At 45.6% G+C, this 144,179-nt stretch overlaps 1 protein-coding gene across 1 annotated transcript; it reads right to left on the bottom strand.

Annotated features, from left to right (window-relative positions):
* Nucleotides 1–26,747: 26,747 nt before the first annotated feature.
* Nucleotides 26,748–99,753, bottom strand: CDHR3 (cadherin related family member 3). Its single transcript, XM_036862828.1, has 19 exons — nucleotides 99,652–99,753; nucleotides 85,276–85,475; nucleotides 78,990–79,155; nucleotides 75,074–75,171; nucleotides 65,797–65,891; nucleotides 64,909–65,013; nucleotides 59,722–59,870; nucleotides 57,545–57,734; nucleotides 45,401–45,572; nucleotides 44,048–44,150; nucleotides 42,674–42,772; nucleotides 40,995–41,221; nucleotides 38,533–38,704; nucleotides 36,746–36,996; nucleotides 34,691–34,872; nucleotides 32,293–32,306; nucleotides 31,071–31,099; nucleotides 29,294–29,342; nucleotides 26,748–27,752 (listed from the first exon to the last, which is right to left on the bottom strand). Exons 1-19 carry the CDS (start codon nucleotides 99,695–99,697, stop codon nucleotides 27,463–27,465), a joined length of 2,637 nt encoding a protein of 878 aa, XP_036718723.1. The 5' UTR covers nucleotides 99,698–99,753; the 3' UTR covers nucleotides 26,748–27,462.
* Nucleotides 99,754–144,179: the final 44,426 nt, after the last annotated feature.

Raw genomic sequence — 144,179 nt, 5'->3', positions numbered from 1 at the left:
CTCCTCCCGCCTCCCCAGTTTCTCACCTGTTGGCCCTGAGGAGGAAGGGGAGGGATGAGTCTTACCAATAACGGTTCTGGAACAGAGTGGAGGGTTTTCAGTACGTGTGGCCTGTTCCCGGGAGCAGGAATTTTAACCCCTGATTGGCCTAAATCTATACAAGCCTCACCGCGATTCCTTCTGGTGGAATTCGGTGTTTCAGTCCTTTCAGTTGCAAGGAAGATGGATGTGCATGTCACTTTACCCAGCACACTCGGGTACACTGTTTCCTGTGATGGTCACCACAGATCCCGAGGCAGGCAGGAAAGGAGTCCTTTGCCCCATTTTACAGACAAGAGGATTGAGTCCCAGAGAGGTTGAGCAACTTGGCCAAGGTCACACAGCTTATTACTGGAAGAACTGGAACTCATGCCCCCTAGACTCGGTGCTCCCCCTATTACAGGCCAGGCAGGAGGGAGCCATTGTTCAGCCTCATATGTTGAGTTTGGGAAGACATTTTGCATACACGCGTACACACACGTTCTGTTTCTTTCCGGGGTTCACCGTCCTGTCATTATGGGCAGGGAAGGGACATGGAAAGTTATTCCCAACCCTGTACTACAGACCCCACTTTAAGAAACCAGTATGTGGGGGCTGCAGGCCTGGTGGCATTTCTGGAGTCTGAGAACACCTTTAGTCTTGCCCTGGGCACATTCAGGCTGTCCCCAGACCCGGGGGCTCGCTTAGGGCCTGCTCTGTTGAGGTCCTGGGCTAAGAAGCCATGGAAGGCACCTCTGACCTGTGCTTTCTCTCAGACAGGTGTGGGCGGGGGCCTGACCATACACCCCACAGGTTCTAAAGGCACCGCCGGGCAGCCACTGCCAGGATGAGTGCCTTCGGCACAGAAGGAAAACAGTGGTCATTTGAGACCCACCTGAGAACTCTTTTCGTCACCTACATGTTCCGAGGCTATGCACCCCCTCCCAGCTGCGATGTGGTCCAGGGGTGTCCTCCTCACTGTGGCGCCGTCCAGAGGCTGCAGCGTGAGCACTGAACAGGGTGAGGGCAGAGCTGGGAGGCATAAGAACAAAGAAGGTAGAGTCCCGGAGCTTAGATTCAAATCCTGACTCCCTTTCTTAGCAGCTGGGTGATCTTAGGAAGCCCCTGAACCTCTCTGTGTGCCAGATTCCCCATGTGGGGGCGGTAATAGCACCTACCATGTGGGTTTTTACGGGATTTAAATGAGGTAATGCGTGTAAATCACTGGGCGCTATACCTGTATACAGTGGTCGCTCAAACCATGTTCACTGTCACTCAATGGCCAGTGAAGTGAACTCTTTTCATGGCTGTGGTGCCAGGCACGTAGAAATCCTTCTCAGGGCTGTTTACCACTCTTCACATATCATGGGTTTCGCTTTTCATTTATGTCCTGTCTCCCGAATTGGAATATTTTCTTGAGGGCAGGGATTTGTGTGATTAGGTTGTTCACTCATGTATCCTCAGTGCCTAGAAGTGCCACGACCCATTACAGTCCCTCAGTCACACCTGACTAAACGTCTCACCATTCCTAAGAGCACTGAGTTCGGAAGTGGCACTCAACCGCCACTGCTCAGTGTTTATTTGTTGGACACATAATTATGCAAAAGTCCTCCATAGGCTAAGCTGCATCTGGTTCTCACTACAAACGTGGGTTCCGTGATTTCAGGATATTCTTTTAGCTGCCTGTTTAGTAGTTCTTAAAGGCTGAACAGGAGAGGTTTCATGGCCAGGCAAGCCCCAAAAGAAAAGAGCAAGCGAGATTCTGGAGTGGGCAGACCAAGGGAGCGGTGGTTAGGAGGGGGCCTCCTCAAATTCAGCCCAAGTCCGCACGTGCTCCTTGTCACACATGGCTTCTGCTTCAGCCAATAGCAGGGCAGTGCTGCCCACGAGGGAGGAGAGCAGATCACAATCAGCTGAGGGTGTTATCCAGCCAAATCTCAGTCCGCCCACCTGCGCTGCAGTAAAACCCATCTACTGACACAGGGTTGTGGTGATGGAAAGTGCAGTGTTAATTACAGGGCACCAAGCAAGGAGTCCAGGCAGCTAGAACTTAAAAGACCTGAACTCCCCAGTGCTCTTTCAGGGAAAGGTTTTTAAAAGACCGGATGAGGGAGAGGGTCGCCGGGTGCGTGACCAGCTCGTGGACGTTCTTGTGATTGGTCGGTAGTGAGGGAATCAGGAGGCAACGCCGTCAGCCTGGCTCCAGTCAGTCTGGGGTCCACGTGCTTGTGGGCGGCCTGCAGTTAACTTCTCCCACCTGGTGCGGGTTTCAGTATCTGCAAAACAGCTCAAAGGACACGGCTCAGAATCTATAGCCCTTGAGGAGGAACTAAAGGTCCTTGACTGTTTAATGGCTACATTTTGTCTTGCTTGACTGTTTTCTTTCTGCGTTTTCTCACTTCTCTGATTACATTTAATCTTGGGAACTTGGGGAAGGCCTAGGAGGCCGATGTTTTTCTACAGACAGGAGGCAGGCGGAGGACATGGGGTGGGCTGGGGGTGCCCCAGGAAGGCCCCATAGGGTCTTGCTTGGTTACAAGGGAGGCCCTCTTTTACCTGGACTTGGTCTAGAAGGTGCTCACTGTCACCATATTTACATTGTCATAAATAGTCTGCCCTGAGTTCCCCATGGGCTTGTGAGGTGACGTGCACAGATTTTCTGTCTGAATTTCGGACTGAAAAGATGTTTTTGCAGCCCAGGTGGCCAGGCTGAGACCTGGGAGAACAGCCAAGGGAAGATGCTGAGAATGGGGGCCGGAGGGATCTGCCTGAGACTGGGGGATCTTCACCCCCATACCCCAACTGGTGGGGACAGGAAGGGAAAGGACAGGGGTCCCACTCACGCTCTGGGTGGGAAGATACTTGGGGGAAGGTCAAAGCAGACACTCTGCAGCGCCCCGCAGGCCAGGCCTCCCTCCGAGGGAAAGCCCCAGGGTCGCTGAGAGCCCTCTGAAGAGGGCTCTCCAGGCCGGGAGCCCTTCGTGCCTCACCCGAGGAGCCAGCCCTCATCACGGTCTTGGTTTGCGTTTTCCTGGATCCTGACAAGGTTGGCATCTCCATGTTTACTTAGCCCTATGTGTTTCCTCTTCTGTAGAATGCCCATCGTTTTTGCCTATTTTTCTACTGAACTGTTAGACCCTTTCCTACCGCCTCCACCCCGCTAGGAGGACCAGACTCTTGATATATTCTATATTCGAACCCTTTATCACTTATGTGTGCATATGTTTTCCTGGTTTGTGGCTTATCTTTTGAGTTTCTTTAAAGCACCTGTGATGAACTGAGGTTCTCAAATTTAAAGTAGTTGAAATTATTCATCTTTAATTTTGTGGTTTGTGATTTTGTGTGTGTGTGTGTGTCTCGGTTAAGAAATTCTCCCCTACGCCACAATACCCACTTCCATCCTCTTCTGGCCGGATATGGCGCCCACAGGATGCTGCCACCGTTTAGGAACCCAGCCCAGGCCCCAGGTGGGATGGACAGGCTCCGAGCATGCCTTGATGCCAGGAGGACCACCATCTCAGGGCACAGTCTTCATGGCGCCATTGCTGTCAACCTGCACAGCGACGGGCACTGGGCACAAACTACATGCTTTTGTGCCAGCCCTACCCCGACTCTGGGTCAGCACAAAAGGTGCCAGTGAACCCGAGGCCGTAGGAGTCCACGTGGAGGTGGAGGCATCACATCCGACTGGGGCTTCTCAAAATACTGCGACCAGCACAGAGCTGTCTGCTCACCACATGCCAGGATCTGCCAGGGACCATCTCACAGCTAAAGACAAATTCCTCCTGTCAGGGCCACAAAGCAGTGCTTTGTGATGCCGTGGTAGCCTGCATCTTCCCAGGGCAGGGCTCCAGGCTGAGCTGGTCAGCCCAGGCCACCGTGGACAATGGAGCCACAGTGGGGTCTGGGCGAGCAGTGTGGTCAGTGTGGGGAATGGCAACAAGGGGCAAACTCTGGCAGCGGCCAAGTCCACAGCATGCCTCTCAAGGTGGGCAGTGGGGCAGGGTGTGACGCAGCAGTCACCTGGGCAACTTGAACCTGGCCAAGTCTGGCCAGCACCCAGGCAGGCTCCGTAGACACCCACCAGGGCCTGATTTTCCTGTTCTCAGTCTTCCACGCCTGCCAGAAGGCCCTTGATAAATATTCAGTCGCTCTGGCCCCTGGGCCCACATCTGGAGGACATGCTTAGGCAGTGAAGCGGAGAAAAGATGATTGGAGCCCTTGAAAGGAACCCCAGTCCTCAGCTCTTCTTTCTGTTCTGGGTTTGGTTTGGAAGGGTCCCCGGGGAACCGCCCACCTGCAGGTCTAACCACCCGAGGTAGATGCTTGGGTTTTCTGAGCTCCGCTCTCAGGCAAGGAGGGGGAAGTCGGGCTTTGAGAAGGGACACCAGTAAATGTGGTATTTAAATTGGTGTTTTAAGACACCGATAGCAAATACAGTAGTATCAGGGGATTTTTTGTTTTAAACAAGATGCTGAATTAAAAATTTGCATCTTCCCTGTCAGAGGAGCGAGCCTTGGTCTCCGTCTGTGGTTCCATTTGAGCAGTCCCACGGCTCAGGTCTCACTTCTGCCTCCACGCTCTGCCTGCCACCCACCACGACTTCCCACTGGGGCGTCCATGCCCTAGCCACCCCCCAGTCATCAGACTTTCCCACACACAGTCTCCCCTCTCTTTCCACGGACCATTTTGAGTGTAAAGATTCCCATTTAGCTCAGAATATTTGGCAGACAACCCCCCATTATAATAGACTCATATGGAATACAATATATATTAGACTTATATTAGACTTGTAAGATATATAGAGAGAGAACATCCAGTAGGTTGAGAAACTCTCTAATGATCAAAGCGACTATGAATTCAGTAACCATATTAAGTGACATTTTATTTATCCAAAGAACATCTAGGCACCTCTGAAAACCACCAGTGCCTGGGTGTGCAAGGTTTGTTGTTTGTTCAGTGGAAAGGCAGTGGAGAGTCTGTAGCCCCCTCACAAAAGCCCTAGTTTCTTGAAGGGGCCCTGGTATCCTCAAGCCTGGAGCTTCAGGGCGTTCTCTGGGTTCCTCCACTAAGAAAGAACAGGGCTTACAGCCCAGGTCTGGGTCCAGGGCACCTGGTAATATGTGGATTTGGCCCAGGCTGAGTGCAGCTGAGTAAGTTCTCATCAAGTCCGACCCTGGAAGGAACACTGGTTGGAGCCAGAGGTCCTTTACCCTCTTTGGGTCATAGACCCCTTGGCGTGAAAGCTTTGGAGGTTTCCCCTGTATAGTGAATTTTGCAATTCAAGGGATTCCCAGAATCCTGGAGCGCCTCCAGAGGCATCACGGACCCCACACGGCAATCGATTGGTTGGGGAGATCTCAAAAGCTTTTCCATTTCTAAGAATCTTTTATGATTTACTTAGTGCCCGCTGGACTTTGATTCCCTGGCGGAACCTTTCTGGGGGGCATCCGCCTCCTCTGCTACCAGCATGTGTGGTCAACCGTGACTGTGAGGAATGTCATGGTGCCACCTTGTGCTTCTGTTCTGAAATTGCACCTCCTCTGGGGCCAAGCTCAAGCCTCCCACCGTCCAGCCCCAACTCTCTGACCTCATTTCGTACTATACTGATCCTACCACACTGGGCTCTTTATATTCTGGCCTCAGGGCCTTTGCACTGACTGTTCCCGCTGCCTGGAGGTGTGCTTTTGAAACTATTTATGCAAATGTGGTTTGTACTGTCATATAACGAATCAAGAAAAAGCAAATCTCTATGAAGATGCTTTTATTCTCATTTGACCTCAGATGGAGAAAACATCACGAGCACTTTTTTTTTTTTTAATTTGAGGAGGCTTTGGGGAAAGGTCAGTGAAGATTATGGAGGGTAGACTGGTCAGCTCTCATTAAGTTTTGCTGCAATAACGACCTCAAAATCTCGGTGGCTAACAGCCACAAAAGTCTTTACGTTGAAGTTACCTATTTGCTGGGAGTCAGCTGTGGCTTTGCTCCACGAGGCTTCTTCATTGCAGATTGGAGGAGCTAATGACCTGCCAGGCAGTCTCTCACTTTTACCCGCTTCAAGGCGAAAGTGACACTGCACAAAGGAGCCAGGAGCCCTCCTTTTCCCCCACGTTAACAGCCTTTGTGAGAAAAGAAAGGCTAAGAGTTGTGGAATAGAAACTTCCTCCTCCGGCTATAGGGATACTAGGCTCTGCCTTCCCAGAGCAGGACTGAAGCTGTCACAGCCACAAAGCAGGAATGGGCTGCAGCCACAGGGGAGGGACCAGAGGCCTGGGCACTGGAGCCCCCAGGCACCACCAACCAACATACACCTGGACCCACAGGTGCCCGAGATTGCACGACTCCTAAACATTTCTTCTCCAACTACCACAGTACTGAGTAAGAGAGCTTCTGGGTGCTGTAAGAGGGCTTCGGGCAAAGGCAATGAGAAGGATGAAAGAAGAATCATAAGGAAAACAGAGGCCAGGAGGAAAGAGAGGAAAGAGGGGGAACATGACAGACCTATGGTGTGTGGCAGGTCTCTCCGAGACAGCTCAGAACAGTCCAGCACAGCCAGCCCCAGAGACTCTCTCCTTCAAGGAAGCGCCATTAGCCTGCGGCTAACCCTAAACCTCATCCTGGCCCCTCACCTGAACCTCTTCCCACAACTGAATGGACATTAGAACGGCCTGCCTGGAACACTGATGGGTGATTTGTGTCCTTCCCTTGAAAGATCTCTTTTCTCAGCCACAGGAAAACAAGTTTCAAAGTGGATTGGGAAGAGGGGGCTGGGGTTCAGATATGGAAAGAATGAGGAGGGAACAGATGGTACCTGCTAAGGCAACCAGATTTTTTTCCCCCAGTTAATCTGGGAATGACCTGATTTACATAGTATTTGCATAAATTTCCATTTCAAATTATAGCTGTCCTAACTTCAAGTATACAGGAGAAAATAAACGAGATCAGGCAATCTACTGTAAATGAACTCAAGCTGACTTCTGTGAAAGTCAGGTCAAGCTTTCAAACCCTGGCAGATGAGAGGAAGGAAGTTTGCTGCTGTCCATTAGCAAGAGAGGGGCTGGAGAAAGCCTCTCCATCTCTCAAATTAGGCAAAGCTACCACAGGTCCAGGATTGGGTCAGAGATGTGGGGAGATGAGAAAATTCAACCTCTTCTTGCTCTATTCCTCCCTCTACTGTGGGACCATCCCAGGAAGAAAAAAAATTAGGAATGGAGCAGAAAAGGCAGAGACTCTGTCCCAAAGTCAGGGTGGTGGGATGGGGCCCAGCCTCTTCAAGGCCCAGTAGGCTGGACGCTTGTGTGGAGAGCAGGCATTGCTTCATGCACATCCCAACATCTGTCTGGCTACTTTGCTGTCCATCCATTCATTCTCAACCTCCACCAAGTCCCAAATCCCATTACACACCCTCATAGACACACTAACTTTCATGAGTGTTCAGGAAGACACACACACACACACACACCCAGACACACACCCAGACACACACCCCATGGTGAATACTGATATATCAGTCACTTTGACACACCAAGCTTGTCCCAGGTCAGAGAGGAATCTCAGGTGGGTCCATCCACTAAATGTCAAGCCTCTCTCCCTCTCTCTCTCTCTCTCTCTGGGATTAAATCAGATCCCGGGAACTTGCAGGGCAGTGAATTCCTAGGGCAGATCAGATGGCAGATGGGGACAGAGCCACAGCTGGAGGGTAGGATGGTATCATGCCCTGTGGGGACATGCTGGCTGCCGTAGAAGAAACTGCCTCCAAGATGAGGGAAGGCCAGCCAGTGGCCCTGAGTGAAGGCTGATGGTCAAGGTGTCTGCTGACAATTCCTGAGTGCTGGACTCTGCGTTTTCAGGGACTGTGTCTCTCTCCCTCACCCCACTGATTTTTCTGCACAGAGCCTCCCCCTCTATTTCCACCCCCTTCAGCCCAGAGAACATGGTGGGGGAAGCCCCGATCTCTACCTTAATGTTCCCCTGAAACAGTTTTGGCTGAGAGCGCTTAAGGCCTCCCTGCCCTGAAGTTAAAGCCAAAGATGCTCCCTGTCCCCCTCACCCCAGCTGCCTCGAGACAAGAGCGCAGAACAGCCTGGCTCTTGGGAGTGGCAGGGAGTTTGAGGAGAGGAGATATTTAAAAAAGAAAAGACCAGGGGGGAAGAAGGTGTTTATTAATATTTCAAAAAATTGACTTTGCCATATACTTTGCTGGGAAGGTGTGACCCAGAGTCCATATAAGCTCAAAGAAAAACAGAAAAGGACCAGAGAAAAGTATTGCTAGCTAGACAAGAGGGAAAAGAAAGGTCAAGTGGAGAGAGAGGTCTGAATCTAATGCTGGCTGATTTTTCAAAGGCTGTCCTACCTGAGCCTGGCCCCATCCCCCTGGGCCAGGCCACACAGTGCCTGAGGGCAGCAGGGGCCTCTGGGCAGCTGCTGGACAGCTGCTCACCCATCAGTCAGTCCTGGGGTTAAGATGATCCTCCTGCTGGCCAAGGAGAGGATCAGAGAAGGCAGCCTCAGCAAAGCCAAGTTTGTCTCATTCAGCTGCTCCTTTAAAGGCCCCACGCCAGCAAAACCATTTCTTTGGGGGTCATCCCATCCCTAGCATGAGAAATACCATGCTTTAAGCCAGGGGTCAGGGCCACATAGTAAATATTTTAGGCTTTGCAGGCCACGCTCAAGTCTGCCATTGTAGTGCAAAAGCCACCACAGACGATATGCAAACGAATGAGTATGGCTAAGATCCAACAAATACAGACACAGAAATTTGAATTTCATGTAATTTTCATGTGTCAGGAAATTTTTCTTCTTTTGATTTTCCTTTTTTTTTTTTTTCCATTTAAAATGATTCTTAGCTCATGGGTCTACAAAAACAGGCAGAGGGCTGGATCTGGCTGGTAGGCCATACTTTGCTTTAAGCAAACCCCAAAGCAGAAGGTTGGGTCCTCATCAATGCAAATTAAGAGTAGATTGATTTGATTTATAGAAGAATCTAAGACGAAGGTTCCTTGAAGGCATTTAAAATAAGATTTGATTGTAACTTCTTCCTGACACAAAGTGTTACCTTCCTTCCTTTCCCTACTTTGGTGTTTTTTAAACTGACACTTGTCATCCTTTAGTGGGCTGCAAAATTCATGACCAGCATTTTGGATAGAATAGAGTAGAGTAGAGTAGGATAGGATAGGATAGGATAGGATAAGATAGAATAAAAAATATATCAGAATTCATCATACATAGTAAAATTTGATAATATAACATTTTGCAGCTGTGTGTATATTCATACGCATACACGTATACGTATGTGTGTACTGGATTGTAATGTTAGACATGGTTCTCCTAGTGGATCATGGTCAAAAAGTTGAGAGCTTGCCTTGATGAATATTGGGGAAAAAGAGGGGTTGAATTTCCAGCCCTCCTGCATCACCCTCAGAGGCTGGCATTTCTCTTTCAACCCATGTGCCCCTGTGGGTTTCTTTGCTGATCAACCCTGAGAACCACAAGTCAGATATCCTCACCGTGATGCTTTGGCACACGGGGTACTAGAGATGACAAAGGCACAGGCCACACCTCACTGTCATTTCCACAGCCCACCACACCAGCTGCTTGTTCACCCCGCACCTTGGAGACAGTGGCTGGTGTGTAAGAGAATCCCGGCAGATGTGTGTTGAATGAATGAGTGACTGAATCCAGACAGCAGGGTTGCAGGGCCGGGCGCACTGAGATGTGAGGAAGCACAGGGCATTGTGGAACCGAAAGAAACTCAGTGAAAGTGACCTCAGTGGCTCTTCTCCCAGCTACCCCTCCTGCCCGGGCTTACACAGACTGCTCATCAGGGCTTGGTCGGTTTTGGGGCAGAGCATTCTTCTCCCCCTTTGTCAGGGAGCAAAGGGGCTTATTTCCCCAGGGCCACAAGCTCAGGTTGGCCTGAAGACAGGGCCGTCCACCTTATTCAGTGAGAAATGCCGGTTATTGCAAAGGCTTCAGAAAGATCCCAGCAACCCTGCAGAATGGTCCATTTCCGGGAGACTTTGAGAGTCATAAAGCAGGCAGTGATGGGCTGGGTGTTGAGATCGAGCAGGGCTGGGCTCTTAGAAGGGACAGATGAGGAGGACTGTCCCAGGAGCTCGGCAGAAGCTGCCACAGCCCTTTCCCTTGTGCAGTCACCGCTTACAGAAGTTCCTTCCCAGAGCTCCTTGGAGGGCCCTGCCCTTCCCTTGCTTTGTGCCTCTAGGCTGAGTGGTGGCATTTAAGTGCTGCTCATTGTCACTGGGCCTTTGTGTTTCTAAGTGTGATGGAAGCAGCTCTTCGGAGTGATTAGATACCTTATCCAGGTGTCCTGCCATGTGGTCCTATCTGAATTCCTCCCCTCAGGAACCAGATATGAGGCAATTCCATCATAACATCACACAGCATGGGTTAAGGAAACCGGGGTGGGGGTGGGGGTGGGGGGGAACTCACAAGGCCAAAGGAGAGCCCCGAGACACAGACAGACGTGAGTCCCCCATCCTGTCATCACTCCTGGGGTCAGGGTGAGTGGGCCCACAGGGTAGGTTTTCATGTCTCTGGAGGAACCCTTCCCCAGGTCGCTGGAGGAACACACAGGCGACTGGGCTCCAGGCAAAGGAGGTGTGCAGGCATTACCTGGGGTGTTGCAATGCTCCCTGGGCACTGATGGGGGCAGGGGAGAAAGCCTTGGCCTGCAGGAACATGAGCTTGGGTGCAGCCCCTCCTGCAGGGAGAGGGGACCTGGTCCCAGCTAGCTGACCATCCCAGTGATGCAGAGAGAGCTTCCAGGGACCCATTCTGATGCTCCTGCCCTTTGCCCTGCGACCCTGGGGGCAGCTGCCTGCTCATTAGCATTCAGATGGGCCTCTGGCACAGCCCACTGGACACCAGCCCACTGTCTGAGACCCTCCATGCGCAAAGAGGGTCTGTGTTGTTCAAGATTTTGGGAAGTCTTGCATGTGCGCTAGTGGTCTCAGCCGTAACTGTGTCATTCACACCAAGAGCTGAAACCCTGTGACTGGAAGCCTCTGCATGTGAACTTGGAGTAGACCCGGAGAAGGCAGGACAGGAGACAGAGCAGACTTTCCCTTGCTGCTCTCAGAGTCAGAGGTTTGGTTGAGATGTTTTGTTCTGTGTTGTTCCATCATTTTATTTTCTTGAGGTGAAACGAACATCTGGTACACAGATCTTCATACATTTTAAATGCCTCTCCCAGCCTCCGTGCTGCTGTGACCCCGCCCCTCTCCTTCCCCGCATGTTCATTTGAATATGAACTTAATGGACGCTAAATAAGTCAGCGGAGTTGCTGTTTTTCCTGCGGTTGAGCAGATGCTTCTGAGGAAATGTGCTTGTATGGGTAACCTCACCCCCTCCGCCCAGACAGACCACAGACTCGGCCAGCCTCTGGTGCCCTGGAGGAGAGTGCCCGCAGCTGCCTCTCTGGGGGAATTGAAAGTGTAAATGGCGCCCAGCCCCCTCCGTGAAGTTTCCTCCTCCCTCCCGTCCTCCCTCCTCCATTCCTCTCTGTGCTGAGGACTCCGGGGTCCTTCAGTGAGGAAGGGACAGCCCCTGACCTCGAGTGGCACCTACCAGTCCAGTGCTGGGAAAATAGTCTGTGCTCAGCAACTTTGATGGATTAAAACCAGGGGTCAATCATTCAAGTTCCATCCTAAGTTTCAGCACTTTAGGGGATTCTGGGAAAAGCAGGACAGGCCAAGGAATGCTCCCTGAGCCCGGGTTGACTCATCCTCATGTTGAAGAATTCTTGCCTGTCTGACATACCCAATCTGGGACTGGTAAAGACTCACAGAAACTCCTTAGGGCAGCTGAAAGCTGGAGCAGTCACCCAGGCTGGCTTTGTCCCCTCTCCTCCACCAAGGACTATTGCTGAAGCTGTGCTAATGACAGGGACCTGGGCTCAGGCACAAAGCAGCCTAAATCTCAGCCTGGACTTTCAGGGAGGCTGTCTTCCCAGCCAAGCAAGGGCCCCCTGGCCTCAGGTGCAGCTTGGTGTGGGAGAGGGACAGAGGCCCCAGGCAGTGGGTCTGGCCCTGCTCCTATTAGCTCGGTCACCTAGCCCTCTCTGGACTTTCCTCTCCTTATCTGCATGGCAAAGGGGTTGAAGAAGCTGACCTCAAAGCTATTTGCAGGTTTAAGACTCCATGGGGAGTTTTCTCTCCTCTAAACTCTGCCTAACCCACAGGATTGTTCTGCGACTGGCACGAGGTGCATGAAAGCTCCTGGAAACTGAAAAGCACTGGGCACACCAGCCCTTCTAGTGAAGATGAGTCTGTGAGCCCTGCTTGGTCCAGGAATCCTCCCAGATACTGTTCTTTTTTTTTTTTTTAATATTTATTTATTTATTTGGTTGTGCCAGGTCTTAGCTGTGGCAGGCGGGCTCCTTAGTTGCGGCTCGTGGGCTCCTTAGTTGCAGCACCTGGGCTCCTTAGTTGAGGCATGCACGTGGGATCTAGTTCCCTGACCACATAAGTCTGCCCCGGAATCAAACCTGGGCCCCTTGCATTGGGAGCGCAGAGTCTTATTCACTGCGCCACCAGGGAAGACCCTCAGATACTGTTCTTAATGGATTTGCCAGCCTCTTAGATCAGCGATTTAACAAAAGCCTGGCTGAGCCTGGGTCAGGTTTCTCAGAGCCAGGACTTGAGGGCCTGTCCGGTGGAGCCACATTCTCAGAGCCATGGGACCTTCACAGACCAGGAGGCTGGCAGGGGCGGGGGCTTCTCACCCACGCCCATCCTCTGACCTGAAGTACAGGCCCAGTGACATCTAGCAGCAATATGCCTAAAAGGACATCTAGCACCGAAGAGTGGTGGGTCACTCACGCCCATCAGTGCTCAACACACTTTCCATGCAGTGAGAGGCCCCAGTCCAGACTTGCAGGTTCCATGTCAGCTGTAGCCTTGGCCGTCTTCTCTGGAACCAGTGACATTGCCTCCAGAGAGGCAGGAGGAACAGAGCTGGGAGGAGGACCCCATATGCCCGCTATGATGTTTCTGTCACCTTCACCTGGAAGGGCTCCAAAGTGCAGGCAGCCCCATTAGGTTTCTAGGGGAAAGTTCTGATGGGTCCCCAGGAAATCCCACCTAGCTGGAAAGAAACAGTGGGTGTTTACCGCTTGCATGTACATGATCTCATTTAACATACACATTTTACCATGGGGCAGACTTACGTCATCATCATCCCCATTTTACACAGTAGGAAACAAAGCACAAAGATGTTAAATAACTTACTCAAGGTCACAAATATTTGACCCCAAGTGTATTTAATATCAGAGTCCACACCCTTAACCACTAACCCATGTCTCCTCCAGAGCAGGAACAGGTCACCTTGGTTCGTCCACGTAGACTAGAGACCATTTTTTGTCTTGAGACACTGTCTGGCAGCAAAAGTCCAAAGAGTCCTACGGAGGTGAATTAAATATATAAACCTGAACAGAGGTCCCACAACTTTGGAGAAATTAGCTACTGGGTTTTGAGAAGTTTTATCTTTAGGATTCTAGGTGCCTTCAAATACAAAAGAGAATTAGGCTTTACTGATGGCATTCTAGACCTTGAAGGAGTCAGCCCAGGGGGAGAGGGTGCGTCCCCAGTTTAACATCCTGGCCCAACCAGGGTCAGTGCCAGACCGGGGGAAACTCCAAGTTGAAGTGTGGGCTTCTGGTACAGCCCACCCTCCTCACCAGATTCCTTCCCACTGCCAACCCTGGTGGTTATGGTTATTTTACTAAGAGGGGAGGCATCCTAGTATCTTTCAATTCACTGAAAAATCACACAATGAGTTAATGGCAGAGCTTCCAACACCCCTTGTGTGTGGCTGGCCTGAGACAGGCCTCCCAGTTATGAACTTCTTGCTATGTTGAAAGTACTTTGGCTTAAAGCTGGAGGTTCTGGAGTTGACCTTAGAGGGTTGATGCAATACCACAGAATAAACTAGGAACAAGCTGGATGCCAGCATGTGGATATTCACAGCCCTCTCCCAGTGACAGGGGAAATAGGCTCTCATCAGGCTTAGGGAAAGCAGTTGAGAATGTTCACGCCTCCAAAGGCAATTGACCCACAGTGAGGGTGGCAGCTGGGTACTCTGTGTCAGGGAAAAGTGGTGTTTTTTGTTTGGTTGGTTTTTATTTTTTAATTTTTGGCTGCGCTGGGTCTTTGTTGCTGCGTGCGGTCTTTCTCTAGTTGCTGCGAGCGGGGACTACTCTTCGCTGTGTTGCGCGGGCTTCTCATTGCGGTGGCTTCTCTTGTTGCGGAGCACGGGCTCCAGGCACGTGGGCTTCAGTAGTTGTGGCTCGCGGGCTTAGTTGCTCCGTGGCGTGTGGGATCTTCCCGGACCAGGGCTCGAACTCGTGTCCCCTGCATTGGCAGGCGGATTCTTAACCACTGCGCCACCAGGGAAGCCTGAAAAGTGGTGTTTAAATCCATGCTGTCTCCTCAGAGTCCCTCAAAGAACATAAACCCAGTTAATCCTTTGGCTTTTAGGAAAATAAAAACTGACAACTTTCAGAGACATCCAGTAAGTGTGACGCAGGAAGAATGGAGGTACTGAACCTGAAGCCAGCTCTTCACAATTATTACTAGCATCCCCATCCCTAACTTCATCACGATTGTATTCTGTTATTTATAGGACAGGAGAAGGTACCAGACACATGGAACATGGAAGCTATCAAACTCCCCATTTCTGACTAAGAAAACTGCTCTAGTCATAGCTCGCAAGGAGAGAAGCGTCCCTAAGCTGGCTCATCCGGACTTTGCTGTGTTTTGACCACGTGACCTGCACCCTCCTTTGGCCACTGATTGGACAGAGGTGGATGCCTTGCCCAGCACCTCCGTGTATACATGGACTGACTGGTATTGTCTGATGTGGTCCAGCTCAATCAACCCTGCCCAAATGAGATCAATCAAATTATATCTTTCTCTCTTTGGGAACTGATTTTAGAAATAAAGAGAAGATGAGCCAGCTGGTAGCAGGACAAGAATCATGAAGATACACTTAGAAGAGGGGCGTGAAGATTGCAGTCACAGGGCTCCCCTGGTGGCGCAGTGGTTGAGAATCTGCCTGCTAATGCAGGGGACGCGGGTTCGAGCCCTGGTCTGGGAAGATCCCACATGCCATGGAGCAACTGGGCCCGTGAGCCACAATTACTGAGCCTGCGCGTCTGGAGCCTGTTCGTCTGGAGCCTGTTCTCCGCAACAAGAGAGGCCGCGATAGTGTAAGGCCCGCGCACCGCGATGAGGAGTGGCCCCCGCTTGCCGCAACTAGAGAAAGCCCTCGCACAGAAACGAAGACCCAACACAGCCATAAATAAATAAATAAATAAATAACTGATTGAAGGACTTTAAAAAAAAAAAAAAAAAAGAAACTCTTCCAAGTAATTAAAAAAAAAAAAAAAAAAAAGATTGCAGTCACTGAGTCACACTGATGCTGGAGCTCCAGGACCAGTGGTTCTGAACCCAAATACCTGTGCACACGGGCTGGCAGCTACCCTCACAGGTGGGTACCATATTGTGTTCAAGCTGTAGGATGTACCTTTTGTTGTAACTGAGGATATATGTTGTTACAACAGTGTTCCTCAGACAGAATGTTGAGAGGAGTGCTTCATGTAGAATGGGAGAATCCCAGACGGGCACATTGGATGGCAGAGGTAGAGTATAATGACAAGCATGTACAAAGGAACCACGTGTTTCCTAGGATGTGTGCAAACTTGGTCTCGTGAGTACAGAAGAGAGCACAATTGGGGCCATAACAGTTATCCTCAAATGAAAACACAGGCTTGAAGAGTAATCAAGTGAATGATATGATAAGTGGGGATGTAATTTAATCCATTTGAAGCCTTGCCAAAAATTCTAGTATTTGAACGTGGACTATGGTATTAGTCAGGACCCTTTTGGTTGTAAGTGACAGAGACTGAACTCAAATTAACTTACGAAGGAATTGGATGGCTCACGTAATTGAAAAATCTAAGGATGGAATTGACTTCGGTCCTGGCTGGATCCAAATGTGCAGTATCATCGGGAATTATTACCTCTCTCTTACTCTTGCTTTCCTCCAGTTGGCTTTATTCTTTGGTCGGCAGCAACTCCCACACTTGACATGGTGGCAGACACTGGCTGTATGTTTCATGCTTACCTCTTCCCGGCTGAGCAGCCTCAGCAGAAAAAGAGTAATTCCCCAGGGGTACAGCGCAAGTCCCACGGATAGCTCTCATTGGTCCACCTTGGGACATGTATCCATCCCTGAACCAGTCACTGAGGCTAGGGAAAAGCAGCAATCTGATTGGCCTGGCCTGGGTCATGTGCTCGGCTTTGGATCTAGGGCATGATGTCAGTACCACCAGAAGACAAGGCTTAAATTAACAATAGAAAAATGGTTGTAACTGGAGGCATGTTGAATAGGCAGTCACAACAGATATCCACCTCAGCCCCAAACAAAATAGTTGAGTACAGCCTCTCTGAGGTAGTTATCCTTGAACTGCTGACATGAACCTCCTATAGCTGCCTTGAATGTGGAATGACTTTCTGATTCCGATGTCCATGAAACCTAACTATAATTTCATGGTGGGTTTATCAATCTGGGTTCTTATTTACAAACAACAAAACACTCTACTTTGTTTAAACAGGAATGTGTAAGAGGATATTAGTGGCTCACAGAATCTCTGGCAGAGTTAGAGAAGGGGGCTTGAGGCTCTGTAGCCATAAACAATACTCATATCCCCACTGGTCCAGTCACAGACTTGATCCCACTGCCTTTGGCTCATGTTACTGGGAGTATCTCTGTCGCTGCTGCCTCTGGGGGCTCCACATGCCTGGCCCCCATCACCAAGATGCAATCCCATGCAGCAGCTGCTTCCTTGCTTTTCACGCTTCTGTACAAGTTTCACATTGCTGCATCCAACTGGCAGAGCCTAGGTCACATGTCTGTGTCCTAGCTGCAGAGTTGGTCTGGGAAACTGAGTTCTGATCTCCACCCTGGTGAGGTAATGACCCTAACATGGCCTGTTTTCCTAATTTAAGAAGGCTATTCAAATGATGCTGGGCTGGCACCAATATGACCCCCATCCATGCCACCACACTTCAAATAGTCAGGTCTTCTGCATCTTCTGGGTTCTGGAGAGATCAAGCAATGGGGCCAATGCTCTTTATTTCCACAAGCGGCTTCCCAGTAAATCTGAGTCTCTCTGATCTTTGCAACCAATGGAACCCAGTTAATGCAGGTAATTTGGCCAATGTAATTTAGATAAAATTTAGCTTGGGGGTAGTGTTTCCTTCCCGGTAAAACTGGATTGCAGAAGCTCATGGTTTCTTCTTCAACAGGAAAGCCTTCAGTGGGTCTCTTGACAGTCCCATTAAATATGGCCTCGAGGAGCCCTCCCAGGAGTGCCAACCCACAAACATTTAATAGGTCTTTTTACAGAGCTCTACAAGTGCCACCCTGGGCTACTGTTTAACCACAGACCATCCCCAGCCATTGACAGGAAGCTGAGTTGCCAAGGTCTGATAAATTCCCCTCGGAGTCTGGAATCCTATAGCAGCGCTTCCCAGGATATTGGATTATCTGGCCTCTCTCCCCTGCCCCGCCACTGCCCGATCAGCAGCTGAAGTCATTCAATTAGGAGATAGTTTTTGAGTATTAACCATGTCCCAGGCCTTGTACTAACACTGGACATACTCTGCCCCCAGGGAGCCCTCAGACAAGTAAATTAGCCAAAGCTTAAATGGAGCGAGGGGAGGCAAGGAAGGGGACGAAATGTTCAAGCGCCATTACCCAGGAAAGAGATGCATAGTTTTCATTTTTAAGCAGACTTATTGATCAGGGTGATGATGGAAGCTAAGGTCTTTGACCTAATGTAGAAGCATAGTCATTATATTTTCTCAACACATAATCTAACAAAGAAGTGTCTGGGATTGGTCAATTCATTTGTGTAAAAGTCTTCTAAAGGTATTACCACTAAATACATTCAGTTAGATTTAACACATGAAAAGAATAAAACTAGAAGAAATAACGACCACTTCAGAAAATCTAGCCACTGCAGTCTGTCGGATATACATAACTGGCCATAGTAGGAAGTCCAGTCTTTGACCAGTGCCCCCGCCATCCCTGGGAATTCCCCTTAGAATACTGACCTATTACACAGAGCAAAATATGGCCTTTGGCAGCTAGGGAAAAGAAGACACTTCTGCTCTAGATCCCACATAACACTCTTCACCAGACCACAGGCCTCATCGTTTCCACGATGGCGGCAGGTGCCCACAGAGACCACTAGGTGTCGCTGTGAACCTGCAAGAGCCTGGCCTCATGCTGCGGGCACACTTCAGCTGGGTCTGTTTTCAATCAACACGTTGTCAGTTTTTCTCCCCGAGGCCCCAGGGGTGTGCTAGGAATTTTTATTTCTTGAGAAATCCTGTGATTCAGCTGCCCTTTGTTGGTCCTGCAGGAGAGAATGAAGGCTGTTCTTGCTCTACCAGCTCCCCAGGCAGGGGGCTCCCAGGCAAGGGTCTTCAGGCCACCAGCCACCTCTCTCTCTGCTCTCCATTGCTTGCTTCAGCCCTCTTGTCCTCCTCCCTTTTTGCTTTTCACTTCCCTTTTTATCTTTCTCACCCGGTGCTCAGTGACACTAATGAGCCCCTGGCTGCTCCATGGGAAGGGGCCCCATCCTGGAAGACTCGTCCAAGCCCTGGTGAATTTCAAGGCACCCAAACCAGCTCCAGCATAAACTAGCTTGTAAATTCTGTCCACACGTTCCTCTTCTGATTCTACGCCCAGCCTTGCCCCTTCTTCTAAAGCAGCCCCAAGTTTAAGGCAGTGTCGGGGTGGGAGCATGAAGGGGCTTAGAAGCCACACCTGCTTTCAGACTCCACCTCCCTCTGCCACTTACTAGCTGTGAGACCTCTGGGAGGTAAATCACCCTTTCTGAGCCTCAGTTCTTCATAGGTAAATTAGAGAGTACCTCCAGATGCATTATATTAAATAAAACTATAAATACAAAGGACCCCACAAGATCTTGCACATTGCAAGCGTTCTATAAATGCAAAATTTGATTTTAATTATTATTACACGGACACATCACACACTCAACCAAACAAAGGCATAGAATTTGGGACCCTCATTCTCTGGAACATGTGGCAAGATGGTGTGTTAAGGGAACAAAATCTGGGGGTATTTATTCAGAGATGCCAAGCCCCACAGCTGATTCTAATCCTCTGTTCTTAAGTCAACAGTGATAAAGTTGTTCTGAGCCCAGCTGGGAGCTGTCTTCATCACTAGCCATAGCTTGCTTGGCCAAATGCCCTAATCACTGTCCAGGGGTCTTCCGGGAAAAGGCTACTGGTGGGTGGAGTCGGCCACTCACTCCCTCCTCCAGAAAGTTTGGTAGGGCCCTCCAGGTTTCTAGCAACCACATTGCTGTTGTGGGTTTTTGTGGGTGGCCACAAGGCGGAATCCTGACCATGGGTGCCCTGCGGCTGCACTCTGCAGGGCCTGCGGCCACATACCCTGAAAAGCTTGGGGAAAGGTGGAAAGAAGGAGGATCAGTTTATTGGAGGCGTTTCTGGACCGCTCAGAGGAAGTCAAATGGCAAAAAAGAGCCCCTGCTGGCCAACATGTATAACTGCAGCCCCTTCCCCTTGGGGGAGGAGGGGGCTGTTTCTGAGTGACCCAGACCTTGATTTAACGTCTTTGGAAGGCACTTGAATACTCATAGCCAAGAGGAGACAGCTTCTGTTGAGCAGCAGACAGGTGGGGAATGTGTGCAGAACCGAGAAAAGAATAGACTGTGCCTTTCACACAGCCCAAAGCCGCATGCTCTGAGCTTGCAGGGCTGCAGGAGGCCGGCGGCTATTTCAGATCCCAGCTCAAGCCAGGCAGGAGAGGATGCTCTCAGAGCCTGTCTGCTGGTCCAGAAGCTGGTATTGATGCTGCACGTGTGAGGGTTTGATTTTTGCAGCCATGAGTAGCCTTGGGCTTTCAGGGAAGAGATACTTGGTCAGAGGATCCGTCTGAGGGTTCAGTCATCCTCTGACCGAGTATCTCTTCCCTGAAAGCTCCCCCAGAACACAAATCAAAGGCCATAACTGAGCCCTTTGGCATAAGCTCCAAGGAGACAGACCCAGTTTGGTGTCCCGGCTCTGTGACCTCTGGGCAAGTTCCCTTATCTCTCCACCCCTCAGCTTTCTCATCTGTAAAATGCAGCTAACTGGACCATCCTCAAAAGAGTACTGTGAGGATTTGGAGACTGTGTAGCTAGTGTGCCCAGCATATGTTAGACACACAGTTGCAATCCTGAGGTTTGTAGAGACCTATCTGCAGACCACTCAGGTGCAGAGGAAGCTCAGTGAGGTCGACCAGCACTCCAGACCACAGGCAGCCTCCTTATGCCAGAGCCTGACACGGTCTGGGAAGGGCTGACACCACCACAACCTGGGCTGAGGGCACCTCTTGTCTGTTTAAAAAGTTTGTGAAAGGCTGGTGGAATGTAAAATGGTGCAGCCACTTTGAAAAACAGTTTGCAGTTTCTTAAAAAGATAAATATAGAAATATCATATGACCCAGCTGTTCTACTCCTAGGTATATACCCATGAGAAATTACATGTGTCTACACAAGAACTTGTACACTAATGTTCACTGTGCAGTATTCATAATAGCCAAAAGGTAGAAATAACCCAAATATCCATCAACCAGTGAGTAGATAAATAAAATGTGGTATACTCATGCAGTAGAACATTATTCAGCCATAAAAAGGAATAAAGTACTGATATCTGCTACAACATAGATAATTCTTGAAAACATGCTCAGTGAAATAAGCCAGATACAAAAGGACAAATACGCTACGATTCTATTTATATGAAATATCCATAGAGACAGACAGTAGATTAGTGGGTGCTAGGGCTTGGGGATGGGGAATGACTACTAATGGGTATGGGGCTTATTGGGGTGGTAATAAAAGTGTTTTAGAGTTAGATAGTAGTGATGGTTGCACAGCTCTGTGAATATATTTGAAAACCACTGAATTTAGTGGTATGTGAATTAAATCACAATACCAATAAAAGTGTTACCAAAAAAAAAAAAGACCAGCTGGAGGGTGTTCTGACTGTGGATGCGCAAATGAGATGGGCAGTGCAGGGAGAGGAGCTCTTGTGAGCCTCACCTATAAATCAGATTAACCAGCTTCCCTCCCTCAGCTGTGCCTGGGTCTGCAGGGGCTACAGCGGCCGCAGATTGTTTCTGAACACCGCAAGATTCCCAGGGCTTCTGAGTACGCTGGGGCCCCAAATGGGCAGCGGGATGCTCTCGTCCAAGCACTGGGCCTGCCTAACCTAGCAGGCACCACCCAGAAGAGTTCAGAGCTCTCGTAAGCATGCTTTACTTTGGTCTTAAGACTTGCAAGGATCATGTTCTCCAAACCCAAAATCAGGACTGATAATTATGGTTCGTACTCATGGGAACAGGAGGCGATATCATTTTAAGTAGCGACTGTCTCCAAAAATCTAATCATAAGGCTCCAGTTTTCTAGGACACACTTGCCTCCCTGTTTCCCTCTAAACAGACTGGTTTCCTAAGAACTTAGACTCTCTTGGAAGTCACAGGCCACAGTTTTTTCATACAACTCAGGTCTCCTGGTGTAAGGCTTTTGATCAGAACTGTACTTTTTCAGACTGAGAGCTAATCTAATGCATGGCACGGATGAATGAGGTACCTGCGACCTTTTCCACAGCAGGGCACAGAGTCCAGACAGAGAAAACACCGTCGAGGCCTGTTTGCTCTGCTTCCATGAAGCCTGTTTGGAATCTTGACAGGATTCAGTTCAATGTGGCAGAAACACTAAGGGCTTCTCTCCCCCAACACACCACACACACACACACACACTCACCACCATGCCGGATAGCAACAGCAACAGATTTCACAGACTAGGCAGGGGGCAGTTGCATTCAGGAAGCACTGTTTGGTGTTATGTGAAATCTGGAAGCTTCCACTGAGGGAGTGGCTAGACCCTGCTGGGGCACCTTTATCTAATATGGGAGTAGGCCCAGGAGAACTCAGGGCTTCTTTTGCAGCTGGGACACTCCTTCCAAAAGGTCCTGTAAGGTTTCCATGTGCCCACCACCCTGGACCAAGCCACCGCCATCTCATACCTGGATTAGTCCAATAGCCACCTCATTGGTCTCGCTGCTTCCACCCCTGCTCCCTGCCTTCCTGAAATCTAGTCTCAGATCAGCACTCAGAGAGACATGCTTTCAAAACAGAAAATACGTTGCTCCCCAAACCCTGCAATGTCTCCTCATCACACTCAGAGTAAAAGCCAAAGTCTTTACAGCGGTTCACAGAGCCCTACACGATGAGCATACCCTCCTCCTCCGCCTCACCATTCACGCCCCACAGGCCACATGTCCCCACCGCCACCCCCAAATATACACCTACTTCCCCACACGCACCTGTGCGAAGGAATCTCCTCCGGGCCTCATGTTCATCACTCTGCGCCTCCAACGAATCCTCAACCTGGCCTTGCCTTTGAGCCCTCTGCCTGGGGGCTCTTCCCCATTACCTGCATGTCTCTTTCCCCACTTCTGCTGCTTGACTCTCACCTCACCATGGGCCTTCCTTGACCAACCTGTTTGAAGAGGCCATCCCCACCCTCCATAACGCTGACCCTGTTCGTTGTTCTCAATAGCATTTACCACCATTAAAATATCATATACGTGCATATAATATATATATATGTATATACCTACGATATACGCATACATATGAGATATACATACATATGCTATATATACACGTATATGTATAATCTGTTTATCTATCATTCCTGTGGAAATAAACAAAGGCCCACCATATGGCAAAAGCAAAGGGTATTTATTTTTCTCTTACTATAGCAAGCGAGTCAGCCATCACTTGTGATGGGAGCCATCACTCCCATTTTGTCAGAGACTCAAAGGCGGGCAGAGGAGTGGGAGACCTTTGTCGTGGAACAAAGGGAAGGCTCAGGGGTGCTCTGATTGGAGGCTGTTGGCCTGGGGAAGCTGTAGGTGGGCTCACTGGAGGCGGTCCATCCTATGGTGTATATTTAGTTTTCTCTGGCTGGTCCTAAGTTAGAAGCGGGGATAAAAATTAGGGAAGCTGTCTGTTGCTAATCGAGTCCTGGCCATTTGGGGCTGATTGTTACAGAAGTTATTGTTTAGCTTCCTGGATTGTTACTAGAAACAGCCATTCGGCTTCCTGCAAGTCTGACTTAGGCAGGCTGGCTTCCCGGGCTGTTTATTGTAGATAACGGGGTTGGTTTCCTGGACAGGTTGCTGCAGGTTGTAGGTCCAAGTTCTATTTTTATATATGGTCCAGCCATTGTCTGTTTGTATGTTCAGTCTCTGGTCCTTCAGTAGGATGTAAACACTAAGAACATTGTTTTATTTACTGCTATCTCCCCAGAGCCTAGAACAGTGCCTGGGACCTAGTCGGCACTCAGTAATTTTTTGTTGTTGATCATCATAATGTTCGTGTAGATCTAGTTAGAAAAGTTGTGACTCTGCTACATAACTTGGTTTGGAAACCAACTGCCAGCTTGCTTAATTCAATCCAGTTCTACAAATGTTTTCTGAGCGCTTGCTACACCCCCAGGAGGCTCTGTATGGGCTGTGGTTATTCACCCCAGGTGACATAGGACAAGCACTGGCTGAAAATTGATTGACAACCAGGATTCTGAATGCTTTAGCCTTTGCTCAACATTTCTCTCCTCTCCCACTTTGGACGCATAGCTAGCTTTAAGAACTCTTCAGCGTCCAGGTCTTCCCTCACACTTTTAGAGACCGCTGGGGCTCCATCTGCTTTTTCCCGCACCCACTACCTATGAAACTCATCTACTTCTCATGCAGTGCCTGGGGGGTGGCTGTTGTCTTTTCAAAGAGCTGGTTACCTTCTCAGTGGGATTATTGCTTAGAGCAGGAGCCACATCTCACCCCCAATACAGGTGACGCATAGTAGGGTCTCGGTGATCTGAGTCTCCCCCCGATTCTCCATCCCATCCTATGTCTGACCTTTTCCCTGGGCTCCAGATCAAAGGTCTCACTGGCCTCAGGATACTCCCACCCTCCACACAAGGAAGTCACACCTGCTCAGAGCTGCCATCCGGAGGTTATAAGCCATACGCTGGTCAGATAACCCAAGGCCGGGGCCCCTCCTTGGGCATCTCAATTATTTTCTTTCCTTCTTCTTTTTTTTTTTTTGGCCGCGCTGTGCACATGCAGGATCTTAGTTCCCTGACCAGGGATCGAGCCTGTGGCCCCTACAGTGGAAGTGTGGAGTCCTAACCACTGGTCCGCCAGGGAAGTGCCCTCAACTATTTTCTGATAAAGGCTCCCCATTAAGTTTTAAACAATATTTAAGTAGTTCTGAAATATCTTCTTCCAGAAAGGAAATTCCAGATTTGGGTTAATTTATCTTTCAGATAGAACACTCAGGGAACCAAGAAACAGAGGCCAGGATGGAAGTGGAAATAGCGTCTTTGGGGACGTGTATCAGCAGGCCGCCTTCAGCTGCAGCAGACAGAATGTAAGCTCCTCCAGAGCAGGGTCCTGGGGCTGCTGTGTTTACTAATGAGTCAGCACCTGGCACACAGTAGTCACTCCATAAATATTTACTGAATGAATGGGAGGTACAAACACACTAGTTTGAAATGAGAAGTGCCATGTTTCAATAGCCATCATTTTCTAGATTCACTCACTTGGTTGCTTTAATTTTCTCAGCCATTACAAAACACATTACATAAAAAGGCAAATGACAGATCTACAGATGTGAGCAAGGGCTCTAAGGAACGAAAGCATCATTGCCCAGTTTCTGCTCATGAGCCACACATGCTTTTAACACAGGCGGGCAGCAACGCGGACCTGGCTTCCTGCTGAGCACAGGGAAAGCTCAAACTTAAGAATTCACCATGGGGTACCACATCCCTCAACAGTGGACCCCTCCGTGGCCTGATCCCTGAACATCTTTGCTTTAATTTTTAATGACTCAGCATCAGGCAAGTCAACATTAGCTACAATAAATTCATACATGATTAAGGCCTTGGGAGAGAAATGTGAGAAAACTTTTACAAGGTCCCCAATGGTCCCTGGCTTGAGTTTATTCAGATTATTTATTTTTGAAACCTGGTAAATGTTAGAAACCAAATGGCCTCAGCCCTGGACCTGAGATTTCTGATTTCCCCTGATCAAATAGTCAAATACGCAAAAAGAAAAGGTGGTTTCGAAGCTTCCTGGTACCACTCCTGACCCATGTCTTGGGTTCCTCGAGGTTCACATCTTGGGGCTCGGAAGATAATCAGCTCTTCCTGCCCATCACCAGGGAAAGAACTGACTCTTCAAACAGACCCCAGCCTTCGGGAAGTCCCTCCCTGTGCCTAACTTAAATCTCTTCTTCTGGCCGAGAAGCATGATCCCCTCCTGCCCTGTCATCACCAGAGAAGGGATAACAGCTGCTCACCGCCCTCCTTTTAATCATCCTTAATGGGCTCATAAACAGTTATCAGGCACCCCCTTCAGCCTTCTCAGAGCCTCATTTTACTTGCATTGAGGCTGAGAGCTTCTGAGGAAGGTCTTTTACCCGGGGCTCCACAGACTTGCAGAGTCTTAAATGGGTAATCAGCCACTTCACCCACTTAAACCTCCACAAATGAGCAGCTCTGCCTTCTTTGCAAAATTTAAACGTATTCAAGGGAGTTCCCTGGCAACCAAGCCTTGTTAATAAATCGCGCCTGCTCTAGGCCAGGACAGGGCATTTTAAAAATGTTTCTTTTTCTTGAGAAGTCACACCGACGCACGGGCACACAGTAAACGGGCAGCTCCTCCCTCCGAAGTTCTGCATTTGCAGGATGGATCCTGCCTGCCCTCTACAGGCCATCCTGGGCCTGGAGAGTTCTCATCTGTCTCTCCAACTGGGAAACGGGGTGCTGCCCCAGTAGACTCTCATCTGGTCCTTCCCTCTGGTGACTGGACTAGGGGCCCAGCAGCTGGGGAGCAGGACGTGGAGCAAAGGTGAGGATTGCTTGGCCTTCACCAGGCACGCACTGAAAATTTCCACTTCCTGTTGCGTTGCAGAGAGATTTATTTTCAGGTCACTGCTTGTGGCCACAAGTGAAAGTCCCAGCTGTATGAATGGCTAGAGCTTCCCACTGTGTCTCTGCTCTGAGTCCTGTGGTTCCCCCCTCCACCAATCACAGAAGGTAGGGAAGGAGCCGGGCAGGTAGGTTGTAGGGCTGGTGTTGTTTTAGCTTTGAGAAAAACAGTGACTAGTTCAAGAGGAATTTTCACCAGGATGGCTAAAACGAAAAGGACCGACAACACCAAGTGTTGTCAAGGGAGTAAAGCAGTCAGAACTCTCCATCGTTGGAAGCATAAGTTGGAGCCACCAACTTCAGAATTCTCAGCAGATTCCAGCAATGGCTCTTGCAATCCCACTCCTAGGAATAGGCTCAGAAGAAACGCGTGTTTATGCTGTGGAAAGACATGTACAAGGACGTGCACAGTGCTATACCTTATAATAGTAAAAAACTTGGAGCAGCTACCCAAGTGTGGAATGGATAAATGATATGTGGTAGATTCCCTCAGTGGGATAAGAGACACAGTGAAGAGCCCTGCATGACTGGTTCACAGTACAACTGGGTGAATCTCACAGACATGGTGCTGAGCCAAAGGAGCCAGATAGAAAAGAACTGGGGAGCTCTTTTTCCATTTATAGGAAATTTCAAAAAGGCAAAAGTAATCCGTGACAATAAAGACCCGAATATTGGTTGCATTGGGGAAGAGTCTACCTAGTACTGAGCTGAATGCCTTCGATCTGTGCACTTTATCGCATTATCAGTTTTACCTTAATGAAAAAGAATTAAAGGTATCTAGTGTGTTTTCTTCTTTCCAGGTGAACAACTCATTATTCATCCTTTTTTTCCCACTGCTCTGCCTCTTTTGAAAAAGATTAGACGTGACTTACAATGGTATACGGTGTTGAACTTTATCTATAAGTGAAGAAATCTGGGTGACACTAAAATAAAGGCAGGAAAATAAGGTGAAACCAGGTGGGAGGGTAGTCCTCAGAATTTAGGCAGGAGGTCTCGTGCACTTCCTAGGGGCAAACGGAACAGAGCTTCCTAGAGGTCAACGTGAAGAAGAAACACAAGTCCACACCCACCAATTAGCAGTCCAGCTGATCAGAGGAACTGAGGCCAGGGCAAAATCTCTCCTGGACTGTCTCAGAAAAAGGCAACTCTGAGATCAAACCCCTTTCTGTTCATTTTAAAGTCTGTCAAACATTCCACCTGGGACCCTGGATCCTCCACACTTTCAGCCCTCCACCCCCACCCTGCCCTCGAGGAATGTAGGGTGAGGCAGCGTCCCAGACAGTCAAGCTCCCTCCCTGTGCTGTGCTGTGGGCCAGGCAGCCAGACACCGCTCACTTTTCTGGGTGCGGTTTGGGGGACCCCCCACGCGTAAGGGCTGAGTTTCTGTTCTTTGGGGTGCTTGGCTTGCCGTCCTGGTTCCTGGACCATGGGCCTGTATTCTTGGCCTGTGCATCTCCTTCCTTGTGGGTGCTCCTTGGTGGCCCGGTCCCTTCCCCAGTGACAGGTCTTCTTGGAGCAGCTCCCTGAGGGCTGGACTCCTTCCATTTTGGCATTTGGGTTAAGGGATCTTTCCACTTTCTGGCTCCAGTTTTTGTGTTGAATTCATATATTGCCCCAGTAACTAGGGAAAAAAATTACACCACCAATGCATAAACAAAAGAATCCAAATGCTTCTCTGCTCCCCCATCTCCACCCTGCTCTCTTCTCAGCCCCAGGGAAAGATGAAGCAGCTAGAAAAATTGAAAGCAGGCTTGTGAAGAACACAAACAGTCTTCACCAGCCTGCCCTTTCCGCGAGCTGAGCTGTGTGGCTCTGACCACACAGGTAGCAAATCTCACGCTTCCCTGGAAAGAAAGGTGTAGGAGAGCCTCAAGGTCACCTCAATGGCAAGATGAGAGGCCACAGAAGTCTTGAACACAACGTGAGCTTCAGATAAGTTAGGTTCAGTTTTTCATGGGGTGACCCATTACGTTCTGATATGTTTGTTTAAAAAGATTCCCTGAATCCCTGATATAAACCTGAATTCACCAAGGAAGGAGGAAAAGACTTTGATTTGTATCTATGTTATGTTAGCAGAGATTTGCAGACACAGACACACAAATCTAGCCCCGGTTGAGATGATGCAAGGGGGCCATTTGTATTGTGTCGGAGCCTGCAGACGCTAATTGATGTTTGTTCACATTAGTCCAGTTGGCTCATCTCTTCCTTTTTCCTTCTCGCAAACACACAGACGCAGAACAGCCTCGGTCCTCCCTGGCCTTTGCTGCAGAAGATCTAGTTTCCGGCGTGCCCCTGCTCCTGCTGTTTCCCTACAGCATGAGTGGCCTCTCAGGCAGAGGATCCCACCAGCACTTATGCTAATGTGGGCACATTATGGTGACAAGTACCTAATAATAGAGGGAAATTTAATTCCAGCAGCAGCGGCAGCCTGTCCTGGAGAGGAGCCATCCTCCCTCTGAGGAGGACCAAGCGGAGCCGTTCGCATGTGAGGGTGGCAGGGAGCCAACGCACTTGCCTCCCGAATTTGGTTTCCTTCCCTTTATTCACGTCTATAATTGAGCCTTTGTAAGTGAAGGGATGTGTGTAAAGGAGCTAAATTTGGAGCTGATTTCATGGGGGTGATGAGAGCTCTGGAGGCCAGCTTTACCTTATGTTCATCTTGCTGTCCAAGAAGGAATTCTTGGCCCTGATCGAGGAAAAAAAGAAGCCAAGCTTGCCATTTCTCCATATCTCCCGTTACCAATAGGATGGTGTTTAGAAGCATTCAGAAAGGATGAGGCAGCGGCGGGGTAGGGGGGTGGGGGGAGGTTGAGTCCCGGTGAGCAGAAGACACAGTGGGTTATTGAATTCACCAGTTCCCTGAACTGGCCTGTGATTCAGGGAGGGAGGCTGGACAGGGGCGTGGTCCTTGAGTGGGACCCTTTAGGTGGAAACCTGCTGAGGCCTCACACCTGATCACGTGCTTGAGCGTCTACAAGCCAGCTCTGTTTTGAGCTGATCTCACGTTGTGGTGCCGCCTGGAAGGATCAGCACTGTGTAGGCCCGACAACCAAACGCATTGACAGACTGAGTGAAGAGCAGGACGTGGGTTATGGTCCTCCGTGACTCCACCAGCCTGGAATATGAACAATGCCCTTACGGGCGACACTGCCACTTAATTACCTGGGTCTGCGGCTTCTCCATCAAAGACAGTGTTCATCTGGATTGTTTCCTAAGGAAAAGAAAGAGACGGCTTCAGGCACAGCCTTACACTCCTCCCCCCAGGAGAGGCTGTTCTTCCTTACAGCCCAGGTTGCTTACCCAGGGCCTTCCTGACATTTATTTATTCAATAGGCACTGTGCTAGATGCTCGGGACACATCGGTGAACAAGGCAGGGCTGGTTACCGCCCGCCCAAAGCTTGCAATCAAGCAGGAGCCATTGACAAAGTGGCACTGCAATTTACTGTGATAAAGACTATGATGGGGGAATATAGGATGCTATGGGGGCGTGGGGGAACGGGGGTGGGAAGAGGACATTTAATCCAGACTTGGGGGGTAGGAAAGCATCCTGAGTAAACGCTATCTAAGCTGCACAGAAGGAAGAGCAGAAATGCCATGCAGCACCGGCCAAGATCGACATCACCTACGCGGGATCTGCCAGGCAGATGTTACGTGCAGGGCAGGCACAGATGAGTCAGCCTAGGCCAATGCAACGTTGCATCTGGGCCCGGCCTGCCTCACCTAAGCCTGGTGTTCCACACCTTATTCTTTCCCCTGACCTGTACTGTGTGCCGCCCTCCAGGACCTGAACTCTGCCCCGTGGAAACACCCCCTTCCCTCACACGGTGCCCTCCAATGATGCTGTTCTTCAGCACACTCACGAGGACGGTGTTTGGAGTTTAATGGGCCTTTGACCCCCGTTTTCATCACATAAGCCGTTACCTACTCACTTGCCCACAGCTCCCCTCTGTGAAACCAGAAGGAATGGAGATTGTACAGGTTTCATCCATTTGATCAACTCAGAAGCTGCACTTTTTACGGCCAGGGGGATTGATTTATTTAATCGATGAATTTAACTATACATATGTCTTAGTCTCTGAGTGGCATCATCAAGGGTACTGAGACAATAATAAGACCCAGGAGACAGGAGATCACCCCTTCCTCCTGTTTGCAGACCAGTGCTTATAAGCGCTTAGGGGACTGTCCTGAAGCGATACTTCCTCCTCGTCCTGCCTGTCATTTCCCAAATTCATGGATCTTAGATCATAACACAGTCCTATTATTAGGGGTTAGGGGAGACCTGGGAGGGGGTCACCTTCAAGTTCCGTCACTTCCAGTGGGTGGATCAGGTTCAGTGAAAGAAAAATCAGGAGGTCACGTGAGGAGGTAACTCCCCAGCTGTCCTGTGACACTTTGCATTTACATGACTCTTCATAATTTTCCCAGTATTTCCCCACCTGTTATCTCAGGGCAGCTGTTCTCACTCCCATTCCACAGGTGAGGAATCTGAAGCTTAAAGAGGCTGAGGGAGTCCCTGAGGTCAAGGTCATATGGCCGAGAGGGCAGAGCCAGCCTCAGCTTCCCACCGTGCTCTTTTTCTATCACTTTTCCCTCCAGGTGTGGAGAAGCAAAGCAAAAGTAAATCCCATTGAAGGCTGAAGCACCAGTTCTGGTCTTTAAGCTCCTCTCCCCTAACTCACTCTCCTGGAGAACTAGTGTAGATAATAAACACCACTGTTCAATATTTATGAAATCCAGTTCTTCTGCAAATATAGCAGCAGACAGGTTCAGTGGAGGGAACAAATTCTATTAGGAGCTCGTCACACAGCAGTCTGCTCCAGTGGCCAGATACAAGCATCTCCCTGAATGATAAACACCCCCATGGGACTGTGGCAAGGCGGCTGGGGGGAGACCAGAGCCCCCTCCCCAACCTGGCGCCCCGGGGCCAGCCAGCCTCACCGCCGCCTCTCTCTTTGTGTTCTTCATTTCTGCAGGGAAGAGGACAGACAGAAGTTAAGCTTCTTGGACACTAAATTGACCTTAAAATTTTACCCCTACAATGAGATCTCTCTCTCTTAAACAGGATTTGAGCTTAGTATTGCAGGCATAGCAAAGAATTTTCTGTCTCTAGACATGTTTGTTTACCTCCTTCCACCTTCTCAGAAACACAAACACACACGCATAATACACAATTAAAATTTTTTAATTCTTTTTCCAGCTTATTGTCATTACTGGAAACTAGCTTTTAAATGGCTTTATAGGTAAAAAAGAAAGAGGGGGTTGCTACCTTTGTTTGTCATCTGAGGATTCTTTGCATCCATTCCTTATACCCTTTTTACAAAGTAACTAGCATGGGAGATAGTTTGTGAAAAATCTCATTTATTAAAATTATTTCATTCGATATGATCAATAACCACTGTCGTTAAATTTCTAACCCTGCTGAGATATCCCCTGTGCATGTCAGATGCACACACCTATGGCTGGAGTGATTAGAGCAATCATTTTTCAAAAACACTCTTTCCAGTTCTTTGTCCTGTCTCTCCCCATAGCTTGGAGTCTCCCTGAGGCCACAGCTTTGGAGACAGTGGTGACGTCTCCTCAGATGGGCCTTGCTCAATTCACCGACGCCCTGAAATCACTCAGCTCTCCCAGCCCATCTGACTGCACCCAGCCCCCATTTCTAACTACCCTAACCTAAGTAACATGTGAGAATTATCAAATCCATCACAATCTGAGAATAAAGTATCATTTGTTCTTTAAAAACAGGCATCTGTCTAATACAGAGCACTAGCTGTCCTCAGGAGGGGTCACCCCTTCCGTGTGTAGCAGCAAGTAGATTCTGTGTTTAACCCACGGAGAATTCTCCATTCCTGACCCACTTGGTGGGGAACAGACCTTTAGGTGCTGATGTCGAGCTGATTGGAGGTGACTCAGTAAGGAACAGGCAGGACCGAATGAGATCCAAGAGGGCCAATGGCCCCATGCACCCTGCCCTGCCCTCCCCTTCCTCCAGCTACGTCCGACCTCTGTTTCGTTCCATCCACAGATGATGTGGCGGAAAACCCACCAACCCAGGACTGTGCCCTGATTCTCCACCGAGTTGGAACCCTTTTATGTGGTACAACAGAGCAAGCGAAACACAATAATAGCAACAAACGAAGGTAATCGGCACCGTACATACCTGCTTTCTTCACCCTGTATGGGGGGAGAAGGGATGGACAAGAATTAACCTGAGAGCACTCGGCACTGGTACACACGTGACAACATGGGGGCCTTCGGGCAACTGTGCTCCCCAGGATTCAGGGGTTGATCGAAAGAGGGACCGGGGCAGGGGACTAAAATGCAGAATGGGCTCCCAGCCCTGCTCCGTCACTGCTGGGTTGGGACTAAGGAGGTTTGGGAGTCTGATAAGTTGGAAAACTATTGCTTTAGAGAACTTCAGGGAACCTATTTTCTCTGACAACACTGAGTGAGGGCATGACGACCCCATCAGACTGCCCAGCGATTCTTCCTGCCTGGTTTTCCTCCCCAGTAGCCATCTGAGCAGAAGATTTGGCTCACAGTGGGAAGGTTCGATGACTAGCAGTTAAACCCGGGCTTCCTGTAACGTGAGGAGCTGGACACCTGGACTCTTAAGACCCTTCCCATGATAACCTTGGATTCTATTATTCTGTGACTCTAATTTTATTCTCTGCTATGGGACAAATATTGGTTGCCATATGGTACAACAAATTGCCAGAGAGGCCAGGTCTGGGTCTGAATTACTAGCTACTTTTTTAAAAGTCAACCATGGGGCTTCTCTGGTGGCGCAGTGGTTGAGAGTCTGCCTGCTAATGCGGGGGACGTGGGTTTGAGCCCTGGTCTGGGGGGATCCCACATGCCGCGGAGCGGCTGGGCCCGTGAGCCACAACTGCTGAGCCTGCGCGTCTGGAGCCTGTGCTCCGCAACAAGAGAGGCCGCGACAGTGAGAGGCCCGCACACCGCGATGAAGAGTGGCCCCCACTTGCCGCAACTGGAGAAAGCCCTCGCACAGAAACGAAGACCCAACACAGCCAAAAATAAATTAAAAAAAAAAAAAAATTTAAAAGTCAACCATGTTGAAAACAATATTTAGAAGGTAACTGAAACCACCAGGTTCAAGGCACACATTTAACCATAAATTACATGTGAGTTGCAGTGTCTATTGGATTACTTCCTGTAAGAACTTCTGCCCAAATCCCATTACAGAGCACCGCCATCCTTACAAGCTTAAGCATCACTCTTTTGGAGCTGGTTTTTTTTTCTCAAATCAATTTGTGAGGAGAGTCCAAATTAAAAGGCTTTTTAAAATTTCAGCAGATGCTCAAGGATTTCTTACCTTGAAGTCAAGGTTGCCAGTAGCAACGAATGTCCCCAATAAATATGGCAAAATGTAATGCACATCTTTATGCTAATACTTATACTTTTATACAGCCTTTCATCCATAGATTTTAAATTATTTGACAGTAGTAGTTAATCTTCAAAATACCTTTAAAAGGCACATGAGTCTTATCACCCATTCTTTATGCTGTTGAGAAATTCCAAAATTCAGGTTCCAGTACCTCAAGATACTTGGGTGTACAGAGCTAAACTTAGAATCTAGAATCCTAAGCTCACTGGGACTCAGCCATGAAAAATCATGCAACAAGGTTTAAAAAAAATTAGTGTATTAAGCATTTACTCTACATCAGGAACAGTGCTAAGTGGTTCCTTTGCATTTGCTCATTTAATTGTTTGGTTTTCAAATAAAGAAATTGAGATTCACAGAGGTTGTCACTTGCCCAAAGCCATATACCCAGAAAATGGCAGAGCCAAGATTTGAACCTCAACCTTATCTGACTCCAAAGCCCAGGCTCAGAACCATCACATTCTCATTGTAAGAGCTACTAAGACTCAAGAAACTGGCTCTGGGGAAGCTTGTAACAATTTGATGCTTTCTCCACTTCACTCTAGTACCTCCCTTTAGCCAGTAAAAGACACTCTGCAGAGTGTCACCGAAAGAGGCATATAAGTGAGCAGGTGAGCCTCCCAGGGAGAGGAAGCAGGCCTGTGTTTACAGCCCTTGAGAGGGCCACACGCAAAAGAACAATGATTATTTAGTCACACCAAAGCCCAGTTCAGTCACTGGAGCCAAAAGCTTAATTCCCTTATTAGTTTTTTGTGCTTCCTCTAATTCCATCCCATGCTTTAAATATTCCACAAATAACAGCACGGCATATTCCACTACTACTCACAACCGGCCTTGTTTCTGGAGCTTTTATCCAGGACGAGGTTACCAAGAGGCTGAAGCCCCGATTTCATTGAGAACTCATCAAGGACAGGGCAGGTGCCAGGGAAAAGAAAAGGAACAGTTTCCTGGCCCGGCAGGTGATGAAGGGGGTCCACCAGGACAAGGAGAGCTGGGATGTCTCCCCCATAGCTCTGTTTCCTTTCTTCATTCCAGGCACCCTCTCTACCCTGTGGAGAAATCCTAACTGTCAACCTTTCCTTCTCCTGACATCACCAGAAGCAGTATCCTCCGAAAGGAAATGGGGGAAGGGCCCAGCCCACTGGCAACTTACAGAGGTTTCTTGTGCTTCCCAGTCTTGCAGGGACAGTGTCTGTGGATGGCTTTGGCCAACAGGACGATCAGGGACACCAGGAGACCCAGAAGCAACATGGAGCCCAAAGTGATGACAAAAGGCACATACCAGGCCGATGGAGAATACACGTTCTTCCTCAGGATCCAGTAGGTGATCCTGGGCTTGAATGACAGGAGGGGGAGGATGAGTGGAGGCTGGTCGTCTGTGACATCAGAACCCTCTCACGTCGGGTGGTTGAACGTTCATTCTGCTCTTTGTTCTTGCTCTAAACATCGGACATCTGTGTGCTCATCGTTCTCACTCTTCAACCCATCACCTTATTTATAGTCTTGCCAGACATCCATGAGACCGAAACCCAGAAAATGTAGGGAACTGGAGAGCAACTCTAGGCCTAATTTCATTCTCTTTCTTCTCCTTCCCCAAAGCTAAAAATTCCATTGGCTTTTTTTCCTGCCAAATCATGGCATAAGCTAGGGACTAATATAGCTATTGTCTCTCACTGGGAAGGCATGAGCCATGAAAGTTGAGGGGTTTTTTTTGTTTTTTTTTAACACTTTGTAGGCTTCTCAGTGTTCACTCACTACCAGCTGTGCTGCCAGCTGAGCAGGCTGTTATCACAGTGAGACCTCAAGTTCAGCATTTGCTTCCCAGAGAGGGAGACCGATAACAAGCAAGTTACGGAGATTTCCAGGTTGGAGATGTCAGAGCTGGGTTGTGTTGTAAGTTGCAGAAAGGTGGCAATTCCTTACTTGGGGCACCTACTGGCTCCTACCACAACTGAAAGCCCTTCAGGTCACCTAATGCCTCCATTCATTGGGGGTAATATTGACTCCAGCCCACAGGAAAGGAATATTAAGCAGCTCTTGGTAAGACTCTGAGAAGCAGAATTTGACCACCTGTCACAGGTGGCTTTCTGAGGTTCTGGTTCCTTTTCCTCTGGCGTACTCCAAGTATGGGGCTGCCGACCAAGGGCGCAACTTTTACGAGGATCAGGAGGAAAGGGGAAAAAAGGGCCTGCACGAATATAAGCCAGGTCATCCAAGAAGCCAGGGGCGATAATCCTCTTGTCAGATTCCAAGACGCTCCCTTCCTTCATCACACTGATTCTATTGTGACACCTGCTTATTTTCTTCCTACTGTTTACGACAATCTGTAGGTGGTTTATTCGTTTGCACACCTGTTTGTAATCCGTCTCCCCCTCTAGATCAGAGGCTCTAAAATGCAATCAGAATGGCCTGGAAGGCTTATTAAAAACACAGATTGTTGGGTCCCACCCCACAGTTTCTGATCCAGTAGGTCTGGGGATGTGGTAAGGACTCCAGGTTTCAACATCCTTCCCTGGAAGTCGTGGTGATGATCATGGTTGGATGAGGTATAACTTTAGTGTTCCGGGGTGGGCTCGAGAATTTGCTTTTCTAACAAGTTTCCAGGTGACGCTGCTGCTTCTGCTGCGGGGGCCGCACCTGAGAACCACTAACCTGCACTATAAGCTCCATGAGAGAGCAGAGACCATTTCTGGCTTATTCACCAAAGTGCTTGGCATATTATAGGTATTAAATCAATATCTGCAGATTGAATAAGTGGATTTTTTTTGGAGTGGAGGTGGGGAGTAGGGTACAGATTGACAAATGGTGACTCTTCAAAAGAAGTAGAGAAGAGCATCTGGCAGCTAGCTGCTCTCATGGACACGGACTTGTATTGGCTCTTAAGAGCAAGCAGAGAAGGGCTTGTGAAGGCGGCAACATGTCCATACCCTGGATGGGCAATGCCTGATCTATCACAAGTCTGTGCATATGTGTACCTCCTTCTTTACCAGACTAGGAAAAGTCAGTGGTTCTATAAGCCCAAGGTCTCACCCAGATTTTTTTCTACCACCCAGTGACTATTCCAATCCAGCCCATGGTTGGCGTTCCTGGCAACATCCTAACACCTCAACCCTTTTCAGTCCACCCCACATTTCTCCTAGGTCAAGGGGCTCCATCAACATCAATTACAAGGGATGTAACTGGGAAGTCCAGCTCCCAAAACCCTTACCCTGGGGGTTGTGGTGACAATCGTGGTTGGGTGAGGAATGACTCTAATACTCAGCGTCACTGTGCCTGTTTCAACAAGAGCTCCAGCTCTCTTCCTGACGGACAGCAAGTTGTCATCAGTTATGTAGACAAGCAGTTTGTAGTTCCAGATCTTATCAAGCCCACTAGCATAGTCAAAGCGAGTCGCCAGGATCAGGCTTGTAACATTGGACCCGGCGTTGGGAGAGAAGGTGAAATGACCGTTGATGTTGCCTAAATGAGATTTGATGCAAGGATTTTGGGAAAAGGAAGAAAAGAGCGTGAGAAATAAGGGTTAGAAGAAAACTACATTCAGCCTTTTTCTTAAACATCCCACCTCAGGTGTAGACTACTTCTGATGTACCAGGGCTGGGGCAGTGATAGGATATGGGCCTGAACAGCACCAGAGATTTCATGAGTACAGAGAGACTCTTGCTCACAACCAGTGTGGCTGCAATGAAAATGAGAGTAGAAAAGGGCACCAGCCCAGGTGTCCAGGGAGAATGGCCGCCATCGCGCTGAGCATCAGGCAGAGGGCTAGCAATCCTGGTGCGGCCAAGGCTCATCATCAGCATTAACTTGGTAACAATGTGTAACTCACACTCAGACCAATCAGTGGGCGGCAAGAGGGAGGAGGGGCCACGTCCCTAGCCATGGGCCAAGTTCACTGCACGCCTTTCATGAAACCGGGCTGGTCACGCCCGTGACAGATGTCCCTGGAGTCCCCCAAAGGAAGGTGCATCCTGGGCTGGCAGGGACAGTAGTCCCCATCCCCACCTCCCCAGCGGCTCTTTTGGGGCTGCAGGCTCACAGCTTAGGGAGCCCAGAGCAGAGAGGCTGCCCGCCCAAGCAGCTCTTGCTCATTCCTCCGGTGGCTGCAGACTCACTACCAACTAAAAACCAGTAAATGGACCAGGGGATGATGCAATTTTACTCCCGAGCAGTGAAGTGCCCCATAAAGGCCTGAGGGTTCTCAGTGTGGATTATTTCCATCTCTGGTCACTGCAGTCTCGAGGTGGGCTCTGCCCCTGGGCTTTGTGACACAGCCTGCTCGAGAGGCTTCCCGCTGCTCCAGTGCCGGCTCTGCCAGCGCTCAGCAGGTGGCGGAGCTGGATTTTTCACTCTTTCACGTGAAACTGCTCTGCTTGTTTGGGTTTAAATCTCTGGCCTCGGCACTTCATTAGATGAACTATTTTGGTCTCATTTCCGTTGAGGGGTGCTCTTTTTTTCCCTCCCACAATGGTATATTTTTAAAGAGAGAAAATGAATGGAGCAGAAGAGAATTCCTGAGGACACGTTTCAAAATGCATTTAATCTATTTCATCTATTATTATCCAGAGAGAGGACTGGGATTCCCCTGCCCCCCCTACAAGCTTGCAGGAAAAGAGGTGGGGGAGGAGTTGGACTAAAAAAATTTTTTTAAACGACACTAATCTGATTCGTGAATCCTACGACAGGCTGGGAATTGGGGGTGGGGGTGGCGGGTCACCATCAATGGGATTCACTGTTCCTTGGGCCTTTGGGCAGCCAGGTATGGGAGTCTGGGAAGAGTTAGGTGAGAAGGGGAAGCCAAGGGGGGGGACTGGGAATTCCAGAACCATTTGACTCCTCATCCCTGGTTTCCTCATTCAAAACACCCCACCCCCTACACGCTGTGCCAGATCAGTGTGTGAGCTCAGACCCCCACCCCTTCTCCCTAAACAGCTGCTACAGCCTCCAACACCAGGAGCCCTCAGCAAGGGTCCAGGACCACTGACATCAATACCATACCTGGGCCAATGGAGTAACGAAAAGACCTGGGGCTGGAATCAAGGTCAGTACACGTGAGCTTGAAATTGTAAATATTTGTGCCAACTTTCAGATCCACTGGGATGGCCAGGAAGTACGAGTTTGGGGTACAGATTGGTTTTTCATCATTTTCTTCAATGATGTTCACAGTAACCTAGAGCAGCAGGAAAGTGGCCTTACTGAGTAGTTATCATTGAGCCCTTACTGTGTGCCAGGCACTGGGCTATGTGCTTTTTGTGAATTAGTGAGATTTAACCTCATCCGAGATAGATAATATGTTTATTCCCATTTTACAGATGGGGAAGCTGAGGCTTAGGGAGATTAGGTAATTGACCTAAGGCCATTCAGTTGGTGAGTGGCAGAGCTGGGATTTGAACTTAGGTCTGTCTTACTCCAAGTCCTATGCTGTTAACTTCTCTACTGTGTGTTGTGTGTGTACATGCACATGTGCATAATATACGTAATAATACATTTCCACACCCCTCCACACACATGCAGCTAAACACATATGCTCATCCCCAGATGATGTTGAGTTGTTTTTCCAGTAACGATGATGGATTTATGGTGACCCTCCTGTGCTTCCTTGCTTGCTGCCCCTGTGAGTTGGAAGTTCTGTCTTTAACTTTGGAAGATTGAACAATGGCTCTCAACCATGGCTCCACTTTGTCTGGCCCTCTCCAGACCAAATGAATTGGACTCCCTGGAGGGTGGGGCCCAGGCCTGATTTTTTTTTTTTTCTTCCTTGATTGATTGATTGATTGATTGGCTGCCTTGGGTCTTCGTTGCTGTGCACTGGCTTTCTCTAGTTGCAGCGAGCGGGCTTCTCATTGCGGTGGCTTCTCTTGTTGCAGAGCACAGGCTCTAGGCGCGTGGGCTCAGTAGCTGTGGCTCACGGGCTCTAAGCTCAGGCTCAGTAGGTGTGGCGCACGGGCTTAGTTGCTCCGCGGCATGTGGGATCTTCCTGGACCAGGGCTCGAACCCGTGTCCTCTGCATTGGCAGGCAGATTCTTAACCACTGCGCCACCAGGGAAGTCCCCAGGCACGATTTTTATGTTCCCCAGCCGATTCTAATACGCAGCCAGGGTTGAGAACCACTGGGATAGAAGGAGGTGACCTGGCTTAGCCGGGGTCTTGTGTGTAACCCAGGATCTCAGCACTGCACTGAGCCGGTGGTGCTGGCCTGCCACAAGCAGGGGCCAGCCTGTTTTCTTTCATCACCGTCTTTTATGCCTGGTGAATTGGAATATGGACTGGGATGCCTGCCAGCACGGAATCATAGAATGTCAGCCCTGAAAGGGACTTATGCCATCATCACCCTTTTTAAAAGCTTATGAATTTTTGAGTCGTATTCATTCTACCTCTGAAATTTGGGGATTTCAGCTATCTCTGAGCCCAGGAATAAATTGAAATGTTCTCTCTAGTTAGCTCCCAAAGTGGACTCCATTCATTCCTCTCAAAAACCCAGGCTAACAAACACGACAATTACCTTCAACTTAACACATCTTTTTCTCAGCTAGCAACGCCAAGCCTTACACATCATTGAAAACATTGTCCCACTAATTCAAAGCAAGTCATCAGAGGAACTGGACTATTCAGGCATTGGGTTATGGGGTGACACTCCATGTGTGAGAGAGAAATCAGGGTACAAAGATAAGCATTGCTCGGACCCCCTTGGCAAATTGGGATCAAAGTTGAGAAATGAACTCTGTCTCCTGACCCTGAACCAGTCATTCTATCACACAGGGCTGCCTGCCGCTAGCTGAGTTCATTTTGCCTTATGTTTTTTCACTTTACTAACGGGAAAGACCAAGAAATAGTTCCCTCTTTGTGACCATCATATTACCCTCAAATATTCCTAACCACTGGCAGCACAGACCTGTCAAAGCCTGGCTCCTCAAAGTACGGCCATGGACCAGCTGCCTCGGCACCACTTGGAAGCGTGTTAGAAATGCAGGTTCTCAGGCCCTACTCAGACCTACTGACTCAGAAATGCATTTAACCAGGTTCTCAACATCAGAGGTTACAAAGCAGCATAGTGCTGTGTCAAGCCAGATCATTTTAAGATCTATCCCATCTGGTGTGATGGGGCTCGGGGTAGGAACAGGGTAAAACTACTTGGGGGCGATGCACAGCTACAGCCCACCTCAGCAGCAAGGGGGGATTTAAGGGCAACAGGAGGAAGCTTGTCCCCCAGGGTGGCCATCCATCTCAGCGCTCCTCCCAGTCACCCATAAACGTGGGCTTACAGATGTCAATCTTTATTTCCTGGCACTGCTATGGGTGTCCGATTGTGCTGTCCGGGACACCACTAGCCATTTCTTGTCATGTCTGCAGGAGGTGCCCTATTAAGCTTCCTTGTTGCTACGGTCACACCTGGAGGGCGCCAGGGAGACCCGAAGTCAACCACTTGGGCTGTTGTGAATGCACCAAATAGCCCCACTCACAGTGACTGAGCTGCTGTCCTCGCTGTTGGTGGCCTGGATTCTGAGAATATAGATGGGCGTTGTCTCGTAGTCCGCTTTAGTCACCAGCTGGAGTTCTCCCGTTTGGGGATTAATCCAAAATATGTTTGGGTAGTGCTGGCTGGCCCCTCCGGTGGAGATGGAGTACACAATGCTTCTCTGGGGGAAGTCTTTATCTGTCGCTTGCATCCGTCCAACCCGGGTTCTAGCTGGAAGAATAAAGTACCTGCGATTACTGCTGAAAATAATATCTGAGATTAGTCCTGTTTTGGGGGTGAGAGGAGGAACCAGGAGCAGACACTCTCAGTGCCATGGGCAGAAAGACTTTTGGGGGCCTCTTTGCTGTTCAAACTCTGTATGTTTTACATCTTTTAAATTCAAATGACGCTAATGACACCCACTAGGAAACTGGCCGTATGATTCAAGCAGTACTGCGAAGTCTAAAAGACAATTCATACCCTCATATAGACTCCAAGCACACCAATTATTATATGATCCTAACGCTGCAAAGAACATTCACATATACATCTTTTTGCAGCAGTGTTGTCTTTTTTATTTTTCAAATTTTCTATAATGAGCATGGGTTGCTCTTATAAAACAAGATGAAAAACATAATTTTTAAGGGTTTAGCAACAGGATGATTGGAATATTTTTGATTTTTAAATCCTGTTCCATTTTGCTTACTTCACAAGTCTTGTTGGTGGGCTGCTGGACTTCTGGCTTGCTTGTTTTATAGAAGTTCTTCCTCATAAATTATACTCCTCAAGGGCAGGATCTTCTCTTATTCAACTATATAGAACAGCACTATGTGCTTGACCCAGAGTAGGTGATTAATAATTGTAGCAATATCTGTGAATTCATAAAAAGCCTATTCCTGTTGCACTTATTATTCACTGGATAAGGCATAAGGAATCGACAGCGTTTTCTTCAGACCCTCTTTTTGCATTTTGTTTAAAATGTAATGTCAGGAAATGGAGCTCATCATAAAGAGAGAGAACGAAGTGAAGAGGAGATCATTTTAGAGGGAGATTGTGGGGTTTGTTTTGTTTGGTTTTGAGTGTAGAAGCATCCACAATCAAAGTCTCAAAGACGGTGGTGAGGTCTGATTATTCTAGAGTTAACAGTCTCCCCTTCACTGGGAGAGACGGGGAGAAACCCAGCTGGAGTGGGGCGGAGCCTGCAGAAATGGAGGCGTCCGAAAGGGCGGAAAAAGAGGCCTCCAGGGAATCCTTCAAAGGCAGAGAGAAAACATCTTTATTTTGTTTTTAAATGAAAGAAATCTAGAAATGGGAAGCCTTCTCTCTATTTTTAAATTTCAATTCTCTGAGTGAGCTGGATAAAAATCACAGTGGAGACCAAGGGAAAACTTAGGCTGCAAAAAGAGAGGATTAGCGGAATCAGGCACCCAGACAAAGAGGCAATCAGGGGGTTCAGAGACATGCAGTTTAATCAACAGTTTTCCAAATCTGGATTTCACCTGAAGGGCTCCTCCACAGTGAGGAGAATTTAAAAAGTGAGACATGCAGTAAACAGGAATCAGCTGTGAGTCGCTGTGCACAGCACCACCAGGGCCTCTGACAGCGAGCCTCCCTCCGCCCAAGCGCGTCCCGGTCAAGGGGTCTGTCGAGAGCACTGGAGTCTGTGTCTCGTCGGTTACTTACGTGGGCTTAATTCCGACACGGCAAATACGTAGGATGGGCTATCAAAGACAAGAGGAAACTCATTTTCTGGGCTTGTTAGGATATAAATGTAGATATTATCTACAAACGGAAATAGGAAAAAAAATTAAATCACAATACAGGCATCCCTCATTCTGTTGCGTTTTACGTACTGCAGTTTGCAGATATTGTGTCTTTTACAGATCGAACGTTGTGGCAACCCTGTGTTGAGCAAGTCTATCGGCACCATGTTTCCAAGAGCATTTGCTCACTTTGTGTCTCTGTGTCATGTTTTGGTAATTCTTGCAATATTTCAAACGTTTTCCTCATTATTATATTGTTATGGTGATCTGTGATCAGTGATCTTTGATGTTACCATGGCAGAAAGATTATGACTCGCTGAAGGTTCAGATGATGGTTGGCATGTTTTAGCAATAAAGTATTTTTTTAATTAATTAATTAATTTAATTTTTATTTTTGGCTGTGTTGGGTTTTTTCGTTTCTGTGCGAGGGCTTTCTCTAGTTGCGGCAAGTGGGGGCCGCTCTTCATCGCAGTGCGCGGGCCTCTCACTATCGCGGCCTCTCTTGTTGTGGAGCACAGGCTCCAGACGCGCAGGCTCAGTAGTTGTGGCTCACGGGCCTAGTTGCTCCGTGGCATGTGGGATCTTTCCAGACCAGGGCTCGAACCCGTGTCCCCTGCATTGGCAGGCAGATTCTCAACCACTGCACCACCAGGGAAGCCCAGCAATAAAGTATTTTTAATTAAAGTATGTACATTATTTTTTTAAGACAATGCTATTGCACACTTAACAGATTACAGTATGTAGTGTAAATGTAACTTTTGTATGCATTTGGAAACCAAAAAATTCACGTGACTCGCTTTATTGCTTTGTGCCAAGCCAAAGAGTTTGAATGTGAACTTGACAGCTATGGGGAGACACTCAAGGGCTTTCAGCGAGAAGTAATACGGTGGCATTTGCATTTCCTGAAAATCACTGTCAGAAATGTGGTGGATGCGTTGGAGAGGGACAAGACTAAAGGTGGGCAGAAAGACTCTTGAATGTTGTAACTCGTCTCGGAAAGAGGAGGTTCTGCATTAGAGCAATACTAGTGGGATGGAGGCGCGGCGGAGTCGGGGGGAAGGCAGCAGATCCTCGAGATTTTAGTAGGTGACACAGAAGAAAGGACTTGGAGACTGATTAACTGTTCTTGGTGAAGGACAGGAGGAGGCTGGGCTGATTCTGAAGTGTTGGGGTTTTGGAAGTCTCCTTTTGAACATAAATACATCCCCAGCCCAAGCCCAAGCATTGCCCAGCACAGTTTAGTCATTGCTACTCAAGGAAGATGCTTCATGAAATAAACCAAAATGATACTTGCTTTTATAGTAAGGGGGGGCAACATCCTGCACCTGGATGATCACAGTGTATTTATTGCCGGCTGCTAGGTTACTTGGATTTTCATAATCTAGATCACCAATCAACTAGATTAAAACAGAGAGATCAGATTACACAGAATAAACAATCCTTTTAATTGAACTGACATTTTCATGTACTGTTAGTGGACATGTAAATTGCAAAACCTTTCTGGAAAGCATTTTTCCCCATAGGAGGAGCTTTAAAAAGTTATGTCCATGCCTTTGCTCACTGCTAGAGAACTTATTTGAAAGAATTTATCAGGAGAGAGAATCTGTTTAAAGATGTTCATCAAGCACCATTGGCCAGCATAGGCTCAAGATTTCAGGTTAAGTCAAAGAGAAGCACGATACAGAATCCTACATGCAAGGTTATTTCCATCATTTAGAATACTTATGCATATATTTATAGACTATACATAAAATCTGTGCATAGGGAAGAAGACAAGAAGGAAATATATCAACATGTTAATAGTGGTTATTACTGAATAGGAATGCCTTTCTGTGTTTCCTACATTTTCTACAGTGAACATGTATTAATTTCTCAAACAGAAAAAAATAGAAGTTATTTTTAGTTGACAGAATAAAATTGATACGACTTTTTGGGGGATGGGAGGTGGAGAAGGGGGTGTTTGAGAGGATGGCTAGTGGGCTGCTTGCTCTTCTTCCTGAGGCTTTATCTCTGATGCAAAGATCTCCCCCATCAAGACCACCCCCCTGTAAGACCTCCACCTTACCCTGCCCTTCTACCTCTCTCCTCCTTTCCCCCCAACTCTCCAGTGGGAACCTTGTTGTTAAATGTCTCACACAGCTCATTGAGACCTGCCTTTTACTCCCATTCTTTTTCCAATTATGTATTTGCCCCAGTGGAGATGCCCCTCTTTTTTGGGTCTCCAGTGGTTCTACAGTGCGGAATTTAGCAGGACACACTCATGGCCCTGGCCCTGCTGTCTCTCACCTCACACATCTATGGCGAGGAATGAGCACTGAAATAAACAAAAGTGCTTGAGCCCAGAGGGCACTGATATGTGCCTGTGGAAGCATGCTAACGAGGCACACAGCCTGCAAACCACGAGCTATGCAAGAAAGAATCCAATCCTTAGCACCCCAGGCATAACCATGCATAACAAACAATTCCTGGAACTTGGGTAAAATAAAGAGCAAATGGGGAAAACAGAGTCACTGTTAAGTTTGTCAGTTACAGTCGCTGGGAGAGGGAGTTACTTTGGAAATTTCTCTCTATGGGGCAGCAAAAGCACTATGCATGTTAGACCAACTTCCCCAATGCCCTTTCGATGATGCAGTGACCGTTAACTGACCACGATTTTCCCAGAGCCAGCTGGATCCTGTAAAAATCTGCTGCTGCTGCCCACTCCAGATGGCGTGGTGAAGTTGAATTGGTTGTTTGGTGCTTCACTGTCATCATCAAAGCAGAACTTGTTCAGGTCCAGAAGCAACGTCCCCTTGGCTGCTCTCTCAGGCACCATAATGCTGGCGAAAAGACACGATTCAATATTTGCCCCCCAACAAATGGTGACTGAGCATTCCTTCTAACACAGGCCCCAGGCTAGACACACCGGCTTTCATGTCAATTGAAAGCAAGTCCATGGTTAAGGCAGTACCTGCCTAACTGGTGTCCCCACTCTGCCCTTGACTCCTTTCAGAGGATTCTGAACACAGCAGCCAGAGGAATCCCGTGAAAATGTCAGATCACGTTGCTCCTCTGCTCCTAAATCGCAAAGGGCTCCTGATTTCACTCAAAGTCGTAACTCTGATCTACAGCATCTTTCATGACGTGCGCCCACCCCCACCTCCACCCCTTACCTGTCTGAACTCATCTCCTACTAATTCTTCGTGTTCACTCTCCTTCCACCCTGGCCTCCCTGTGCTCCTGGACCCTCCCCAGGCTCTGGCCTCAGGGCCATTGCACTTACTGTGCAATGCTTTTCCCACAAATGTCCGCACGGCTTGCTCTTTCCCTATCTTTAGTCGCGAATCAAATGGCACCTTCTCAGGAGGCTCCCTGGCTACCCCAGCTAAAATGTCAACGCCCCCAGCCCATTGCTCCCTCTCCCCTTCCCCCCTTTAGGTTTAATGCTTGGTGCTTACCATTTTCCAATATACTATACAGTTTACTTACATATCCTGTTTATCACCTGTTTGCCCCCAAGAATGTAAGCTCCACAAGACTGGGGATCTTTATCTGCTTTGTTCTTGGCACACTCAAGAAATATTTGTTGAGTGAATGAATGAATGGTAGCTTATGGGACTAGCACAGAAGTGAAGAAGAATATAAGAGAAATAGAAATTCTGCCCCTGCCTGTAGGAATTGATAATCTGGTTGGGGGGGAGATTGCTGTACCCCTGCACCCCTCCCTCCCCTCCCATGCTTAGAAGACTGGAAATTCCTCCACTTGTGTTCTCATGACTTCGAAGTCATAGAAGGGCCTCCTGACACCTTAGCATCATTCATTCAATAGAGGCTTATTAAAGGTTGAATTCTGGGTCCCAATCTCAGTTCACTCCAGCGGGGAGGCAAATAGTATGCAAATGAGTAAAGCTGCCCCCAAACTCAGAGCCATCTGGTCAAGCCCAGCGTGGAGTGGGAGACTCTGAGGAAGCATGGTAACACCTCTAGACCCATTAAGGGACTTCACACGTCTCCAGGTTTCAGTTTTTCCATCTATAAGATGGACATGTTGATTAGCTTTTGCTACATAACAAACCAGCCCAAAACCTAGTGGCTTAAAACAACAGGCGTTTATTCTTTCTTACAACACTAAGGGTTATCCATTCGCTCTTTTGGTTCCGGCCCAACTTGGCTGGTCTCTCCAGTCACTGGCAGCTCGGTGGGGGCTAGATGCTCCAGGACGGCCTCACTCACAGGTGTGGTGGGAAGGTGGGAGGTCTCTGCTTCATATTACCTCCCATCCTCCAGGAGGCTAGTCTGGGCTCTTCTCATGGAGATCTCAGGCTTCCAAAAGTAGCAAGTCCCAATGCACACACACCTTTCAATCCTCTGCTGCGCCATGTTTGTGAATGTTCCGATGGCCAAAGCAATTCACCTGGTCAAGTCCAGATTCAAGGAGTAGAAAGAGATACCCATCTCTTGATGGGAGGAATGGCAAAATCACACTGCAAAGTGGCTCATGTACAGGCAAAGAGGAATTTGTGTGGCTAGTATTTTCTTTCTCTTTTTCTCTCTCTCTCCTTCCTCCCTTCCTCCCTTCCTCCCTTCCTCCCTTTCTCCCTTTCTCTCTTTCTTTCTTTCTTTCCCTACCACAATCATGTTTTGCTTTGGGCAGGATTTCTTACAAAAATATATTGGGGCTGCCAGGAGAATGTGCCTGGAAGACCTACAGCTGCAGGAATAGAATGATCACAGACCCCAGCTGCTCGGCTCTGAAATCCATCATTGTATTTGCAGTGAGGTCGTGTGCCAACGACAGGGCAGGGCAGAGATACTAAGGCAGACTCATTCCTGTCCTGTGACAGCTGACTTTGGCTCCAGGACTCCCCAGTGCCCTAGCCAAGTTCATGGACTGCAGAACAGACTAGAACATTCCCACCCACGCACCCTCCCTCCTTCCTTTACTCAGGTCAGACTTGCATCACGGTCTGATGACCCTCGCAGCCTAGCCTAGCTCTCTCCCCATCTTCTCCCACAGGCATTTCCACTAATAAAAGCCTCACACATTTAATCCTGTCTTGGCATCTTGTTCTCGGAGCATCAACACGTGTCTCTAATCCTCTGTACTATCACCTCTCTCTGCAACAGAGTTATGCTGCTTTCTATGTTCCACATCAGCTCTTCATGGCAGCTAAAATGGGCTTAGCAAACATGGAGCCAAGTCTGACGGCAAGGTTGTTTTTGTGCTGCTGAGGGTAACTGGGTTTGCTGTGGGAAAGCGGTCTTTCTCACAGGTGTAACTGAATCTCCACGATGTCTCTGTGTCCCAGCAGGACTGGAGTCCGAGCATTTCCATTCTTGTCTTGGTGGCATGATGTCGTGGTTTTACTCATAAATACTTAGAAAAGATACTATTTGTTAAATACCAACTATATGTGGTATCCTACCAAACACTTTAAAAACTCTGTCTCTCATCCCCTCATTGCCTAGAGGTTTGTGTTCTTGTCCCCATTTTACAGATGAAGAAAGATTGGTTCAGGGTGGTTTCAAGACCTGTCCCAGAAAGCTGATGCATCCAGGCACCATCCTCTTGTCAGTGTTAAGAGTCACAGTAAATTTTACTTACGGTTCTATCAGTGACTCTCCAGGCCCACAGAGGGTTCAGGGATCTGAGCCTTGATTACAAGTCTGCAGAAGCTGGAAGGTTGCATCACCCAAAGACTCTAGGGTCCGGAAGCCAGACATTTCACGCCCTCCAAAAGAGGCCTTCACACTTGGCCCCTTAGGGCCGCCTGGCATGTTCTTTTCATTTTCCCCCCGCCACTTGGTATTTTCCCCCTAAACGCATGACTTGGAAAACCACTCCCCCCCCATTCATCACTCCCTGCCTCAAAGGCGGGCTGCCCTCACTCCCAGCCATCTGACCACGGTTCCCCCCCCACTTGGAGGTAACAGGCCCAGCCAACGTCCTCTGCCTCTGGCTCACAAACAGCCTGCAAAGCACTTTCAGCCAAGCGCCTGACAATTTACAACCAGAGCGGCTCTGTCATGGGGCCTTTGATGCCTCCATCAGGGCCTTGGGCTCATTCATCACCAGCCTGGGAAAGCCGCAGGGGCTGTTTCTGTCTCTCGGCCGCCTGAGAGCCTGCGTGGACCCACGGGGATGGCAGGGAACCTGGCACGAAGCCACCTGCCTCGTGGGATCCACTGGGTGCTTGGTGCCCTCCCAGCCTATTCTACCTGCTCCCCCAAACTCCGCCGCAGAGACTGTGCCAACAGCCCTGAAGAAAGGGTAAATATTCAGGGACAGGGCTGCCAGAGCCTGTGGCAGCACCAGTGCTGTCGTTTGGCTTGCTTTTGACCTGCCTGGGTGCTTCCACTCTGGTGTGGTGGGAATGGACAAGATGCTAGGCATGGGAGAGTGGTGGGTAATGCAGGTCAGGGTTTCCCAGCCCCTCCCTGGAGTATGCAAACGAAGCTGGGGTTTGGGAGTAAAAACTCTCACTTTCCGGACTGCAGAGGGAGGAGCCCTTTTGTTGCCCCTCCTCATATCTTGGCTTTTACAGGACGACTGCAAGTTCCTCCCACTGCAAAAGCCCAGAGCCCTCCTGGAACATTGTTTAGAGTTACCTTTAGTAATAAATACAATTAGTTCAGTTACTGGCTGGCGTTGACCTTCAAGGCTAATTTGGAGAGAAGATTATCAAGGGCAGGACTCTGCATGAGCTTGTCTGGACAGTCTAGGATATTCAAAATGTGATTTTACCAGCTAATATGGAATGCAGTTTGTAAACTGTCATCTCACACGTCAGGGGACTCTGGACCACAGGAAGCCACAGCACACACTTACCAGAAATGCACTGAGGGGAGAAAATTGGCCAGGAAGGCTGGAGATAGCACAGTCCTCTCCAATCATTGATACCCAGAATTCTTACTCTTCAACCATCTTCCCCCACCTCTTAGGGCAGGAGAATGAAGGGGAAAGCAGGAGGGTCTAGAAGAGCAGGACATGAGGAGAAGAATTTCCCAAGATGCACTGGAGCCACCCAAGGGCACTAGCATAGCTTTAGATTTTCAAAGAAAGTGCAAGAGTAACTCTGTGGATCACCTCTACTCCATCCCAGGGACCAAACTTCTCTTAACAGTGGTGGGTTTGATTTATGCAGAATATGGTATGGAAGTCACGGTCCTAACTATCCATGACAACTGTTCTCACCCATCAAACAGACTCTGTTCTTGGGGTTGGGATAGGAGCCTATCACATGGTCAAGGCCACCATTATTGATTTGATAGGGGCCTCAGCAAGAAGCAGATGGCAAATTAAGATAATTCTGGGAGGGTTTAGTAAAGGGACTGTTACAACGCGTACACACGGTACATGGAAACTTCAAAGGATGGTCTAGGTCTAGGAAGAGTGGGCCTCCCTTTCCACTGCTAGGCCTCAAGGAGCCGGAGGGGGGAGCAGTTCCTGAAACCGGAACCAGGGGCAGAGGGTGCTGTGCGCAGAGGGCGGCCTAATAGGAACTGAGACCTTCAGGAGGTGGAGGGGCTCATGCCGCTGACAGCGAGGGAGCCAGGGGATAAATACCCTGACTTCTCTCTCCCCCTCATTCCAGGGCTTCCCGTGGGCCAACGGGAAGGTGCGGGGCAAGGGAGCAGTTGATTTCCATAGAGGTCAGCCTCCTGGGGCACAGAGCAGGGTTGGGGAGGCTGGGAGCTAGATCTGAAGAGGCAAGTAGGGTATGTCCAGAACAGGGTTTAGCTGTTTTGATGCCAGGCTCAAGACTACTTGATTCTTAGCGCTATGCTGGGCATGCCAGTGAGGAAAACAGGGGGACATTGAAGAGCATAATAAAGGAGTTTGTATTTCTACTGCTTATCCTAGATCTTCTTTGTCTAGGGTCCTTTGTCCTTTGCATGGCCACACTATGTATCAGGTCTATGTCCAGAGTTACCTAGAGCTTAAAAAATGAACTTGCAAAAGCAAAGATAATCTCAGAGGGAGACTCTTTCCCTAGGGAGATCTGAAAGTGAGACCAGCTCTGGAGTTCAGCTTTGCTCCAGACACAGGACACTCTCTCAGCAAGGGTCGCTGCAGAGGTGCCCTCCCCACCCCCAGGAGGAACCACCTTCAGACTCCCAAGAAACTGGAGACTAGCTATTAAGAAACCACAGAGATGAAGCTAACCTGGGGAATTACTCATCTTGTGGCATTGAGACAAAATAGTTAGTGGAAAGACAGTACTGTTTTGCAAGAGTCATATTAACCCAGAATCACAAGGGACTTCATTGATTTTTTTAATTTTTGACTTTTATTTTATTTATTTTTTTATACAGTAGGTTCTTATTAGTCATCAATTCTATACACATCAATTATACATGTCAATCCCAATCGCCCAATTCATCACACCACCACCACCACCCCCCAGCCACTTTCCCCCCTTGGTGTCCATGTGTTTGTTCTCTCCATCTGTGTCTCAATTTCTGCCCTGCAAACCGGTTCATCTGTACTATTTTTCTAGGTTCCACATATATGTGTTAATATACGATATTTGTTTTTCTCTTTCTGACTTACTTCACTCTGTATGACAGACTCTAGATCCATCCACGTCTCAACAAATGACCCAGTTTCGTTCCTTATTATGGCTGAGTAATATTCCATTGTATATATGTACCACATCTTCTTTATCCATTCATCTGTCGATGGGCATTTAGGTTGCTTCCATGACCTGGCTATTGTAAATAGTGCTGCAATGAACACTGGGGTGCATGTTTCTTTTTGAATTATGGTTTTCTCTGGGTATATGTCCAGTAGCGGGATTGCTGTATCATATGGTAATTCTATTTTTAGTTTTTTAAGGAACCTCCATACTGTTCTCCATAGTGGCTGTATCAATTTACATTCCCACCAACAGTGCAAGAGGGTTCCCTTTTCTCCACACCCTCTCCAGCATTTGTTGTTTGTAGATTTTCTGATGATGCCCATTCTAACTGGTGTGAGGTGATACCTCATTGTAGTTTTGATTTGCATTTCTCTAATAATTAGTGATGTTGAGCAGCTTTTCATGTGCTTCTTGGCCATCTGTATGTCTTCTTTGGAGAAATGTCTATTTAGGTCTTCTGCCCATTTTTGGATTGGGGTGTTTGTTTCTTTAATATTGAGCTGCATGAGCTATTTATATATTTTGGAGATTAATCCTTTGTCCGTTGATTCGTTTGCAAATATTTTCTCCCATTCTGAAGGTTGTCTTTTTGTCTTGTTTATAGTTTCCTTTGCTCTGCAAAAGCTCTTAAGTTTCATTAGGTCCCATTTGTTTATTTTTGTTTTTATTTCCATTACTCTAGGAGGTGGATCAAAAGAGATCTAGCTGTGATTTATGTCAAAGAGTGTTCTTCCTATGTTTTCCTCTAAGAGTTTTATAGTGTCCAGTCTTACGTTTAGGTCTCTAATCCATTTTGAGTTTATTTTTGTGTGTGGTGTTAGGGAGTGTTCTAATTTCATTCTTTTACATGTAGCTGTCCAGTTTTCCCAGCACCACTTATTGAAGAGACTGTCTTTTCTCCATTGTATATCCTTGCCTCCTTTGTCATAGATTAGTTGACCATAGGTGTGTGGGTTTATCTCTGGGCTTTCTATCTTGTTCCATTGATCTATGTTTCTGTTTTTGTGCCAGTACCATACTGTCTTGATTACTGTAGCTTTGTAGTATAGTCTGAAGTCAGGGAGTCTGATTCCTCCAGCTCCATTTTTTTCCCTCAAGACTGCTTTGGCTATTCGGGGTCTTTTGTGTCTCCATACAAATTTTAAGATCTTTTGTTCTAGTTCCGTAAAAAAAGCCGTTGGTAATTTGATAGGGATTACATTGAATCTGTAGATTGCTTTGGGTAGTAGAGTCATTTTCACAATATTGATTCTTCCAATCCAAGAACATGGTATATCTCTCCATCTGTTGGTATCATCTTTAATTTCTTTCATCAGTGTCTTACAGTTTTCTGCATACAGGTCTTTTGTCTTCCTAGGTAGGTTTATTCCTAGGTATTTTATTCTTTTTGTTGCATTGGTAAATGGGAGTGTTTCCTTAATTTCTCTTTCAGATTTTTCATTATTAGTGTATAGGAATACAAGAGATTTCTGTGCATTTTGTATCCTGCAACTTTACCAAATTCATTGATTAGCTCTAGCAGTTTTCTGGTGGCATCTTTAGGATTCTCTATGTATAGTATCATGTCATCTGCAAACAGTGACAGTTTTACTTCTTCTTTTCCAATTTGTATTCCTTTTATTTCTTTTTCTTCTCTAATTGCCGTGGCTAGGACTTCCAAAACTATGTTGAATAATAGTGGTGAGAGTGGACATCCTTGTCTCGTTCCTGATCTTAGAGGAAATGCTTTCAGCTTTTCACCATTGAGAATGATGTTGGCTGTGGGTTTGTCATATATGGCCTTTATTATGTTGAGGTAGGTTCCCTCTATGCCCACTTTCTGAAGAGTTTTTATCATAAATGGGTGTTGAATTTTGTCAAAAGCTTATTCTGCATCTATTGAGATGATCATATGGTTTTTATCCTTCAATTTGTTAATATGGTGTATCACATTGATTGATTTGCATATATTGAAGAATCCTTGCATCCCTGGGATAAATCCCACTTGATCGTGGTGTATGATCCTTTTAATGTGTTGCTGGATTCTGTTTGCTAGTATTTTGTTGAGGATTTTTGCATCTATATTCATCAGTGATATTGGTCTGTAATTTTCTTTTTTTGTAGTATCTTTGTCTGGTTTTGGTATCAGGGTGATGGTGGCCTCATAGAATGAGTTTGGGAGTGTTCCTTCCTCTGCAATTTTTTGGAAGAGTTTGAGAAGGATGGGTGTTAGCTCTTCTCTAAATGTTTGATAGAATTCACCTGTGAAGCCATCTGGTCCTGGACTTTTGTTTGTTGGAAGATTTTTAATCACAGTTTCAATTTCATTACTTGTGATTGGTCTATTCCTATTTTCTGTTTCTTCCTGGTTCAGTCTTGGAAGGTTACACCTTTCTAAGAATTTGTCCATTTCTTCCAGGTTGTCCATTTTATTGGCATAGAGTTGCTTGTAGTAGTCTCTTAGGATGCTTTGTATTTCTGTGGTGTCTGTTGTAACTTCTCCTTTTTCATTTCTGATTTTATTGATTTGAGTCCTCTCCCTCTTTTTCTTGATGAGTCTGGCTAATGGCTTATCAATTTTGTTTATCTTCTCAAAGAACCAGCTTTTAGTCTTATTGATCTTTGCTATTGTTTCTTTGTTTCTATTTCATTTATTTCTGCTCTGTTCTTTATGATTTCTTTCCTTCTGCTAACTTTGAGTTTTGTTTGTTCTTCTTTCTCTAGTTTCTTTAGGTGTAAGGTTAGATTGTTTACTTGAGATTTTTCTTGTTTCTTTAGATAGGCTTGTATAGCTATAAACTTCCCTCTTAGAACTGCTTTTGCTGCATCCCATAGGTTTTGGGTCGTCATGTTTTCATTGTCATTTGTCTCTAGGTATTTTTTGATTTCCTCTTTGATTTCTTCAGTGATCTCTTGGTTATTTAGTAATGTATTGTTTAGCCTCCATGTGTTTGTGTTTTTTACGTTTTTTCCCCTGTAATTCATTTCTAATCTCATAGCGTTGTGGTCAGAAAAGATGCTTGATATGATTTCAATTTTCTTAAATTTACTGTGGCTTGATTTGTGACCCAAGATGTGATCTATCCTGGAGAATGTTCCATGCGCACTTGAGAAGAAAGTGGAATCTGTTGTTTTTGGATGGAATGTCCTATAAATATCAATTAAATCTATCTGGTCTATTGTGTCATTTAAAGCTTCTGTTTCCTTATTTATTTTCATTTTGGATGATCTGTCCATTGGTGTAAGTGAGGTGTTAAAGTCCCCCACTATTATTGTATTACTGTCAATTTCCTCTTTTATAGCTGTTAGCAGTTGCCTTATGTATTGAGGTGCTCCTATGTTGGGTGCATATATATTTATAATTGTTATATCTTCTTCTTGGATTGATCCCTTGATCATTATGTAGTGTCCTTCCTTGTCTCTTGTAACATTCTTTATTTTAAAGTCTATTTTATCTGATATGAGTATTGGTACTCCAGCTTTCTTTTGGTTTCCATTTGCATGGAATATCTTTTTCCATCCTCTCACTTTCAATCTGTATGTGTCCCTAGATCTGAAGTGGGTCTCTTGTAGACAGCATATAGATGGGTCTTGTTTTTGTATCCATTCAGCAAACCTGTGTCTTTTGGTTGGAGCATGTAATCCATTCACGTTTAAGGTAATTATCGATATGTATGTTCCTATGACCAATTTCTTAATTGTTTTGGGTTTGTTTTTGTAGGTCCTTTTCTTCTCTTGTGTTTCCCAGTTAGAGAAGTTCCTTTAGCATTTGTTGTAGAGCTGGTTTTGTGGTGCTGAATTCTCTTAGCTTTTGCTTGTCTGTAAAGCTTTTGACTTCTCCATCGAATCTGAATGAGATCCTTGCCGGGTAGAGTAATCTTGGTTGTAGGTTCTTCCCTTTCATCACTCTAAGTATATCATGCCACTCCCTTCTGGCTTGTAGAGTTTCTGCTGAGAAATCAGCTGTTAATCTTATGGGAGTTCCCTTGTATATTATTTGTCGTTTTTCCCTTGCTGCTTTCAATAATTTTTCTTTGTGTTTAATTTTTGCCTGTTTGATTACTATGTGTCTCAGTGTGTTTCTCCTTGGGTTTATCCTGTATGGAACTCTCTGCACTTCCTGGACTTGGGTGGCTATTTCCTTTCCCAGGTTAGGGAAGTTTTCGACTATAATCTCTTCAAATATTTTCTCGGGTCCTTTCTCTCTCTCTTCTCCTTCTGGGACCCCTATAATGTGAATGTTGTTGCGTTTAATGTTGTCCCAGAGGTCTCTTAGTCTGTCTTCATTTCTTTTCATTCTTTTTTCTTTATTCTATTCCGCAACAGTGAATTCCACCATTCTGTCTTCCAGGTCACTTATCTGTTCTTCTGCCTCAGTTATTCTGCTATTGATTCCTTCTAGTGTAGTTTTTATTTCAGTTATTGTATTGTTCATCTCTGTTTGTTCTTTAATTCTTCTAGGTCTTTGTTAAACATTTCTTGCATCTTCTCGATCTTTGCTTCCATTCTTTTTCCGAGGTCCTGGATCATCTTCACTATCATTATTCTGAATTCTTTCTCTGGAAGGTTGCCTATCTCCACTTCATATAGTTGTTTTTCTGGGGTTTTATCTTGTTCCTTCATCTGGTACATAGCCCTCTGCCTTTTCATCTTGTCTATCTTTCTGTGAATGTGGTTTTTGTTCCACAAGCTGCAGGACTGTAGTTCTTCTTGCTTCTGCCGTCTGCCCTCTGGTGGATGAGTCTTTCTAAGAGGCTTGTGCAAGTTTCCTGATGGGAGGGACTGGTGGTGGGTAGAGCTGACTGTTGCTCTGGTGGGCAGAGCTCAGTAAAACTTTAATCCACTTGACTGCTGATGGGTGGGGCTGGGTTCCCTCCCTGTTGGTTGTTTGGCCTTAGGCAACCCAACACTGGAGCCTACCTGGGCTCTTTGGTGGGGCTAATGGCGGACTCTGGGAGGGCTCACGCCAAGGAGTACTTCCTAGAACTTCTGCTGCCAGTGTCCTTGTCCCCATGGTGAGCCACAGCCACCCCCCACCTCTGCAGGAGACCCTCCAACACTAGCTGGTAGGTCTGGTTCAGTCTCCCCTGGGGTCACTGCTCCTTCCCCTGGGTCCCGATGCACACACTAGTTTGTGTGTGCCCTCCAAGAGTGGAGTCTCTGTTTCCCCCAGTCCTGTTGAAGTCCTGAAATCAAATCCCACTAGACTTCAAAGTCTTATTCTCTAGGAATTCCTCCTCCTGTTGCCAGACCCCCAGGTTGGGAAGCCTGACGTGGGGCTCAGAACCTTCACTTCAGTGGGTGGACTTCTGTGGTATAAGTGTTCTCCAGTCTGTGAGTCACCCACTCAGCAGTTATGGGATTTGATTTTACTGTGATTGCGCCCCTCCTACCGTCTCATTGTGGCTTCTCCTTTGTCTTTGGATGTGGGGTATCTTTTTTTGGTGAGTTCCAGTGTCTTCCTGTCAATGATTGTCCAGAAGCTAGTTGTGATTCTGGTGTTCTCGCAAGAGGGAGTGAGAACACGTCCTTCTACTCTGCCATCTTGGTTCCTCCTCCAAGGGACTTTATTTTAAAATAACGGTGAGTAGATTGTGAGACAAAGAACAGGTCAAAATATCCAAAAGAATTTGTATCTGCCTTTTCCCCCCTCTCCATTGCCTTTTGTTCACAGGCAGTTAAGTTGTGTAAAGTGAATTAGATGCTTTGTTTTGTTTTAAGTAAATACTTGGTTTCATTTATTCATATTACTGGTGGCGCGCTTCTCTGGGAGCTCCTAGTTACCGATCCTAAGTCTCAAGTATCTACTATAACTGCTAACCAACAGCACCATCTTGCCATGGGTGGCAATAAATAAAGAAAAGGTACAGTCCAGAGAGTGCCTGACAAGTCCTGTGGACTTGTCACCAATGGAGATGAACGTGTTGTAGAAGAGAGCAAAATAAAAATATTTTTTAACAGAGTAAGAAAGTGGAGAAGAGAGATTACAAAGAGGAAAGAAAATGGAAGAGAGGGAAGAAAAAAGGATGAGGAAGGAAAATCTCTCACCTAAAGGGACAGTTCAAATCTACTTATTTTATTGAGCTGTGTCACAGGTGACCACAATCCGTCAGTCCCCGCCAGGCTATACCAGAATATCCAAGCACCCCCAAAGAGGTGATGTGCCCACACGTGTCTCAGAAGGCAAATACCTGAAGGTGAACTTGGTGCACGTCGAGGGGTTGTCATTAATGTCTTCCACAATGAAGGTTATCTGCTTGCGATTCTCCTGACCCCCGAAGGGTCTATCCTTCACCAGAACCTCCAGAGATATGGCAGGATTTTGTCTTAATTCCCCTGCATCTCGGTCTATCCTGCGCACAACTTGGATGGTCCCAGTAACTGTGAGAAAGCAAAGGTCAGAATATGGCTCTTTGGAGAGAAATGAAGAGTCGAAGGCAGGTGGAGACTTGGAGTACATTGGAAAAGAACATTCTCATGTGAGGACTGGCTTACAAAGAGAATATTCTTTATACAAGTACATTAAAAAAAAAAAACCTAGTGTAAGTTCCTGTCTTGGACATTGACTGGGGTGTCTGGCCTGATCCTTCTAGAATTTTGCACCTCATGCCTCAGGGTTGGGCCCTCTGGCAGCTGTCCTTGCCCGTCATTCATTGGACTGATAGACAGCTGACTCCAACCCCTGGGTTATCTTTCTGGAGAATTTGTAACTGGGAGACACAAGTCAGGTTCCTAGTGGAGCTACAGATAAGATGCCAGAACTGTAGCTGCTGAGGGCGCTGGAGCAGCACCGCTCCCCATCCTTCCTGTGCCCTGACTGTTTACTCTTTCTCATGAGATACGCAGTATCCTGGTGATAGGTGTCTGCTACTTTTTTTTTCTCTTGCTTGGTTTGGCTGGCCTTAGTTTCTGTTACTTGCAACCAAAGAGTCTTAATGAATATGCTACCAAAAAACCCCACTTATTTGTTAAAGGTTCAATTTGCAGTACTCGAACGAACAGAATTCTAAACCACAGTTGTCCATCCCGCCATGATCACTGGAGTGAGGTCCTCAATGACAGACAGCACCGCCTTTGCCCGCCTCTCCTGGGCACAGGTAACCTTTGCCCACCTCTCCTGGGCACAGGTAACCTTTGCCCTAAAGCCTATGGGACGAGTAACACATTGTCTTTTTGGGTTGTCCAGTGCTGGCCTCCACAAAATCATTATGTAAAGTGAAGTCCTTTTGGGTGATGTGACAGGGATTTATGAGGCGGTATAGTCTAGGAGTAGGGAAGAGCACAGCCTTTGGAGTCGGGCAGCTTTGGTTTGTATCGCTGATTCACAACCTACAAGCTGTGAGACCTTGGATGAGTCACTTAACCTATCCGAGTCTCTCTCTAAGCCTCAGTTTCCTCATCTGTAAAATGTGGATTATGGTAGTTCACTGGGTTGCTCTGCTGGGTACTTAAGATAGAATGCATGTGGATCACGCAGCATCCTGCCTGGTACGGACTAAAAGGTGGTCATTAAGAGGGAGAAACTCTCCTTCTCTGCACCAAGATACTTAGATGGGAAAATCTCCCAGGAATCCACAGATGGATGTATCAATAGATTGATGCAATCCAATATGGTAACCACTAGCCACATGTGGCTCTTTAGCACTTGAAATGTGGCTAGGCCAAATTGAGATGCAGTAAGTAAAACACACAACAGATTTCAAAGAATTGGCACAAACAATAATAAGGTAAAATATCTCATGAGTAACTTTAAAATCTTGATTACAAGTTAAAATGATAATATTTTGGATATATTGGGTTAAATAAAATGCCTTATTAAGATTAATTTCACCTGTTTCTACTTTTTGTGGCCACTTTAAAATTACATATGTGGCTTCCACTGTATTTCTTCTGGACAGTGCTGGTCTGGAGCCTCTGTTCAGGAGACTTCAAGGTACCCTCAGGATAGTGAACTCATCCATCCTTAGATGCCCACCTGCCTCAGAGGTGGAGTGGTGATACAGCTGATGATGCAGCTGTCGACACAGGGCCCTGTTCAATGTCCCCAAACCTTAAGCCAGCTGCTTTTAATACACCTATTACAGGGAATTCCCTGGCGGTCCAGTGGTTAGGACTCCACGCTTTCACTGCCGGGGCCTGGGTTCAATCCCTGGTCAGGGAACTAAGATCCCCAAAGCCACGAGGTGCGGCCAAAAAAAAAAAAATACACCTGTTACCCTGATAACTTACGATAGTCTAGACGGAAAGGCATGCCCCAGACCAGAAGACAGAGAAAATATTTGTAAAACAATCCAAATGGCTGAATTAAAGTATGCACATAAGGATGTGTGTGTGTGTGTGTGTGTGTGTGTGTGTGTGTGTGACTTACACTGATTGATCATGAAATAGCTGTTGACAGTAGTGATGCTGTAGAAGAGGAAGCTGGTGAAACCTTTATCATCAGGGTCCTCAGCTGTGATATTGGCCACAATTGCTCCTGGACCCAGCTCCTCGGGAATCGTGTACACGTGCGTTGGGCTGGAACAGAAATACAGCAGACACAGCTCATTTCAGGGGCACAGGAGGGTGGAGTCTGGGAGGTGGGTATTTTGGTTCGTGCTAAATATAGCGCTGAGCTCTTGGAGTTGCATCAGTGTGTTCGGGAGGGAGAGCTCAGCAGCTGAAAGGAGGGGTGACTGGCTTTTGTGTTTCCGCAGATCACATCCCTGTGGATGCAAAGAAGTTGCCGTGCTGCGATGGCAACGATTTATACCAGCCACGGTCCCTGGCTCCGCGCAGGCCTGATGCCATTTCAGGTCAGCCTTGGCATTAACATCTTTTAAAATAAGGATAGTCGGCCTGTCCAGCTGTCTTCCCTTCTCCCAGTTCGTGTGCAGAATTTTCCTGAATTCTTTTAAAAATCCCTCTGGACACAATAGCCAAAACTATAACTTCCTGATGCCCACACCATGGTTGCCACCAGAAGCTGATTAAATTGTGAACCTTCTCTATCCCAGGGCCTCTGCTCACTTTTTATTTCTTCCCTTTTCTTTTTTCTTTTTTTGTTCTGAGGAGGCAGAATTTACACACAGAACGTGTATGCCTTTCCAAGTTGCGTTAACCGTGAGGTCAGCTCTCTGAAGGGAGAAACGAGCCCCACCGGCAGAAGCTAAGGTCAGCGCGCTGCCCTCCAAGGATGACTTCTTACAAAGTAAGCCCAAACTGCTAACTTATGCACCTTCCTCAGACCTGTACTGCCTTGGAAAAGGCCCAAAACCAGACAGATATGTTTGAGGTTTTAACTGCATACCCTGCGTAAATTGAATAATTTTGAATGTACCAAGGGAAGCTTATCGTTTAAAATAACTCTGCAGGAAGTCCTTTTGTGGAGGGAAAATCACTTCAGTGGGACAAATAGTCGTCTTTAATTTACCAGTTTCCTAAATTTGGGTTTTCCCATGTGGGAGTGTCTTTAAGAGGGGAATACTCTACCTCGGATCTAAAGGATTGCGTTCGTTTCATGAGCTCAGAAGGTCTCTGCGGTTCTATCCCATCATCTGTAGGGCCAGAGGGAGGAGAAAGGGGAGGGGGCCTCCAGGGGAGTCAGAGGCAGGCCGAGAACGGCTGGAACAAGGCCCTCCCCAGGCAGGCTGCTCCCGGGATCCTGGGCCGGCCCCCACTCCTGGGGCGCCCTCCTGTAGGCTCGCTCCATTGATGGGAGACAGTAATCTTGTTCAGGCCAAGAGGCCACCTCAGTGCTCTGGACCTCTCACTACCAGGGGTCCCCCAGAAGCTGCCGTTTGTCCATTTACTTACCTGACACACACCATTGTCAGGGAATCCGTGCCGCCCGCCAGTGGGTCCAGGGATGGACAAAGTGGGATGCAGCCAAGGAGGCGGGGCGGCAGGAACCAAAAGCAGAGCCAGAGGAGAGAGGGGGACGGCCCTGGCTCCCCAGGCTGTACTAAGCCCTTATTCCACTGTGTGAGAGACCCTGTTTCTCACGTGTTGGATTTTTTCCTTTGGCTACATTGAGGGGGTTCCGTTAATTTCCAACAGAGAGATCACTAAGACACCCGTGCGACCTTCCCAGCCTTGCCTTTGCTACCCCAGGGGTGGTCCCCGCCTTTCTAACTGCCTTCCTGAGCATGCTGGGTCCTTCGGCCACTCCAGAGCCCTGAATCAGGAGCCAGAGTTTCACAAGATGTGCGGGGTCGGGGGCGGGGTAACACTTTAAAGTTTGAGAAGGACTATTATGAGGAGTCACCAGAGGTGACAGCCAGAGGCTCCCAGCCTCTCACAGGACAGACAGAGGACACCTTGGGAGAGAAATCCCCTTGCTCCCACCCTCCTCCTTCCCTTCAAAGACAGTGGTTCTCAGCTGCAGATGATTATGTGGTTTGTCACAACTAGAGGAGCAGGCTGCCCTCGGTGTGTAGTGAATCGAGGCCAGGGACGCTGCTAAACAGCCTACGATGCCCAGGACAGCCGCACCGCAGCAAGTATCCCGCTCCAAATGTCAGGAGTGCAGCTGTTTAAGACCCTCATCTGCGGGCTCCTGCAGCCCACATTGGGCGCTCCGGGAAATCAGGTCCTCGTGAAGAGGACTGATCAGGCTCTTGGTGAAGACACAACTCCCCGGGTACAACATCCTGTCCTTGGCTGACTTGATATTGAGCCTGGCAGAAGATAAAATCTGTGGTTTATTTGGTTTGGGGATCCAAGACCCAAGTGTGTATAAAATATCATTTAACTTAGAAGTGTTACCCTCAAACCACAGTAGAAATCTGTTCAAATGCGGTGAAGCCAGGACCCCTGCAGCACCCCCGACAGGGGAAAGCTCTGATATCACTAATTCCCACACCCCTCTCCCCGTGACACTGGCTCACCAGAGCCTGGACCCAGGGCCACACTCAGGGGAAAGGGTGTGAATCCGGGATGACCTGGGTATGGCTTCTGTAAGTCCATAAAGTGTGTCTACACTGCCTGGCGCCAGGTTGAAAAGGACTGTGAATGAATGCAAAAGAAATGGGCAGAAGGGGAGAAAGACCCACCTGCCTGACTCTAAAACAAAGTTCTTTGCACGAGCAGCGAGCACTGTTTGCGAGGTAGAGAGTGAATGTAAGTCGGGTACTCTTATAATAAACTGCCCGACTTTCATAATGGCAGCATCCTGGAGTGCACATCACGAGAACATGAGACGTTCAGCATTTGTCACCACCCGGGAGAAAAATGGTGACGCATTTTCAACAACAGAAATAGTACTTGCTTTGGTTGTATTTCATTGCAGGACCTTAACAAATAGTAAAGATAGAAGAGTTGTTTCCACATTTTGCATTTCTAACTTCACACTCAGACTCAGTCTACTTGAATCCATTTGAGGATTTAATTTTGTTTATCCTGAATTAAATAACTTATCGTTAGTCCTAGCACTAATTTGGGAGAAAATAAGGATGATAGTTCAAGGGAACCAGGAAACCCTCAAAGTTAGTACCTAGCTTGAAACTGAGCAAACTTGTTGTAAGTCAGGATGGCTGAGGGACTAGGTTGGCTCTAATTGAGCAGCCCGGGCAAAGTAGGGCAGCCATCCTGCCCCAAATCCTGCCTCACATCCTTCTAGATCACAGGCTCTCGCAGACCCATCCTTACCAACATCCAGGGAGCACTGTTTGAAATAAAGTCGACTGTGTTTTTAATAAATGGTTAGACAGTCACAGAGGTCATGCTTCCTGTCTGGGATGGAGCCTAACAGGTTCATCTCTCAAACCAAAAATGAGAACCAGAGTTCCAGAGCAATCTCTGGGGGGCCCCAACAAACAGCCAAGGTCATGTTCTCTTTCTGCTGAGGCCAACTGCTTTATTTTGGAAGACACAGTCCAAACCAGATGGCCTACACGTTCTGCCCCTTGGGCGAACTGATTATTTTCCCCTTTGCAGGCCCATTAGTCTGCTTTCCCACCTCACAGACTGGGGGTGTGGAGAGGGCATCGCAGAACGTGTCAGCTCTAGCCCCACCGCCATCACCTTCCTCTGGGGATCACTGATGAATCCGCATTGCTGTTTTGGCCAATACTTGAGTCCGAATCCAGGCTGGGATGTCACAACTATTTATAAACTGCCTGTACTGTGTTCCTGGAGGAGCCCGTCAGCAGAAATGCACTGCACCGTCCTGCTGAGCTTAACCCGGCAACAAGCATTTTGTGGGAGTGCCTCTGCTGCTGTTCCCTCCGTGTTGACACTCAGCAACTGGGCTGTGGACTGTGATAACGTCCAGAAGTTTCACAATTGTGGTGTGTTTTGCCACAAGGCACTTGGTTAGCCTGTGAGTGGAGTTGCTTTTTTTTTTTTTTTATAAATGTATTTATTTTTATTTTATTATTTATTTTTGACTGTGTTGGGTCTTCGTTTCTGTGCAAGGGCTTTCTCCAGTTGCGGCGAGCGGGGGCCACTCTTCATCGTGGTGCGCGGGCCTCTCACTATCGCGGCCTCTCTTGTTGCGGAGCACAGGCTCCAGGTGCGCAGGCTCAGCAGTTGTGGCTCACGGGCCTAGCCGCTCCGCGGCATGTGGGATCTTCCCAGACGGGGGCATGAACCCGTGTCCCCTGCATTGGCAGGCGGATTCCTAACCACTGCGCCACCAGGGAAGCCCTGGAGTTGCTTTAATACCTCAATCTCAGAATACTTTTGCAAGCATTCTACATAGTTCTGGGGCCCAGTGGCTTTTGGTTGGTGGAGTTTCCTGAGCTGAATGTATTCCATGAATACAGCGAACCCAGGCAGGGGAGTTTGCCAGTTTCCTTGTGGCTGGTTCCTGAGCCTGGCTCAGCAACTGGGGGGGTACGGTAGGGGGCGGAGTCTTGTAACCAGTAACCAGGCTGTTTGCAGGGTCACATGCCAGCTCAGAATCCCATATCCCCCTCATAAATCCTTGTCTGTGACAGGCTCTGGTCTCGCCTTTGTGCCTGGGCTGGTGCTGGGCACATTCCCACAGGCTGCCTCTACCAGATTCACTTACCTTCCTCGCGTTCTTGGATGGAGGAGCTGCCAGATAAGGCATATCTCCTTTCTGAATCCACCACAACAGGAGGAAACTTAGAGCACCCAGCAGTGGGCAGGCCCCTTAGGCACCATCGAGACAGCCCTTTCCTCAGTCGGAGAGGATGACCTGACAGTGGGCTTTATGGGGTCTGGACTGATGACGTGCTCTAGGATTCTGCCGTTATTAGTGGTGAGCATCCTATCCTATGAGTACCTGCCTTCTGCCTTCTGCACATGCCCAGTGGCAAGCCTTGCACCAGGGGCGTGGTGTCTTGCCTCCACCCCTTCCCCACCATACCCGGAATCCCATGGTGCACACGTCTGTGGGGTGTGGAGACGGGGGGAACAGAGGTGGAAGATGTTAAGTCTGGAGGCCCAGGTAAAGGACACTGACGAGCTGGAGCCTCTTACCTCTCCTGCAGGCCAGAGCAAAGGGCAGCCCTCTGCCTTGCATGAAATGTGTCTGAGGAGGCTCAGCCACTTAAGAGACATGGTGCCCCCGGCCCCCGGAGACCCCCGCCCAAGCCCTCAGGCCTACCTGGTAAAGCGAGGGATCTCGTCATTGATGTTCACGATGTTCACCTGCAGCTCCATGGAGGCTCTGAGCCCTTGGCTATCTCTCACTTCCACGATGAGATGGTAACTGTCAGGAAACAGCCCAAGTCAGGGAGTCAAGCTTCGCTGACACTACCCCAAATGGGGTGAGGGGAGGGAGGGAGGGAGGGAGGAAAGGGTCCGTCCGCTTTCTGGCCACCCCCCTCCGTATCCCCCTGCAGAGTCAGATCTGCTGGGTCCACCCTTCTTTCCTCATCTCTAAAACCCCACCCCTCCATTTCTCATCCTATAGTTATTACTGACGGCTGCCATCTCCCGCCCGCCATGTTGCACACCTGTCTCCATCCTCCCTCGCGTTATCTCGGCAAAGTGCCTCATCCACCCACGTAAGGAAACTGAGGCTGCCGTGGATTAGATACCTAGCCCTGCTTCTCACACCTGGTGCAGATCCCAGAGCCAAACCTGCGTGGACCCCAAGGCTTGTGTGTTTTCACTCTCGAACCCTGGCTTCTCCTTACCTCTTTCCTCAGAGGCCTGCTTGCCTCCACCATTCTGCTCTGATGTCGGCAAACAGCTCGGACAGCTGCCTCTCCAGAGCCAGAAGGGCATCTGAGGCCATCCTCCGGATGCTTCCGGGGCCCCCTCCCACACCTTCGTTCTTGTGATCCAGAGATGAAGATTTTGGGTGGGAAGGAGGCCTTCAGATAATGGCCTTACTCCTGATCCCTCTTTGGAGCTCGCTACCCTCTGAACCTAGCAGCAAGGCAGCAGACCACTCAGGGCCTCCCCAGCTGCCCTCAGGCTGCACTAGGCCTGTTCCTTGGACACTCAGATAAAAGGTACTTCAAGCAAAGTCATTGGCAAAGGCTACCTGCTGTGTCCTGCTTCAAAGTCAAATTCTGTTGTGGAGAAGAGGGTCCCATTAGCAGACATTCTGAAACTCTGTGAAGGGGAAATCAGGAAATACTAAAAAAACAAGGAAAAAAATATTACTAAGCACACCTATGTAGCTTTCCCCAAGAGATGAATTTGTTCGCTTCCCATTTCATATTCTTGGCCTGTGCAACATTTTTGATGTATCAGGATGAGGCCCAAATGGGCAGTTCTCAGGCTTAATGGTTCTTGATTCCAGAAGGCTCTGGATCAGTTGGTCTGAGTCTCTGACCCTGATCGGCTGCACCCTGAGAAGCTGGTCACTGGATCCTGCTTCAATTACAGAAAATACACATAAACAGCTCCCTGCTTCTGAGTCCAGCATACTTATCCCCATCACCGTATTCTCACTTCTGCTTCCCAGGACAACTTCTGGCTTTGATTTGGTGTCTTGGCTTCAACCAACACTGTTTCAACACAGCTCCCATGCATTAGGAAATAGGACAGTACTAAAGCAAATACGATCCGGTCTCTTTCCTTAAAAGAACTCAGGATATGGTGCGGCGTGAAAATGTTCACAAGCATCGTTCATTACAATGATGGCAGGGAAAAGGAAAGAGACAAGTGTTAGAGAGAATGAACCTTAGCAGGTACTAGAGTCCAAGTTGGAAGCTGGTTTGGGATGTAGACGTGTTTTTTTAAACATCCCATCTCAGGGCTATGGCCACTGGTCAAGCCTTTGCACATCCTGGGGAGTTGAGGGTCTGTCCTCCTTGGTTCCCAGTACTCAGCCCAGCTCTCTTGAGGACCCCTTGCCCAGCACCAGTTGCTCTGATAAGAACACAGGCTTCTTTGTACATCCCACTGAGGGCCAGCCCATAGGAGGCCCACCCCTGTCCGTCCACGGGCGCTCATCAGAATTGCTTCCTTGCTCCCATCGTGGAGTCAAGAAGCAGGGGAAGGCCCCGGATCAGAAGAGCTGAGTCCAAACTCTGGTTCTCACCTCAGGACCTGGGACAAGTCCCTTCCTTGCCTGTAACTTAGGGCTGAGACCACTAACTGCTCCTCCGCGTTATGGTAAGGATTAAATCGGAAGGCACACTGGAAAACGTGAAGGGCTGCGCGGCAACACGTGAGGCTTACGTATTTATAGCCATCTGTTCCAAAGGGCTTTAAGGGCAGAAGGTTTCATTATTTCCCACTAGGGTGAGGGATGATCTCTGGATCAGATCATAAGTGGAGGTTATGCAACCAGAGCCACAGCCCCTGAAGTCTAGAATCAAAGGAAACGTCAGCCGAGCTTTCCAACCCAGTGATTTGCTGTGTTGTGATCGCAGCTGAGCTCCCCGCAGAGAAGAGAGAACGCACAGAAAATAGATGAAAGCTCTCCTTTGGGGCCAATGTAAGATTTTTAAACCATTTTTAAAAGTGTTTACTTTCCATTTATTATTTAATAACATTTTTCTAATTGTAATGAACATATTTTTAACCAAAAAACTGGGACCGAAAAGTCTAAAAAGGAAAATATTAGTCACCTGTAAAATCTCATCATTTTCATGAAGTCTTCTGTTCTTTTCTATGCAAACATACGCCCTCCAAAAAATTGAGATGATGTTCTAACCACAATTATAATATTTTGTTCTTTTTATTTATAGCTTGAGCATTGGCCCATATTCTTGTCTTATTTTATAGACTGGTTGGTTAACGATGATATGGCATTCTACTGTAAGGGCTTATTTTACCAAGTCTTTCTTGCTGGTTACTTAGGTGCTTCCAACCCATTTTGAAGAGGAAATATTTGGGCAATGCCAAGGAGTGCCCTTCTGCCAGCTACCCCGCCCTCCAAATTGTATAAGCACCTTGACAGCACTCAAAGGTGTGATGTTTAAATCCCAAGCCCCCCACCAACTCTCCAGCTCACTGCCTGGGCCTGCAGCCGGCAGCACGTGGAGCGGTCCTGGCTCTGTGAGCGGAGCCTTTCCTGCAGAGAAGCCTCACGTACCCACATATCAGAGGCCCAAGCTGGATGGGCTGGAATGGCAGAGTTCAGAGACCCCGGCAAGGCATTTACTATATGCACCTGAATCGGGATGCCTTTCCACATGTGTTTTGAAGTGCTCTAGGAGATAGGTCCCCGGATCTGGTTGTTTCCCAAACAGTGCAAGGTCTTGGGATAAGGAGATGACAGACAGCCCTGCTCTGCCAAAGATGATGGTCAACCGAAGGAACATACAAAGAAGATGTGGGCCAGGTGCTCCAGGAGGGATAAATACAGGATATGACGGCAACAGAGAAGGAGGCCTCTTAGACCCATCCGGAACATGAGTCACACACCGGGGCAGTTGAGTCGTGAAGTGGCTCTGGATCCAGGCTGGAGCCAGACTGCTGAATCTGAATCCTGGTTCTACCACTTTATGAGAGCTTGTGCAACAAAGAGGAATAATAATAAGTCATGCCCCATGGGGAGATCACGTAAAGTTCTAGAACAGTGCCTACCAGAGGTAAGCCGTCCATGTATGTTAACTACTACTGTCCAGTTAGAATGTGAGATCCATGAGGGAAAGCGCTTCATTTTATTCACTGCTCTATCCCTATGCCTAACACATACTAGGTGCTCAATAAATATTTGTTAAATGTTCAATATTGGGGCTTTCTTCTCGCGTATTTCCCATCTGAGACCCCCATTCCCACCTTAAAGGATCTTAAAACAAAAAGGCAACAACAACAAAAACCTTGCCAACCTTTATAAAAAGTCTCTTTCAGTTTGGTAATGCTGGACTTGGGTATGAAATCGTCCTCCAGTCTCAGCAAGCAAGAAAAAAGCAACAGCAGCAGACAGAAAGGGTGGAGAGCTGTAGGATTAGAACAGGGGGAATTTCTTTTAAATTTTTATTAAGAGGCTGATTTCCTGGAATCCCGATTTTTTTTTTTTTCTTTTAGAGCCAGGCTAATTTCCTTTATCCCTGAACCTACGAGCTTATGTTAATGGGAATAGCAGTTCGGTACTTAGAAAGGAGATAATATCCATAGACTAAAAATATTATGTCATGTGGCCATTTGCCAGCGACTCAGCAAAGCTTTCTGTAAAACCTGGCATTCTCTCCCCTTTTTAAAGGCTTGTTTAATCAAAGCTGCTCCCTTGATATTCGTTCTTGGAAAACAGAAATTAAATAGGATGAAAAGCAACGGCAGCCCCTCTCTGCTCCGGTACTGGCTAAGAAAAGTCCTGAGTAATCAGATCAAGTCGGTGAACAAATGCTTGTCAGACAAGCTCTCGAGCGTCCCCGCAGGGAATATTCCTTTACCGTCTCCCCAGGTCTCTCTCTTTGCAGCCCCTTGGCGGCAATGCTTTGCTCACGGATGCAGAGCTTCGGGGTGGAGGACGGTGTGCAGGCTTCCTGCCCCATTCATCCTTTATTGTGCCACCGGTGCGGGGAGAAGAAAGGCTGCGAGGGAGCTGGCCCAGTTTCCTGAAATGTCAGGCTCCCTGGGGAGGGCGCGCCACCTCCGGGCCGGCACCCCCGCTACAGCTGGAGTCACGGGCGAATAATGATGCAACCTGTGCTGATTTGCAGCCCTCGGTCGCTTTCGGGCCTGCAGTGGAATCAGGCGGCAAGAATTCAGCCTCCCAGCTCGTAGGAAGAGAGCAGTCAGTTTCCAGGGGCCAAGTTTCCAGGGGGAAGCAGGACCCTTACTCCTCCCAAGTCCGGGGAGTGCCAATGACCCTACCAGCCACTGAGAACGTGCCCCCAAGCCCACCCAGAGGGCCCAGACGGGCAGCATCTCTCTACTGGGCCAGGGCAAGTTTTAAAGGTGATGCCACGGTCCTATTATTTTTCAGTGTAAGCTGAATGTTTTATAAAAGCCTCAATTCCTCTCTTTCCCCCTTATTCCACCCCAAAGGAGCTCAGAGGTGGGAGGTGGGGGACGGGAGTGGGAGGGAAGGGCGCCTAGGAGGAAAAAAACAGCTACCATAGAAAAACCTACTGCAAGCCCTTAACTCAGCTGGGCTCTGCTTGCGTGTGTTATTATGAGGGTGAGCTAGGTGGGTTATAGACAAATATTTGTTTTTAAGAAGAGCCACATGTATAAATGCAACATGCTATAGATATGTAAAGGATGCAATCCTTTACTGAGGAAGCTGCAGATCTTCCTGTATTCTGTCAGTCTTTTTCCGTGATCAGCCTGGGTCCTGTTCTTTGATTCAGGCGTCACTAATCTTAAGAACAATGATCCCCTTCTATTTGAGGAAGTATCTCTCCCGACGTATGAACAGTCATCAGTGGTGGTGTATTTGGAGTGGGAATTTTCCAATAGCACTGCTTGTTCCCTTCTCAAGCATTCTCACGAGAACCTGGAGTATGAAGTGTTTTGCAAAGACTTCCAGTGGAGACTCCTGAGTTAGGCAGATGCCTGGGGGGCAGTGAATAGTAGGGGTGTGTGTGTGTGTGTGTGTGTGTGTGTGTGATAGGGGTGGAGGTGCCTGGGGAACAGGAAGGGCGCTGTCACTCAGGAAAGAAAGGAGCAGGACACCGAAGACAATTTGCCAGAACAGGGTGGAAGGGGGTGAGCAGGATTCCTTGGTTTTCACTGGCATTACCTGGCCCAGGCGAGGGCCTCAGTTCCTTCCCTCACCAGGAAATTGGGGGCTGCTCAGGGACCTGAAAAGTTCCATCCAGTGGGACTGACAGTCATCTGATGATCACTTTACTCTCAGGAAGACTGAAAGGTGATGCCACTACTCAGAGCCATGAGCAAGATGGAGGTGGAGAGAGAATTGCTTCCCCTGCTGCCCTCCTGGTAGCCCAGCTGGTAGCAAGGTTATTGCTCTTTTAATTTCATCCTTTGTCTGCCCTGGTGAAGACAAAGCACATTTCACTTTATGCAAAAGTCCTTCCCTAATGGAAAGGCCAAGAGAAAGCCCCTTAATGGAAGAATTGCTGCACTAGATCACTTTGCCTCCAGCTGCGAAACTGATTAACGTCCTTCGAGTCTCCAAGGCAGCTTTGCTGCAGTCACGGTGGCCATTTCCAAGTATGAGGGGCGGGGAGTGTGGGAGTTGGGTGGGAGGGAGTGGGCCCCAGAGAGCCTCCTTCAGGAGGTGGAGAAAGGGCAGGAAGAAATGCCAGTCAATATAATTATTCACATAGGGACCGTCCTGCGCGTCTCTGTGTCCTGATGCTTGCCTCTGAGCCGGCTCCATCTGCACCCATCACAACACAGAAGGTGCACCGGCAGGGGAGCGAACGCTGGGCCCCAGCCACACCGTCCAGCACAGAGACCACCAGCCACGGGCACCTGTGACCACAGAGCATCTGCACTGTGGCTGGTCCAAAAGGAGATGAGCTTTAAGTGTAAAATACACGAGTCCGAAGAGATACTATGAAAAAAAGGATGTATGATATCCCACGAGTCATTTTTATGTTGATTATATGTTGAAATGATAATAGTTTGGATATATGGAGTTCAACTGTATCAAAATGAATTTCACCTGTTTCGTTTCACCTTTTTGATGGGGCTACTAGAACATTTAAACGCACAGCACTCATTGCTGGCTCACAGTCCAGCTCTACTGGGCAGTGCGGGCCCAAACAATGTACAACCACATGCTTTAAAACTTTCGTTAAAAGGGAGGGAGCAAATACCAGTGGTTTCTGTATTAGCCCCAATTTTACACAATCTGTGACAGACACAGTTTCACGTTATTAAGCTGGATGAGGGTGGAGGATTTGTTGTAAAAGAGTTGCAGGTTCCGGAGATGTCCTAGAGCTAATATTTAATTTATCCTTCCTCCTCGAGTCGCTGCCATCAGCAGGGTGACTCCTGGAACCCACCAGGTGAGATGACAGGCACAAACCAAGCCCAGGTGGCTTCCTGCACATGCTTTTATTAAAGTCTGTGCTGTGTATTTTATTAGTCTGTGCTTGTTTACTCAGGTCAGTGGTTCTCCAAGGGCAGAATGCATCAGAATCACCTGGGAAGTTTGTGCTCCAATTCAGCATTCCGATGCAGAGTCTAGGAATCTGCGTTTTTGAAGCATCCTAGGTGTGTTCTCATGCAGGGGCTTGAACACCCAGTGAGAAGCACTCATAAACCAGTGTTCCCAGCCTTTCTGACCAGAACAATCACCCAAGGTATCTGGCAAATCTGTAGATTCCTGGGCCCATCTCAGACCCACAGAATCCAAACCTCCGAGGGAGAGACCTGGGGAGTGTGGGAAACAGTGTCTTAAAGCAGTAAAATAAGTCAGAGAAAGACACGTACTGGATGATATCACTTAGTGTGGAATCTAAAAAATACAACAAACTAGTGAATAAAACAAAAAAGAAGCAGACTCACAGATATAGAGAACAGACTAGTGGTTACCAGTGGGGAGAGGGAAGAGGGGGGCGATTTAGGGGGAGGGAGTTAAGAGGTACAAACTATTAGGTATTAAATAAGCTACAGGGATATATTATACAACATGGGAATGTAGCTGATATTTTATAATAACTCTAAATAGAGTATAACCTTTAAAAATGGTGATTCACTATATTGGACACCTGTAACCTGTAATATTGTACATCAACTATACTTCCAATAATAAAAAAAAAAAAGCAGCGGTCTCAACCCTGGCAGCACAAGAGATCACTGGGTGGGGTGCTTTAAAAACCTGATGCCTGGGCCACACCCCAGGTCAATCACATCAGACTCTTAGGGTGTGGGACCCAGATCTCTGTGGTTTTGAAAGTTCCTCTGGTAGTTTCAATTTGCAGCCAAGGTTGAGAAGCACAGGTTTGGTCAATAGCAAATTAACCCATCTCCTTTCTCCTTGTAGGGAGCAAAATATATCATTTAGTACCACCAAGTGGGCAGAATAAAATGTCTATGTACAAAGACCGTGGCATGTTACTTCCTGAACTGTTATTACCTTTTGCTAGTCTGAGAAAGGTTCCTTCTAGGTTATGTTCACTGCTCCTGAGGGCTGGCTGTTGACTTTCTGTGCAGCCGTCAGTTCCAGCACAGGTGTTAAATACTTCATTAACAATTTCTGCTGCAGTGCCCCCTCCCCAAACAATCCTAAACTCACTGCAGAAACCACAGTTGCAGCCACCCGGCTCCAGGTTCCAAGGGCCTGCAGCTGCTCTCCGATATCTCTGGATAGCATTACGTTTTCTTTTAAGGGAGCAACACCTACTGTATTTGCTCCCCACCTGGGCTGCTTCCCTTCATCTGAAAGGGTAACAACCTGACTTTGGAGGTATTTTTGAAAGGGCCATGACCTTGTTCCTTCTGCCTAATTTTCGAAATATATATTAAAATGGAGATTTAAAACTAAATATTTTTCGTCACAGCCGAGATTCCTTCCACTCTGCCCCCACTGCATCTTGCACAAACTTTATAGTAATGATCTTATTGAATTATCATTATTTGGTGTATGCATGAATGTCTCCCATCCAGAGGTACAAAGATGTGTCTTATTCGTCTTTGTATCCAAAGCATCTAATAGAAAGCCTGGCACATAGTGGATTCTTGGTAAATGTTGAAATGAACTAAATGTTTAAGTGTGGTACTATGCTTTGGGTTGCTGACTTAAGGTCCATCCAGAATCCCTTTTCCCCTGGTCACAACCAAGCAACAGTGGCCATAAGACACAGTTCTGGCCAGTGAGAAGTAAGCAGAAGACCCCTGGGTAGGGCTTCCAGGAGGGTCTTGGTTTCCCCACCAAAAAAGGGACAAATTGGGTTGACCTGCCTCCTTTATCCTGTACCCCATCCTACTTTCTTTTTTTCTTCTTCTTCCTGCCTGGAACTTAGAGGTAAAGCCTGGAAGTACAGCAGCCATCTTGTAATCATGAGGTTAACAAAGGGAGAACAAAGCCAACACACACTGGATGAAATAGCAGAAAGATAGGAAGAGCCAAGGTTTCTGAGGGTAGCAGCTGTGCCAGCCCTGGACTGCTTGTGTGCCTGCCTCTGGTCTTCTTGTTATGGAAGGAAAACAAATCTCATATCCATCACTGTGGTTAAGTTTTCTGCTACTTTCAGACAAACACATTTGTAAGTTATATAACAAGTGTGTTATTAATAAGTATGCATTTAAAGCACCTAGTATTGCTCTTAGCAGGTAGTAGGGACCCACTAAGTGTTTGCATATTAATCACTTATTCATGCAAATAGAATCTTGGATGAACGAATGGGTTGATTGGTTGTTTTTTTGACAGAAGGATTGTCTTCCAATGATAACAAACTATTCCCTAACTTAAGATATGTTCAATAATCTTAAAACAGCTTTGTTGCGAACCCTGTAGAACCATATTCTATTGGTTCTGGATTTCATTCCCAAAGCTCCCTCCTGTTAGAGAAAGTAGTCCTGTTGAAGCTGCAAATCATGCAGCAAATGCAGAGACAGCCTCCTGGCGTTGCCAATTCCCCAGGTGTCATATTTCAAGAATTCTCTTCTCTGTACGGTGGGTTTGCTGGAGTTTTGTCTGCTCCGAGATTAGTCAGGTGGCATTAGCTTTGGTTTTTTTCTCTCCAGCCTGGGCTGCCCAGCTGCGGTGGGTGCACAAGCTGGGAGCTGAGGCATCCTTGCCCAGGGATAAGCTAAGAGGCTTCTTGGCCTGAGGGTTAGTGGTTACAAGAGCTCCAATGGCAGCCCCCTTAAGGAAACTGATTAAAAAGGTAGGGATCAGCTGTCTCAGACTGAACCATGAGGGAATGCTCCAGGACTCAGTCTCCTGCTTTTCTCTGTGGAAATCCTCCTTTTCTTCGGAACTCCTGGGACTGTCTTTTAATTCTCTTTTAAAACTTGGCTCCAAGCAGCTTGTCTTCATCTCTTGGAAAGGAAGTGTTAATGCCTGCCTTTGAGGTATACATTTTATGCTTATTTTTAGAATAATATAGCTGGTTTTTTATCACCTTAGAATTTAAAAAATATTGAACGATTTTGATACACCAGGCACTGGTCTAAGCGGCTTTATGTGCGTTATCTAATACTAACCATCCCCCTACTATGGTAGGTGCTATACTATTACTCTTCCATTTTATAGATGGAGAAATTGAAGCTCAGAGAGATTAAGAACTTGTCCAGGATCACACAGAGCCATGGATCCAATGTGGGGTGTCTGTCCCCAGGAGCCCCTCGCCCGTTCCAGCCTCCCCGGGGCTCTGTGCCTGACAGTGGACAGCAGATTCCTCCCATTGCCCCCACCCAGCCCACCCTGCTGAGACTCCAGGCTCCTGTGTCAGAGACCACACAGAAAAGCCCCTCTGCGGTTTAACAAGGAGACTTACACCGAGGGGTGTGTTTTGACTTGTGTCTTCTGGATCGAAGGCCTCCACCTGGTAAACGAATCCAGGCTTGGCTCCTTCCACTATATAGAGGTCTAGACCTATACCGGCATGCAAAGGGGAAAAAAGAAACATTTTATTAAATAAAGCAAACGAGGAATTCCCAAACCAGGACAGCCGTATATAGTCAAAGGGAGCCAAGCATTGCGGGAAAGAAGAAAGCAGTGATTAAGGCCATGAGTAAGACCACCACTGACCAGCTTGCGTGGGTGGATCCGTTTATGGGAATTAAGAAAGAGCTAGGGTTGACCAAGCTGGTGTCAAGTCTTAATGTATCTCCTGGGTTGAGAGGTGACTAGGGTACTTTTGTTCGTGGGGGAGGGGAGTGATAAGGACAGAGCGGTGGAAAGTAACCCAGTGGGAACCTCCAGTGTGAGTTCCAGATCCACTTTCACGTGCAAATTCCTCCTAAACCGAGCCTAGGTCACCCCTCAAGTGCACTTAGTATCTCAGCAGAAATGAGTCCCTGAAATGAGAGGCCTTATAGTAGAGCAGAGAGAATATGGAGAAAAGGAGAGGGAGGGCTACAAAGGTTCAGGAAAGGGACCACACATGGATTCCTTCTACTTCAGAGTTCTCGGTCGTCAGGGTGAGGAGGGAGCAGACAGGGTCACTGGCACCACCAGCCTTGCCCGAGGGGCCACCATGCTCTGCCCTGGCATCTCTTTCTGAGAACCTTTCTGAGAGATGACTGACAATTTTAACATTAACTCACTCTTTTGGAAGCACTATGCTGAGGACTTATGTTTTCTCCTTTCATCTTCGCAACAGCCCTGTAAAGTAGGTATGGTAGTTATCTCCACTTTACAAACGAGGACACAGGCTCAGAGAAGTTGTGAGGTTGTCTCAGCTGCTAAGTAATAGAATCACAATTCAAACCCAGGCCGTCTTACATCCAAGCTCCAGCTTACATTTGCTTTGATCACTGCTCAGGCTTTCATTCAAAAAATATTGACTGAGTTCTCACTATGTACCAAACACGGATCTACATATTGGGAGTACGGCCGTTCACAAAACACAAAACCCTTCTGTCATGAAGCTTGCATTCTAGTGCGGGAGGTATAGATAATAAAATAAATTAATAAAATACGTGAATGTTACTGAGCAATGTTACGGAGGCGAATCAGGGAAAGGAGCGTGGTGAGTTGGGTTACCATGTTAAATAGAGTGCTTCTGGAAGGTTCACTGACATTGGAGTCAAGATTCTTAAAGAAAGGAGGAGACATAGAGATGCAGGGGAAGGAGCAGAGGAAACGGCGGATGGAAAGATGCCGGGGTAGGGCGTGCCTGGGGTATTCACAGATGGGTGAGGAAGCCGGGACTGCAGCAGCAGAGGAGTGAAGGGGAGATGTGTTGGAGAGGAGATGGGGTTTGGTAGGGGCTCATCAGATCTGATAGGACCTTAGGGAGACTCTGGTTCTCCTTGTGAGGGAGATGGGAAGTTCTTGCAGGGTTTTAAGCAGAGGAGTGCCTTGATTTAACCGATGTTTAACAGGATCCCTCTGGCTGTCGTAAGAAGAACCAACCAGAGGGAACAGAGGCAAAGCAGGGAGACCGATGAGGTGGCCACTGCCGTGATCCCGGCGAGCCATGGTGGGGTTGCTGGGGAGAGGTTGGATTCTGCATAAACTTAGAGGCTGGCAGGATTTCCTAATGGGTTTGATGGTGGGTGTGAGAGACAGAGGGGAATCAAGGGTAACTGCGAGGTTTTGGCCCATGAAACTGGAAGGATGGAGTTGCCAGTAACTGAAATGGGAAAGATGAGAGAAGCAGATTTGGGCTGGGATGGTGGGGAGGGAGATGGGAGTCAAGAGTGGTTTGGGGGCACATTAAGTCTGAGATGTCAGATTCTAACACCAGTTCCAGTGTGTGTCTAGGGGGGTTCCCACACGACCAAGCAATTCTCCAACACCAGCTGGGTGTCCCACAATTCAACTCGATTCTGACACTGTCTACCCAGAGATAGCGTCAGATTCCACAGCTGCAGGGCTCCATCATACAAGACAGCCCCTGCCCCTTCAGATGCCAATCACACGTCCAGGTGGTCACCTGTGCTTCTGACCAACCGGCTCTAGATGGGAGGTTCCCACAACCCCCTCCTCGGGTTCCAATAATTTGCTAGAGGGGTTTGCTCTCTAGTGAACACAGGGAAACATTTTACTTACTAGATTATTGGGTTATTGTAAAAGGATATAAGTCAGGATCAGCCACATGGAAGAGATGCGTAGGGCACAGTACGGGAAAGGGGCAGAGATTTCCCATGCCCTCTCCAGGCACCCACTCTCCCCAGGTTCCATGTGTTCACCAACCCGGAAGCTCTCTGAGCCCTGTTCTTTTGGGCTCTTATGGAAGCTTCATTACATAGGCACGACTGATTAAATCATTGGCCATTAGTGACTGAACTCAATTTAACTCAATCTGCAGCCCCTCCCCCCTCCCCACTGTCCAACCTTCTAATCATATGGTTGGTTTCTCTAGTGGTCAGCCCCCATCCTTAGGTGGGGTCCAAAAGTCACCTCATTAATGTAAGAAAAGACACCTTCATCACTCTCATCACTTAGGACATTCCAACGGTTTTAGGATCTGTGCCAGGAGGGGACAAAGACCAAATATATGTTTCTTATTTATTTATTTTTTTTAATGCTATTCTTGTCTGCTTACATTCTTTTTATTTATGTATGTATGTATGTATGTATGGCTGTGTTGGGTCTTCGTTTCTGTGCGAGGGCCTCCTCTAGTTGTGGCGAGCAGGGGCCACTCTTCATTGCGGTGCGGGGGCCACTCTTCATCGCGGTGCGCGGGCCTCTCACTGTCGTGGCCTCTCTTGTTGCGGAGCACAGGCTCCAGACGCGCAGGCTCAGTAATTGTGGCTCACAGGCCGAGTTGCTCCGTGGCATGTGGGATCTTCCCAGACCAGGGCTCGAACCCGCGTCCCCTGCATTGGCAGGCAGATTCTCAACCACTGCGCCACCAGGGAAGCCCTATGTTTCTTATTGTAAATCACAATACCATGGATGTCCATTAGACATCCAAATGGAGATGTTGGGTAGGAAAGTTTTTATCTGAGTCAGGAGTTCAAGGGTGAAGCTGGTGTAGCAGCTTCTTAGTTAATTTGGAACACTACCCTTACATGTGTGTAAAGTGACTGTGTTTCTAGCTTGCCTTGTCCAGAGGACATTAATACGCTAGGTTGATGTTTAGCCATCTTATTTGACTTTTCACTAATAATATGATGTACTAAAGTAGATTCCTTTGAAAAAAATAACAAGGTAGTATGTACTGATATAAAACGTGACATTGATAGGTTAATAAAGATGATTGAATCCAAAAAATAGAAAACAAACAAAAATAACAATGGACTTGGGAGTTGTCAGCGTATGGATGGCCTTCAAAGCCATGAGCCAGGGGGAGATCACGCAGGATGTTACCCTATGCTCCGGTCCCCTATATTGTCCCTACCCTGTAGCAGACCCCAAATACACAGTCCCCTCGAGGGGTCAGCATCCATGGGGAGAATGAACCAGTCAGTCAATGGCCGGCATCCAGTGCTAAGCCTGTAAACGGGCTCAGCCCAGGTTCCTCCAGAATGATCCACTTGAGGTCCTTGAGCCCCAGGTTCCTCCCCAGGACCAGGAGAGGCCCAAGAGAAGCCATGGATGGAAAGGGCTTTGTAAATTATTGGGTTTTACTATTGGGAGTCCTGGGCTGGTGGACGTTTCACTTATTCCCCACTCATTAAGCAGCTGCCTTTTCCAGGGAAACAGCTGCTTGTTTATTTACTTTTCTATTTCACTCTGTCCCCCAGCGTCCTGCCTGATGCCACCGTCTGGGATGCATCGCACACCCCAGTGTGTCTTACCTTTTGCCAAGTTGCCTTGAAACTCAGGCGGCTCATTCACATCCGTTACCTGGACCGTCAGGACCTGCAGGTCAGTGACACCCACGTCATCCTTCACACAAATCTGCAAATCAAATATGTGTGGTCCTGTTTCAAAATCTAGTTGTTCCTTCCCGGTGGTGACAACCTAAAAGCAAATGCACAATTCTTAGTAACCATGTGAAAGAAGATCTGTTTTGTATGCACACATTTTGCAAAGGGATATTACTAGGAAGGAGGCAACCAGCATCCTGGAAACCATCTTTCACTCACTGTCAGGGGAACCAGTTGTTTTGCCTGTGTCTTTCCGACATAAACCCCATGACACTTCACTAAAGGGACCCCTCTGTGGGATGCTGCTCTTCGTAGGAAAGACAAATATTCAGGAGACATCCTAGTTCCATCTACTGGAGATGGAAAGCCCGAAAATTATAAAACCTGTCACTACTTGGGGTAGGCTCCTAGGCAAGTCCCTTAGCTACCCTGAATACAGTTTGATTTTCTTGTCTTTAAGAATAAGATGCTGCACTTCCCTGGGATTGCTGTTAAGTTGCGTCTTGACTCATCATTCCCCTCTAAGTTTCCCAAGGCCACATCTAAGAATAAACAAGAGAAGGATACATCTGCAGAAATAAGAAATGATATTTACTTACACCAACAGGCTCTTTGGGTTTTTGGTACATTTCCACACATTCTTCCACTGCCAGAAATGTGTCCTGTGCAAGACAAGTGTTTTGGAGTGGAGATGTGGAAGGGGCACCAAGCACCAGGGCCAGAGACATATCACCGGAATCTAGACTGTTGCCAGCAGGAACCCCCGTGGTGCATGGTGGAAGGGCCCTGCTGAGGTTAACTGGAGGCCCGTCTGTGACCTCTCACATCTATATGCACATCCCTGCCACCAGCTTAGCCTGTGGAGCTCCCAGAAGGCCCAGAGCCCTTTGAGATATCAAGGACTAAATTTCATAAATATCTTAATTTATGCTCATAGAAGAACCTTTTGGTTATTAATACGACTGGGGCCAGGCAGGGAGGCATTCAGTATCCTCTACTGAGAAAAGCACTTAGCTCCTATCCAGTTTCCACCACTGGACTTCTGTGTGACCTTGGGAAAGTTACTTGACCTTTCCCTGATTTTGTTTCCACACGACTATCTTTAGGTAAATAATTCTCGCCCTAGTTAAACAACTGAAGTATAATACAAGATATTATAACAAAGAGCTAGATCACGGTACTATGGAAAATCATGGGGAAAAAAGTTCATTGTGAGATGTGTTTAGTCAAGGAAGACTTCATGGAGGAGGTGGTGGGTATTGTGTTTGACTTTGCACGATCTGGATTGATCATGAGAGGAGAGGATGGCCACAGATGTAAATGAGCACATGCAGTGGAGGGAGCACGTACGGAGGAGGGTTGAGAGGGGAAAACACAGTAATCTTGTCACCACCAACGAGCAGGGTCAGCCTGGGCTCCACACAAGTGGAGATGACCTGTCTCTCTGCTTGGCACGTGGGAGGTGAGAGGCAGCATAACATAGGAGTCAAGAGTGTAGACTCTGGAGCCAGACTGACCGGCTTCAAAGCTCAGCCTTCCCATTACTTAACCTTTCCGTGCCTCAATTTTACCATCTGTAAAATGGGGATACTAATGGCATCTGCTTTCTGCAGTTGTTGGGAGGATTCCATGAGCTAATCCATGGAATACTTTGATCCTTGTCTGGTGCTGAGCGAGCACCCAGCAAATGCTGACTTTTATTATCATTAGATGTCGAAAACTGTTCAGTGAATGTGTGTCCACCAGAGCTGCCCTCTGTCACAACGATCCTCTGTGCTTACTAATTTACACCCTAGCTTCCAGCTACCTAAGCCTGGAGTCCTCTCCTGAACTCCATGCTTGCAGATCCTTCACCCCAATGTTACCTATTGACAGCCTTTCTCCTTAGGGCCTGGCTCTAACACCCTAGAGGGTGAAAATAGAACAGTCAAAAAAAGGTCTAAAATGTTATATCTTGGAACCAAAGGAATTAGGTTACTGCCAACACATGGAAAAGTTGCTTTTGCTGTTGTCTTTACCAGCATTAATTAAATGTTCATGTGCAAGGCTCTTGCCAAGCCATTTTGTGGAGTATTTTATTTAATCATCTCAGTAACCATAGGTTGGAAAAACTTCCCCCTTTCACACATCAGGAGACCAGGGCAGGGAGGAGAAGGAACTCCGAAGGTCACAGCTGGGAGTGGTGGAGTCTCTCTGATGGTGGGCAATCTGGCTGCAGAGTTTTGGTAAAAGACGATAAGTTTAGTTTTAGGTGTGTTAAGTTTGAGGTTGTTCTGGACAAGCCTGAGCAAATTTACAAGGTCCACAGTGCTCACGACAGCAGATGAGGACAGAGGGGTGTCAAGCTCAGAGATGGGCCAATGGCAGGGGGGCAGGCACGGCCGGCACGCAACCTCAGAGAGCGGCTGCCCTTACAGCTCTCATGTATGTCCATTAGTCCCGCCTCCCTGACTCCTTGGAGCTTTCCTTCTTGGTGCTGCTCCAGGAGGGGACTCCAGAGGTGAGCCACATGCGCTGCTGGGTGAGGCTCGGACATCCCTCTTGGGAGGCGACAGTGAGGCAGCGCGGCTTGGGGGCGATGAGCAAGTGTTCTTGGGGCCAGCCTGCCTGACCTCAGATCACAAGTCTGCCACCAATTAGCTGTGTGAACTTGGGCAAGTTGCTCAACCTCTCTATGCCTCAGTTTCCCCACCTTTAACATGCAAGTAATCATAGCGCACCACTTCATAGCATTGTTGTGAGGATTAAATGAATGCATTCACAAAATGTTTAGGGGAATTCCTGGCATGTGGTAAATGCTCCATAAATGCGAGTGGTCGTCATCATCATCACCATCAGCATTATTAACCGTCCTAACCCCCCACCCCTGAAGTCTCAGCAGCTCTGTCCAAAAGTAGGGCAGCCTGCCTCTGGCATGATTGGAGGTCACCCTCAGAAAACCCTGCATGACTGAGTCCCAAGGCCAACAGTGACCAGACCTCTGGGCCGGAGACCCCAGAACCTTATGGCTAGGTCATCCTGCAGAGTGTCAAGGAGGAGCTAGGTTCTGCCACAGAGATGGCATTGTTGTGTTCTGTAGGAACAGCCCTTGTGAGCAGTTTGGGTTGGAGAATAGCAGCTTCTTGCAGGGGATGGTTGATAATACTGGGTAGTTTCTGGAGAGCAGCAACAAATTCTTAAGAACAGCTTCAGGACGTGTGAACCTGTGGCCCATCCTAGTACCAACACGGGGTCCTGGGCAGCTGTGGTGCCAGGAGGGCACCATGACTGGGGCTATACACTGAACACGTGACCTAGATCAGTGGAGAGGCTCAGAAATTCTCCATTTCTAGAGGTCAGGAACAGGATGGAATTCCTCCTTGACTGACAGCCCTGTTTGAATCACATGGAATGTGGGAAGGGCAGGTATGATAGCAGAGGATTTGGGGGCTCATGCAAGCAGGAGTAGATGTGCAGGGCAGTGTAGGGGACAGAGCCTGACACTGGGAATGGGAAGACCTGAGTCAAGTTCTTATTTCATCCTTTCTGGCTCTGTGATCTCAGACAAATAGTTAACCTTGCTGTCTCTTTGTGATGTTATTTCTAGAATAGGGATTTGCAATTTTAATGGTGATAATATCAGTGTTAGTAGTAACAATTAAGAGACCAGGATGTGAATGTGCTTTTTTTCTTTTTAAACAGCCCTCATTTTTTTTTTTTTTAAGGTTTAATTTATTTATTTATGACTGTGTTGGGTCTTCGTTTCTGTGCGAGGGCTTTCTCTAGTTGTGGCAATTGGGGGCCACTCTTCATCACGGTGCGCGGGCCTGTCACTATTGCAGCCTCTCTTGTTGCGGAGCACAGGCTCCAGACGCGCAGGCTCAGTAATTGTCAGCCCTCATTTTTTAAATTAATGTTTATTTATTTATGTATGTATGTATGTACGTATGTATTTATTTATTCGGCTGCGTCAGGTCTTAGTTGCGGCATGTGGGATCTTTCACTGTGGCGCGTGGGCTCTTCGTTGCAGCGCATGGGCTTCTCTCTAGTTGTGGTGTGCAGGCTCTAGAGCGTGCAGGCTCAGTAGCTGCAGCACGTGGGCTCTCTAGTTGTGGCACAGGCTCTAGAGCGCACAGGCTCAGTAGTTGCGACGTGCGGGCTTAGTTGCCCTGTGGCATGTGGGATATTAGTTCCCCGACCAGGGATCGAACCCAAGTCCCCTGCATTGGAAGGTGGCTTCTTAACCACTGGACCACCGGGGAAGTCACTGAATGTGCTTTAGAACATCTGCAAATCTGAAATAGCTTGGGCATCCTCATCATTAAAGGCTATAGACTATAAGAGGCTGAGAATGAGGGCTCTCAAGTGGACATAACCCAAATGTCTGTCAACTGATGGACAAATAGACAAAATGTGGGATATCCATTCAGTGGAATATTATTCAGCCATTAAAAGGACTGAAGTACTGATCCATGCTACAACATGTGTGACCTTTGAAATTTTATGCTTAAGTGAAAAAAAGCCAGTCATTAAAAACCAAATACAATATGATTCCATTCATATGAAGGGGTCCAGAATAGGCAAATCCATTAAGACAGAAAGTAGTTTAGTGGTTCCCAGGGCCTGGGGGGATAGGAGACAGGGGAGCGACTGCTAATGGACTTGGGGTTTTGTTTTGGGGTGATGAAAACATTCTACAATTAGATCGTGGTGATGGTATGTGAATAGAGTAAAAACCACTGACTTGTGTACTTTAGACAGGTGAATTATATGCTATTCGTATTATTTCTCAATAGAGCTGTTTAAAAAAATAGTGAGAGCTCTAAAGCCAAACTACCTGCCTTCCAGTTTCAGCACAGCAGTAGCTGTACAGCCCAGGGCAAGTTATCTCACCTCTCTGTTAAATTTTGCATCATTTCCCCCATCTTTACAAAGGGGGTAATCATACAAATAAAATCATTGGCTTGTTGTGAATATTACAAGAGTAAACACATGTCAAGCACTTTCCACAGTGTCCGGTGTATACTACGTGCTCTATAAGTGTAAGCAACTGGCAAGGCTTAGAGGCACAGATAAGCAGCAGCTGTTAAAGATGAACCAGATGTCAAGGGAGCAGGTAGGTAGGCAGGGAAGTCACAGAAGCAGTATGTGGGCCCTGGGAATGTACACTGGATGGTGAGGTGAAGTCTTCCTGAATGTGTGCTCCTTGCATACCAGAGGGCCCACCCCTGAGGTGCAGAGAATACCAGATGCTGGGCTCTTGCCTTCAAGTCCTGGGCTCCACAGGTCTGCTCTGGGGCCCAGATATGCACACTTTTTGAAAGCTCCCCTAGTGGCTCTAATCATCAGCTGGGTTTAAGAACTCCTTATGTATCTCAGAGAGGCAACCGAGCCTAGACCAAGCAGGCCCACTGGGTCCCACCAGAAACCCAGAGCAATGGCAGGTGGGAGCAGGGGCAAAGCTGATGATGACTGTAGGAGGTCCCTATGCCCATTGAGGAATGAGGTAGGCCTGGGGGATAATGCAGTACAAGTGGGTCCAGACACCTAGACTCTAAAGACTTCCTTAGAAGGCCTTTGAGGTTACCAGTAGACATGCAATCAGCGGGTTTGTCCTGCCTAAGGAGAAGTGAAAACTTTGGAAAAGACCCAAATGACAAACTAGAAAACAGAGCAGCAGTGGCGTGTCTCTTGAATGTGAATGATTGGGTCTGAATTGTCCAAGAGGAAACATTCACATAGTATGGCTGGACATCCAGACTTATATTTTTATTAAGGGTGCGTTCTTCCACATGAAATGTCTCCTCATAAATTTCCTTCTGAAAGATTACAGAATCATAGAAAAGAAGAATCACCAGGTACAAATTCATCAGGGTCTCGTTTTTAAGGAGATCATCACACAAATTGTCTCACCCAAAGAATTCAGTTACTGTCAGCACCTCTAACACCTGTTATCGTGTGAGGGTGGTTGGCAATAAGAAACAAACCTTTTATTTGTAACAAATTGAACATATTATTCATTTGGACTGAATTAAATGGAGAAAAAGTCCAAAGCTATAGGGGCATCTAGCACAGAGGGTTGTAGAATGCCCCAAACAGAATGCCCGAATCTTACAAGAGGGGAGATTAAACCAGGGAAAGAGGAGGAAATGATCACTGATCCAGAATCCCATCCACCCCATCTTCAGGACCCCTCTTTGTGAGCAGCTCCTATTGGGAGTAAGATGATGCTTACCTCAAAGTCAGTGTCTGACAGCCAGTTCACCCTGAAGGCCTCAGTGAGGGGACTTGAGTTGATTAGGGGGAACCCTGGGATCACAGGTGACAGTGATGCTGATAATTTCACAGAAAACTTGTGCACTGAAGTCTCAGGTGGAGAATTCTCTGCCACGTTGCTTGTAGCAGGTAAGTGGATTAGGTGTAGTGCATGTCCCACTGCGGATTTAAAAAGGATGCAAAATGACATGAGCACAAAGCCTTGTGCTGGAAACAAGGACTTAGCAGTTTGGTCTGTGGCTTCAATTCATAGCTCAGGGCAACACTGGAACCTGGTCACTCCCCAAGAATGAAGACTCTTGCCAAGAGCTGGAAACAGGAATGCGAGATCATCTCAAAGCCAAGAAAACAACCACCACCAAACAACCATGAAATCTGCTTCTGTCATTCTGGAAATAACGCTGCTGTCTTTCTTTTGTCTCTCTGCTTCCTTTCTGGTTTCTCCAAGCCTTTGTGAAGAGCCAGGGAGAGGGAAATGAGATGCCTTAGAAGACAGACACCCCTTGGAGGACCCAGTCTGGCCATGGCATCCTCTGTCTTACAAGGGCCAGGGAGTCTCTAAGAATTCATTTTCCTTCTCGGTGTCAGTGTTTGATTCAGAGGCCATTGAGAATGGAGTGTGCATGACTGGAGAACTCCAAAATCATGCCAGCTCTCCCCACATCCCTAAGGAATCTCACGGACAATGATTTGTTATTACTGGATGCTGTGGGCGTCATGGAGAGGGTCGATCAGTACATCATGCTCGATAGAGTGACTCCCATTTCACAGAGAAGGTAGTGAGAGACTCAGGGCAGGCCCGTGAATTACCTTGGGCTGCATTACAAACAGGGAATGTTATGATGTCAGAGAAAATGTGTTTCTTCCAGGAAAGCCTCAGGACAGTCTAAGGTCTCCTTGACAGTCTGCAGGATTTTGCCAGCGCAGAGGAGAGCAGTGGATCATATTCTTTATGCTTCCATAATGATGGTTCCTGTAGGAGTTGAATAGTGCCCCCCCAAATTCGTGGCCTCCCAGAACCTCAGAATGTACCTTATCTGCAAATAGAGTCTTTGTAAATGTAGTTAGTTAAGAGGAGGTCGTGCTGGATTAGAGTGGGCCCCAAATGTAGTGAGTGGTGTCCTTATAAGAACAGGATAGGACACAGAGACACACACAGAAGGAAGAAGCCCATGTTAGGAAAGAGGCACAAACTGAAGTGATGTAGCTACAAGCCAAGGCATGGCAAGCAACCCCCAGAAACCAGGAGGTAGGCCTGGAGCAGATTCTCCCTCAGAGTCTCTGGAAGGAACCAATCCTGTTAACACCTTGATTTCAGACTTCTGGGCTCCTTAACTGTGAGAGAATAAATTTCTGCTGCTTTAAGCTGTTCAGTTTATGGTAATTTGTTACGGCAGCCCTAGGAAATTAATACAGTTACCACTTATCCAATGGTCCAAATAAATGCATCATGTAAAATACTTTCTCTCATTTACTCCTCAGAATAATCCTCTCAGATAAATATTAGTGTCATCATTTTACAGATGAGGAAACCAAGCTGAAGGACACATGGTGAATAATAAGTAATGAAGCCAAAATTTACACTGAGGTCTTGCTTCTCAGCCAGCTTCCCACCTTGGCCACCTTTAGCCACTGGGGACAAAAATTCCTGGAATGGGAGGAGGGGGACAGTAGAAAGATCTGAAAGGTGCAAAATTTCTAGAAACCAACAAGCCATGGGAAAATGTTGGCTTTTACAAGAGAATGTTTTTATTTCAAATTTGGGGGAGGGCATGCAGAGAGGTAGGTAGAAATGCAGGAGGAAATGAAATATAAACACATTCACCGATACAAGCTTTCCTAAATCTAAAATCATCTGATTTCGTTTAGAGACTAAAATGCATTATGCATAAGTTATTTTTTGCTGGCAGCATTACCCGGTTTTATGGAGAAGGACTGTGCAAGGACTCAGAAATATCAAAACAGCTGAGGTTCAGGGTGATGTGAATACAAATGGATTTTTTTAATCTATTAAAATTGACTTCAATATTAGAGCATTCTTGTGATTAAAAAACCAGCAGCAAAGTAGTATGCCTGGAGTATTTAGAGGCAAAAAGTTCCCCAAAATAGTTTTTCAAAATGAGAAAAATAATCAACTGCTGTGGTGGGTTGGGTTTTGTGGGTATAATTCCCTCAAGCCCTCTTTTCCCACCACTGGAATCTCCACCCCACTCCCCCAAGCTGTTCACAAGAGTGTTCCTTCCCAGCTCAGCAGGGCAAGATGGTCATGAGCAAAATGAAAGGTTGGCAATTTGTGTCCAAGGACCCCACCCCTGACCTGATCTTGCCCCCTCCCACTCACCCCAGTGATTCGTGCCCCTCTTGCCAACGAGGAAGGAGGCCTCTGAGCACGTTTAAGCAAAGATGTAACTCACTACATTTTTCTCAAGAATACCCTGGGGTAAGGTAGTGCCCAGCCCAAAGGAACAGACTGAAACTAGTAACCACTCGCCTTCACTGGGCACCTACTCACTGGGCATCATGCTAGGTGGTCCCTGGTTGTAGGTATTTCTGCCACCATTTCACACACCTGAGACTACACACCCAGTAAGTGGCCATGGGGGGCTCTGGCTCATGCATCTGGGTCTGTAGATAACAGACTGCATGTCCCCCACTACGGACAGTCTGTTGCTCCATGCTCATCAGGTGACCCTGCATGTGGGATGCATCGTGGTTATTCTATGATCTGGTAACAGCATAGCAAGATAGTGCTGGGAGCTGGTAAGAGATTGGACCCATGACCAAGATGTTAGATTTGGGTGATGTGATCTGTAAGAGGCCATTTGGGGGAACAGCATAAGGCATGGTGCTGGAGTATTAGCTTGATATGGGCTCGGCTATGAGAGGCTTGCTAAGCCCTACTCAGGGCTCCCCACAGACTCACCTTGAACAGATAGATTACCACAGCCACCAACCTTGCTGCGTGTCCTGTGGCAAACTGGAGAGGCCGTGCTCCCCAAATATCTCCAGCCGAAGCTCCTAGTTTGCTTCATGGGGAGTGTATCCATTGATCTTGTTGCATTAATTATAACTTGGATAAGCCCTAGGTTTGGGAGGCTAATTCTATGGAAGAACCAACCTTCCAATCCAAGTCTCTGACTCCAAGGACAGGACTCCTTTGCATGGCTCCATGCTGCCTCCTTACACTTACAGAGCTTGTTGTGCTCTTCCCTGAGTAGTCCTGTTTCACATAGCAGTGAGGGAAATATTTCGGAGGGAGAAGTGGATCTATCCAGTGGCCCTTAAGCACTCTGTGTTGAGAACTACCTATTCCATGTATGGATAAAACCAGGCTGTGTCATTGAACATGCCCTTTCTGCTGACATTCTTGCCAGAGCTGTTCTGCTCTTCATCTGGAGGCCTCTCTTCCCAGGAAAAAGTTATATATACCAGGGTCATGTAACTGAACCCTAAAAACTTTGAGGCAGACACTCCAGGGACACTGATGAAAGGTGGCCAAGCTTGGATCTCCCAACTCTTAGTGCAACACCCACTTTCTCCAGCTTCCTTGCTATTAAAAGCAGTAGTAGCAGTATTAAAGCAATAGTAATAATAATAATTAGTGGCTAGGGTCCACACCCTAAAGATAGAGCAATTAATAAGATATAAAATTCACCAAATATTCAATTCATTCATTCTAAGATAAGTTTAAGGGATGTCACCAGAGAGACAAGATCCAGCCTCATCCACCAGAACACAGGCACCAGTCCCCTCCACCAGGAAGCCTACACAACCCACTGAACCAACCTTAGCCACTGGGGGCAGACACCAAAAACAACGGGAACTACAAACCTGCAGCCTGCAAAAAGGAGACCCCAAATGCAGTAAGTTAAGCAAAATGCGAAGATAAATACGCAGCAAATGAAGGAGCAAAGTAAAAACCCACCAGACCAAACAAATGAAGAGGAAATAGGCAGTCTACCTGAAAAAGAATTCAGAGTAATGATAGTAAAGATGATCCCAAATCTTGGAAATAGAATGGAGAAAATACAAGAAACATTTAAGGACCTAGAAGAACTAAAGAGCAAACAATGATGAACAACACAGTAAATGAAATTAAAAATTCTCTAGAAGGAATCAATAGCAGAATAACTGAGGCAGAAGAACGGATAAGTGACCTGGAAGATAAAATAGTGGAAATAATTACCACAGAGCAGGATAAAGAAAAAAGATTTAAAATAATTGAGGACAGTCTCAGAGACCTCTGGGACAATATTAAACACACCAACATTCGAATTATAGGGGTCCCAGAAGAAGAAGAGAAAAAGAAAGGGACTGAGAAAATATGTGAAGAGATTATAGTTGAAAACTTCCCTAATTTGGGACAGGAAATAGCCACCCAAGTCCAGGAATTGCAGGGAGTTTCATACACGATAAATCCAAGGAGAAACACGCCAAGACACATATTAATCAAACTATCAAAAATTAAATACAAAGAAAAAATATTAAAAGCAGCAAAGGAAAAGCAACAAATAACATACAAGGGAATCTCCATAAGGTTAACAGCTGATCTTTCAGCAGAAACTCTGCAAACCAGAAGGGAGTGGCAGGACATATTTAAAGTGATGAAAGGGAAAAACCTACAACCAAGATTACTCTACCCAGCAAGGATCTCATTCAGATTTGATGGAGAAATAAAACCTTTGCAGACAATCAAAAGCTAAGAGAATTCAGCACCACCAAACCAGCTCTACAACAAATGCTAAAGGAACTTCTCTAGGCAGGAAACACAAGAGAAGGAAAAGGCCTACAATAACAAACCCAAAACAATTAGGAAAATGGTAATAGGAACATACATATCGATAACTACCTTAAATGTAAATGGATTAAATGCTCCAACCAAAAGACATAGACTGGCTGAATGGATACAAAAACAACACCTGTATATATGCTGTCTACAAGAGACCCACTGCAGACCTAGGGACACATACAGACTGAAAGTGAGGGGATGGAATAAGATATTCCATGCAAATGGAAATCAAAAGAAAGCTGGAGTAGCAATTCTCATATCAGACAAAATAGACTTTAAAATAAAGACTATTACAAGAGACAAAGAAGGACACTACATAATGATCAAGGGATCAATCCAAGAAGAAGATATAACAATTGTAAATATTCATGCACCCAACATAGGAGCACCTCAATACATAAGGCAAATGCTAACAGCCATAAAAGGGTAAGTCGACAGTAACAATCATAGTAGGGGACTTTAACACCCCACTTTCACCAATGGACAGATCATCCAAAATGAAAATAAAGAAGGAAACACAAGCTTTAAATGATACATTAAACAAGATGGACTTAATTGATATTTATAGGACATTCCATCCAAAAACAACATAATACATTTTCTTCTCCAGTGCTCATGGAACATTCTCCAGGATAGATCATATCTTGGGTCACAAATCAAGCCTTGGTAAATTTAAGAAAATTGAAATCATGTCAAGTATCTTTTCCAACCACAATGCTATGAGACTAGATATCACTTACAGGAAAAAATCTGTAAAAAATACAGACACATGGAGGCTAAATAATACACTACTAAATAACCAAGAGATCACTGAAGAAATCAAAGAGGAAATCAAAAAATACCTAGAAACAAATGACAATGAAAACACGGCAACCCAAAACCTATGGGATGCAGCAAAAGCAGTTCTAAGAGGGAAGTTTATAGCAATACAATCCTACCTCAAGAAACAAGAAACATCTCAATAAACAACCTAACCTTACACCTAAGCAATTAGAGAAAGAAGAACAAAAAAAACCCAAAGTTAGCAGAAGGAAAGAAATCGTAAAGATCACACCAGAAATAAATGAAAAAGAAATGAAGGAAACAATAGCAAAGATCAATAAAACTCAAAGCTGGTTCTTTGAGAAGATAAGCAAAATGATAAACCATTAGCCAGACTCATCAAGAAAAAGAGGGAGAGGATTCAAATCAATAAAATTAGAAATGAAAAAGGAGAAGTTACAACAGACACCACAGAAATACAAAGCATCCTGAGAGACTACTACAAGCAACTCTATGCCAAAAAAATGGACAACCTGGAAGAAATGGACAAATTCTTAGAAAGGTACAACCTTCCAAGACTGAACCAGGAAGAAACAGAAAATGTAAACAGAGCAATCACAAGCACTGAAATTGAAACTGTGATTAGAAATCTTCCAACAAACAAAAGCCCAGGACCAGATGGCTTCACAGGTGAATTCTATCAAACATTTAGAGAAGAACTAACACCTATCCTTCTCAAACTCTTACAAATTATAGCAGAGGGAGGAACACTCCCAAGCTCATTTTCTGAGCCACCATCACCCTGATACCAAAACCAGAAAAAGATGTTACAAAAAAAGAAAACTACAGGCCAATATCACTGATGAACATAGATGCAAAAATCCTCAACAAAATACTAGCAAACAGAATCCAACAGCACACTAAAAGGATCATACACCATGATCAAGTGGGGTTTATCCCAGGAATGCAAGGATTCTTCAATATCCTCAAATAAATCAATGTGATATACCATATTAACAAATTGAAGTAGAAAAACCATATGATCATCTCAATAGATGCAGAAAAAGCTTTTGACAAAATTCAACACCCATTTATGATAAAAACCCTCCAGAAAGTAGACATAGAGGGAACTTACCTCAACATAATAAAGGCCATATATGACAAACCACAGCCAACATCATTCTCAATGGTGAAAAACTGAAAGCATTTCCAGTAAGATCAGGAACAAGACAAGGTTGCCCACTCTCACCACTATTATTCAACATAGTTTTGAAAGTTTTAGCCACAGCAATCAGAGAAGAAAAAGAAATAAAAGGAATCCAAATCAGAAAAGAAGAAGTAAAAGTGTCACTGTTTGCAGATGACATGATACTATACATAGAGAATCCTAAAGATGCTACCAGAAAACTACTAGAGCTGATCAATGAATTTGGTAAAGTAGCAAGATACAAAATTAATGCACAGAAATCTCTTTCATTCCTGTACACTAATGATGAAAAAATCTGAAAGAGAAATTAAGGAAACACTCCCATTTACCATTGCAACAAAAAGAATAAAATACCTAGGGCTAAACCTACCTAAGGAGACAAAAGACCTGTATGCAGAAAACTATAAGACACTGATGAAAGAAATTAAAGATGATACAAACAGATGGAGAGATATACCATGTTCTTGGATTAGAAGAATCAACATTGTGAAAATGACTATACTACCCAAAGCAATCTACAGATTCAATGCAATCCCTATCAAACTACCAATGGCATTTTTCACAGAACTAGAGGAAAAAATTTCACAATTTGTATGGAAACACAAAAGACCCCGAATAGCCAAAGCAATCTTGAGAAAGAAAAACAGAGCTGGAGGAAGCAGGCTCCTGGACTTCAGAATATACTACAAAGCTACAATAATCAAGACAGTATGGTACTGGCACAAAAACAGAAATATAGATCCATGGAACAGGATAGAAAGCCCAGAGATAAACCCATGCACATATGGTCACCTTATTTTTGATAAAGGAGGCAAGAATATACACTAGACAAAAGACAGCCTCTTCAATAAGTGGTGCTGGGAAAACTGGACAGCTACATGTAAAAGAATGAAATTAGAACACTCCGTAACACCATACACAAAAATAAACTCAAAATGGATTAAAGACCTAAATGTAAGGCCAGACACTATCAAACTCTTAGAGGAAAACATAGGCAGAACACTCTATGACATAAATCACAGCAAGATCCTTTTTGACCCACCTCCTAGAGAAATGGAAATAAAAACAAAAATAAACAAATGGGACCTAAAGAAGTGTAAAAGCTTTTGCACAGCAAAGGAAACCATAAGATGAAAAGACAACCCTCAGAATGGGATAAAATATTTGTAAACAAAGCAACTGACAAAGGATTAATCTCCAAAATATACAAGCAGCTCAGGCAGCTCAATACCAAAAAAACAAACAACCCAATCCAAAAATGAGCAGAAGACCTAAATAGACATTTCTCCAAAGAAGATATACAGATTGCCAACAAACACATGAAAGGATGCTCAACATCACTAATCATTAGAGAAATGCAAATCAAAACTGGAATGAGGTATCATCTCACACTGGTCAGAATGGCCATCATCAAAAAATCTATGAACAATAAATGCTGGAGAGGGTGTGGTGAAAAGGGAACCCTCTTGCCCTGTTGGTGGGAATGTAAGTTGATACAGCCACTATGGAGAACAGTATGGAGGTTCCTTAAAAAACTAAAAATAAAACTACCATATGACCCAGCATTCCCACTACTAGGCATATACCCTGAGAAAACCATAATTCAAAAAGAGTCATGTACCACAATGTGCATTGCAGCTCTATTTACAATAGCCAGGACATAGAAGCAACCTAAGTGTCCATCGACAGATGAATGGATAAAGAAGATGTGGCACATATATACAATGGACTATTACTCAGCCATAAAAGGAAATGAAATTGAGTTATTTGTAGTGAGATGGATGGACCTAGAGTCTGTCATACAAAGTGAAGTAAGTCAGAAAGAGAAAAATAAATACCGTATGCTAACACATATATATGGAATCTAAAAGAAAGAAAAAAAAAAGGTTCTGAAAAACCTAGGGGCAAGACAGGAATAAAGATGCAGACGTAGAGAATGGACTTGAGGACATGGGGAGGGGGAAGGATAAGCTGGGACAAAGTGAGAGAGTGGCATGGTCATATATACACTACCAAATGTAAAATAGATAGCTAGTGGGAAACAGCCACATAGCACAGGGAGATCAGCTCAGTGCTTTGTGACCACCTAGAGGGGTGGGATAGGGACGGTGGGAGGGAGATGCAAGAGGGAGGAGATATGGGGATATAAGTATACGTATAGCTAACTCACTTTGTTTTAAAGCAGAAACTAACACCATTGTAAAGCAGTTATACTCCAGTAAAGACGTTAAACTTTTTTTCCTTTTTTTTTTTTTAAGGAATGTGTCCAAAGGCACCCACCTAATCAGTGGCAGAGGGAAGGTTGGGAGCCAGGGGCCCACTCTCCCTAAGACATCATTCACTTTCCTTTCGAGACGGGTGTTCCAAACTTTCTCTGGTGGTCTGAGTGCTTGAGAGCAAGAAAGAGGCTTTAATGGAATTTGACTTACACATGCATCTTAATTAAGAAGCAAATTATAATTGCTTGATGGGTACACTTTGAAAAAGAAAAAGCACAAAAAAAGTTTTATTATCAGTCACTGAGCCCACTGAAACATCTAGCTTGTGGTTGAGAGCTGGCTGGATGATGGGCTCGCTCGTTTCCAAATGAGCAAAACCACTGCCTTGCCAGAAAAGAACCAAGGAGGGCCCCTCCCTGGAGCACGTGTGGGGATAATGAAGGCCTCCGCAGCCTCAGTTCCAGGGGAGGAAGCTGACCACCTGGGTCTCTGACACCAAAGTTGTTGACGTGGTCCAGGAAGTGTGGGGCAATGCCATCTTCTCCCTCCGGGGATGCAGCAGCTCTTACTTACCGCTCTGCTTTCGGTACACAGGGCAGGTCTCACCTGAGGTGATAAATACCTCTTCAATCTCTCTATTAACCAATCCAAATGGTAGTGAAAGAAGTCAGAGGAGTGTTGTGAAAAGAGAAAGGGATTTGGAATCAGAGCTGATTTGTGCCTTGCTGCTACTTGACTGTGTGACCTTGGGCTGATCCCTTAACTTCTGTTGGGCCCCCTGTCAACTCTATCTCTCAGGGCTGTGTTGCTACACTGACAGTAGCCATTAAACACTTCTAATTGTTCAATTGTTCAAGAAGACGCACAGGACCCAAATGAGAATGCTTCCACATCTACAGCTGGTTACAGAAAGAGGATACGGTATAGCAACAACATTAAAGTAAGGATGTGCATCCCAGCTGAACACGGCCTCGTAGCAAGAGGACGGGAGAGGCCCGGTGCCAGCTCCTGCTGTCCTCTTGTCCCTAAGGGCCAGAACAAAGTGCACGTGCTCAGATCAGGAACCACCAACATAGTCGCTGATACCCTGGAAACAGTGAGCCCAAGTTAGAGTCTCTGCTGGAACTGTTTCTATTTTGATGCTCATGTAGGTACCATCCTGTTAGATAACCAGCGCCAAGAGCAGAGCCCTCTGAGGCGCTCACCGAGGCCAGGTGCCAATCATCAGTCTCACTGTCATCAATAACAATGCTTCCAGGCCGCTGCAAACCGTGTCCCCAAACTCCCGGAACCCGTGGTTACAAAGCAGTGCTATTAATCAGCAGCTTCCTGCCTTGATCGGGAGTCAGCTCTGTGCAGGAACTTTACCAAAGCCACTCAGACTAATTGCAGCCCTACTGGAATTCACTCTCACAGGTACTGTATAAGAAAATGCATACACTCAACATACTGTAAAATATTATACAATGTTGTTGTTTCACTATATGCAACGTCTTCCTATCCTATGTCTTTCATTTCCACAGTGTATGCCTTCCTGGATGGGATGCTCACCCACCCACTTTGGGGGGCTGATTCATGCCCCGCAAAGGCTAATAGAAGGGAGCCCTTAGTAGGACACAGAAGAAAGGATGGTGAGTCTTGTAATGATTCTGTAAAATCTGCACTTACACCTACAGTGTAAATGGCACTAGGTCATCATTAGTGAGGGGTGGGGGGGTTGTTCATCTTGCCACATCACTCTGGTGCTGGCCTGAGGAGGGCTGGCTTCTCGCAAACCTCCTCCAGCTCCTTGGAGGTGGAAAAGCAGGCAGATTCCAGGAAGTGAGTGCTTCAGCTGGAGGTGAGGGGGAGACAACCGGGTTGCCATGGAAAAGGAAGAGGGAGGGAAGACTGAGGGGAGGGATGGCCTTTTGCTTCTCTGAGGTTGTCTGAATAGGAAAGTGACATGAGAGAAAAAGTAGAAACTTTTTGTAATGTTCTTTGGATCCCATACAAAGGATTAATCACTCACAGAAAGACTTTCTGGAAATGGATATACCTTCCTGCCTTTTCAAATTAATAAGAGCATTCAGGAGGGGTTGCACCTGCTTCCTCAAGCAGCAAAATACACTGAGCCTGGGGCCTCTTTTGATTCCTGACACCACCTAGCAGGCGTCTAGGCCCAGATGGCAGACTTGGGGATTGTCCTAGAGAGACCAAGATGGCCTCACACCTGGTGCTCTGTGGACAAAACTCAGGTCAATGGGCCTGGTAACTTTTTCATGTTCATGTGGGTCTTCCAGCTACCAAGGAGCCCTTCTTTCATTAAACACACTGGTACTTTTCATTTCCCTGAGACTCAGACAAAAGCTAGTTCCCTGGAGACTTTCTCAAAGTGGAGACAACTTCAGTGTGCAGTGGATTTAAATACACCAAGGGGCCTTTGCTAAGTCCTCTATCTCCCAGGAATGACACATGGTCCTTTGGTACGGATGGAGCCAGAGATTGTTTCATCTCAACTCTTTCCCCTGCTACAGTTGGGGGTCTTGTGTAGCTTATGTTCTTTTAGGGCCTTCCTTTCTAAGTTGTCACTGGAATGGGACACTTTAGCATCCCAAAGAGAAAATGTTTTCTTTCCCTCATCTTAATAGGAGGTGAAAAAGACAGAAGCCAATCTCAATGCCAATATTAAGCAGGCAGATGATCTAAATTTCTGCATTTAGGAGATATCAGTAAATGTGGGGGGAAAAAACAGGTCCCCAAAGGGATAATGATCAACAAAAACAACATTTATTAGCTACCCTATATGTGTTGGCACTCAGGGACCACAGAGCAAGAAGAAACGTGAAACCTCTAATTGCAGGGCTGACGTTCCACTTGAGGAGACAGGGCAGACACATAACGGATGAATTATAGTATAACTCCTGCTACCTTTCATTGAGCACTTACTCTGTGTTAGGCTCTGTACTAAACCCTTAAAACGCATTTCTTGTGCAGACGAAAGGAGCTCCAGGGTGCAGCAGGGAGAGTGTGCACCAAGAGCTAGGGCAATCTGGGAAGGCTCCATGGAGGAGGTTGGGCCTGACTGGGCCTTGGAGGATGCATAGGAGTTAGACCAAATGAGAGGGAAAAGGATACTGGAGAATGTTACTTTGTTTGAGATTATTTTGGTGATGCGTGTTTCCAATTCCCCGAAGGCAGGGACTGGTGTGGCTGTTCCCCTCCCCCAATCCTCTGTGACCCTGATGTTTCTGAGATCAAGAGTAAGGATCAGGTTCTCAGACTCACCTAAGAAGGTGAGAGAGCAACAGTCTGCATCACAGCAGACCTTCCAAAAAATAGGATTTGACCTGTGGAAGCAAAAGTGCAGTACAGCGCATGGTCTTTTGGAGAGAGAGGGATTGGAATGTGGTTTTTATAAAGAATCTCAAGTATTTCTTGCAAACTTTTGTGATCTGTTCCTTTCACACATCTGATGAGAAGGTTCCAAATGATAGTGTTTCAGTATAAGATGCTGGGTTCTTCCTAACCTCACTCTTCCCCCAATGACAATAAAAGTCACCTCTTAACTCAAATGATTATGATCCTAAAAGCCTATATTTCTGGGAAAATCTCCAATGTTTACTTCAAGTGAGAGTCTGAGAAGCTCAAGGCCCAGCTTCACACTCACAGTTTCTCCTGCCCTCTAAAATCCCAAGGTTAAAGACAGTTCAATATTATTAGGAAACCGTGATTTATTTATGTTATTAACAGATCAAAGAGGAAAATCAAGTGGTCCTTTCTATAGATCTTGAAAAAACATCTGATTTAAAAATCCATTTTGATTTACAAGCAAATAGCCTAAATAAGAATAAAAGCTATCTCCTTAACATATAAAACATACCCAAAACTATTTCATACCAAAAGCTAACATCATGCTTCATGGAGAACAAGACAAGAGTATACACTCATCATTATTGAACAACAATCTGAAGGTACAGGCCCCGTAGTTGGATAAGAGAAAGAAATAAGAAATTAAAAAAAAACAAGCGAGGAATTGGGTTTCCCTGGTGGTGCAGTGGTTGAGAATCCGCCTGCCAATGCAGGGGACACGGGTTCGAACCCTGGTCTGGGAAGATCCCACATGCTGCGGAGCAACTGGGCCCGTGAGCCACAACTACTGAGCCTGCGCGTCTGGAGCCTGTGCTCCGCAACAAGAGAGGCCATGATAGTGAGAGGCCCGCGCACCACGATGAAGAGTGGCCCCCGCTTGCTGCAACTAGGGAAAGCTCTCGCACAGAAATGAAGACCCAACACAGCCAAAAATAAATAAATAAATAAATAAATTTCAATTAAAAAAAACAAGCGAGGAAAAGAACAAATATTTATCATCTTCAAACCTGGAAAATGCATGAGAATCAACTGAAACATCATTACAAATAATAAGATAATTCATCAAAAAACTTCCATACATTATATAACAATCAATTGAAAGATAAGAGGGAAGAGAAAATTCCATTTACAACTGCTAAAGAGAAAAAGAACTAGAAATAAACAATCAGAATGTGCAAGATCTATATGAAGGAAAAAAATCTCAAAATACTCCTGAGAAAACAAATGAAGACTTGAACAAGTTTCTAGAGCCCTGTTCTTGGATAGGAAGACTCAACGTCGTACATAATAATCACTAACATTTACTAAGCATTTACTAGGTACCAGACACTCCTCTAAGCATTTTTACTATATAACTCATCAAAGATGTAAATTATCCCTAAATTAATCTGCAAATTTAACATGATTGAATTCCATACATAATGCATATACTACCTATTCAAAAATAAGATTTAATTTAAAAAGCTCAATTTAAGTAATCCAAGCTGACAACACTGAAAAATCATCCAAGATTGTTGAAGCTCTTGAATTAGGAAGAGGGAGTGCCAGAAGCACGAGGTGAATCTTTGGCTTCTATCAGAAATTTTCTTTGCTCAAGACTGAGACACTAGCCCCTCAGTACCTCAGTTTTCCCATAGGGTGATTTGCAACCTCAGTTTGCCCCCAGAAGGATCCAGAGTAAGGCCAGAATCTCCACAAAGACTGGCTGACATACATAAAAAGCCCTACTAGGAAAATTCTTTTCCCAATTTTAGGTCTTGAAAGGACCACACAGGCCAGTTAGCACAAGAGGGGAAGTGAAGTCTGTATGAACATTGATTAGATGGTGGCTTTTTGGGTACCCTCTTCTCCAGATACGCCATCCCAGCCTCTCAGGACTCCCTGATGCTGAGAAGCCCACACTTGAACAAAGCCTCCCAGAGGCAATTTCCTCTTTGGGGACTTTATCACACAGTGATATCAAGCAAACTGAATGGGCCGAGACAGGTGGCAAAACGGAGTTCCTACCTGACAGGGCGCCCAGGAGAAGCAGTAAGAGGACGGCCTCCTGCATCTTTAGTTCACTTCTGTGCACCCTTCCAGCGTGTTATCCAGGACCTGAAACCTGCCTTCCACCCAGAGTCTATTCCAGGTGCCACTCACCTTCCCCTCCTGGTTTTGTTACCATGCGAGAAATCAAACAGAGGCTTTAGTGTCACTAAGGGAGACTCCAAACACCACAGGACTGTTTGTTCTTTGATTCCCCCCTTCTATGACCGCATGGTACCAAGAGGCCAGCCAACCAGCCCTGGTCAGCTAAGAGTCCATCTTAAAAGTCCACACCCACCATGCATCTGCACAGAGAACCCCAGAAGAAAAGTCAAAAGAGCAAAGAAAGAGTGGATGGTAAAAGCTGGACATAAACAGAGTCATCCATGATGGGCTCCCTGTCACCAGGCACATTGTCATTCTTGGAAACAGGGGTAGGCAAGTAGGAATTTTTCTGCTGTCCTGAATTGATGAGTCAGACTCAGAGTTGGAGACTAAAGCACTCATTCTAAAGAGAGGAGCCAAAAAATAAATAAATAACTAAAAATAAATAAAATAAAGAGAGGAACCAAGAGCTGGGGCCAGACCCCTCCTCAAGGCAAACCTGCAACCGTAGACACTGCCCTTTGACTCCATCCACTGCCCCTCAAGCCCTCAAAGATGTCAGTGGAGGAAGATTTTGGAGGAAGCTTCTGCCCACTGGGGGGTGATGTGGCCCATCCCTTGGGGCCAGGTGTTGCCCTGTGCAGTGCTTTCATGCCCCATGCAGCCCTGTGCCAGGCTACAAGGCCCAGTGAGTGAAGCACAGCTCGTTCCAGCCTCCACCCAGACAAGGAGCAGTGGCCGTGCAGAGGGAAGGTGGTGGTGGAGCAGCCCATGCCCTCAACATGGGGCAGGAGGAAGACAGTGGACACAGTGGAAGGAAGCAGGACTTGGACCCTCTCTCCTGCTCCTTTCACTCGAGAACTGCTTGCTGGGAGAGGGACGCCCAGCAGCCCAAGGCTGGTGGCAGGGGATGGATGGGGGCATTGATCCTCCCCACCAGGGACGTGAGCCGCGGGGAGACCCCCAGGTGCTCTGACGAGCACGTGTGCCCCACTAGTGAACCAGCATTTGGATACACAGAGGTCACCCCTGGCCAGTTAGTCTGTATGAACCCAGAGAGCTACCACAACCGATGGAGGGAGACAGCAAGGAGGGCCAGCTAGGGAGCCACGCTCACCCCCTTTCCTCTCCCTCCTCCCCACCTTCTCCCCCAGGGCAAGGGAGCCGGACCACACCCCACGCCCAGGCGCCAAGGCTGCAGCAGGGGAGAGGCTGGAAATGAGGTCTGAGTTTGAGATGGAAGCTGTGACTATCAAGGACGATGACTAACTGAAAGTAACCAGGAAGCAAGCTATTAAGAAACAAGAAATGGAGATGTAACAGAGGCAGATTAAAAACGATGACTGGAGGAAAAATAAAACCATTTCTGTTTATATGCCCCTGGATTGAAACTGCTAAATAAACCAGTTACAGCGCCTTCTGGGCACAAGGAAACTAAGGCTCGGAGAGGATGAGTAACTTGCCCATCACGTCCAAATCTTCATCGAGCCCCTTCTAGCCTCCACAGTGCCCCATGTAGCTTCTTTTTCCAGTTTGGCTGCCACCTCTCTGACTTAGGTGCTGGCCTCGGACCTGGACTGTCTCTGCAGCATCCGATGCATCCTACAGGCAACTGTCAGGTTAATTTCCCAGAAGGACAATTTTGATCACTCATTTTTCCCTTAGGAAAAGTTGACCTTTCCTGTGTAAAACAGGAGTTAAGGGAGTTTCCTGGTGGCCTAGTGGTTACGATTCCAGGCTTTCAGCGCCACGGCCCGGGTTCAATCCCTGGTTGGGGAACTGAGATCCCACAAGCTGTGCGGTGCGGCCAAAACAAAAACAGGAGTTAAGATTCAAAATGTCAGTCTGTACGTTTCTCTCTAAAATAGGTAAGTGGCAAAAAAAAAAAAAAAAAAGTTTTTGCTGTGTGACCTTAGGCAAATTACTTACCCTTTCAGAATCTCAGCTCCGCTTCTATAAATCAGGGAGAATAATACCTGTGATGCAGTATTATTGCAAGCAGTCCATGAGCTAATGAAGTAAAAGAAACTGGCCCATAGTATATGCTATATTTTTCCTAATAGGACTGTAGTAAAGGCTGCAACATAGTAGGTAGTCAATAAACATGGGCTGAAAAAAAAAGATGAATAAACAGTTGCCAAGTTACCAATTCTCACCTCTCAGTTTTTCCTATCATATTAGTTACTGTTAGTAATCCATTTCTTTATGCATAATTAAAGCTGAAGTGATGGCTTAGATTAAGTTATGGAAGACGTCAGAATAATTAAGGCTTTGAATTAAAGAAACTCACATCTGTTTAATTTTCAGCCTGACTGCACAACGTTCTTCATGTTGCCCTGTTTCCACCATAAGGGGAATCTCCCCTTCCTTCCCCTCCCTGATCCAGGGATCTTAAGGGTCAGATTTTGGAATTTGTTGTGGGTTTTTTCTCCTGTGATTACAGCATCTGTTTCCAGCCCTGAGGTTGTTTCTGCCATTATGATGTTCTATTGTCCGTTTGTCAGCTTGAATCTCCTTCTGAAAGCCTGTGGTCCTGGCACCAAGGACCCAACTGGGCCAGAATCACACAGAGCCTGAATGGGACCCAGATGCCCCTTGCTGTCTTGTTTCTGACCTCTGAGATGCTGAATCCTGGTTCCACCCAGGTCTCAGCCAGGTGAGATGGATCAGGTAGCTGGAGGGCAGGGCCAGAATCTTTGGGGCAGGCACCCCTCCAGCTTCACATGAAAGACCCGGGGAGTCTTCTCCCACATCAGCAATGGTTCAGGCCCTTAAAGTATTTAAAGGGACTTTCCTGGCATCCAGCTACTGCAAGTGTCTAATTTGCTAGCAAAGGAGTCGTGTTCCGAAGCTGTGTTAAGTTGGACCTTGGAACACGCTTAGCTACGGATGGACTGCTTGCAGCCTACAAACGCTTACGTTATCGATAATGTACTTGAAACACAACAGACAGATGAGAAGAAGAAGCATTGCTGTGAATGTTCCAGAGTCCAGCTCCTTCAGCAGGTCCGTGGGCAGTGAGGGGCGGGTCAACAAGCCAGGCCATCTTTATATCTGTGGGGAAGCTCTGTCCATGGTCCCCGTTCATCCAGTACTGGAACCATAGGCTTCTAGGATCCAAACCCTAGGGCGGGACACCCAGGTCGCACCACTCAAGCACCCCTACACTGCAGGCCCGCCTTGGGCAGAGAACACTCAGGGCCTGGCTCACCCTCCCAGTGGCAGCGGCCATGCTGATGGCAGGAAGCTTCTTGCAGCTCTCCACAGTGGCTCCCCTGTGGGCCGCTGGACCAGCACGCACATGGCTTTAGCACCCCACTCCCATGCTTCTCCCACATATTTGTCTCCAGCCAGTCTTGGCAAGTCTTTCCAGGCCAGAGAAGCTCATATTCATTGCATCCTGGTTGCTTCACGTGTAACACCGAGCAAAATATTGCGAACTTACTCAATTTACTTTCCACTCCCTTGCCCTGTGCCACTCTCTCCCCCACCCAGAACACCCAACCAGTGAGAGACCCTTCGCTCTTTCGGAGAAGGAAATAAAGTTCCACAGCCTTCCTCCCTTCCAGAACCTCAGGAACACTCACTCCCTGACTGGCCCTGAGCATCCCCGGAGGGGGTCCTCTGATGCCAAGGCCCTGTAGGAGAGGAAAAATAGTTTCCCTCTGCCCTTCTAAGTCCTTAGCCGAGACCCCTGTAATAAAAGACAGATTAATTGGGCTTCCCTGGTGGCGCAGTGGTTGAGAATCTGCCTGTCAATGCAGGGGACATGGGTTCGAGCCCTGGTCTGGGAATATCCCACATGCCGCGGAGCAACTAGGCCCGTGAGCCACAACTACTGAGCCTGCGCGTCTGGAGCCTGTGCTCTGCAACAAGAGAGGCCGCGATAGTGAGAGGCCTGCGCACCGCGATGAAGAGTGGCCCCCGCTTGCCTCAACTGGAGAGAGCCCTCGCACAGAAACGAAGACCCAACACAGCCATAAATAAATAAATAAATAAATAAATAAATAAATAAATAAATAAATAAAATTAAAAAAAAAAAAAAGACAGATTAACAAGAGAAGTTTTAACATGTATACCTCATGGATACATGGAAGATAGCCAGGGAAAAGTGAGTGAATCCCACGGTGGCTTAGAATTCAGGTTTAAATACCATCTTAATAGGGGAAGGGGACGGGGGATGCACATGATCTTAGGGGAGAGAAAATGATTTTTAGGAAAGATGAAAGGGCCCTTAGAAGAATAGAGAGGAGGTGTGATTGTTCGTGACAGAGTTTGTCTGGATGTGGTGTCCACCTCCAGGCAAAAAACAGTGTCTCTTTTCTATTTGCATTTCCCTTCTCATGAGTAGAGTTGAGCATCTTTCCCCAATATTAAGGAATCAATACTGTTTCCTTTTCTGTGGCTTTTCTGTTCCTTTCTACCATTTTTCTACTGGATTTTTGGTACATTTCTTGCTGGCTTGTGGGAAGTCTTGATATGTTAAGGAAATTAACACTTTGTCTGTAATAGGCATTGCAAATATTTCCCCAGCTTATCATTTTATTTTTGACTTTGTTTATAGGAATTTTGGCCATGTAAAAATTTTTAAATTCTTATATAGTCAAATTTATCATCTTGTATTCCATGGCTAAGTAGCACACAAAACCTCTCTGAGATAATTTTTAAAATTTCATATTTTCTTCTAGTACTTTGCTATGGTCTGGATGTTTGTAGCTCCCTAAAATTCATATGTTGACATCCCAGTGTGATGGTATTAGGAGATGGCGCCTTTGGGAGTTGATTAGGTCATGAAGATGGAGCTCCCATGGAAAGCATTAGTGCCCTTATAAATGAGACACCACAGAGGCCCCAGAGAGCTAGCACCCCTTCCACCATGTGAAGATGCAATGGGAAAAGGGTTCTCACCTGACCACTGCTGGCATCCTGATCTCAGACTTTCAGCCTTCAGAACTGTGAGAAATAAATTTCTGTCTTTTATAAGCCACCCGGTCTGTGGCATTTTGTTATAGCAGCCTGATTGGACTAAATCATACTTTTATGACTTTATTTTCCAATGGAGGCCTCTGATTTCTTTGGAGCCATTCCTTCAGGTATGAGGTAGGATCCAGTGGGAACTCTGCTTTCCAGCAGCTGTCTCAGAGTTCTCTTTAACCAGCTTAGCTAGAACCCTCCTGATCAGCTCCAAGATTGGGGACAATGGAATACTGTTTTTTCTTCATCTCCAAATGGGTGGTTAAGCTTAGGATAGAACAATTAAGCCAAGAAAATGTGCCTCTAGCCTGTTCCCCACTGTACCTGTTAGAAAAGAGGGAGGGATTTTCCCCCAGCCCACAATGGGCCATTCAAGAAAGAACTGGGACTTTCCCCTGCATGAAAGAATCAGGCCATGACTTGCTTTTCCTGGCCTCGTTCCCCACATTTGCATGGAGGCAGGTGACTGAATGTCCCGTGCCTGTCAGCTGTGTATATAGTAATCCCGTCCCACACAAAGCACTGGGCTGAATAGATGGAGACTGTGTTGTCAGTGTCACTAACTCCCTGTGGGCACCAAAAGTGAGTCTCATTCTTCAGGCTCAAGTACACAGTTCTACTCTCCCTGCCTTTGCCTAAGCATGAAGCTATGTCCTTACTACCCTTACTTGCCCAGAGACCAGAGAGCCTGATGACCTGATTTATACCCACAGCCCTCTAGTTAGCAATTCTGGCTATGAACTGCTTCTCAACAGCAGGAATGGCTGAAAATAACAAGTGTTGACATGGACATGGAGCAACCGGAGCTCTCATATACTGCTGGTGGGAATATAACATGGTACGACCACTTTGGGGAACAGTTCAGCAGTTTCTTAAAAATAAACCTACTACCCAAATGTTCAACTGATGAACTGATCAATAAATGTGATGTACACATATGATGAAATATTATGCAGACATAAAAACACCGAGCGTGAACCCTAAGGTAAACTGTGGACTTTGGTGATAATGATGTATCAATGTAGGTTCATCAGCTATAACAAATGTACCATCTGGTGGGGGATGTCAGTAATGGGGGAGGCTATGCATGTGTGGTGTGTGTCGGGGTGATATATGGGAGATCTCTATAGCTTTCTCTCAATTTTGCTCTGAACCTAAAACTGCTCTAAAAAAAATGTCAAAAAGAAAAGAATTAAGATATCTGCTACAGGATATATGAACCAATGAAAACATTATGGTAAGTGAAATGAGCCATCACAAAAAACCCACAAATCATACAATTCCGTTCATATGAAAGTCCAAAATAGGGAAATCTTTAGCGATGGAAAGTAGATTAGTGGATGGGGATATGGGAAATAACATGGTGGAAAGATAATAGCTAAGAGGGCTTTTTTTCAGGTGATGAAAATGTTCTAGAATTCAGTGTGATGATGGTTGCACAACTCTCTAAACGTACTAAAAACCATTGAATTGTACACTTTAAATGGGTGGGTTGTGTGGTATGTGAATTATATCTCAATAAAAATGTTTAAAAAAAAAGTAAACCTACTATACAGCCATTCCACTTCTAAGTATTTACCCAAAAGAAATGAGAACCCATGTCCACATAAAGACTTGTCCACATAAATGTTCATAGAGCTTAATTCACAGCAACCCCAAACTAGACACCACCCAAATGTTCATCAATTGGCAAATGGATAAAGACATTGTGGTGCATCCATAAAATGGAATACTGCTCAGCCAAGAAAAAGAAGAAGGAGGAGAAGAAGGAAGAAGGAGAAAAGAACTACGGATACATTCAACAACATGGATGAATTTCAAAATCATGCTCAGCAAAAGAAGCCAGACACAAAAGAGCACGTATTGTTTGACTCCATTTACATAAAATTCTAGAAAATGCAAGCCAATCTATAATGTTGAAAGGCAGATCCGTGATTACCTAGGGATGGGGGTGGAGGGAGGGGTAAACTTCAGAGGGCCTGGGGTAATAGAAATGTTCTGCATCCTGATTGTGGTGGTTTCAGGGGCATATACAGTTGTCAAAATTCGTCAAGTTGTACACAGTCCATTTTACATGAATATACCTAAATAAAAAATGTTAAAATCCCATTGTAAATTGTAGGGCATAGGATGTTTATTTACTAGAGGTAGTAGGAATACCTGTGTACCTTTGGGAAAGTCAACTAATACATGTAAACTAACACATGTCCCATGATACATGTAAAATTAAGTGGTGGGATAGATCATTTCAAATGCTTTTCCAAAATTTCCTATCTGCCCTTTCTGTGGGCATTTACTGGATACCTACTATGTGTAAGGCACTGTGCTGGTCGTGGAGGTGCTTGAATGAAAAAGCTCTCGAGATGCTAACAAACTAGCTTAGAGTCTCTGATATAAGCTCCCAATGCAAATCTGTCCTGCTATTGAGGAGGAAAACAAAATATGCTTTGCTAAGTATTATCCTCGTGTGTCTTTATCTATTTCAAACTTTCTATGTAAATTTTAAGGTATGATTCTTGATTGATAGGTTATCCCTTGATTTTTAAAATTCAACCTAAAAGTCCCTTTCTTTTTAACAAATAATTACAGTTACATTTATTTTGGTTGATGAGATATTTAGTCTCATTTCTACTCTTATTTCTTTTTTTACTATTAACCAAACTTTTACTTCTTTCTCTTTTTCTAACACTCTTCCCTTTATTTTCCTTTTTCTTCTATCAACTTGGAAGATACACATTCCATTTCTATTGGTTTTGTAATATACATTTTTTAACATAAAACGTAACTTTATATTTTTCAAAAAGATGTTAAGATCATTATTATTTTTATCTTTCTCCTCCCAAAACAGAGACCTTGGTTAGTTGTTTTGTTTTGTTTTTTTTCCAAATATTTTATTTATTTATTTATTTATTTGGTTGTGCCGGGTCTTAGTTGCAGCAGGCGGGCTCCTTAGTTGCAGCATGCAAACTCTTAGTTTTGGCATGCATGTGGGATCTAGTTCCCCGTTAGTTTTTAACTTCCACCTGAAACTCCTCCTCTCATTTTCTGTGTTTTCCACGTTATTTACAATTAAGTTCCTCCTTGTTTGAAACATCAAAAAGGGTTGGATTTTTAACCATAAACATTGTCAATATTTATACTTACCAAGATGTTTTGCAGATTGCTTTGCATATCTTTGCTTCTGGCATCTCAGTCCTTTTCTTCTAGATGCATTTTCCTTCTTATTTATATCCTTTAGTAGTTCTTTCAGCTACAGTCAGTGGGCAATAAGTACTTTGTAATAATATCTTTTATTTCACCTGCACTTGTAATTAATAGCTTAGCTGAGTATATAAGTCTACGTACGTTGACAGTTACTTTCTGTCCACTCCTTGAAGATATTTTCTCCCTGTATTCTTGCCATCTGTTCCTACTCGTGAGTAGTTTGTTGTTAGTCTGATGTTGTTTTTCGTTCTTGTTTCGAGAAATATGTCTTTCTTTCCGGTAGCTTTTAAGGTTTTCATTTTATCCATCATGTCCTACGATTCCAACATTCGAATTTTGCTGTGAGACTACGAAATGAGCTGTTCTTCAAGGTTTGTTGTAACTTCCTCGTTTTGAAAACATACAAGTTGATACCTGTTTCGAAATCTCAAATGGTCTATTGCCAGGTGAAACACATATTCACTGAGTAGATGATGATATTATTATTAATTTTTGTTGTGTTACATTTTCAAAACCAGAGGCATAAATAGATTTGAAAGAAGTGCCTACAAATCATGACTCCTGCTGAGGCATGTCAGATAACCAGACTTACTGTACGTGAAATAAAACTTCAAAACGGTAAACAAAATTCACAAATAGCATATGAAAATCATTGTTATTATTTCATCATAATTATTTATAGGTATGCCTCATTTAAAAACTGACCTCCAAGGGAAAAAACTCTTAATTGTAAGCAAATAAATGATAATATGAGTCCTTGTAAGACAAAAATTTAGAATTGTATTGGTTTGGTGTGGTTTGGTTTGGTTTTGCTTAGCTTTGAGGACTTACTAGGATTTTCTTTCTTTTTGAAAAAAATTTAGTATACTCTCTGTGTAATCAAAATATTTCAATTAACAAAAATTTAACTTAAATGCATATTTTCAGAAACATATTACCTCTTAATATGAGATTCTTTTGCGTGTGTGTGTGCATGTGTTTGTGTGGTGGGTAAACCCACATTAAAAATAAGTTCCAGTTCAAGCAGTTGGGCTTTAAACAACCCTCTGTACTTTTGTGGGCCCTCTCTAACCTGCATTTCAAGTTTCTACTGTATTAAAAACAAGAAAACTCTTTCTCCTCTGATCTCCTAAGAGATCATTAAGTTTTCTGGACATCCATTTGATTATATTCATGAGGTTCCCTCAAACAACTAGAAAATGTAAGAATTGTGTAAAACTATAGAATTTTAGAGCTTGAAAGGGCCATAAGGATCTTCTGGTTGAGTCCTGTGTGAGTTATACAAGCTTTGCATTTCCTAGATAAGAAAAAACTTTAGATGACTTGCCCTGGTTCCCAAAGCCAGTCAGTAGAGGTCTGGGAATGGATGCCAGGCCTCTGGGTTCTCAGCCCTGCTATCTTTCTCCTACTCTACAAATGTGATAATAATAGTAGGAGGAGCACAGCAGCAGCAGGAAATATGTGAATGTTACTAATATGTGTATGTTACTTCGTAGAAAGCACGTTCACATGCAGATAACGCCTTCCGTTCCGATGACTTTATGGACCACCACTTAGAACTTACCAGTTAGGCCTTTCAAGCTGCTGCCTCTGTCTCTCAACAGATAATGTGAGAATATAGATATCATGTCACAGACATCTGGCTGTGGAGGATTCATAGGCAAAGTGGCTGCTTAATAGATAAAAAAAAAAAAAATTCGTGGATAAACAGTCCTGAGGAAGGGCCTGAGGCATGGGAATGGATGGTCAGTAGCCATCTGGACATGACCATCACTGCCGTCACAGACGTCCCCAGTGCACAACATAAGGGGTGACTTACCTAAGGTCCGCAGCCTTGGGGAGCTCTGATTCAGAAGATGGTGGTCAGGGAGTAACAGCAGATTCTGCCAACAGATGCCAAATGTGTATGTATATACACAAATCTGCACGTGTATGAAGGTATGACCAGGAAAGGAGACTTTCCATCTGATTCTCATTTGAACTGAAACAGAAAATTTAATCTAGCTATTTTCAGATACACACAGTCAAATTCAATGCCTTCCTAGCCAGTCTGTTTTTTTTTTTTTTTAATTTATTTTTATTTATTTATTTTTATTTTATGGCTGTGTTGGGTCTTCGTTTCTGTGCGAGGGCTTTCTCTAGTTGCGGCAAGTGGGGGCCGCTCTTCATTGCGGTGCACGGGCCTCTATCGTGGCCTCTCTTGTTGCGGAGCACAGGCTCCAAACGCGCAGGCTCAGTAATTGTGGCTCACGGGCCTAGTTGCTCCATAGCATGTGGGATCTTCCCAGACCAGGGCTCGAACCCATGTCCCCTGCATTGGCAGGCAGACTCTCAACCACTGCGCCACGAGGGAAGCCCCCAGTCTGTTTTTTTAATATATATAAATTTATTTATTTATTTATTATTTATTTTTTGGCTGCATTGGGTCTTTGTTGCTGTGCGTGGCTTTCTCTAGTTGCGGCGAGCAGGGGTTACTCTTCGTTGCGGTGCGCGGGCTTCTCATTGCGGTGGCTTCTCTAGTTGCGGAGCTCGGGCTCTAGGTGGGTGGGCTTCAGTAGTTGTGGCTTGCGGGCTCTAGAGCGCAGGCTCAGTAGTTGTGGCGCACGGGTTTAGTTGCTCCGAGGCATGTGGGATCTTCCTGGACCAGGGCTCGAACCCGTGTCCCCTGCATTGGCAGGCGGATTCTTAACCACTGTGCCACCAGGGAAGCCCCCAGTCTGGTTTTATAGCCAATTCACAATCAAGATTTTCTTCTCCCTCTTTCTCCTTATCCCTGAAGCTGACACTAATGTCTGGCTGCTTTCACATTTGCCAACATGGTGCTGAGGGCTTGGGAAGGGGGTGGTGGCTAGACACCTACTTTTTGGTGCTCTGATGGCCTGCTGCTTCAGATGCACCCCATCCCGCCTAAACATCCTCCCGGATCTCCCGCAGTCCTGCCCATGGGCTTCACCCTTCTGATGTAGTGTCCCCTCGTTCTGGTCTCAAGGCCCCATGGGTCTGCTCTCTCTTGTGTCTCACTCAGGAGTCTTGGGTATTTTCTGATGGCCATCCACACCCCTTTAGGAATACAGGGAACTCAGGATAGCCTCTGGCCCTGTATGGCATGCTGCCATTTCTACCCCATGGTTGATACACAACAATGGAGCAAGCTTACAGTTGCCCTGCACGTCATCCATCATACGGAGCACAGGTCCTTTCCGTTCTCAGATCTCCAAACTTAGAAGGAATCCCTTGTGTATCTTCAACAGACACACCCACATCTGTGAGCTGGCTCGTGTAGGGAGGACTGAAAAGATGCACAACTTCCACACAGCGTCTAACTCTCTTATTTCCTCTTCAACTGTCCTCTCTCTATTCCGGTTGAGGGCTTTATCTGTTGGCTTGGAAGTGGGAGAGGATGTGGATGGAGAGAAAGCAGGGAGAAATGGGTGCTGCCTGCTCACATCTTATTTCAGATTTTTCTTCTGTCCATAGTTGGATAATGGATTCTGAAGCCGAGGAGTTGGTATCTTTGTTCTCTATTTCTGCACTGTTTGGATTACGGGAAGCTAGGGCTGCCGTGAAGAAGTATCACAAGATGGGTGGCTTAAATAACAGAAATTTGCCTCCCAGTCCTGGAGGCTAGAAGTCTGAGATCAAGATGTCAGCAAATTGGTTCCTTTTGAAGGCTCTGAAGAAGAATCTGTTCCATGCCTCTTCCTAGCTCCTGGTGGTTTGTTGGCACCCTAATCTCTGCCTTCGTCTTCCCATGGCATTTTCTCTGTGTGCCTGTCTGTCTCTGTGTCCAAGTTTTCCTTTTTATAAGAACACCAGTCATATTGGATTGAAGTCTATCCTAGGACTGCATTTTAACTAATTACATCTGCAAATAAGGTCACTGTGATAGTTAATTTTATGTCTCAGTTTGACTAGGCTATGGCACTCAGATATTTGGTCAAACATTAGTCAGATGTTTCTGTGAAGGTATTTTTTAAATGAGATTAACATTTAAATCCATAAGCTTCTAGTAAAGCACATTACCCTTCATAACATGAGTGGGCCTCATCCAGTCAGTTGAAGGCCTACATAGAGCAAAGGCTGACCTCCTCCTAACAAGAAGGGATTCCGGTAGCAGACAGACTGCCTTTGGACTCAGACTGAAACCTCTCTGGGTACCCATCTTGCCAGCGTATTTTGCAGATATTGGAATTGCCAAGCTTCCACAATCACATGAGCCAATTCCTTACAATAAATCTCTAGGTAGATAGATAGATAGCCTTCTTTCTCTAAGGAACCTTGACTAATATTATTAATACAGTCACTTTCGGAGGTACTGGGGGTTAGCACTTCAGCATATCTTTTGGAGGAACACAACTCAACCCATAACAGAAACTATTCAGGGTACAAGTGAATGATGTATGTGAGGATTGGAAGGGGGGGGAACCCTGCTCCTCCACTTACCTGCTCTGTGACTGGGCAGGTCACTTAAACCCCCTGACTCTGCTTCCTCATCTGCAAGGTAGAAATAATAGTACCTTCTCCATCACAGAGCTGATTATGAGAATCAAAGGGAGCATCTGTGAAGCATCCAGTCCTGGCACATTGCAGCTGCTCAGACATGGTATTATTGCATCCCACAGAGAGTCACTGAGTACTACGTCATTCCCATGATTTTTACGAAGGTCTCCCCATTTACAGGTTAGGATGCTTTCCACTACAACACCGTCATAAATGAAGGGAAGGAAGGAAAGAAGGAAGGAAGGAAGGAAGGAAGGAAGGAAGGAAGGAAGGAAGGAAGGAAGGAAGGAAGGAAGGAAGGAAGGAAGGAAGGAAGGAAGGGAGGGAGGAAGGAAGGAAGGAAGAAGTTTTTCCCTCAGGTTAAAAATTCCTATCCTTTACAAAATTACTACAAACAAGACCTTCACTGACAGATTTTCCAGTTACTGTCATTGTTCAGCCACTTTAAATCTTTTCTGGAAGTAGCCACGTATTCATTATAAGTAAATTATAAATGAGACTTGCTCCCCAATTATGGTATAAGCTGTGATAACCAAGTTTATAGTGATGGAAAGACAAATCTCATATCATAGCTATCTCTATGACAAGAGCGAGCATTCATATAGTGCGTTCTTTGCCAGACACTGCTGGGCATGCTTACTATGTATTAACTTGTTTAGTACCCACAACACCACCAGGGGACAGCTGTACTAATATTATCCCCCATTTTACTCCATGGGGAAACCAAGGCACAGACAAGTTCAGTAACTAACCCAATGTTACAAATCCAGGAAGCGATAGAGCCAGGATCCAAACCCAGGCAACTGGGCTCCAGAGTCTGGGTTCCAGATCACAGCCCTGGTAGCCTGTTTGTCCCCTATTATTGGACTATAGAGAACACCCACATACACAAACAGCGCACGTGTCCTCAAATAGAATGGTGCCGACCTCCATCACCTCATCCGTCTTATTCCTACCCCTGTAGTCGTGGGAAAGAAAAGTAACTGTGTGGAAGGGATATACAGGAAGAATCTACAAATCTGGTTTGGTTTGGTTCTTTCTTTTGTTTGTTTGTTGTTTGCTCTTGCTACTGTAGCAAGAAGTCCCACCGTCAGTAACTGAACCGGGGCCGGCAGGCTTTGCTGTCGGGAAGGAAAGTGTTCCTGGGATCTGGGTGCTGGCTCTCAGCGGGGACAGGCTCTTCAGTGTTTTCAGCTCAGGGATCTCCCTAATGGGCATCAGCACCTGCCAGTGAACCAGCCAGCTTGCCCGTGGGAAAAAAGGGCAGGATGAATGAACACTTGGGGGCTTTGTCTGGGGAGAGAAGAAGAGCCCTAACCCCTCGTGGATCCCTCGGCAAAGGCCTGGGAAGGGGGGTTGTGAAGGCAGATGACTGAGTCAGCCAGGACTAGTGTCTCTGCAGCGAGAGGCCCCCTAAAGGCAATGGCTGATCCAAGACCAGTAGGGCCCCTTTCCCAGTGAGAGGCTCTATGGCAAAGCTGGCACATGGAACCACCCACAAACATAGACAGACACCTGGGGCAGCTGCCTGAGGGTCCAGAGGCCCTACCCTCTCCCGGGCTTCATGGCAAGGGGCCCCATCACACAGGTCTGGACCCCTTGGCCCTTGCCAGGGCAGCTAGACTCAGGTAAAACTGAAAAGAAGAAAGCTTTCATTCAGTTGCCCTCAGTTTTGGAAGTTTCTCCGACAGGCTTCCAGGAGAGAATATCCCAGCAAACACTTACCTAATTATTCCTGGAAGCCAGTGAGTTCTCCAGCCATATGAACTTGAGAGGGGAGGGGGAAGGCGGACCAGGCAAATATAGGTTTTTACTCAGGTCTTCCCTATTCCTTCCCTAGCAAGGGGGTCTGGGAAGGAACAGCAGCCTTTCCTCTTTAAGTGTTTCTGAGGTCTTCGCTTTGGCAGGGTCCTTTCTGCCTGAGATGTCTCTACTTTTTCTGCATTTCCTGTGAATGGGGATAAAGGCTCTGGCCCCAGTAAGGGGATATGAGTCAAAGCGGGGAAGGGCATGGGGAATGAGGGAGCCCGCTGGGCCTGGGCAGGGGCTGCCCTGTATCTGCCCTTGGCAGAAGTGAGTGGTTCCGCCAAGCTGGACCCAGGGCTCTCTTTGCATCATTGCTTTGCCTGCTTAAGGATGCCTGGTTGATATGATTAGTTGACACACTGGTGTCCCTGGGAAATTCCGAATGATGCAAACAAGCATGAAAGGAAACAGAGAACAAGTTGAGGCTTCTATGTCCCCAGGCTAGAGGACAGCTCTGCTTTTGTGAATCAGTTCCCAGGGTTGGTAGCTTGTCCTGAGGTCCAGTGAGAGCTGGGGCCAAAGCCAGAGTTTCCTTGGAGAGTCTACTATAGAATAGGGTTGGTCATGAGCTATTGGACTCATAGCCTTTGACGATGTGTGTCTGTGAGGGACACACTGCACCATTCTAGCCATGGCATCACCCAGAGTAGGTGGAAGTGGCTGTCACTGAGGAAAAGTCAATTCAGACCCCCTTGGGTTACAGCTGGGAAGGTGGCATTTGTAGCAGAGGAGGTTTCAGAGAAAGATAACCAGAAGACATTCCTTTATGAACCAGATCGAGGAAGACACATATATATGTGTGTAGTTGAATATTGTAATTTGAATACATGGCCTTTGGCAGTAAGTCTTGGATTGGCTTAATCAATTACATGTGGTGTGCCTGTGTGTACCTGTGTGTGTTTGTGCAGGTACACACACACACACACACACACACAGAGGTGTAAGTAGGACTGGGGTGGACATGCCAGAGATGCTGGTCAGAGTCTCCCCATCTCCATCCTCTTCCTGGGGAATTTGTCCTCCCATGGCCCCTAGAAGGAGGAAACCATTCGCCTTGCTCATACCTCACTCCTGGCCACAGGGGACTGGACCACGGTGTTCAACCAACTCAAGGGACGCTAGGCTATCGGCAGGGCTGGGCCTGTCACATTTTCTCTTTCGTTTTTTCTCTCTCAAGACACTGACCCAAGAGACATGGAGATGGTCCAGTGACGGTGGTTATGTCGAATCAAGACAGAGGAAGTGTGCCAATGAGTAAGTGGAAAGGCAGAGAGAAGCTGGAGATAGGAGCTGACACACAGAGAAAAGCAGAGGAGAGCCTGAGGCCCCAGGAGAAAGGCAGGAAGAGCTCGAGATCCCAGCACCCAGCTCCACTCCGAGGGATCCAGAGAGTCTTCATTGCCAGCCTCAGTGTCTGGAGGTTGTGTGTCGAATCCTTGTGTCCTGACAGTAACCCTCGTTAAATTCAACTAGTTTGAGGAGTTTTCTGTTCCTTGCGACTAAATAGTCCCTAAGACAGTGTGATTGGACAAGAAGAGGGAGTAGATGTCTAAGACCCCAAAGACAAGCATATTGAAAAGAGAGTTGTCGGGATGTCTGTGATTTATTTTGAAATACTTCAGCAAGGTAGGGTTGCTCATATTATGTGTGTGCTGGTTTGTTTAAGCTTTAAGCTTTTGCTCCAAGGACCATCAGTCGCTCTAATGGAAAATCCCACTCCAGGATAGTCATCTAGGATTTTATCAGAAAAGCTACATTCCTCGAGCCGATGTAGCCGCCACCTCGAGTGCTTCCATGATGCATATCTCACCGAATACCACAGGCTTTGTTCATTAGCATAGTGAATGTCAGAAATGGATTTTTATTGCTGAAATTAGTTCGTTGTTAATAAGCAAGATGAACATTAGAAATGGACGCCCGTTGGTGAAATTAAAGGCATTCAAGATGCGTGGATTGACTAAAATACTTAGCCACGTGCCATTCTTCCCTGTTCCGTGAGCAGTGTGGCTCATAGCTATAGAGATGTGCGGCCCAGGGAGGGCTTGGTGCCAGGTTGCAAGCGGTGTGGTCAGCAGACCCATACCTTCACTTGGAGAGAGCCTCCTCGCCCAGGGCCACCCTTCCTGGGGCAGCCCTGATCCAGTGACTGTGCCAGGTGGGGATAAAGCCCCAGTTGTTTTAACCCAGTGCAAGATGGCCCTGATGGGCAATATTCAGTCCAGACTCAACATTGGGTTGGTTGAGGCCTCCTGGGATGTGCATTATTGTTCAAATTTTCACTCTGCCCAATCTCGATTCCTTCCCCACCTTTTTAAAAATTTTATCTTAAGTTTTACTCAGCTTGAATTCTTCTAACTGAAGCAGATTCAAACAGAGCAGTTATTATTAATAAATAATTAATAATAACTATTATTTTATTAGATCCATAGTATATTAAGTTATTAGCATTAATAATTCCTTTTGATTTATAGCTTATAAAGCTCCATCAATTTGGAAATAAACACCTAATTACATCATACTTTTGATAAACTAGTAAGAGAAAACAAGTGTAACAGGTATCAGTGAAGCTTAAAGGTCATCTATACTCTGATATTCAATTATTTTGAACTTTTTTTTAAAGCAGAACTAGCTGGCCATATATGTTAACTGGTTTCATGTCATTTGCATTCATTTCTTTTTTTTTTGGCCGTGCCGCGCAGCATGTAAGATCTTAGTTCCCTGACCAAGGATCAAACCCACGCCCCCTGCAGTGGAACTGCAGAGTTCTAACCCCTGGACCACCAGGGAAGTCCCTGCATTCATTTTTGATGATGGATTCTTCCCCTTCCTTTTATAGGGTTTGATGCCTAATAAATATTTTGCACCCTAAACTCTGTCTCAGCATCTGCTCCAGAGAAGCTGACTGGTGACAAATAGGGAAGAGGAAACCACTGAGGCTGATAGCACTGCATTAGCGTTCCGCGGCTGCCAGAAGAAAGCACCACAGCCTGGGCAGCGTCAACGATAGATATTTACTGTCACACAGTTCTGGAAGCTAGGAGTCCAAAATCAAGAAGTTGGCAGGGTTGGTTCCTTCTGAGGACTGTGAGGAAGAGATCTGTTCCAGGCCTCTCCTTGGCTTGTAGAAGGCTGTCTTCTCCCTGTGTCTCTTCACAGTGTCTTCCCTCAATGCTTATCTGTGTCCATGTCCAAAATTCTGTCTGAGACCTTAACAGAAACATCATTAACATTCGTATTTCTAGCAATGTTCTGTTCATGATAACGTATGTATTTTCTAAGACAACAGAAACTTTCTCTACAGCTCTTCTCTTTCCTTTCTGAGCTCTCACCAGAATCTCCTTTAACGTCCTTATTTCCACCAACAATCTCTTCAAGGCAATCTCGGCTTTTTGTATCATGCACTTCAAATTTGTCCAGCCTCCACCTTTACCCAATTCCAAAGTCGCTTCCACATTTTTAGGTCTTTGTTACCCCACTTCCCAATACCAAAATCTGTATTAGTCAGGGCTCTCCAGAGAAACAGAATCAATAGGAGATATATCTATCTATCTATCTACCTATCTATCTATCTAATCTATCTATCTAGATAGATAGATCATATAGACAGAGAAAGAAAGAGATTGAGATTTATTTTAAGGAGTTGGCTCATAATTTTGGGGGTAACAAGTCCAAAGTCCAGAGGACATGCCGGCAGACTGGTAATTCAGCTAAGAGTTATTGTTGCAACTCTTAACTGATGAGTCCGAGGGCTCAGGCAGAATCTCTGTGTTGTTGTCTGGAGTCAGAATTCCTTCCTCAATGCAGATCTCAGTCTTTGCTCTTACAGCCTTCAACTGATTGGATGAGGCCCACCCCCACCACAGAGGGTAATCTGCTTTACTCAAAGTTTACTAATTTAAGTGTTAATCACGTCAAAAAAATACCTTCACAGGAACATCCATATTGGTGTTTGACCAAGCAGCTGGGCGCCATAGCCCAGCCAAGATGACAAATAAAATTAACCACTACAAATGTGTACCCTTAGGGACAGCCCCTGAGGCTTGATCCTGGGAGGTCCAGCTTCTGAGCCTTGGTGAGGAGGAGCTCTGGTCACCTGCTGCTGAGTCTCAGTGTAATAGAATCCTGCCTCTGGTGAGTTTCTGCCTCTGCCTCAAGTGACCCTCTCACACAAGGCAACAGTAAGAGATCCTAGAAGGACAGAGTGCTGGGTCTCCCCTGAGCTTATGAAATGGTTTGTATAAACTACTTGAACCTGTTAATAGTAGTAGTATTGACATATATACACTACCAAATGTAAAATAGACAGCTAGTGGGAAGCAGCTGCATAGCACGGGGAGATCAGCTCTGTGCTTTGTGTCCACCTAGAGGGGTGGGATAGGGAGGGTGGGAGGGAGACGCAAGAGGGAGGGGATATGGGGATATATATATATGCGTATAGCTGATTCACTTTGTTATACAGCAGAAACTAACACAACATTGTAAAGCACTTATACTCCAATAAAGATTTTTAAAAATGCTTAATAAATTTCTGTATGTATGACCAAATTTGGTAGAAGATTTGCTTCCTTTCCAAACTGGGAGCTAAGTTGTAGGGTAAATAGTTTACCCTTATACACTTCAGTCTTCTTTTAACAGCTGTTATCAACTAGTAAGGCCTAAGAGCTGTGCATCCTGACCCAACTGACTCAGGCCAGTTGATAATAATGGAGACGTGATTTCCTTTTAGCTCAGGGCCTCTCACATGACTCACCCCTTGTTTCATTCAGGTCTGTCTGTTTAAATGTCAGCCCTTTCCAGCAGCCTTCCTTGATGAATCTAACCCAATCAGCCAGTGGAAACACACACACTCCCTCACACATGCTATCTGTCACTACAAATCCTGCCTCATTCTTCTCATTGGCACTTATCAAACCTGAATTATAATATATTTAGCAACGTGTTTATTTGTTTTTGTTTTTCTCCTCCTCCAGTATGTAAGCACCATAACTTGCTCACTGCTGAAAACCTAGAGCTTGGAACCACATGGGCATATGTTAGAAGTTAATCTTTAAGTGTTGATTAAACACATTAATGGACCTTTGCAAAAAATCAACAGTTGTCAGGTGGCAGCTATGGGGCACTGGGGCTTTAAGGCACAAAAGGGATAGTTTAAAACAAGTGACTGGCTGTCAACTTTGGGTCATGTAACTCTGCCTTGCCACCCTCTCCCCTTGCCGTTCTCACCCTCTTGAACACCTGGATTACCAGTCTTTTACATAAGCTCACCTAGGTTCAACTTCTGGTTCCTAAGAAATAGTTCATCTGACCAGTCCAACTGTATGAGAAGTTCAGCAAATGAAGTTTCTATGCCAGGTGATATGTTTTGACTCTTCATGGGCCAGCTCGTGTGCCTCAACAGAAATACTGAGATACAGTGACCTGTTGCTAATTAAAGTGGCAGGGCCCGGGGGTGGAGGTGGTCGCTAAGCAGAGTGTGCTAAGTAAATTGATAATGCAAACAAAACTTGGGAGGACACTTTCAGTCCACATGGAAGGACACGCTGTTTTCAAATATTGCTTAAGTAGATAAGAAGCAACTATTTGTCTAGCCAAAAATTGATATGTCAAATACAAATCATTCATTAAAGCAATTCTCCTAAGTTTCTTTACCAGGCAGCAGGCAGCAGTTTGCTAATCAGGTTGTAGCATATATTTGCAAAAAAAAAAAAAGAAGAAGAAGAAGGAAAGATAGTTATCTCTAACTAGATCACTCCTCCCAGAATTGGTTTGAATAAAGTTTTAATCTCCAGCAGCAACAAAAATAACATGTGTGACTCAATTAGTAGTGGTGGTGGTGATGGTAGTGATGGTGGTAGTGGTGATGGTAGTGATGGTGGTGGTGGTGGTGATGGCGGTGATGGTGGTGGAGGTGGTGGTGATGGTGGTGGAGGTGGTGGTGATGGCGGTGATGGAGGTGCTGGTGGTGGTGATGGTGGTGATGGAGGTGGTGATAGCGGTGATGGAGGTGGTGGTGGTGATGGTGGTGGTGATGGAGGTGGTGGTGATGGCGGTGATGGAGGTGGTGGTGGTGATGGTGGTGATGGAGGTGGTGGTGGTGGTCGTGGTAGTAGCAGTAATAGCTAACACCACTGAGCCCTTCCTGTGGACCACAGACTCTAAGAGATGAACTCCCACTGCATATGGCTTTAGTCTTCTCATCCACAAGTTCAGGTTTCATAGAGTGTATTGGGACTGGCAGCTGTGAGGGTTGACCTTCAGGTCCTCATCTTTGCTGAGTTTAGATTTGGAGAAATGTTGCCATCTAGTGCCCCACGGGAGTCTTAACTCCTTAAGCCGATAAACCAGTCTCCCTCTGCCTAGTTCCCCCCACCCTCCCAGATAAAATGTCAGGTACACCACACCCTAGTACTGGTGAGCATCGCTCCCTTACCTACGGTAGGAACCATGGAAATGTCTCCAGAATTTTTAAAAATCCCTTTTCCCTTTACAAAATGTACAGAGTAAGAGCTAGGCAGAGGCAAAGGAACAGCAACAGAATTAAAATTAATATTGAGTTAATATTTACCATGTATAGCATATTAAACTCAGTGAGGAGTGGGGCAAAGAAATTAGGAGAGTTCTAGATAGAATAGTGAAATAGGTGAAGAGAGTCATTGGTCTGGCCTTCCCTTGCACTTTGAGTCCCCTCGCTTCTGAATCTCTCAGACCCTTCCAGGTGCACCAAGCTATAAACCTTCCCACCCTCACCCACCTAAAGCCACTAGTCTGCTTTCTCAAGGATGTCCTCTTTCTTTCTGCAGTAACAGTAGCTAAATCTATAAGCTACTTCTGCTCTTGTTTCTTGACCTTCCCCTGTCAGGTAGAAGAGGTATATATATATATATATATATATATAACATCTTTATTGGAGTATAATTGCTTTATAATGGTGTGTTAGTTTCTGCTGTATAACAAAGTGAATCAGCTATATGTATACATATATCCCCATATCTCCTCCCTCTTGCGTCTCCCTCCCATCCTCCCTATCCCACCCCTCTAGGTGGTCACAAAGCACGGAGCTGATCTCCCTGTGCTATGCGGCTGCTTCCCACTAGCTATCTATTTTACATTTGGTAGTGTATATATGTCCATGCCACTCTCTCACTTCATCCCAGCTTACCCTTCCCCCTCCCCGTGTCCTCAAGTCCATGCTCTACGTCTGCATCTTTATTCCTGTCTTGCCCCTAGGTTCTTCAGAACTTTTTTTTTAGATTCCATATATGTGTGTTAGCATACAGTATTTGTTTTTCTCTTTCTGACTTACTTCACCCTGTTTGACAGACTCTAGGTCCATCCACCTCACTACAAATAACTCAATTTTGTTTCTTTTTATGGCTGAGTAATATTCTATTGTATATATGTGTCACATCTTCTTTATCCATTCATCTGTGAATGGACACTTAGGTTGCTTCCGTGTCCTGGCTATTGCAAATAGAGCTGCAATGAACATTGTGGTACATGACTCTTTTTGAATTATGGTTTTCTCAGGGTATATGCCAGTAGTGGGATTGCTGGGTCGTATGGTAGTTCTATTTTTAGTTTTTCAAGGAACCTCCATACTGTTCTCCATAGTGGCTGTATCAATTTACATTCCCACCAACAGTGCAAGAGGGTTCCCTTTTCACCACACCCTCTCCAGCATTTATTGTTTGTAGATTTTTTGATGATGGCCATTCTGACTGGTGTGAGGTGATACCTCAAGGTAGTTTTGATTTGCATTTCTCTAATGATTAGCGATGTTGAGCATCCTTTCATGTGTTTGTTGGCAATCTATATATCTTCTTTGGAGAAATGTCTATTTAGGTCTTCTGCCCATTTTTGGATTGGGTTGTTTGTTTTTTTGATATTGAGCTGCATGAGCTGCTTGTAAGTTTTGGAGATTAATCCTTTGTCAGTTGCTTCATTTGCAAATATTTTCTCCCATTCTGAGGGTTGTCTTTTTTTAAAAAATAAATTTATTTATTTTATTTATTTATTTTTGGCTGCATTGGGTCTTCGTTGCTGCGTGTGGGCTTTCTCTTGCGGCAAGAGGGGGCTGTTCTTGGTTGTGGTGTGCAGGCTTCTCATTGCAGTGGCTTCTCTTTGTTGCAGAGCACGGGCTCTAGGCGCACAGGCTTCAGTAGTTGTGGCACGCAGGCTCAGTAGTTGTGGCTCATGGGCTCTAGAGCACAGGCTTAGTAGTTGTGGCACAGGGGCTTAGTTGCTCCACGGCATGTGGGGTCTTCCCAGATCAGGGCTTGAACCCGTGTCCCCCGCACTGGCAGGCGGATTCTTAACCACTGCACCACCAGGGAAGTCCACTGAGGGTTGTCTTTTCGTCTTGTTTATGTTTTCCTTTGCTGTGTAAAAGCTTTTAATTTTCATTAGGTCTCATTTGTTTATTTTTGTTTTTATTTCCATTTCTCTAGGAGGTGGGTCAAAAAGCATCTTGCTGTGATTTATGTCATAGGGTGTTCTGCCTATGTTTTCCTCTAAGAGTTTTATAGTGTCTGGCCTTACATTTAGGTCTTTAATCCATTTTGAGTTTATTTTTGTGTATAGTGTTAGGGAGTGGTCTCATTTCATTCTTTTACATGTAGCTGTCCAGTTTTCCCAGCACCACTTATTGAAGAGGCTGTCTTTTCTCCATTGTATATTCTTGCGTCCTTTATCAAAGATAAGGTGACCATATGTGCGTGGGTTTATCTCTGGGCTTTCTATTCTGTTCCATTGATCTATATTTCTGTTTTTGTGCCAGTAGCATACTGTCTTTTTTTTTTTTTGAATTTTATTTTATTTATTTTTTATACAGCAGTTTCCTATTAGTTATTGATTTTATACATAATAGTGTACATATGTCAATCCCAATCTCCCAATTCATCATACCACCACCACCACCCCTGCCACTTTCCCACCTTGGTGTCCACACGTTTGTTCTCTGCATCTGTGTCTCAGTTTCTGCCCTGCAGACCAGTTCATCTATACCATTTTTCTAGGTTCCAAATATATGCATTAATATACGATATTTGTTTTTCTCTTTCTGACTTACTTCACTCTGTATGACAGTCTCTAGATCCATCCACGTCTCTGCAAATGACCCAATTTCATTCCTTTTTATGGCTGAGTAATATTCCATTGTATATATGTACCACATCTTCTTTATCCATTCATCTGTCAATGGGCATTTAGGTTGCTTCCATGTCCTGGCTATTGTAAATAGTGCTGCAATGAACACTGGGGTGCATGTGTCTTTTTGAATTATGGTTTTCTCTGGGTATATGCGGATTGCTGGGTCATATGGTAATTCTATTTTTAGTTTTTTAAGGAACCTCCATACTGTTCTCCATAGTGGCTGTATCAATTTACATTCCCACCAACAGTGCAAGAGGGTTCTGTTTTCTCCACACCCTCTCCAGCATTTGTTGTTTGTAGATTTTCTGATGATGGCCATTCTGACTGCTGTGAGGTGATACCTCATTTTAGTTTTGATTTGCATTTCTCTAATAATTAGTGATGTTGAGCAGCTTTTCATGTGCTTCTTGGCCATCTGTATGTCTTCTTTGGAGAAATGTCTATTTAGGTCTTCTGCCCATTTTTGGATTGCGTTGTTTGTTTTTTTAATATTGAGCTGCATGAGCTGTTTATATATTTTGGAGATTAATCCTTTGTCCATTGATTCGTTTGCAAATATTTTCTCCCATTCTGAGGGTTGTCTTTTCATCTTGTTTGTAGTTTCCTTTGCTGTGCAAAAACTTTTAAGTTTCATTAGGTCCCATTTGTTTATTTTTGTTTTTATTTCCATTACTCTAGGAGGTGGATCAAAAAAGATCTAGCTGTGATTTATGTCAAAGAGTGTTCTTCCTATGTTTTCCTCTAAGAGTTTTATAATGTCTGGTCTTACATTTAGGTCTCTAATCCATTTTGAGTTTATTTTTGTGTATGGTGTTAGGGAGTATTCTAATTTCATTCTTTTACATGTAGCTGTCCAGTTCTCCCAGCACCACTTATTGAAGAGACTGTCTTTTCTCCATTGTATATCCTTGCCTCCTTTGTCATAGATTAGTTGACCATAGATGTGTGGGTTTATCTCTGGGCTTTCTATCCTGTTCCATTGATCTATTATTTCTGTTTTTGTGCCAGTACCATATTGTCTCGATTACTGTAGCTTTGTAGTACAGTCTGAAGTCTGGGACCCTGATTCCTCCAGCTCCGTTTTTTTCCCTCAAGACCGCTTTGGCTATTCGGGGTCTCTTGTGTCTCCATACAAATTTTAAGATTTTGTTCTAGTTCTGTAAAAAATGCCATTGGTAATTTGATAGGGATGGCATTGAATCTGTAGATTGCTTTGGGTAGTATAGTCATTTTCACAATGTTGATTCTTCCAATCCAAGAACATGGTATATCTCTCCATCTGTTGGTATCATCTTTAATTGCTTTCATCAGTGTCTTATAGTTTTCTGCATACAGGTCTTTTGTCTCCTTAGGTAGGTTTATTCCTAGGTATTTTATTCTTTTTGTTGCAATGGTAAATGGCAGTGTTTCCTTAATTTCTTAGAAGAGGTATATTTTTAATGGAGACCTTCAATGACAACAATAATTAGCTATACCATAGCTAATGGTCACACTGGTGGGGGGAGATGCTTTGAATAGAAGCATCTATAGGGCCTCTCACGCCCCAGCTCTGCTGTGCAGCCACGATCTTGTGTTTCATGGTGTTATGTATCTTGACTTAGATTTACATCTTCATTTGTTTGTTTGCCAGCCTCCCCAACTAGTCTGTGAGCTCCACTGGGGTGGGGGCCTGGTCTGTTTTGTTCACTGCTAAATGCCCAGAGCTTAGCACAGTGCCTGGCACACAGGAACACTCTGATGAATGCTGGGGAGAAAAACCTCTAGAGTGGTATTCGGTGAAGTGAGTGGAGACCGGAAAGCAGAGCCTATGACACTGGCACTGCCTAGTCAGAGGGGATGCAGTCTCATGATTCTCAGAGCCTGAGCCCCTGGTTCACCTGAAGTCTTAAACTGGAGCCCCTTCCTCCTTTTTGAAGAGAGCATCGTTCACTGTCTCCTCGCCCCCTTCCACTGGGGCCCAGCCAAGCCTCCAAAAGGCCCCAGGCAGCACAGTTTGAAAACAACTGATTCAATCCCTTCATTTTACAGAGAAAGAAACCCATGGAAAGTGGAGAAATGTGGAAAGGTGACAAAGGTAAGAGGCAGAAGACAAAAAAAGTGTATGTCAGAGAAAGAATCTGCTTTCTCATATTTTCCCCTGACAGCTCTTCACTGTAATTCAAGAACACCCGTCAGAGCTGTTCTCCCTCATCTGGGAATTCACTGTGAGAAACATCCAGCCTGGCCTGGAAACAAAAGAGGCCTGGAGAGAGTGTCAGGGGCTTGGTGTCCAAGAGGAACCGAGCGGCTGGAGGAGGTGGCTTTGAGGATCCTGATGATTAAGAGGGTGTGTACGTTGTAAAGGGCCCATCTGGGAAATAGCAGCCACGTTGAGACGTTGAGGACAAAGGCTTTTTTGTCCTTTGCCACCCGTGAGGCAATGCTTTTCTGAGCAGCTCTAATTATAAATCCCTGTCCCGCTAAGATGGGTAAACTTGGCAGCATTTGAGGTCTGCCTTGTGTCTTGACTATTTCTCAGTTGGTTTAGGTTTGGCGAAACCCCAAGTGCATTTTGCCAAGCACTCTTTCCCTTAATTTCTAATCCCCTGAGTGGCTTAAGGGAAATTTCATCCATATGTTTCTGAGTCATTTACTGTGAACTCATCTTTTTGGTAAAAGAAATATGTTCCCAAGCCAGCACAGTCTAGAGAATAGCAAAATTTTCAGGCTGAAACAGGTCATGCTTTCTTTGGGAAGAATTTCCTGCGTTTTCTGAGTACAAGTAGGAGGGAAGGAGAACAACATTTCCTGTTCTCATGTTCCTTCCCCTGCCTGCATGTCCTTTCTTAAGGCTTAGTTGAAAACCTCCTCTATTTTCTAGGAAGCTGGTGAATGCCATATTTGCATTTGGATCTAAACAAACTCTATAGACTTGTCATTTTCGACACAAATTCTCCTTTTTAACCTACATTGGAAAAGAAACAAGCAATTATTGAACATATATACTACATGGCAGGTGCATCTTAGCGGCCTGGTGAGATAGACATTATTCTCACATATAAGGAGTCGGAGACTAAAAAATATTAAGTTAATTAGACAAGGCATGGACTTAATAAAAGGCAAAGTCAGAATTCAAATCTGGGGCTGTCAGTTTCCCAAGTTCACGTTCCTTCCATCTGTCCATGCTCGTTCTCATGCACAGAGAGGAGACCCAACACGTTCTAGTTGATAATCATCATGGAGCTAATGTTGAATTCTGGCCAGATGTTTCTGGTAAAGTCAACAGAGACTAGACTTGACATTATTGCAAAATAGTTATCTTCTTTTACCTATTACCTCAGTAGACTTCTTTTACCTATTACCTCAGGAGACTTTGGGACGTACTTACTCACTGTGGGGAGATGTCATACATAGAAATTATGAGTCTTGATCATACTACTATATATAAAATAGATAATCAACAAGGATCTACTGTATAGCACAGGGAACTCTACTCAATATTCCATAATAATCTATGTGGGAAAAGAATCTGAAAAAGAATGGGTATATGTATATGCATAACTGAATCACTTTGCCCTACACCTGAAACTAACACAACATTGCAAATCAACTATACTCTGATATAAAATAAAAATTAAATTATAAAAAAGAAATTGTCAGTCTTGGAAGTGAACTTTTATATATTATTAATATCCAAGGTATAACTCTTAGTTTACAGAAATTACAGGTAATCAAGGAACATGTTAAACAATACCATGAGGATGCAATCAGCAAAATCCAGAATGTTGAAAATTCTATAAGACGATAGCCCAGTTTCTTCAATAAACAAATGGCTAGGGGGAAAAAAGAGGGCAAGGAAGCCTATAGATTAGAAAATGCAAGAGACATTTCAATGGAATGCAATGTGTGGATCTTATTAGGGTGCTGATTTGAGCAAACCAAGAATAAAAAGAAATCATGAGCTAATCAGGGAAATTTAAGCACTGCCTGAATATTTTATAATATTAACAAATTATCGGGTCTTTTTTTAGATGTGATGAGGGTATTGTGATTATGTTTTAAAAAAAAGAGAGATAGACCTTATCTCTTAGAGATACTCTTAAGTAAAACTTTATGTTGCCTTGAACTTGTTTTAAAGTAATCTGGGGTGGGGAGGATGTTGTGAATGGGGTAAGGGGACAGATGAAAGGAGATTGGCCACATTTGAACAAGGATTGAAGCTGGGTGATAAGTACACGGGGTTCATTATATTAGTCAGACAGATGTTTATATGTTTGAAAGTGTCCATAATTTTAAAATTGTTATGATTATAATGATCAAAGTTATTCTAATTAATTTAATATTTCCCCTTTTCTCCCACATTTGTATCTTAACCTTTACAACAACTCTATGAGGTCTGACGTGAACATGCTATGGATTTTTGTGGTGGTAGCAGTGGTTTAAAAGAAGAAAAGGAAGGAAGGAAGAAAGGAAGGGAGGGAGGGAGGAAGGAAGGAAGGAAGAGGGGAAGAAAGGATGGAGGGAGGGAAGGAGGGAGGCAGGAAGGAAGGAAGAAAGGAAGAGGGGAAGAAAGGATGGGAGGGAGGGAAGAAGGGAGGAAGGAAGGAAGGGAGGAAGGAAGGGAGAGAGGAAGGAAGGGAGGAAGAGAGGGAGGGACTAAGGAGGAAAGAGAAGGAAATGGAAGGGAAGGGAAGGGAAGAAAAGCTGAGCCACTGGAGGAGAAGGGAAGTAATTTCTTGACAGAGAGTCAATTTTCTGCAGATTCAAGTCCCCAAATACCTGGAATTCATGTGTGTTCAATCTTGGCCTCTTGACTCCCTGATATCTGGATTGTAGAACTGAACTGTAGGCGTGGGCCTAGGTGCCAGGACCTAGGTAAAGTAGCACTTCACCTTGGCTTTTGTCCCTGACTCCATAGAGTTTCCTTTAATGTTGACATTTTAAAGTTGCTCTCAATAATCTGCACCATGAAGTATATTGGACAGCAAGTGGCAGACATACTTGTAATATTCTTCTTTAAAAAAAAAAACAACTCCCAGATATTTTGTTTCTTGGATGAAGTTACTGAGGCAACAATTACGAGTGATGTTAGGCTAATGGTAAAGTAAATGTGTGCTCCTCTCCGGTATCACGTGAAAATGAGAGTAAGAACCTTACATTCAGTTGTATAACATCATGTGCTTTCTTCTGTAACTTTTTTAATGGACATTTTCTAATATACATAAAGAGAACGCATAGGATACGACCTGCTTCCATGATGTCCAGCTCCAACAGTTGTCAATAAACATATTATGTCATCTATGCCTTTCCTTCCCTCCCGCCCCGATGGATTATTTAAAAACAAATTCCAAGCATCCTTATCGTATCATCTGTAGAAGTTCTCTGTGCATCTCCTCTTTTTATTTCAGATAAATGGGATTAATAGATGAGCCCCAGATGTGTCTGTAGAGCGAAGAGTACACCCAGAGATAACCAGTCTTGTGGGTTTGGAGGTAGGAGGAGACGGTAGGGCAGTTGTCGGAGGCTGCGAGGAAGCACGGCAGTGGGTACTGCGTAAACAGTGAGAACCGCGCATTAGAGGCCCAGAGCCCTGCCTGAGGGCTGCAGTTTCAAGGAGGGGACTTCCGCATCCGATGCCCGGAAGCGGGGCAGGGCTGATTATGGAGCGGAGCAGGGAACACCTGGTCCTCTACGATCACCACCTGGGCAGCGTCAACGTGACTGCGTCAGAGCTGCCAGGGAGGGCGCCGCGCGGAGGGAGAGTCCAGGTTTGGGACACTGAAACTTGTTCATTTGGGCTGTCAACACGTTTATTCCCACCCAATTTGATAGAACCCTTTCTAAACCATTTTACGCACTCCTCTGCCTCCTTAAGGAGAGAAGTGCAGGGAACTTTCAGCCGTTTCTTAATGACTTCAAGGCATACCATCAAGGACAGTTTTGTGTTGACCTCACGTATGGCCATGCCTCCAGAGACTGAGAATTAGTTTACATGTGTGCTCCTAAACCAAAGGGCCACTAGATTTTTCTTTTAAAATATTTATTTATTTGTTTTGGCTGCGCAGGGTCCTAGTTGCAGCGTGCGGGATCTTTAGTTGCTGCGTGCGGGATCTAGTTCGCTGAACAGGGATCGAACCCCGGCCCACTGCATTGGGAGCACGGAGTCCTAACCACTGGACCACCAGGGAAGTCCCTAGATTTTTCTTTTTATTTTTTTAGTTGAAGTATAGTTGATTTACAATATCGTGTTGGTTTCAGATGTACAGCAAAGTGATTCAGTTACATATATATGTATTTTTTCAGATTATACTCAATATCTTATAATAATCTATCTTTTTTATTTTAATAGGATAAGGTGAAGGTGTCTCTGCTGTCCGGTCAGCTGTCACTTTTTACAGCCATCAACCTACCTGATGGTAAGAACCACCTCTGTTCTGCTTCTAATGTGGTGCTTCTAACCAGGCTGTGAATATTGTTACACCTGTGTCTCAGGTAAGAGTAAATTGACTGTGCGTGAGAATCCAGGAGACTCACTTTGGGGTAAAGTGTATGGATTTTGTGACACCAATTTTGTGTCTTCAGAATCTCTCTGTGGCTTGCTGTTTAGTTATTAGCTAAGTCCTGGGTAGTTAAGGCTGCTGAGTAGGTGATACATTACTTCTGTATTGCTCACAGCTGTTTGACACAAGCTCAAGAAAGAACCTAAATCAGATCTCAGCATCTCCCAGAGATAAGAAAATGATAGCAAGGCATAGGAGATGAGCAGTAAGTAGCCTGAAACTATAGGTACACCATGGTAAAAACATCCTCTTGGATATCCCTGGGTCTTGGTGGGAGAGAATTGAGAATGGAAATAGTAATTTTCTAAAGTATGTTTTATTCAAAAAACAAAGCAGAAAGACACAGAACTTATCTTTAATAAGAATGCATTCAACTACATAAAAATCAGTAAGTCTAGGAGTGAAAAGATGCTCATCCAATGAAGTGGATAAAAGATGCTTTCCCAAAACATAACATAAACCTTTGCATACAGATAAGAGAGCAAGGCCAGAGGGCTCACCTCCCCAGACTTGTGCTACAAGTTTCAGTTGCCCACAGGAAGAGCAAGTGGTTACCTTTTCAGTTATCTTCCTGACAATTCCTTGCTCAGCAAGAAGACCCTGTGTTTTGGATTTATTTTGACCAACAGGGACGTGTAGTTGGCGTGCTGAAAATGAGGACCGTCTTAGGTGAGAAGCTCCTGATGTTCTGGGGTTCTGAGTTATGGGAAATTGGGATGCAAGATGTTGGCAGACAAGGGTTCCGGGTGTTAGGAAAGAAGGTTCTCAAACTGCAGAGAAAAGATAGAAATTTTATGAACTGAGGCCCCGTAGCATTGACTCTCAACCCTTACTGTGCAGTAAATTCATCTGGGGAATTTTGTTCATTGAATTTTCCTGATTGAGGTATAATTTATATTAATCAAGTGTACAGATATAAATGTACCACATTGAAGACCCCACTTTGAAAACGAACTTGGACAAATGCATATGCTTTGTAACCCACACCACTATCAAGATGCAGGACAACTCTACCACCCCAGAATGACCCCTTGTGAGCTTCCCAGAACGGCCCCCTTTTCTAGAAGCACCCTATGTTCAGATCCCTGTCTCCATATCTTGTGCCTATTCTAGAACTTCGTATAAATGGAGTCATATAGTAGGTACTTTGTGTGTGTGGGGGGGGGGTGGTTTCACTCAGCATTATGATTTTGAGGTACATCCATGTTGTCATGTGAATCAGTAGTTTTCTCCTTTCCTGTTACTGAATCGTATCTTATTGTATGGATATACCCCAATGCGTTCATCCATTCTGTAGTGGAGGGACATTTGGATTGTTTCCAGTTTGGGGCTATTATTAATGAAGCTGCTAAGTCTTTTCGTGTGCATGTATTTTCACTTCTCTTGGATGAAAACCTTGAAGCAGTGTTGTCATTGGGTAGGTGTATGTTTCACTTTATGAGAACCTGCCAGACCAATTTCCAAAGTGGTCACATCATTTTGTTCTCCCAGCAGAAATGAATGAGAGTTCTAGTTGCTCTGCAGTTGTCAGTATTCTTTTAATTTTAACCATTAGTTGGTATCTCATTTTGGTTTTAATTTGCATTTCCCTGGTGACTAATGATATTGAACACTTTTTCATGTGCTTATTGGCTGTTTGTATTTTTTCTTTTGTGAAGTGCCTAGTCAGGCTTTTTGGCCAGCTTTTCAATTGGGCTGTTTGTGTTTTTAATTACTGAGTTATAGGAATTGCTAAAATATCCTGGATACAAGTCCTTTGTCAGATACACATGTGGCAAATATTTTCTCCAGGTCTGACTTGTTTCTTCTTTTTATTAGCAGTATATTTTAATGGGCAGAAGTTTTTCATTTTAATGAAGTTCATTTTAACACTTTTTAAAATGATTATCTGGGTAACCTAAAAAAAAAATACCCATGTCTTGGCCCTACCCCAGAGACTTGGTTCAACTAGCCTGTGTTGGGACCAAGCATCAGTGCTTTTTAAAGATTCCTTCAGTCTTTCCACTGTGCAGCCAGGGTTGAGAACCCCAGAACTAAAGGGAAATATGACTTGAAATATAGAGGGCTCTAAAAAATGAAATTCTGAAAATATGATAAGGCATAATTCCAGTTAATGTCAAGGAGGTGCCTAAAATCCCCTGTGCATCAGCACAGGAAATGTTTACAATGAGGAGACAGAGTCAGCAGGTAAGGACAGGCTATGGTGCTGTTACAGCTCTGGCCTCAGGCCTGTGGGATGCTCAGAGAGGAAAAAAATGGGCCTTAGAAAATTGTGTCTGGGGCAAGAAGATGAACAAGAAAGGCAACATCCTAGAGTAGCTGTGAAAACAGATGATGGGAGTGCCCAGCTGGGGTTTTGTTTCTGCCCTTGCCATCTGGAAACAGAATCTCCAACACCAGTAAAATGGAACATAGGTGGTTAAGAGGGAACAGTAGCTGAAGGGATGAAGAGGCAGCGAGGGAGACCTGAGCAGCTCTAAATGAGTTCAGGTCTCCAGGCCGTGGGAATCACAGCCCTGGCAACAGGAGGACCTTGAGAGGTAACTGAGGAATCACTCTGTAATCTTTGAAAATCACAGAGCATGGGAACAGTGCCAGAAAACCCCAAATGAGAAAATGCTCCAAGTTTCAAAAATGGCGCTGTCAGAAACCATCAGGTCACAGCAGTGTCCAGCAGCTGTCCCGGGGATGTGCCCCTTGAAGACTGGGCAGCCCCAGGCAGTCCCCGGGAAGCTCAACCCCACCCTGCCCACACACACACACACACACACACAAAGTAGCTTTGACTTCAAATCCAGTTGACAAGACTCTCCTCTTGGGATAAATCCTATGAACACAGGCCCTGCCCAGCCCTGCTTCACTACATTTTTTAGCTTCTCTTATATGAGTAATAATCCTGTCATTAGTTATTTACATTAATTGAGCACCTACTATATGCTAGGCTAGTGTTTCTCAAGTTCTAAAACTCTTGAGTCCTCAAGAATACAGGTTCAGCCCAGACAGAGATCCAAAGACCCCTGTTTGGAAAGCCCTGGATTAAAAGTTATGAGCCGGTAGATGGATAAATAAACTGTGGGACATCTAGACAACTGAATATTGTTCAGCACTAAAACAAAATGAGCTATGAAGACACAAAAAGACTTGGAGGAACCTTAAGTGCATATTACTAAGTAAAAGAAGCCAATCTGAAAAGACTATGTACTACATGATTCCAACTATATGACATTCTGGAAAAGACAAAACTGTACAGTAAAAAGATCAGTGGTTGCCAGGGATGCAGGGGGAGGAAAGGAAGGATGAATACACAGAGCACAGGGGATTTTTAGAGAGACGAAACTCTTCTGTATGATACTATAATGGTGGATACATGTCACTGTACATTTGTCCAAACCCATAGCATGTACAGCACTGTGAGTGAACCCTAATGTGAACTATGGACTTTGGGTGATAATGGTATGTCAGTGTGGGTTCATTGATTGTCACAAATGTACCCTCTCGTAGGGGGGATGTCGATGGTGAGGGAGGCTCTGCATGTGTGGGGCACGGGGCATATGGGAACTCTGTACTTCCACTCAGTTTTGCTCTGAACCTAAAACTGCTCTAAACAATAAAGTCTGTGTTTAAAAATTAAACAGTTAAGAACAGAAAATAAAATTTTTGTAGAGAACATTTGGGCCCCTCAAAGTATACCCACGCACCCAGTTGAAGAAATCGTGTGTGAGATGCTTCATATGCATTCTTTCTAATTCTTAAAGTCACCTGCAGGATACATATTATTATTTTTCCAATTTTAGAGAGGATTTGACTGGGACAGGTTTAAGGAAACTGACCCAAGTCGCATTGCGAGTAACTGGCAGGACAGAATTAAACTCAGGTCTTCCATGAGGGTGAAAAATGCATGCCCTTGACAGTGTCTCCTCACTGCCTCCCACCTCGACCTCCACTTACCTGTTGTGCACTTACCTGGATTCAGCACCGTCTCAGGCCTTTCTCAGCCTGGCTTTGTATGCATGCTCCTCCCTTGACCTCCTCTTAGCCCAGCCCCCAGTCTTAATTCCCAGGCCTGCTGACCAAACACTTGCCAACCTCATTCTAAGCTGGCCAGCTCCTTATGCAGCACTATTCCTATCTCTAGGTTTGATTCTGCCCTTACCCCCACCTGTATACCCAGCCATGCCTTGCCCAGCCCAGCCCAGCAGCAGGAATCAGAGCCTTGTCCTGGCTCAAGGCCCAATCATAGCAATTTGAGCCATGAAATGGAAGAACTCAGGGCCCCTTCCGCTGCATCTAGAGGAGACCACGTCTTCATCACTTCCAGGAAGTGATGCTGTCATATGGTCTAAGATCAATTAGAGACCAGTGTGGGATACCATCTATGAATTTGAGGTGCTTTGCTTTGTGAAGAGGCTTACCGTCCCATTTCTGGTGCCTTTTGGAATGAATGGGTATCATGTCAATACCCTGAGCGGTAGCTCTCAAGGAGCAGAAGAAGAGCAACAGTCATTGACTTCCTCACAAAGTAAGAAATGTGAGTAAAAATTCCGGCATTGTTAGAATGAACAACTCTTCATGAACTAGTGCATCCACAATGCCTGTATCATGACTGCTTCTCTTCCCTAAGACATGGGAGCAGATGGTCATACTTGTCTGGGAGCCAGGTTCAGTAATGCTGTTATTTGATCTATCCGAAAATGGGTAGCAATATCTGTTACCAGCTTAAATACCTTCTGGAAGTTTGGATGGTACCTATCTATAACATGCTATTTAAACTTTTTAATGAGTTCATGTTAAGTCTAATTGCCATTCTAACTTTGTATGTGAAGTCAAGTTCATAATAAAGCTGATATTAAATGAAAAAAAGTGGACAAATGGTTAGCTAGCCAGTAGGAGTTAGAATTGGCAGGCAGAACTCCAGAGCCCCTTGTGGCAGCTGTTACATCTTTTCTCTGTGAAGGTGAAGCAGTGCCTTCTGGGAGTCTAGCAGGAGCTATGCTATAGCAAAGGAAGGCATTGTCAACTGAGCTCCATCTCCCAGTGTCCCAGCCATGGTCTACTGAGGGACGTTGGAGAGCCTGGCAAGGCTCAAGGGCATTCTCATCTGAGCCAAGGCTAACACCATGAATTTCAAGGCCATTAATGATTTCGTATTTGAGAGTTGAGAACAGAGTTAGTCCTCAGAAGCTGTGATCCTGACCTCTTTGCCCATGATGGGCATAACCACCAGCCTGACCCTGGTGTACACTGGGGCACAGGTTCCATGGTACCCACCCACTGCCCCTACAAAGAGTTCATCAAGACCAAGTTTTTCACAATGATTTATTTTCCATCCATCTTCTTTGGTCCACGTTTTGAAAAAATGAAACCAGGGAGCTAAGGCTATGAAACATCTAGAAGGCTTTTAATACCACAGTCATGCAGGACTGCTGCCGAACTCACTAGGCCAGTTCTTGGCAGGTATGTTCTGTACCAGATTACACTTTCAGAGGCCTTACACCTACCCAGGTAAGTAAAGGGTAGAAGCAGACATAATAGCCTTCTGGACTCAGCCTAATTACTAAGCAAGCTTCCTACGCTCACCAAGAAACAATTTTATTACAATTTGGCTTCATACAGAACTGTCTGCAAGCTAAGAAAGCATTGATTAGTGAGCATGAATATTTCATTCTCTTAACAGTTCTACTTTTCAAAATAAGTTATTTAATAATGCTCTACTCTATAAAAAGTGAATTCATTTCCTATTGCTACTGTTAACAATTACCACAAATGTAGCAGCTTCAACAACACAAAGTTCTTATCTTAGAGTTTTGTAGGTCAGAAGTCTAAAATGAAGGTGTGGGCAGGGCTCTGTTTTTTCCAGTGGCTCTACAGGAGAATCTATTTCCTTGCCTTTTCCAGCTTCTAGAGGCCTCCTGCATTCCTTGGCACGTGGCCCCTTCCTTTACCTTCAAAGCCAGAAACACTACATCTCTCTGACCCTTGTGTTGGTCACATTTGGTTCAAAGTGAGTGAAACTTGAATTCACGGTAGTTTATTAAAACAAACCAAAAAATAAGGGTTTTCTTGCTTCTAAGTTCAAAGTGAGCAAAGAGACCTACTCAGGGCTCCAGGCCTACCACGCAGCGAGGCTGCTCAGATGGTGTCCACGGCAAAGGAGGCAGGGACCCCTGTGCTGTGAAGGTAGCACCCAGCTCCCAGCGGTGTGCGCAAGAGGGAATTTGTAAATCTGACAGTGGCTGCCTCTCGGGAGCGGAATTGGGAGGAGCGATTTTATACACTTCAGTTTAACACTCATTTAGCATCTATTCACTTGCATTTAAAAACAAAGGAAGAATTGGGAGCATAACATGCTGGTTAAGAGTGCAGAATTTGGGGCTTCCCTAGTGGCGCAGTGGTTGAGAATCCGCCTGCCAATGCAGGGGACACGGGTTCAAGCCCTGGTCCGGGAAGATCCCACATGCTACAGAGCAACTAAGCCCATACGCCACAGCTACTGAGCCTGCGCTCTAAAGTCCGTGAGCCACAGCTACGGAAGCCCGTGCGCCAAGAGCCCGTGCTCCGCAACAAGAGAGGCCACCACAGTGAGAAGCCCACGCGCAGCAACGAAGACCCAATGCAGCCAAAAATTAATTAATTAAGTAAAAAAAAATGAGTGCAGAATTTGGAGTCGAACAGATTGTTCAAATTTTAATTCAACTACTTATTAGCTGTGGGAACTGAGGCAGGTCACTCACCTTGACTGGCCCTCGGTCATCTCTAACACTGGAAAGATACCTGCTCCATAAAGTCCTCATGAGAGACAACCTAAAAGACTTGTTTAAACTCACTATAAACTCACTCCAACCATATTCATGGCTGGACAACCAAGAGCCCAGAAATGGCAAGAGAGATCCTGAGACGGAAACAGTCGCTGTCTTCAAGTGTTTGGGGGAAAAGTGGAAATGACTCTTTTCTGTGTTGCTCTAAAGGGCATAACTGAGACCCATAGGGTGAAAGTTTTGTGGTGGAAATGCCTTTCAAGTCACGGTAAGGAGGGACTGCTTCAGCTCAGGCCGCTTGTGAAAGGCAGTGTGTGCCCGGTGGCTGGAGGAATCCCAGTGCAGGCGGCATAAGCACCTGCCAGAGGTGATCTGCAGGGGAGTGTTGCACTGGGAGCCTGGTTCGGTGAGTGGTTTTGAAACCAGGCTGATCATCGGAAGCACAAGGAGAGCTTTACAAAATGCAGGTTTTGTGTCCACACACAGTCCTAATGAACCAGAATGGTTCTGTGGGGGCCAGAATATGTATTTTAGAAAAATTCATCAAGAGAGTCTGATGAAAAGGAGAAACCAGTGGATTATGACCTCTCTGATACCTTGAGTTCAAGAATCCATGACATGATATTTACTGAGTTGAATTTTAAAGAGTGAAGCAACGGTAAATGAGGGCCAGAGTGTCTTTGTAGGAAATGGGAAAGGGGAAAGAGTGCAAATAAGAGGGGGACCCCATCCCTGTGACAACCCAAGCATGGCCAGGAAACACGGGCTCCTCATCCAGGAGATGACCTGGATCCATGGAGACCCTGCTGCCCTCTGACAAGGGGACCCTTAGGTATATATCAACTTCCTGCAAACCACTAACATAAATTGCCTTTGAAAACCAGAGTTACAAATAATCCCTCCCCACTAGGTACATTTGACAGATTCCATTTTGAGAGATGAGCTACGTGTTAGACAAAACTGGCGACAGGGAGAGATGTCAGGATGCTATGGCCAGTGAAGGGAACAGAGGAGAGGTGCAGTCTTTGTTACTTTTTAATTGGAGGAAGATGTTATCTAGGGCAGCAAGACATTTAAGAGGTGCCATTAATTGTTTGTTTCTGTCACTGATGAGAAGAAGGAGAACAGGCAGGGAGTAGACTTTGAAAATTAACCATCTTCAAAAATTAAGGAGGAGTTCCTAGACCTAGTGGGGAGCAGGTTAGAGTATTAAAAATGAGTAAAGTACTAGTTGCAATGACAGGCACTTTCCTAGTCATCATAACTAGGTAAGTACCTTTTGGTTATAATATTGGGATACTACCTTATTCTGAGAGCAGCATTTCCCAAATCCTGTTCAGAGGAGGACACCTAAAAACTTGAGAATGCAAATGTGCACCAAACTTTGTGTGTAGCTGGATAAAATGGTCTCCTGCATATTTTTTTTTACTACTATTTTTGAAATTTATGTAGACACTATTGTAATTAATAAAATACATACATAGTTATTTAAAACTTTACTGAACACAAAGCAGCTTTTCATCACCAGGAACTATTCCAGTTGATGGGTACCAAAGTACAAATGCTATCATCTGGGCGTGCACAAACCTCCTGCTTGAGAGAGTGAAAACTAAGCTCAGTCATTTAGGAAGGGTCTATCTGTGTTCATTTTCCTCTCGTGCACTCTACAAATAGCTTTTCCTTGCTTTACACTGAGCTGGCTCTTCAAGTGTCGAGAGGAAAGGAGATGGGAGTGCAAAGAGAGGTTGGAGGAAAAGAGCAATGATTTAGCTGCTTTCGTTTTGTGGTGTGGGGAGGTCCCCTTCCCACCAAGTGAAAATCTTCATATGTTTTGCCAGCAAACAGAGCTCTCTGAGGCTGCCAACATAAGTGAAATAAAGTGTAATTTAGTTTATTAAAAAAAAAAAAACTCTGCTATTAGAAAACCTAAGAATTATTGGGAAGAGGGATTGCCTGAATTATTCATTGCTTCAAAAAGTAATCATTGATTTTTTCCAATGTACAAGGTTTTTAAACTGCCCTCCAGCAATTTACAAAATAGTGGGGATGCTACCAGAAAAGGAACAGGGAAGGAATGTTTTGCATACCAAACATTTTGCTGGCAAGTTGTTGAAAATGATACACCCACACCCCATGGTAACAGTGTAAATTGATACAATCCTTTAGCAAAGCAGTTTGATGGTGCATTCAGGAGTCTTAAAATGTTCAGACCTCTTGATCCCATTATTTATGGGAATTTAATTTTAAGTAAAAAAGCCAAAGGAAGTTAAAAGTTACATGCAGAAATATTTTCATTGAGCACAGTTTCTTTTCTTTTTTTTTCTGGCTGCACCACACGGGTTGTGGGATCTTAGTTGCCCGACCAGTGACTGAACCAGGGCTCTTGACAGTGAAAGCACAGAGTCCTAACCACTGGACGGCTGGGGAATTCCCTGAGCACAATTTCTAATATTGAAATTTTGGAAGCCATCTAAGGCTTAACAATGAAGGAACATTAAAGTAAATTATAGTAAGGCTACTCAATTAAATACTATGTAGCTATTAGGATGTAAGTAACTGAAGGTAGAAACAAAATGCAGAAGATAAAGTTCTGAGTGAAGAAAACAGAATATAAAATTGTATCTATGCCTTAATTGTAGTTGAATAAATATATATTATCTATATTGATTCTTCCAATCCAAGAACATGGTATGTCTCTCCATCTGTTTGTGTCATCTTTGATTTCTTTCATCAGTGTCTTATAGTTTTCTGAGTACAGGTCTTTTACCTCCTTAGGTAGGTTTATTCCTAGGTATTTTATTCTTGCTGTTGCAATGGTGAATGGGAGTGTTTCCTTAATTTCTCTTTCTGATCTTTTGTTGTTAGTGTATAGGAATGCAAGAGATTTCTGTGCATTAATTTTGTATCCTGCAACTTTACCATATTCATTGATTAGCTCTAGTAGTTTTCTGGTGGCATCTTTAGGATTCTCTATGTATAGTATCATGTCATCTTCAAACAGTGACAGTTTTACTTCTTCTTTTCCAATTTGTATTCCTTTTATTTCTTTGTCCTCTCTGATTGCCGTGGCTAGGACTTCCAAAACTATGTTGAATAATAGTTGTGAGTGTTGACATCCTTGTCTTGATCTTGATCTTAGAGGAAATGCTTTCAGTTTTTCACGATTGAGAATGATGTTGGCTGTGGGTTTGTCGTATATGGCCTTTATTATGTTGAGGTAGGTTCCCTCTATGCCCACTTTCTGGAGAGTTTTTATCATAAATGGGTGTTGAATTTTGTCAAAAGCTTTTTCTGCATCTATTGAGATGATCATATGGTTTTTATTCTTTAATTTGTTAATATGATATATCACATTGATTGATTTGTGTATATTAAAGAATCCTTGCATCCCTGGGATAAATCCCACTTCATCAAGATGTATGATCCTTTTAATGTGTTGTTGGATTCTGTTTGCTAGTATTTTGTTGAAGATTTTTACAGCTATGTTGATCAGTGATATTGATCTGTAATTTTCTTTTTTTGTGATATATTTTTCTGGTTTTGGTATCAGGGTGATGGTGGCCTCGTAGAATGAGCTTGGGAGTGTTCCTTCCTCTGCAATTTTTGGAAGAGTTTGAGAAGGATGGGTGTTAGGTCTTCTCTAAATGTTTGATAGAATTCACCTGTGAAGCCATCTGGTCCTGGACTTTTGTTTGTTGGAAGATTTTTAATTGCAGTTTCAATTTCATTACTTGTGATTGGTCTGTTTATATTTTCTATTTCTTCCTGATTCAGTCTTGGAAGATTGTACCTTTCTAAGAATTTTTCCATTTCTTCCAGGTTGTCCATTTTATTGGCATATAGTTGCTTGTAGTAGTTTCTTATGATCCTTTGTATTAAAGCAATCTACAGATTCAGTGCAATCCCTATCAAATTACCAGTGGCATTTTTCACAGAAGTAGAACAAAAAATTTTACAATTTGTATGGAAACCGAAAAGACTCTGAATAGACAAAGCAATCAATCTTGAGAAAGAAAAACAGAGCTGGAGGAATCAGGCTCACTGACTTCCAACTATACTACAAAGCTACAGTAATCAAGACAGTATGGTACTGGCACAAAAACAGAAATATAGCTTAGTGGAACAGGATAGAAAGCCCAGAGATAAACCCACGCACCTATGGTCACCTAATCTATGATAAAGGAGACAAGAATATACAATGGAGATAAGACAGTCTCTTCAATAAGTGGTGCTGGGAAAACTGGACAGCTACATGTAAAAGAACAAAATTAGAACACTCCCTAACACCACACACAAAAAGAAACTCAAGATGGATTAAAGACCTAAATGTAAGACCAGACACTATAAAACTCTTAGAGGAAAACATAGGAAGAACACTCTTTGACATAAGTCACAGCAAGTTCTTTTTTGACCCACCTCCTAGAGTAATGAAAATAAAAACAAAAATAAACAAATGGGACCTAATTAAACTTAAAAGCTTTTGCACAGCAAAGGAAACCATAAACGAGATGAAAAGGCAACCCTCAGAATGGGAGAAAATATTTGCAAATGAAGCAACTGACAAGGGATTAATCTCCAAAATATACAAACAGCTCATGCAGCTCAATATCAAAAAAAAAAAAAAAAAAAACCCAGTCAAAAAATGGGTGGAAGACCTAAATAGACATTTCTCCAAAGAAGAAATACAGATGGCCAAGAGGCACATGAAAAGATGCCCAACATCACTAATTATTAGACAAATGCAGATCAAAACAACCATGAGATATCACCTCACACCAGTCAGAATGGCCACCATCAAAAAATCTACAAACAATAAATGCTGGAGAGGGTTTGGAGAAAGAGGAACCCTCTTGCACTGTTGGTGGGAATGTAAATTGATACAGCCACTATGGAGAACAGTATGGAGGTTCCTTAAAAAACTAAAAATAGAACTACCATATGACCCAGCAATCCCACTACTGACCATATACCCTAAGAAAACCATAATTCAAAAAGACACATGCACCCCAATGTTCATCGCAGCACTATTTACAATAGTCAGGACATGGAAGCAACCTAAATGTCCATCGACAGTTGAATGGATAAAGAATATGTGGTACATATATACAATGGAATATTACTCAGCCATAAAAAGAAACGAGATTGGGTCATTTGTAGAGATGTGGATGGACCTAGAGTCTGTTATACAGAGTGAAGTAAGTCAGAAAGAGAAAAACAAATATAGTATATTAACGCATATATGTGGAATCTAGAAAAATGGTACAGATGAACCTATTTGCAGGGCAGGAATAAAGACTCAGATGTAGAGAATGGACATGTGGATGCGGGAGGGGGGGTGTGATGAACTGGGAGATTGGGATTGACATATATACACTACCATGTGTAAAACAGATAGCTAGAGGGAACCTGCTGTATAGCACAGGGAGTTCAGCTCAGTGCTCTGGTGTGACCTAGGTGGGTGGAATTGGGGTGGGGTGGGAAGGAGGTCCAAGAGGGAGGGGATATATGTATACATATAGCTGATTCACTTCGTTGTACAGCAGGAACTAACACAACACTGTAAAGCAACTACACCCCAATTTAAAAAAAAGAAATATATATATATATATATATATATATATATATATATATATATATATATATATATAATCTATATTACCTACCAGTAAGGACTGAACAGAAACATGAAAACATCTGAATGATTTTATTTACTCCTGGGAATTTGTGTGTGAATTTTATTCACTTTTATCTTAGAATGTATTTACATCATTATAGAGATTGGTACACAAAAGAAAGTCTGAGCATGAGTACAGAAGGGATTTCTACCAGGCTCACCATCTCCTCCACTTACATACGTATTGTAGACTCGAGAAACCATTATCACTAATTCCCAACCTAAACGTGTCCCTTCTCTCAGGTTGGGGGAGAAAATTGAACCTATAGTACAAGATACTGCAGTGTAGGGTTTTCCCACAAATAAGGCCCCGGATCTCTCTTCTGGTCTAGAAGGAGATGCAGAGAGATGCATGTTGACCATACAGTGTTTGACACTGTTATAACTGAGAAACTGGTCTGTTTCATGTAAGCCTCACAAAAACCCTATGAAATGGAAAACAAATGCTCAGAGAGGTTATGTGGTTTGCCCAAGGTCACACAGCTAGTTGGTAGTGGAGCCCAGTTTTCAAACTGATTCAAAGCCTTCTCATTCTACTCTACATACCATTTCCAAGCCAGTTTGGGAAAAGATGAAGGTGCATTGTCTGTGATGAAGTACAAGTCAATTTGAACACAGGTCATCAGCCCATTTGGCCCTTGAGATTTCAGGCTAATGTTCTCAATCCCAGTTGTACCTTAGAATCACCTGGGCGCGAACTTTAAAATTTTTGATGCCTAGACCTCATCTCCAGAAATTTCGATTTAATTGGTTTAGGTACAGCTAGGACAAGGGAATGATATAAGCACTCCCCTACTCCGCTCAGTGATTCTTCATGCAGTAAGGGCTGAAAATCACTAATTTAGGCCTTTGCATTTCAACTGGCCCCATGATCTGAGTTAGAATACTCCATTCACTCGTTTCATTTCTTTATTGTTGTGAAATACACATAACGTAAAATTCACCATCTTAAGCATTTTAAAGTGTACAGTTCAGTGGTAGTAAGTATAATCACAATGTTGTGCAACCATCATCAGTCTAGTTCCAGAACTTTTTCATCATCCCAAAGGGAAAACCAATCAGCAGTCACTCCCTATTCCCTCCTAGCCCCAGCTCCTGGCAACCACCAGGTTGCTTCCTGTCTAAGAATTTGCTTATTCTGGACATTCCATATAAATGGAATTATGTCATAGGTGCCCTTATGTGACTGTCTTCTTTCATTAGGAAGTTTTCAAGGGTCATCCATGTTGTAGCAGACTCAGTACTTCATTCCTTTTTATGGTTGAATAATATTCCGTTGTATGTACAGATCACATTTTGCTTATCCATTCATCTGTTGGTGGACATTGGGGCTGTTTCCATCTTTATGCGTCCATTCACTCTTCTCCCCAAATCTGAAGTTCCTGAGGGCACACCTTTTGCAGAAAAAGGAACTGGAGAGAAAAAGCTTCGTAAGTTCACAATGGACTCGTGGTTCTCAAAGTGTGATCTCCAACCAGCAGCATCAGTATCACCTAGGAACTTGCTAGAAATGCCAGTTCTCCATCCCTGCCCCAGATCTTCTAAATCAGAATATCTGGGGGTAGGTAGTTATGAAACTCTGTTTTAACAAGCCCTCCAGGTGACTCAGACACAGGCTGAAGTTTGGGAACCTCTGGCGTAACTGACACTGGAGTGGCCTTTCAACTCGAGGCATTTCTGCTGCCTTCACTCAGGTCAAGTGGGCCCACACTGCAAATGAAACCCATTCGGAGCAGCGCGGTACAGCCCTGGGCAGCCTCCCTGGTGGATCAGTGACCGCACCCCGTGTGTCGGGATCCA

Source organism: Balaenoptera musculus, chromosome 9 (genome assembly GCF_009873245.2).
Source record: "Balaenoptera musculus isolate JJ_BM4_2016_0621 chromosome 9, mBalMus1.pri.v3, whole genome shotgun sequence".
NCBI classification, from domain to species: Eukaryota; Metazoa; Chordata; class Mammalia; order Artiodactyla; family Balaenopteridae; genus Balaenoptera; species Balaenoptera musculus.
This window is presented reverse-complemented; position numbering and strand designations above follow the sequence as displayed.

What these genes read in the sequence shown, in the direction of transcription:
- CDHR3 (XM_036862828.1), bottom strand. Translation starts at nt 99,697, where the DNA reads ATGCAGGAGGCCGTCCTCTTACTGCTTCTCCTGGGCGCCCTGTCAG. An exon ending in TCAAGGCAACTTGGCAAAAG is followed by an intron (nt 75,172 to 78,989) that starts GTAAGACACACT and finishes ATGCCGGTATAG; the next exon opens with GTCTAGACCTCTATATAGTG. An exon ending in CTGGCTCTGGGAAAATCGTG is followed by an intron (nt 44,151 to 45,400) that starts GTCAGTTAACGG and finishes GTTTTAATCTAG; the next exon opens with TTGATTGGTGATCTAGATTA.